The 123,572-nt window shown below is 45.4% G+C and overlaps 1 protein-coding gene across 4 annotated transcripts; it reads right to left on the bottom strand.

The window, feature by feature from the left end:
* Nucleotides 1-2,127: 2,127 nt before the first annotated feature.
* Nucleotides 2,128-120,555, bottom strand: SLC35F4 (solute carrier family 35 member F4). 4 transcript variants are annotated; one of them, XM_027702670.1, is made up of 8 exons: nt 120,404-120,555; nt 24,542-24,730; nt 20,197-20,494; nt 12,337-12,556; nt 6,797-6,922; nt 5,910-6,102; nt 4,179-4,268; nt 2,128-2,574 (listed from the first exon to the last, which is right to left on the bottom strand). In XM_027702670.1, exons 1-8 carry the CDS (start codon nt 120,504-120,506, stop codon nt 2,333-2,335), a joined length of 1,461 nt encoding a protein of 486 aa, XP_027558471.1. In that variant the 5' UTR covers nt 120,507-120,555; the 3' UTR covers nt 2,128-2,332. The 4 variants fall into 4 exon arrangements, with proteins under 4 accessions (XP_027558471.1, XP_027558472.1, XP_027558473.1 ...); XM_027702671.1 differs by lacking the exon at nt 120,404-120,555 and adding an exon at nt 37,679-37,735; XM_027702672.1 differs by lacking the exon at nt 24,542-24,730.
* Between the last annotated feature and the right edge of the window lie 3,017 nt (nt 120,556-123,572).

Genomic DNA, 123,572 nt, shown 5'->3' with positions numbered 1-123,572 from the left:
ACTTTAGGAATGGTTCCCAAAAGGAGCAAACACTCCCCTCCTGGGCCTGCTCGTGGCAGCAGAAGGAGCCCCCTCGGCTACCGACACAGCAGCAGTGGGAGGGGCACGGGGCCTCCACAGAAGCTGGCATGGCCTCATTGGGAGAAGTCCTGGCTGGTGGCCATCTAAACAGGGGGCTGTGACCCAGAGAAGCAACGTGTGGGCAAGGGCACCAATGTTGCTCTGACCCCTTTGGCCACAGCTGCACTGAAATCAGCAGCAACTCATTTGCCTTCAAATGGTCCATTGAGAGTCAATTTCAAAAACCAAACAGAAGCAAAAAAACCTGGCATTGTTTGTTTTGCGGAGTTTTTTATTAAGGGATAAGAAGTGAATAATTCCGGTAAGGGATAAAAGCCCTCAAGGAAGAAAAGTTCCCTCAGTGTTCCAAAAGCACCCCAAACAAGGGAGGATATTGCAAAAACACTAATCCTTCCTCTGCTGCAGAGAGCTAACTGGTCAGGAAAGCTTTGAAGGGCTCAAAATACAAAGTGAATTCTGTATTGGATGATTTGGAGTTGAGAGAGTGAGTGCTCCAGCCTTTCTAAGGCCTTCCCACTCATCCTAGGGACACTCAGGCGGGTGCTTTAAAGTTCAATGAGGTTCCTTGAAGGATCCAGCCCTGTGCCTGAAGACGCTTCCATGAATCTGCTTGCCAAAAAATCCTCATCAATGCATACTGAATGAAAGTTTTATTTTTCCCATGTGTTCAGTCTGGCAGGAGCTAAAATTTCAGTAAAACACATCCCCCAATCTAGTAATGTAAATGAATATATCAGCTCCAAAACCAGCTTGAGGTGGTGTCCAAGCTGCCATATGCTGTGTGCTCTCAGCCCATCGGTGTTGTCCCACCAGTATCTCCTGTTCCATAGACTTCACTTTTTTAGGATATTTTTCTATGTCTAGCTCCTTTCAAAAGCAGCAGACAAGAAGCTGTAGAAGTGTACCCAAACCTTACACTTCTGGGTTTAATGCACAGGGAACAGTTGGTTTGGGTTGGTTTCTACAGCCCTAATTCTTCAGCCATGTGATAAAGGAGCCCAACTGTGGATTTTTAAAATATATACAGGTACTTTGTCAGCTCTGCTGGTTGCAAGGAACAGTTTGGACACGAACGTTAAAGGATAAAAAAAAAACCTCAAAGGGAAGAGTAAAATAAAAAAGTGCCTTTGTTATTATTTACATGACTATTTTTTCCTGGCAGAAATATTATTTATATAAAAAAATGCCCAGAAGCAAAAAAAACTCCTTCTAGCTGCTAATCAAACTTACAAACTGTGGGCAGTAGAGCCAGCAGAGCTCAGCAACCTGTGATATTTTCCAGTTGTTTCTATTCTCCCTTAAAAAAAAAAAGAAAAGGGAAAAAAATGCTTGTCTGCATATCAAGTGCTCTCAAATAAAGACAGTCTCACACGGTCAGTCCTAGGAATGCTGTAAGCCAGCCTAAATTACACAGCAACAGGCTTAGGGAAGGGACTGGAAGGTTGGTTGGTTTGTTTTGGCTTTTGAAAGGCTTTTCCACAGTGGAGGTTAAGAAAAATATTAGTTTGTCCCAAAGCCCTAGAAAATAGGAACTGAAAATAGGAATTTCCCAGGGACGCTGGAGGTCTGGGGTGTTCCATCTCTCCTGAGAAGCTTGTTGTGCAACTGGGAGTGCAGCTTTTTTGGGGGAAAAAGAGATGAATAAAACCATTTTTGGCTTTACCAAAGGCATCCAAATCCCAGCACCAATTCTAGAAAGGTGGTGCTAGAAAGAGGCACAGCTCAGCGTGGTCTGGGATGGAGGCTTCATGTTTTGCTGGTATTTTCTGATAATAATTCCAAATATAAACGAGAACATCAGGGTCTTTCATAAATGAATTCTCCAAAATGCCAGAAGAGGTTCGAAATGGTTTTCCAAACCTAGTACCTTGCTGAAAGCTCACCTTATTGAAGGCAAGTCGAGATGTTCCATTCTGAAATTTGGCTGGAAATATCCAAGATTTGTATCCTTGAGAATGGCAAGCAAAAGGAGATAAATGATGTAAACTTGATCCACATTTTAAACCCACCACTTCACTGAGACGCCAGCAGAAATGTCTTTTTTTATTACAAAACATTTTATTGTAGTTATTTACACCCGTTCCTCGATAAGTGTATAAATGTAAACATTTATTATAGATGTATTTCTCTTATCTTACAGTCCATCCCTTGTTCAGGTTAAATGTCATTTTTTTTTAAGCATACAGGTGGTGAGGGGATCTCAGCTATATTCACAGAATATACATCTGCGTGCAGGGGAGGTCCACCAGCCCTAAGCCAGTGGTATAGACACTGTCCCGTTAGCTCTGCTCCTGCTCCTCGTGTGTACGCTGGACTCTGTGATCTCGTCGGCGTGATCCTCACTCTTCTTCTCCTTCAGGCTGTTGATGAACCTCAGGGTTATCTCGTCCCATTCCTCGGGGAGCAGCATGAGCAGGAACCCGATGCAGATGATGATGGTGGCTCCCAGCCTCACCACGCTGAAGATCATTTTGTGCTTCACCAGATCCACGGCTGTAGAGATGAAAACAACAACAACAACATCAAACCAGCAGTGGGATGTGTCACCAAAACCAGGATAAATCAAACTCTGTAGCTATTTTTTTAGTACTGGAAAGCAGGCATTACTTTATTACCTTTTTATTTCTATACATTTCTATACTTTAATAATAATCTATTACTATTATTATCGGGGTGCTTATGGGGTCACTCCACCAGACACGCACACCCACTTTCAATACTTTTCACTATTTACGCATTTTTAGCAAACAAAGGAATTAATGTTCATTGGCTATAAATTTCATAATTCTCTTAATTAATTAGTATTCTATCTTCTATTGGTTATTGATTGCTCACTTCACGTGCTAATTAATCCGCATTTTCAGTCTTTTTTTTATCTTTTTCCCAGACAGAGAGAGTTTCAGAACAATTGCTGAATTGTCTTTTTTAGTTTTTATCTTGTCTCTGATTTCCAACAGAAGGATGATGGCATCAGAGCAGCCTGGCACGTCTCTGTGACCCGTGTGCTGCACTCTGACTGTGACAGTGGCCATGTGGCTCTCAAATCTCCAGAGGGAGCAGCGCCCTTAGTTCAGAGAACAGCTTTGACCTGACAGCACAGTACTGGAAGTGCCATATCTCTTCCATCCCTCACCACCACCTCATGCAGGCTCTGAGGAAGCCTTGTGGGATCCAAGCCTCAAGGTTTCCATGTGAAAGGTTTCCATGTGAAAGGGTCTAGAAGGAGCAGCTGAGGGAGCTGGGGGAGCTCAGCCTGGAGAAAAGGAGGCTCGAGGTGACCTTCTCACTCTCTACAACTCCCTGAGAGGAGGTTGTAGACAGGTGGGTGTTGGCCTCTCAGGTAACAAGTGATAGAACAAGTGGAAACAGCCTCAGGTTGGATATTAGGAAATATCTATTAATTGAAAGAATGGTTAAGGACTGGAACAGGCTCCCCAGGGAAGTGGTGGAGTCACCATCCCTGAAAGTGTTCAAAAAGTGAGTAGACATGGCACTTCACTATATGGTTGAGTGGCCATGGGGGTATTTTGTTGAAGGTTTGACTTGGAGGTCCAATCTCCAATAGCCTTGGAGATTTTGGAGGTCTTTTCCAACATTAATGAATCTATGATTCCATGCTTTCTTCTCTGAGAGGGAAGGCACTTTACGGTAACTCTTTATGTTCAACAGTTTGCATCAGCAGAATGTTTCCTTGGGCTGCACAGACCAGGGATGGGGAGAGAGTAGCACATGGGATGGGGAGAGAGCAGCACGTGGGTCAGAGAGCTGGAGTCAGTGCTTCTCAGACCCACAACCAGCACCAAGAGGACACCTGAGCCCTTGAACAGCCTCCTTCATGTACTGACTGTTTTGCAGCTCTGACCTGCATCCCCCTAAAAATAGATTGTTTCTTTGAAAACGTGCTCAAATCCCAGGAGTGGCGAGGCTGAGAGGGTGGAAGAGCAGAGACAGAGGCAGTTCAAAAAGACAGGACTCTGGAATAAATTTCCACGTATACACCCTGCCCTGATGACAACAGATTTTCAGTATTTGGACAATAAACTGCTTGTGCTGTCTGTCTGCCTGTAGGCTTATTTTTCCACCACCAGCTGTGGTACCTGCATTTCCAGGGACGCTGAGCACTGTGCCGATGGAGATCAGGATGGGGTATGTGAGCACGACACCAACGTTAACCAGGATATTGAAAGCTAGGGAAAAACAGAGAAAGTCATACATGGTTACAGAGGAAAACACTAGAGTGAGATATTTCTCTTCCACTTGACCCTACGAGTGTGATATCAGTATCCACACCACAATTACGTAGTTGTCACAAAGTGAGTGATTTTGTTTTTTTTATTTAGGAGTGTGAAATGAGGGGAAGTTCTGGATGGTGTAATGGGAAGGGCTGGATGGCCTTTCACAAACTGTAATACCAGGGTTATCACACTCATATTTCATGGCTTTTCCCAAGCATTAATCAGATGCAAACAACCTGTTTTTGCTACCAGAAACCTTAATTTGTTCCCCTACCAGAAGGGTGGTGATCCCAGCTTGCCCTCTTGGCTGAGGCTGTGATGTCCTTGTCTCAGTGGGACATTTCCCCGACAAAAGGCTGCACACCCTCCACCTGGACCACATCCCAAAGGTGACAGCAACAGGAACTCATACTCTAAAGGGCACTAAAGACAATTAGCTGATGAATTTAACTGCAAACTAAGCAGACTGGGGCAAGACCACAGCCTTGGTGCCATGTTGAAAGCAAAATGAAATCTGACAGAAATACAAATATTCAACACCTTAAATTTATGGATTAGTTTTGGGGGTCTTTTTACATGACAGCATTACCAGCCAGCTACAATTTCCTTGAGAGATCAAAAGCAAGCTGCAGAAACTTCCAAAATTTTTCTTCTGGTCACTCAGTCCTGCTGCTGAGTCCCCTACATAAAAGGAGCACAGGGTTGCTCCTCCTTGTCTGCTCCATGAGGTTGTTCCCTCATGGCTGGGTTTATACACTTTGGCAGACTGCTGGGTGATAAATTAGCCCTGCTTTTTGTCCCTTAGGTGCTCACAGAGGAGCTGAAATTCTGATTTAAGGCGCTCACAGAGCTCAGCTGTCAGCCCAATCGCGTCTCAGGACGGGCTGTGTACCAGGCATTCTCTTTGCTTCCCTTTAATAAATGTGCAGCAGAGACAGAAACCTCTTCAATTATGAAATAACAGAGACTTTACTAAAGGAAAGGATGTTGTTATATCTGGAAATTAAAACGCCCCCGGGGCTGAATCCAACAGATACTGTGCCTGGCTGGAGGATGGCAATTGTGGCTCAGGAAGAGGGAGGAAGGGCTGTGTGAGCCCTGCCCAGCACCTGCAGCACCCACAGAAAGGTGCCCCAGCACTGGGGATCCACGTGTCAGTGCACAAACACCCCACAGAGTGTGCCAGGAAGACACTGAGAACACACAGCCCTTTGAAATGGGATTTAGAGCAGTCAAGCTATTCCAGAGACAGGGGAAGTGGTATGGAACTACAGTAGGGATGAAAAAGTGAACCATTAGTATGGCTGCTTCATGTTTACTCCCTGCTATTATTATCACTATTAATTATTAATTATAATTATAGCTTATATCTTAATTATTAATTATACATTAATTGTTAGTATTATTTCATTAAGAATAATGAAAAATATTAATCATTTCCAAGGAGTACCAGTTTGCACTGGGACCAGACTTAATCTGTGAGAGAGCTCTGATGTTTTAGGGGACAGGGGGGAATTGTTTGTGCCAGAGGCTAATTTTGTATTGGTGGGGAGAAAAGAGATGGAAAAATGAGTATTTTTTTTAATCACATACCTAACCAGAGGCCAGCTACTCCACACAGGTAACCCCAGGGCACAGCAGAGAAGGGGTACCAGTACTCCACCTTTGTAAAATACAGTATGATTGGGGTGACAGAGATGAAGATGAAATTGAAGAAGCCCAGGGTAGACACAAAATGAGCTGCTTCCCCGAAGTTTGCACTTCCAAGGAACATTTTGAACAAAACCTGCAAAGGAGAGGAGAGAGGAGGGGTTTAGATGTCATGACAGTTCATGGGAGCAAAGTTCTCCTGCACAAATTTATTACCGACGTGAGCAAACTCTAAAGCTGGGAGGCAAATTCTGATCCCACTACAACAAACTCCAAAATTTACTCACACTTCACCCTCCTCAAGCCAAAAATAAACAAGCCATGCTCAGCCCAACCTGTTTCTGAGACATGACTCTGCCTTTTCCATCCCCCACCTTCCAGAGCAGCCACTGCTTCCAAGTGTTCTCAAATGTACTGAACTCACACCAGGACTTGAAGCCCAGCAGAAGCCCAGCATGTGCAGTGCAGGCCTGGGGTGAGCCCTGCATTCCCACTCAGGGAAAGCAGCACATCCCACATCCAGGCTCTCCATTCTGCACGTGGAAAGTCCCTCTGAAACAGTGTTTTTAAACGGCATTGGCACGATTAAAAAATGATCTTAAACTCCTTGTAGCGTAGCAATGAAGATTTCATTAAAGACTCATAAAGCAAAGCCACCCTGAATATTTGGCAGGTGACAACTAATTACCCTCATGGTGACATCACCTGGTCACAACATGAATGATGCAGGAAACAAAACATTTATTTTACAGCCACTCTCTTCATACTTATGCACTTTTAACAGCTGATAATGGTGAATATAAGAACCCAAACAAACAGTCGTGACCTACCTTATACAAGGCAGATGTGGAGGCTGATCCCACAGCATATGCCACCCCAATGATTGAATCTCCCTGGAAACCATCTGCATATGCCATCATCACAATTCCTGTGATTGCCATGATTGCTGCAACTATCTGCACAGACAAAGCAAAGCAATGTAAAGCTCAGAGCTACGTCAGCCCGTGGGAGGAGATCCTCACTGCGTGGGGTTCTCATGAGCGTCACTGGCTACTTTCTCTGACTTGGAGCTTTCTTGTTTTCCCTTAAATGGGAAAAATTATGGGAGAGATGTGAAGCACAATGAAAAGTGTGAGCACTGGTAGTGGTATGGATCTATAGCATTGCAAATTCTGCTGGGACCTACTGGCAGAACCTGCATCATTACCTGTTTTATCAGCTAAATATCCCCTTTGGAGAGATGGCTCCAAGACCAAGAAATTCTAAGACTTTGTGTTCCATTGTACAACAGGAGAAGTATTTAGCAACACACCAAATTTGACTCAAAATACAAACATTAGATGGCCAAACTTTCTGGACATTAGTCCAGGGGAATGACTCCTGTCTTGTGGAATGCCAGAGTACCACTGGGAACTTTTCCAGGCTGTTCTGACCAGCTTCCTTGGACAGACATGACCTAGTTTCTCCATGAAGCCTTTACCTTTGTGCTTAGGTTTCTGACCTCGTTTGGAAATCCCAGATAGGGTATCTAAGAAACTTCAAAGAAAAAGAACAGGAATAATTACCTACACCATATCTGAAATCCTGGGTCCTGACTCCAAGGACCTTAAGGAAGTGATAGGGAGCCCAACATGTTTTATTCTTGGGAAAACTCCCCCTCTCCACCTAATTGCCCTCAGCATGTAAATAAGGAGTGGGAATTTCAAACACAGTGAAGACCCAACTTCCATGGAGTGCAGAGGAAAAGGTGTTTCCTGAGCCAGTGTACAATTCCTGAGCCAACACCAAAGGGAGATGGGCACTTGCTTCTTGGAAAACATCACTGAACTCCATTTAAGAAATATTTAGTCCTAGATAAACCTAAACTTCACATGCTTCAGCCCACAGACTTTAAAGGCGTCTTGATCCAATCATGTGCCCTTCTGCAGAGACTTTCAGAGCTCACAGTTTGACCAAGAGTCCCAGAAAACCCATTGATACTCCTACCAACCACATGTGAGCCAGACTGAGGCAGTGAACACAAAAATCCCACAAAACAATTTCAACAGAGCCAGTCAGTCCCATAATTCAAGGGACACACAGGACAGGGACAAACACCTGACCCAGGTAAAGTTGTCCATACATGGGGAGACAATGGGAAACTCCCAGAGTAGAGACTACAGGTAGAAATGTTAGGGCTTCTAAATCTCATATATACCCAGGCCAACATCTTTGCAGAGGAACTCATCTCCTGGTTGCAGCTTTAATTACTTCCCTCTCACCATTATCCCTATTTTACCAGTACCTGAGGCACACAGGTACCACCCTGAAACCCAAGTCCCCCAGCTTAATGATGTGGGCTTGAGTCACTTGTGTAATCACAGTCTCTCAGTGGTTTGATGAGATCTGGAAGGGCTTTAGCAAGAGGGGACCAAGACGGCTTCCCTCCTCTCCTTCCCAGGATCCCAGCAGTCAGGCCATCCTGACAGAAGTCCCAGCCTTGAAGCAATGCTGAATTACACTGAGGACCCCTCAGACATCCATGGCCTCTGCTCTCAGTTTCCAGAAGCCCCCCTTTCCCTGCTCCACTGCCTGGCTGGGTTCATCGCAGGCTACACTAAACACCTTGCCTTGCACATAATTCAGATGCAGCATTTCAGCCATCAGCTGGAATATTTCAGCTGGAATGTTTCATGCAGTGTGTCTCACAAGGCAAACCAGAAGAGTCCAATGCAGTTAACCCCTCCTTCCAAGGGAAAAGATCAAGATCTAATTCTTAGAACACTCATCTCTCAGTTCTTTCCTTGTATTAGTGAAAATAAGTAGATCCATCATCCCCAACAGCAGATTCTTCCTATTGGGAAAAAACTCCTTCCCAGTCCGACTACACCAAATTTAGACAGCCAGTTTCCTAATTTAATCAAATATTTAGACAGCCAAGAATGCTTTTTTCCCCATTTATTTTTCCTGAAACAACAAAAATGATGGACACATATGGGGTAAAACCACCCCATGAGACATTTGATAAATAAGACCTGACACTGAAAACAGCAAGAACAATGTTTAAGTTCTATGTTCAGAGCTCCTCCTGCACGTTACCCACCACAGCATCAGCAGAGCTGACCTCTGCCTCAGGTGTTTGCTTTAGAAACCTGAGAGCACATCCTGAGCTGCTCCACATTGACGAGCAGCAGCAAGGTCACAGGGAACCAAGGATGGTTGTTGCAGCTGCCAGCTCATTAAACAAGGCTTTTAATTAATGGAGGAGTGTAGTAACTTGCTTTTGAAGCCTCCTAGGTACAGAATGAAATTAGCTTGCCTCTTTTTTTCCTGGGAGAGAGCAAGGCCAACCAACATTTTACTCAGAAACATTTTTTCCCCCATGTAGAGCACAGCAGAAAATGAGTGTAGTTAATAATCACAGAATCACAGAATGGTTTGAGTTGGAAGGGACCTTAAAAATCATCTAGTTCCAATTCTCCTGCTACGAGCAGGGACACCTTTCACTAGACCAGGTTCCTCCAAGCCCCATCCAACCTGGCCTTGAACACCTTCAGGGACAGGGAAGAAACCTGCCCCCAGGGTAAAGTCAACATTTTCAAGGGAGAAAAATGTCCCCAAATCTCTCTGTACCTACCTAATAAACACTGATTACACTTCACAGACGAAACCCAACCAAGGGCTCAAACATGCAAACATACAAGCATATGCTAAATCTAAGCAACACAGGCCAAGAACTACTCAAATATGCAAAGTCTTTTAAATATTTGTGCTTGTTCTGAGCCAAAGCTTAACCCTTAACCTGACATGGTCCACCACTAAACCATGTCCCTAAGCACCACTCTACATGTTTTTTGTGACTCCATCACTTCCCTGGGCAGCCTGTTAAATGCCTGAACATCCTTTCTGTGAAGAAATTATTCCTAATACGCATTCTAAACCTTCCCTGGCACAACTTGAGGCCATTAGCCTATGTAGTCATGGCTGTATCTGTCCTTCCCAGCTGAATACTTTCTCCAGCTGATGTTTCTCTCTCGTGGTTTGAGTGCTACAGCTTCTCCACTGAGGGCACAAGGCTCTCACTGCAGAACATGCACTCCAGGTAACTCAAACACAGCCAGAGCAGCTTTTCTGCAGCTATTAAGCTCTTCCATGGGTGGGATTAAGCCATACCATAAGGTGGCCATCAAGACAGGTTTGTCTTTTTAGACAGCACATCTAAAAATCCAGCCCCGCAGCCTGGCCAGGGGCTGCTTTCCAGCCGTGCAGGAGCGCTGTGCCACGGGATAGGAGAGATCCAAAGCCCGTGGGCATCCATGGGCAGTCTGGGCACTGCCTGCAGCCACGCCAGCTGGGCAGGGAGCTGGGAATCTGCTGCAGAGCCACTGAGGCTGCTGGTTCTCTTTCAGGCAGATGAAAGTGGTCTCAGGTGAGACGCAGACGTGCCTGACGGCTCCGAAGCTCTGGGAGAGTTGGTAGGAGCTGAGTTCCTTTGAAAAGCTGGCTGAGCTCCTGGGTGCTGAGTCCTTCTATAAAAAGTGGCTCAGAGTATATGATTAAGCCCTTATTTCTTTCTGTCTCCCTACTGTCCAAATAACTCAATTAACCTTGCTCTGAGAGGCTGTGGGTGAGAGCAGAAGAGGCATTCAAAGCACAAAAGGCTGGGGCTGTGCTGCTTTGTCGTATTTTAGCTCTCAAACAGTCTCCTGTGTGGTTATTAACATCATTAAGTGTTACTCTGGCAGGAGAGCTGCTGGAAAAATGCTGTGATTTGCCTTTGCAGCAATGGGTATCCAGAATCTGCCTCTTAGCAGGAAAACCCAGTTTCTTTTATGTGCAGAATTTGCTGCTCACTTTTCCTGCTGGGTTTTTCTTGTGTGAACCCCACGGTGTTTTACAGCATTAATCCTAATGCATAATTATAGCAACCATTTTTTAGGTACTGAAAAATAAGTAATAACTGAAAATAGCTTTTATTTCTAGGTTTCTTTAAGAGGGCAGACTAAGAAAACATAAGAGCTATGCTTGCTTTTCTAGGAAGATGTTGCTTTGAGACAAAAATTACCTCAAAGGGTACAAAATTTCCTATTTTTTCAGCTGGGACCTGAGATGACTGAGGGGCAGAGGAGGGAACTTACTGTTCCTGTTATTTCTGTAGAGAAGAACTGAGGATTTTAAACTCTGCTTATTCTTCGAATTAGTCATCAGTGGTCTGAGGGGAGGTTACATTTGTCTTGTGTTTCTATATAAGTTTTATATGAAACAGGTGTCTGGCTTCAGCACTGCAAGGTGGAATGTCCTTGTCCTTACCTTCAAGGGCACCGTGGTTGAGGGTGAAACACGGGTTCACCTCCTCAACTTGGCAAGCACAGTGCTCTGCTCAGTGTGCTGGTGGCTGCTCCAAGAGCCAGATGAGATGCCTGTACACCAGAATGCCTTTTCCTTTCATTTCTGAACCCTTCTATCACACTATTCATTAAAAAAAAAAGCTGCTGTGCTCATTTAAAAAAAAAAAAGTTTACTTAGACAAGGTCCTGATCCATCGCGCTTTCCCTGGAACTTAAATCCAACAGCTGGTGGTATTTTCTGATCACAGGCATCATACCTGGCCACAAACAATCCCTAAGGAAGTTCAAGGCTCCTGATAGTTTGCTCAGAATCATCAGGCCTTGAGCCATTTCAGAGGGGGAATCTGTATCAGCAGAACTGTCAGAAATCCTCATTACTCCTTATCCAGTGTTTAACCCAGCTGTATGTTAGGAGTTCTGTGTGTGCAAAATTACAGGGAACATGTTGCTTTCCCCAGATCCAGGCACACAGCATTTTGTTTGAGTTCCTTTTTTCCCAATTTTTGCAGGGTCCATATTACTGCCAGTGAGTCCTGTAACACCTCAGTGCAAAATACAACTTCACACAAAACAGTTGTGCTCCTTTTAAACTAATTTTGGCACATGCACGTGAGTATGAGTGTGTAAAGAGTAATAGGGTAGCATAAGAAAAAAAGGTAAGACAGTGAAAGCAGCTGTCTAGCCAAACAAGGAATAAAACTGCTTTAGTTAAAACCTAAGCATTCATCACTAAGTTTAAAATAAAACTAACTAAACTTCAGCACTGTAAGCCAAGACAGAATGGGTTTATGTGAAACTGGAAGTCCTTCTATTTTAATTTATTGCATTATGCTTTAGCTGTAATAGCTTCTTGATATTTCCCACCTCTGGAGTCTGAGATCTCTAACTCATCTTGAGGCTTAGATCTCCATAATAAAATGAGAAATGGTTTCATGGTATATCTATACCATAAAGCAGCAGTGCTATTGGCAGCACAATGGCTTATGGATTTAAGTGCAACTTTATGAAAACAAGAGAGAGTGGAAAACGAGGCACATCATTACCCTTGCTCCCATGAACCTGTCTTTCAGCACAATCCAAGAAAGCAAGAAGACAAAAGCTTTGTTACAACAGAACAGGGCAGAGACGTCTGTGGCTGTCAGCTTCTTTAAAGCCAGTAAATACAGGTAGTTAGTCAAAGTCCACAGAATAGAAAAGGGAGCAGTCCTTTTAAGAAAGAGTTTCAGCGTCAGACCATCTTCACCAAAAATCCGACTGCATTCCCTACGAAAAGAAAAGAGTTTCAGTCTCAGCCAGGATTTTCCTGAGCGTTCACTCCAGCACAACAAACATTCATTAGACTTTTATCGCATTCAATTAAGCGCTTTTCCTACCTACTCCTTGCACCCATGAGAATCCATTATTTAATTCACATAGAGAAAATAACCCACAATCTTCTTAAAACAGCAATTTCGCAAATAGAAAAGAAGTAACTTACCTGGAATAATCACACTCTGAGCAACAATAATCCCGGGGACTCACACACAGAAATGAAGGTTATCTATAATGCTCTGACAGTTCCCAGACTCTGCCTTCCAGGCCATGAGCACAGGGATTATAATCACCTTTTTTTTTCACTCTGTAGCTTGCCAGTTTTTTCTTGCATTGCTCCAAACCCTGTTTTTATTCTTATTGAAATATATTCTCACCTATGGCCAAGTAAGCTTTAAGAATTGCCTGAAGATACTCAGAAATACTGCCAGGCACATCACCATGGTGGAGAATTGAGACACCAGGCAGTGGGACTGAGCCAGGCAAACAGGAATGTGAGAGAGGGAGGGAAAAGGGAGGGAAGGAAATTTAATACCTTTATTTTAATATACAGTGAAAAGTTGTGCTTTCTAAGAGACAGTTCCTTGTGGATCAAATTGCAAACAAAATCTCTAGTTTCCCAGACACTGTGTCACACACAGCTCCAGTGAGCTGTTTGCTTCTTAGGATTTCGAGAAAGAGAAGGGTCAGCTCAGCAGACATTGCTTTGGGGACAGATGTCCTGTGCAAAGTGGTATCTCGTGGGCTGAGAAGAGACTGAGGCCTCCAGCATGCAGATAGATTGAAGGCACATGGAATCCTGGAATGGGTTGGGTTGGAAGGGACCTTAAAGAACATTTAGGTCCAATCCCATTGCTGTGGGCAGGGGCACCTTCCACTAGACCAGGTTGCTCCAAGCCCCCACGTTGGACACAGCCTGGCCTTGAAACTGCACCCCTCCTGAGACATCTCTACCTTTCCCAAACTGGGAAGGACTTTTTTAGCAACTCCACTGTCTGCATTCTTGGTTAAAGGTATTCCTGAAGATATTCCCGGTATGCTTCCCTTTCTTGACATGAGAGGCTCTCTGACACACCTGCTTAAAACATGAGAGGTCCCACAAGGGAACACTTCATACAACCCAAACACCAAGGGAGTGAGGCAAGGCACCACCAAACTGCAGCGTGTGAGGGGACTGATCTAAATGCCAAGAGGCCTCGGGGCTCCAAAGTGTTCACAGCCAGACACGGCTGTGTTTGGAAGATTGCTAAAACACTCATTATGTAGAACTAATCAATAAATTCAAAGATTGCACTGCAATGTGAAGAAAAACCACTTGTTATTTGGGGGGGAAGTGGTTTGATAATTATCCTGATCTGGAAGACAAAACAGTTTTCAGGATGCATTAACCATTTTTAGTAATTCTTGGGAATTCTGCTGTTAAAAACATTACTTTTTTTTACTATTAGGAGTGGAAATCATCACTCTTGTTTTGAGGGAAGTAGAATAATAACATCTATGTAATAAAAGATATCAGCTACATCCTAACCTAAATGATTCTATGAATCTACTTAATAACCTCTCATTCTCTGCTGCTGCTAAGACAACCTGGGGTACAAAGCAGCCATTTCTGGTAATAATAAATTCCATTCTCAAGCTCTGTGCCAGGGTGTCCAACAAGTTAACACTCAGGTAGGCAGATCTGCTAATTATCTCCTTCACTCTAGTTGACCTGGATGCTCTCAGAAGTTAATCTGTTCCCCAAAGATCAGGATAAAATCGTTTCAAATAGAAAAAAAAACAAAACAAACCAGCCAGTGATGTATATCATTTATCTGAGATGCAAAGCAAATACTCTGTGAAGCAAATAAATTAATGCTTAATTTGACTGCAGGCTTTTGTATCACTGATTTCAACAGAAGTTAAAGGTGATGAGTTCCCCTGTGTGAGAATGGACTCAGTGGCAGCACTTCAATGTTCCTTGACATGCAGATATTAGCAGTTTATGTTTAAAAGATGCTTCCCTTTGAGACTTAGGTGGTTGCAGAGGGTGATTTTGGACTCAAACTACATCTCACTTCAAGACAAGTGGATGCACCATGGCTGTGTCACCACCACTACATGACACCAGAGCGAGGATGATCCATCTACTGGCAAGAAGAGCTCTGTGTTGTGAACTACAGACCAGTGTGGAACCTGCTCTCTCCAGCCCAGTGGGAATTCTGGTGCACAATTGGATCATTACACGGTTGTAGATCCAACCTGCCTCAGAATCTGCCAGGATCTTGGAGGAAACAAGCTTGTGCTGTGCTAAAACGAGAGAGGAAAGGGTGCCTGGGCTGCCCACAGTGATGCAGGGCACTGTCAGGTACCCAGGTGCCAGAATGGGTGAGGTTTTGTTGTCCTTCACACAGACAAACCCAGGGCAGAGTTAGGAGGATGGAGGACAAAATGCCCCAACAGTGTGAATCCTCGAAGGAGGAAGGTTCAGTGATTATTATTCTGTGTTGGACTTGGGGCTGATCAACGATGTGGGAGAGGCAGTTGTGGCAGCCTTGACAATGTCACTGTGAGTTCCCAGGAGCAGTGGGAGGGATGAGCAGAGATTCTCAGCTAGGAAAAGAAATCTGGAAACGTTTCACAGGCCCCAGGCAATGGGCTGTTTAAGCAGATGGAAGAGCCTCCATCACACACAGCAGTGTACAGTGACCAGACAAAACAGGGGCCGGTGGCTCCTCAACTCTCAATTAAGAAAATACAGCAAAGACTGTGACAGGGTCCTGCCAAACAAGACAGACACTTGATGAATTCACCTCTGTGCCTAGGAGAGCTCCATGAATAATGCTCAGACAATGAGGAAATAGGGAGAATACTTTATTTTCCCAGTCGTGGCTACAGCAGATTGCCTGGGGCTATGTGAGGGCTGGGTGCTCAGTGGTTAACTCGGCCTCTTTGACATGCAACTAAAATTAAACTTGCAGGAGTCATCAGACACGACAGTGATTAAAACCCTGGGCTGAGGAGAGAGGGCTCCCAGGACCCCACACACACACACTGGTAGTATCTGCAGGCTGTTGACTTAAAGGCACAGACATGTCTAAGGACAGCTGACCCTGAAATTACGACACAAACTATTTCCGAATGCACAAGGAGTCTATTTAAAACCTGCCCTCTCACATAAATAGTTCTTTTTATTTGCAGGTAGCCCTGAGCCATCAGCTCTGGGCAGCGTGCCATGCTCTCAGGAATTACAGCCCCTCAGGCAGTCGTGTAGCTTTGCCTCTGGCACCCCCTAAATAGCTTGTGTGGCCTCTTAGTCATTCTGGTGCCAAACCCTGCACAAGAATGGGTTTGCTCACCCCCGCAACACAGCAGCCTTTGGAGTGAAATCCAGCAGCTGGTTTTAGACAGCTCACAGGAAAAACAGAGCAAACAGGCGAGACCTGGAGTGATGGGAACACCGTGAGTGGAATTACATCACCCGGGCTAGAACTTGGCAAGGCCTCCAGTGACAGTAGGGCAGCACCACGGCACCTCCTGTGAGCACAAGTCATCTGGTCCTTCTATCTAAATGATGGCATCTGCAGCAATAAAACACCTCCCAGCTCCATTGCAGGAGACAGGCACCAAGCAGAGTGTGGTTAAGCACACTGGTCAATTGTTTTCCAGGACTGGCAGAATCTGAACATTAGGAAAGAGCATGACCAGATGTACTGGTCTGGTCAAGAGCTGGAGCAAAAGGAAAGGGAATTCTGCTTGAAACCCTCACATCAGCAGTGCCTGGCTCAGGGGGCAGCACCACAGGAACGCTGTCTCCCACAGGAATGGTCCATGGGAAGCCTAGTTTTGTGCTGAAGGTCTTTCCTTCCTACTGCTGAGACATTCAGGGTCGGAGCAGCTTCAAGCATCAGACATCCACATCTCTCCTCTGAAAAGCCTTTTCAGCGAAGACCTGGATTTTCAGTGTTATTCCATAAATAAGTGGCTGAGGAAGTTGGCCTGAGCCACTGCTGCAACACAGAGGGAGAGACTTGTGAATTATGACTGCAAATACCAGCTACCTAAGGCTCAGTTTTTACTTCAGGTGATGCTCACTTCCTGTTATCCTGCCTGCTAGAAAAACAACTCTTCCCAATGTTTTTGTGTTCATTAAACCTTACACCTACCAACACTCTCCCCAGCCAGTGTCTCAAGGCTGTGGAGTGCCTGTAGCACTGACCTCAGCTGCTACACCGTGGATAGATCCTGGTAGGAATCTGCTGAATGTCAGTGTTTGTCCTTGAGAAGACAAGAGAGCGAGTGGGGAGGCAAAATTTATTGACATGGAAAATATCACCCACCTTTTGTTAAAATCACAACTCTAATAGGATCCTAAGTCAAGTCTGTGCAGTGATTTCTGCTGTGGCAAATCGTGGCAGGGTTAGACTTCCTATTGCTGTGCTTCCTGAGCTACAGATCATTGTATACAGCAGGACAGAAGCTTCAAGCTCTTTATGTGGGACATGCCTTTTATTTACAATACTGAGGGAATACAAAGAGCTGTGTCTTCTGCCTCAAGACAGCCAAGATAATTCACCAAAGTGCAGCTGGGAGTTCACAACCCTGAGTTACTTTCTAAGACCACAATATTGAACTTCAAAGGTAAAGTGTGAAAGGTAAGGAACACACAATTTATAATCTCAAATATTATAATAATAGAATCCCACAATGGGATGGAAGTGACCTTTAAGACCATCGAGTTCCAACCCCCTGCCACGGGGAGGGACACTTTCCACTATCCCAGGTTGCTCCAAGCCCTGTCCAACCTGGCCTTGAACACTTCCAGGGATGGGGCACCCACAGCTTCTCTGGGCAACCTGTGCCAGGGCCTCACCATCCTCACAGGGAAGAATTTCTTTTCAATATCCAATCTACGCCTGCCCTCTGTCAGCCTGAAGCCATTCCCCCTCCACTCCCTTGTCAAAAGTCCATCTCTCTTGTAGCTCCTTTAGGCACTGAGTGGCCTAAACTTTTCAGGAAGCCAATCTAAAGTTGGGGATTGGGACTCCTGTCCTTCCAAGTGGGATTTATGAAAAGAACAGTGGCTCTTTACAGCTTTGCTGGCCTGGGGCAGCACTCTGCAAGTCACTCACACGGTCGTTGATGTCTGCCAAGATATCACAGACACTGTTTGCTCAGATCCACTGGGAATATCTGCTGGACAAGATGTCATATATCCTTAAAGCTGCTAGAGAGTAACTACAACCTCCAGGAGCACAATGATAAATCACCTCTGGACCCTGAGGCAAGCCTGGAATCGCTACAGGAGGGGTTTATTGACAGGAATTAGCTACTCCACAGGAATAAAACAAGCAAATGAAGCAACAAGAAATATTAAAAGCCTTGTAACAGGAACAATACCAAGAATGCAAACCAAGCAAATATAAAACAAATTATGTACCTTTGAAAGTACCCCTGCTCTGGGCAGGAGGCTGGGTTAAATGACCTCCAAATATTCTTTCCAAATTAAATCTGCCTATAAGTCTCTGAATTTAAAAACTACAAATTATGCTTTTTAATCATTTAAGTCATCAAAATATCAAGAGTTTGTCCTGAAGAGGTGTCTATCCCATATCCAAACTGAAAAAAGTTTGGATAGTCAAGTTGTAACACAGCACAGACCAAATTGTTGGTCCCCATGATAAAATCATTATTTGCCAGCAGTTAATTCCTCCCTGGGATATGATTTCCTGATATATCTGGAATAAGAAACACCCTGGGAAGATGCCCATCATCTCTAACACTGGTCTCCTTGTGTGCAGAAATTCCTCTGGGCATGTAAGTATTCCAGCTTTAAAAGCTGAATTCCCAACAGCTGGGGAAATGTATCAATTATTTAAGCACAGTGTTTTTATGCGTTGCCCCAAATATTATGCTCAAAATTTTGCTCTGATGGAGGTGTAATCCACCAACTAACTGCAGAGAATCTATCTTCAGGGATGTTTATTCACACCTTCTTCCTTATCTGCTGTGCAATTTTTATTACTTTACCCCATACCCAGCAGCCAAGCTGACACTGTTAATATTCTCAAAAACACTCCAGCAAAGATCTGAACGAAGGCATCATTAACGTACAAAGCACTGGGGTTTGCAGGGAAGCACTTAATTAAGTGCAACTGCTCAATTTCAGTCACGCTGAATTGACAGAAATGATAATTCAGGGCCAAATTACATCCCAGATCCTGGCCAAAGAAGCTGAGGGAAGAATTTGGCCCTGCCACACTCCAGCCTGACAGTCACAAATTGAATTCCCTGTGTGCTCAGTGACAGCTGTGCTGAACCCTCTGTCAGCAGGAGCCAGGGACGAGCCACACTCTGGTTAATACCTGGTGGGACAGACAATTCTGCTCAAGTCACTGAGATCATTTTCAAAGCAAGTCTGCACTGGAATAACAGAATAAGGTCCCAGCTCAAAATTACCCCGTGGATTTCTTCCCTTCACAGACAAGGTGTGTTATCTCTCGGAAAGCTGAGTTTTGTTCCGTTCTTTAAAGCAGCTCCTGCGTCACTGTCAGATCAGTAGAACAATGGAAGTGGAGGAGGAAGCGTGAAATTAATTGTCCCAGAATGTGATGGTACTTCCAAGCCCCGAAGACAGATTAGTTGTGGTTTTCTTAAGAACTGGTGAAGCTCAGCCAGCTCTGTCCTGCTGCTGTACCGGTGGTTGGACTGGATGATTTCTTTGGGTTCTCCCCTAAGTTTGTATTTCTGTGATTTCCCAGGAGCTACTGAAGGGGGATTTTTAAATTTCCACCCCTGCAGCCTAATGTTGGGAGTTAGTGCTATGGACTCCTCGGCACTTGAGGTTCAGAGTTCAACAACATGCATCCATGTGGCATAAGGAAAGGCTGGAGTCAGAGGGATGTCTTCCCCTGACTCACAACACAGAGGAAGAGGGATTTTCATGTGGAGCCTGACAGAAGATGGAATAAAGTCTCCACATCATTTCCTCAGGGTGACAGGCACTCAGCTATGCCAGCTTATCCCTCAGAGCTACAGGGGGAGAAAACCAAGAGTCTGCAACCTGCTTTACCTCTTACCCCACACAAAAGAGAGCAGAGCAGGCTACCTGGGTGCTCTTCCTCCACATTGTGATCCAGCAGGAGGAAAGGCCAGTTTTTATCCTGCTATACTTGCTGAGGATAGAGAGCAAGCCATGGTCTTCCTCATGGAAACCATCTCCTCAGCTCTGAGCATCTTTCTTCTCAACTATGAGTTGGTTTGTTTGCACTTAACACGACTGTTCTATCACAAAGGGGCCAGAAAAGATTAATTAATGGCCTGATCCGGACAAGAACACAAAATATAGAGACATTAGTTAACATAACAGCAGTATTATAAGCAAATTATTGACCTTCTCAACTCATTAAAAAAAACCCTTTGACAATCAAGTATCCTTTTATTCAGCATATATCATTCATCTGTCAGCCTTCTGGGAGCTATTAATGAATGAGGTTTTCTGCAGCATGACCTTCATTCTGCCTTCTGACACCAGGGGTCGAACTGAGCAGAGCAGTGATCTCAGTCCTCAGGAATCGGGTTGTTTAAAGGGATATTGCCACGACAGAGCCTACCTGAATTTTTTGATTGGAGACTGCTTTTCCTGCGCAGTTGCAAGGTGCCCGGAATAATAAATGGGAAAAATCATAATGTTCCAGTTTGTTGAGAACCAAGTCATGAAAAAAGGACAGTCAAAGGTCTCAAACGTGATTTTGACAAACTGTGTGGTCCCGACCCAGGAGGAGGAGACGGACAAAATGATCAGGAACCTCCAGATAAGCTTGAGAAATGTGGATGTGCAAGACTGGCATCGTGTCTGTCCTTCAGCTTCTTGGCTGCTGCTCTCTGTGTGCGTTTGTGTTCCTTCTTCTCCTGAAAAAACAAAAAAAGAATAGAAAAAGAGTTGCACATATAATGAATGCATTCAAAACAATTCTTGGCAAAATCTCCCCTTCTAATCCAGTCACAAATCATCCCTTGCCTTCTCCCTGTAATTCCTCTATGTCCCAGAAATACTGAAATCCTGCACCAAAATACTTTAATAGTACCACCTCTGTCACTTCAAGGAGGCAGGAACAAAACACAAACACAACACCGAGGCCTGAGGTAACAGTGTCACAGTTAAGCTGTTGTCACTATTTGCTTTATCAGCCCTTCTTTCCCTCTGTCAGCAAACCTCCAAACAAAAATACATCTCTTGGAACCAACAACATTATGAAGACAATTACTGTGCATGTGTGCAACAGAACAGCTCTTCTGAGCCTGCACTTCTGGAGCCAGGAACAAATTCTTATTATTCAAGATTTTAACTCCAGAATCACTTTTTTATTTGCAAGCAGGGAGGGGAAAAAAAAGAAACAATTTGCTGGTTTTATATATCCAGGTGGAGAAAGGCTTTTTGCAGTCAGTTAGTGTACTTAAATTCTTGAAGTTAAAAAAGGAAACTGGACAAAAGTGAAGCTTGGCACGTGCCTAGAAACAAACCTCTACACACAAACAAGGAGGAATCAGAAGTTATTTCCCACTTTAGTGCAGTGCTTTTCAGACCTAACCTGCAGACCAGTGCAGAGTTCTCAACAGAAGTAGAGAGAATTGAATCTCACTGCCTGGTGTCTTGCTCTCCAGACACATCTCCCAGAGAGGTAACCCATGAACCCCACTTTGATTTCGCAGACCCCATCTGGAAACAACGAGGAGCACTAACACTGTTGCCCCACGAGCTCATGGGGCACCACTGAGCTCCAACTATTTACCCCAAATCACATCAGTTTGATAGAAGAAACAGGAAAAAAGTCTTCTAAAAACCATGACCTGAAGCTATTCTTAACTATTCCTATCAATTATCACTCACATCAACACCTGATGTGATTTATGTAAGAAATAATATGATTTTAAAAGGAGCTATAGATCCACTGCAGCAAGGGCATCCTATATTCAACTTATATGTGACAGAGGTATCCTTTCAGATTCAGGTTTACTTTCCTTTTATATCAATGTTTCTACTACAGCCACAGAGAAATGTCAAACTGAGGTTCCCAGTTACTACTTTAGACCAACATTACATCTAAAAAAGATTCATCATAGCAGGGAATGCATTTGTAATCAAGAGTTCTCCTAACCAGGACATGGAGCTTTTTGTAGTTGTAATTGTGTGATGTGGTTTTTTCCTAAAAATAATCCCTATTTGATGGCTCCATTGTTTAGTGGTGAATCAAGAATTTAAATAAAATTACAGGTTTATTAAAAACACACATAGGATAACCAGCCACTGGTCTGAAAAGGCAAACATCCTTTTAGCATTCTCTCTGGCTGCTGAGAGAAAATAGATCTTTTTATAGTACTAATAATGAGTGACATGTTCCATTAAAAGGTAAATTACAGTTTATTTGCAAGTTAGAATGGCTTAGAAAGGATATATTATGTAACATCCACTTGCAGGACTTCCTACTAAGCAAAACTACCAGGCAATTAGTCCTTCTTCAGCTAACAGTTCAAATAATCACATAATGATACAAAAATAAAGCACTTTTATCTGCGCTTTCTATTTTTCAATTACCAAATAACGATGTAATTGCTGTTCCTACACATGACACCACCATTAGCATTTGACTTGGATTTCCCAGTCCCAGATCTGCATGTCAGGGAAAGGCACAGAAATACACACTTGTTGCAGGACCTGCCTTTGATTTAAAGACCTGTGTAAATTCTGGGCTGATTAAATGTGCAGTGGGGAATTTCTGTAAGTGCTTAAGGAGTGGGATTCATTCCATATGATGGAGTTGGCAAATATTTGTGTACTCAGGTTAAACATATTGTCTAGAAGCCCTTTATATTTAATGACAACAGAAAGACATGGTGAGAGGGTAGCTGATTCCATCCTCACATGTACATCCAAGCCCACTGAAGATGCTTATCTCTCTCTGGATGAGATATTTACATTTAATTTACATAAAATTGAGATTGATCCCCGGACAAAGTGCCATGGAAGCTCGACAGCTGCTTTCAAAATCCATGGGATGTGCACACCTAACTCTTGGCCAAAGGATACAAAGGAAAAGATAAGAAATATCTTTAAAACTAATTAAAGGGCTTGAACTCAAAGACACATGGTGGGGAAGCACACAATTCATACTACAGAGGTTTGAGGATTTCCAAGTCATGAAGCTGGGGCTGGAGCAAGCAAGGAATTAGCACTTGTGTTCAGACAGCAAATGATATGATAATGAGGAGGAAACAAACTGATCAGCCCAAATGGTTGGTAGACAGCATTCTACAATTAGCAAGGTAGCAGAAATCTTGGTGTGTGCGTTGAGATCAGACCGAAGCAAACCAAGAGACTTACCCTGGCAAGAGCACAGAAACAAGCTGAGCATTCAGAAAGGATGAAATGGCAGATAAGAATACAGATCACACTGCAGGGGACACGAGGAGATGACACTGGCCAACAGCAAACTGTGTGGAAGGCAGGAAGCAGAAATACCCCTGCGTGGTCATTTGGTTCTTAGTTTAATTCTTGTTATGCCTCTGTGACAAGATGGCCAAAGAAAAGCCTTTTGCTTTTGTTTTTCAGAAGAGTGAGACGAAGAAAATCAAAACCTACAGCTTTTCATCTGAACTCTTTTGACTATTTGGCAACTACATCCTAAAGAATAGTATTCTTTATATTTGTTTTCCTACCCATTGGGTCAGTCCTACTTAGACTTCACTGATGAGGAAGGGAAGATCAGGATAAAAAGGGAAATTAATAAATGCAAAATAAATGTTTAGAAGAGTATAATGTCAAGGCCTAAAGAAGTGGCCTAAAGTCCTTTATCAGAGAAGATGGATTCTGATTTTGGATGTACCCCAGTGCCATCAGGCACGGTTACTTCAGCCTGATGTCTGCAAAGATGAGATTGATTTTCTGGTCTCTTAGCTATGATCTTTACTCCAAGATGCTGCATCATCCACTCTGTGCAGCAATAATCACCCCCAATACTTTTCTGAGACTTTCCATGAAGAGAGTACTCCTGGAGTACGAGATCCCTCTGTTTCCCACGCAAGAGGAAAAAGGACGACTCTTGCTGCCATCGGCAGTGAAGGGACGAGAGGAAGGTTCATCTTCCCCAATTCCAGTGTGCAAGGGAGATCCAGCCTGTTCTTCCTCCCCCTTTTGCCCACAGTGTATACAGAGTATTCCAAAGAACTTGGACAATTAAACTACTCTTTCCAAAATGCTTGGACAGTCACATTATTTCATTCATAACATCTCTCCTCCTCAACAGCAGCAGACTCAAAGGCCTGTGGCCCCGTATTGCGATTGCTCCCATCCCATCCCTGCTGCTGACAGATGGATGGACACCATGGTGAAGAAGTCAGTGTTCACCATACCTACAGGTTCATTTGAGCTAAACTTCTGCTGTAAAAGTGGGTGACACACTCCTGATGGAAGCCCTGATGTGCAGCTGACCGATGATCTGAACTGTGATGGTCTTCCCTAGATATCCTTCCACCTGTTGCTCCTTCTCTTCCTCTTCACCAGACCATCCACGGTATGAGCTGAGGTTGTCACTGTCTTTGAGAAGGAACAGGGCTGGCTCTTAAAGGTCCTGGTCTCTGGCCAGGCTGAAGCTGAGGAAACACAATCACTTTGTAAAAACTAACTCTGTGCTAACATTAATCAGCTTTCAAGATCTTCTGTGCCTTAGGATGCCTCGGATACTTTACACATTACATGTACCTGCTGACTCCCAGGCCTTTTCCTCCCATCCATGCTTCCTTCCCTCCTAACCCCAGTTTGCACCCAGGCACGGGAAGGACTTGCACGTGGCTTTGCTGTTCTCAGCACCGTAAATCAAAGTCAGCATGCTCGGGCTCTGCCCCATCCTTCAAAAGGCAGAGGAAAGAGGCCCCTCACAGGCATGCTGGGAATGTTCCTACCTGATCTGCTCTGCCTCTCGACTCTGCTGTGCCGACAGATTCCCGAGGGACTTCGATTCTGCAGCTCAAGAATGGGAGCAGCAGAATCTTCAGCAACAGATAGAGGGGAGAGCTGCCTAGTCATGCCTCTGTGTCTGCTGGGGCAGTTGCCTCCTGGCTTGCATTGGATGACAGATGATCGTGAGGCACCTGAGAAGAAAGAGTTTGCATCAGTTTGGCTGTAAAGTCCCTGGAGGAACGCGGGGCCGTCAGTGAAACGCACACAAACGGATCCGCGGGAGGAGGGAAGCGCACGGCAAAAATCAAGGTTCCAGCTCTGCTCAGAATAAAGTAAATCAGTGAGTAAATAAATACTTAACTCTCTCCCCCCTTATGGATAAAAAGGTGCTGTATGAAAACCAGTCTTTCCCCTGAGGAAATGAGAGCCCCATGCCGCTGTACATTCTCAGCCCCACGGCTCCATCCATGGGGGCTGCACAGTCAAAGGGATTTGTACTCACGTGGGCCCCTCTCCTGAGCCCTGGCACTGAATCAGGCCAAAGGAGAGGTCACCATTCCCCCTCAGGGTGGAAAGGAGGGCTGAGGAACCACTGCCTGCTGGGGTGCTGAGAGCCTCTCCAGAGGAGAGTTTCCTCTTTCCATCCTCCAGAATGATCCTTGAGACTCTCGCACAGAACAAAGCCACAGTCACTGACAGAACTTTTGGATGAAGAGTTCTGCTGCAGCGTTGAAGACACCGATTTTAAGCCTTTACATGCATCAAATCAGAGTCTCCACATCTTCAGAGGAGTTGCTTTTTCTTCTTCTGCACCCCCAAGGCACTACACTGGAGGCTCTATCGAGGCACGAGGCAGCAGAGAAGAGCCAGGTCCCAGAATCACCAGCTGCATCAGATGAAAAAATGTTCCAGTGAGTGGGACACCACCTTTGAAGAGCAAGAACTTGAAGGACTGAGTTGAGAATCAGCAAACAGCAGCAAGGAGTGCAGTGCTGGAATCCAGCAGTGTGCCTGGATATATCTTGGATGTACTCCCAAGTTTACTGAAGGTGTCTCTGTAAGAGGTCAACACACGAGCGGCACAAGAGAGTCTTCTTCTCCAGCAGAAAGTCAAGATTACAAACCATCTTGCTAAGTATAAATGTGTGTTCATGGCCAGGTGAGATCATCCACCACTGGTTTTGCAGCTGCTACTCCAACTGGTGTCCATCTTACCTAAACTTTTGGAATATACACATACCCAGGGCAGCCACTGACCTTGCCATGGCTTGGAAGGATTTAATACGATAATTCCAACTATTTCACGCTGAAAAGAATACAAAACCAGACACAAACCCCATGTGTAAGGTGCCACACATGCAACAAATACAGCAGAAATCTGAGGGAGAATTTCTTTGTTGCAACATGAGTCATTCCAGTACAATTCCTGCAAATAACTCCATGCCCAACAACATAGAAGTATATTCTGAAGCAAGAACTGTATTCAGGATTCAAGAGACTGCATGAATCTTGCCAGAGGAAGGTAGAGTTCATATAACCTTTGATGGACTTAAAGCCATATTGGATTCACCAGGTTTAACCACAAAGATTTCAAAGGAAGATTTAAGATTTATACATCTTTTCGAAGGAAGAGATGTATAAAATACAGAATTATACAGAAAAAATTCCTCTCTCAGCCTATTTAGAGCCCCCAAGGTTAATTTTTACCCACCAAGTAGACAAGTGACTGAACCAGCAGCTGACCCCTTCCAGATGATCTTTCTCAAGATGCTCTTCCCTTTCTCCTCTGTCCAGTATGAGGTACCCCTGACACAAGAGAGACACCCAAGTTTAGGTTCCTTTCCACCTCGCCAAGTAGTCACACCTTGCCAGGAATTCCTGCAAATCCAATCAATGCAGTAAACAACCCACACTCTGTGACAGCAGACCCACAAGTCGACCTTGAAATATTAAGACCTACATGATCTCTAAGCATTGTATTGCCCCTTCTCATTTTTTGGTGAGCATTCCTTTCTACATTGCTATTTAGAGCCTGCTGGATGTTTTCAGACCTCTAAAAAGCCATTCACCTTCATATATTTACTTTTTAATGGAGAAAATTATGCTCCAACAGCCACACAACTCCTCCAGTGACTTTATTTCACTCGTTTCAAGACTCCAAGTGTTACTTCTCCCACTAGTCAAACAGGGATAACATTATCTACTTCTTAGGACTTAGGAAATATCTTGTTCAACTCTGAGGGTTCTTCAGGTCCCCAACTTAAGGAAGTTTTGTTTTCAGGAAGTGTTTGCTGACTGCCTGTCCTCAGAGAAGCAGCCACTGAGGTGGCTGGACCCAAATCACTCCTCACTTGGATATTCATCATTTAAGGAGATTGCACAATGTTGAAAGACACAGGCTATGTCTCAATTCGGGTTCAATTTAGAACAAGATCAAGATTCACATTACACTCAGCAGAAGTCTAGCAGGTGATCTGCAACCAAAATTTGAAGGAAACCTATTCTTCCTCACATTCTAAAAGAGCTCTGAGCTATTTGTATCTGGTACAGCAGAGCAGCATGAATCTTCCCCTGTGCACTGAGAACCTCAGCAGTTGAGACCAAAACCGTAATTCAAGACATTGCATTTAATGGAAAGTCACTGTTTGATTTACTGAAATCTTCTTCCCTCATACTTGAAGCAATCAGACAGCAGAGCCATTTATCAATGTGCCATTGTTACAGCTAGAAAGCCTGGGACAATCTAATGCTGCTGAATCTGAACGTATTTTAAGGATATCCTTTGACAGGGGAGGTGAAGAGATGTGTGCTGGGCTGACTTATCCAAACCTGGAATCAGCAGCAAGGGCAACAAACCACCGGTTGCACATTTGAGCAATGAAACCTCCCAGGTGGGCAATGTGACCCCACCTTCCTAGAGGAGGGGAAGGCAGAACTCAGGTAATTCCAGCTCTCTGTCTCACACAGAACTATGAGCTATCAAGCAGAGATCTGCTAAGACCCGCCAAATTCAGAGGGATCAAGAGCAGCAGTTTCCATTGAAGTTCCATATAACTCCATAAATCCCACACATATGTGGGGATCTCGTGGTTTTAGGCAGTGAGAGCATGTCTTCCCCAGAGAGGGAAACAGCAGGGTGCTGCCATGACTTGCCACAAGCAAATGGAGAAGCAACTGTGTCCTAAAATGGTACCATAATACACCTCCTCCACAGCAAATGGGGTTGGATTCATTTGACTTATTTCAGATGTTAATCTTAGGATGAGAAAAGCAGTGCCCTGGGACTACCTGCATCTCCCTGTGAATATACAGGGAATAACAGAATCATGGGATGGTTTGGGCTGGAAGGGACCTTAAAGCCTATCTAGTTCCAGCCCCCTTGCCATGGGCAGGGACACCTTCCACTAGACCAGATTGCTCCAAGCCCCGTCCAACCTGGCCTTGAACAACAATCCTGAGCAGAGATTGTGGTGGGATTTTTTACCCAACTTGTGGCTTTAGCAGAGATGAGCCACAGGCTGAGAGTGAATCTACATTTTGGGCATCATTTGATATTTTAAGAGAACAACACTGGAAAAGATTAGGAAAAAACAAATAGGAAAAACTTTGCCAGACTGTCAGATCTTGCAGCTGGAAGTGTTCCTGAGTGTCAAAGCAACTCTGTGCCAATGGGATTGACAAAAGACAAAAGGGAGAACTGGAAAGTACCACATTTGATTGTATCAAGCACATCTTTATGAGTCAACTCCACCTGGATTACTTTTTGTTATTGGATAACAACAAATCCCTGCTCTTTCCCATGGTTTTTTTATGATTACTTCTAGTTTATTAATCTGTTTCAGCAAATCTTTTTCCTTGCCATGCAAATGTGGATACTTTTTAGCACAAGAAGCAAGTCCATTTTCTGCACATGGAGACCAGAGAAAAACCAGCAAGGGGAACCCATGGCTTTCTTTGCACTTCTAACAAAGTCTGTCCTGTCTTGCATTAATTATTATATACATACCCCAGTGTGCTTTGATTTAGCAAGGTAATTATGCTTGTGAGTAGCCTAAACCACATGATTAATATCACTGAAGTCCAGCCTTTTAATGTTCTTTAACACCATCCTCAGACCCAGCTGTGGGAGGAGGTGACGACCATGTGCTGCTGCCATTGTGCCCATTCAGGCCAGGAACCAGCAGCCCACGCTGGTCCTGACAACCCTTTCCACCACCCATAAGCAGCCCCTTACCCCTCTTAAAAGATGTGGTACATGACTTTTGGCTTCTTGTTCATACACAGATTTTCAGTAAGAAAATGCATCCTCACCCATATTGACTAGAAAAATCCCTTTGCTGTTTTCGAGGGGGGCTTAGAGAGGATTATGCTTTGAGGTTCAAAACCAATTCTCTTTAAATCATCTTCATGTGTATGACAACTTTAGCATGTGACAGCAGTGCTTGGAATAAAAAAAAAACCAACCCACACCGTTTCACTGGGACAATGTTTCTGGTCTCAAAGTTGCTACTGAAAATGGATCATAGAATCATAGAATACCCTGAGTTGGAAGGGACCCACAATGAACATTGAGTCCAACTCCTGGCCTTGCACAGGACAACCCCAAGAATCCCACCATGTGCCTGAGAGCATTGTCCAAATGCTCCCTGAGCTCTGGCAGCCTTGGTGCTGTGACCAGTTCCCAATCAGCCTCTGGGTGAAGAACCTTTTCCTAATATCCAACCTAAACCTCCCCTGACACAGTTTCCTGCCATTCCCTCTGGTTCTAGATTGAATGGATTGCCAGTTAAATAATCAGTGCAACATAAAAATGCAGTCCTGGACATAAGTTTTATGGCCAGATCATCATAGAATTGATAGTTTCATTTTCTTTTCTCTTTTATCCAACTGCCCTGATGGAAATTTAAAACCTCTCAGACAGGTAACTGAATTCCCTTCTGAAAGCCATCTGTGCATTCACGACACTGGATTACTGACATGAAGTATTGGCTTGTTTAGAGACAGCAACATCTGGCTTGATGCTATGTGCCAAAATACATACCATTTCTTTGATTACACAACTAAATTGATGGTTATGTAGGTGATGTAAACAAGCTGGACAGTTTTTTCTTGTTATATTCCCAAAGCCTTGCACAGTCAGGAGAGAGACCACCTTTTCCAAGAGGTCAGTCAAGGCACCTACAATCTACTGAACACTCATTCAGCATTAAAACAGGCTCATTCTACCGAGTCCTCAAAATCCCAGCTCCTAATATGCCACTGTTTCTGCACTGACAAAACAATGTCTCCCTACCACTGCCAGGGAAACAATCGCCGGGCTTTGACAGATGGGTGGAGGTAGAAACCAGTCTGGTGTTGTGTGGAAAGTACGTCAGTTGAGTGTTCCTGCTAAATTGGGCCCTGGTGGCGGAACTGGCAGCGCTCCCTCGGCGCGGCAGCGTTACCTGCTGGCGTGGCGGCGACGGACCCGCTCGCACACCACCAGCCCATTGCCTCCAGCAGCCTGTACACGTGCTCACGTTGAACAGGCAGCTCACCACCGTGAGGGCTGGAGGGTTTTGGGGTGAAATTCTGGTCTCGATGGTACGCAGCAAGGAGAGGATGACGTGGATTTTGCGGCCAGGGAAATATCGGACGCACGCGGCCCTACAGGAAAGGGGACTGAGCAGCACTGCTGTTGGTAGAGGTGAGCAGAGCTGCTCCTGTCCATCTCACAACAACAGAACCGCATTAGGTTGGGTTAGCCATGGCTTTGATTGGATTGTTTGCTACTGTTAGCACACAACTGGGAGCAGGGCTATCCAACAGTATCCATCCAACAGAGAGTTAGGTCCATAGATTATTTTATTTCAGCTACTCCCTGTAAAATCAAATCCTGCCCCTCACTGCACTGGTGTAAACCCAGAGCAACTCAGGACAAGCAGCCCAGCTGCCTGGGCACACACTGCCATACCTAAAGATAACAGCTGACCTGGGAAGTTAAAACTGAAGGACAAACTCTCCCCAACTTTCAATGTGTTTGGAACCACCAGTTAGACCAAAAATATGAAGATGTAATTACATTTACTAAACCCAAGCAAAATCAGGAAAACAAGCAAACATGCTTTGCAGGCAGTGTGTTACACAGGTGTGAGGAATAAGCATCTCTTGTTCAGTGAAGAAAAATCATTTCACCACGTCTCAGACCTTTGGACATGATGTTCTTCATTTAAACACACCCTTCCAAGACACTGCAATGGTCTGTGTGTATTATTAATGCACATATGTCCATTCAGAGTGCTACCTTGTTCATTTATTATTTGCTTGTTCTGGAAGTTTTTATGTTTGAAGGGGATAAGAAGGTTACAATAATTTTTTTTTTCGTCTTAGGAGAAAAAAGATTTTCAGATTATAATGAAAAACAAATGACTCAGTGATGGCGCACAGCATTTCTCTTGTGCTATGATTAACTATTGTCAAGAGCAGAAAGCAAAATGCAGGTATTTTTGTTGTAGTTTACTGGTGACATCCATCAGCAATTTCTGCCAATTATCCCCTCAGTGTCTGTACACAGCCCTCACTTCAGATCAGCAGACAGCAACTTTGCTCACAATTAGGAATCTCAACAACTTCCAAGTGCCCTCCCATCCTTGTAATAAAGTGAACAAAGAGGAGCAAAGGAAGTCAATAATTAAATTTCACATCCTGTAAATCACTTAGTGTCTGACCAAGGGATATGTCTAATTACCCTTCCAGAGGAGCAGTTCCAACCTAATTGTCAGGGGAGAGAATACAAGTTAGACAGGCAAAAAAAAAAGTAATCCCCTTCATAGGCACTCATGATGTCTTGTGCTTTGATACCAAATCTCACCTGTGAAGTTTTCCACCTCCCACTCCCCTGACTACAGCCAAGGCACTGTGCTCCTGAATGGAACAGACACCTCCCTGTCACACCATCCAACACCTGGGGAAAGACCCCCCTCACATCCCACCTCTCACATGGGGAGAAGGAAAGCTCTGTCCATAGTGGCCACTAAAGTGCCTGAAAGATGGTCTCACAGCAGAGACAAATGACAGAGATACCTATCAGGGATGGCCAGAGTGTATCTGATTCTGCCTTAGAGGAGGGATGACACAGACAACGTCCTGAAGTCACCTTCCATCCCTGCATCTCCATGGCTTTGTGATGGTAACAGTGTTAGGACCAAATCCCAAGGTGGAACTTGTGATTTAAGGTCCAGACTGCTGAAAAAATAAGGACCTTGATTCCCCTTATAACTACTATCTGGAAAAGGAGTACAACAATCTAAATCAATATCTAAACAGAAAGAAAACCAGGCAATAACTGGATAGACTGAGGATGAGCCATTAAATCAAAAGGATGTGCTCAACTCTGCCAACTGCAAAGCCATAAGTCAGCTTTGAGCAAAAGAAATACAAAGATCTAGTGAGAAGGAACTGAGTGCATCTGCATCTCACTCTGTGAGATCTGATGGGCAGGGACACCTTCCACTATCCCAGGTTGCTCCAAGCCACGTCCAACCTGGCCTGAAACACTTCCAGGGATGGGGCAGCCGCAGCTTCTCTGGGCAACCTGTGCCAGGGCCTCACCACCCTCACAGCCAAGAATTTCTTCCTAACATCTAACCTAAAACTCTTTCAGTTTTAAACAGTTGCCCCTTGTCCTATCATTATCTGCCCATGTAAAAAGTTCCTTTTTCTCTTTTTTATTAGCCCCTATAGGTACTGGAAGGTTCTCTAAGATACCCCTGGAGCCTCCTCCAGGCTGAACAGCCCCAGCTCTCCCAGCCTGTCATAATACTGTGACTTAATGACATAACACTGAGATTTGACACACGGGTGTTGAAGAGTGGAGGAGCTTCTATTTGTGTTCAATACAACCAGGTCATATGGGTGTAGAGTTATATATGATTATTCACCTTTTGCAGATAAGGAAAGTGGGAAACAGTTGCTAAATAAGTTGCACAAAGGCACCTGTTCATGCAATGACTGATCCTCATCTCCCCAGATCCCCCCAGCTTTGATGCTGGTCTCCGAGATGGGTGCTCCCATATTAATCACTGTAAGTTTGATGCCGTAAGTTTTGATGCAAACCTGATAAATGCAAGTCTATAAATGCATCTTTCTTCACATCAGCTACATGTTCTTCTGCTGAAGAACCTGCACTGAGATGGATGCTTTTGTGCCAACCAGGGAATATGATCTGTGCGGTCTGCACACAGTGCTCTGTCCTGAAGCCCCTGACTGGGGCCAGCAGCACAAAATGAATCCAGGCTGCAACCATCTCTTATGTTCTACAGCTGCAACTATTGAAAAACAACAATAACAACAAAAAAGACCTTTTCAGGAAGCATATGAAGGCTCTACTGGCTGTAAGCAACCTGCAGACCACCTTTCCAAGAGCCCTGATACATGAGTGTAATGGCCACTCTGGAGGACCTCTCAAATTCTGTCTTTCTGAAGTAAATGTCTCCTCTTTGTATTGCTCTGTATCAAGACTGTTCCTCAAAACATGTAAAACCAATTATTAAAAAAAACCAAATCCCCATTTAAACCTATGTTCCAGCACAGATAAAAAACACTGGAAATATTTTTTCTCATTTCAGCATAACTCAAACAAGTGTGTCACTGCCTCTGTTTAAGCATTGACAAAGAATTCCATTGATCTAACACCAAAAATAACACACCAGCACCAGCGTGGGAGTGTCAGAACAGATCCTGGGAAAGAAGCTTATTTGAGAACATCTGTGGTGGAACTGGTAGCTGGAGTATGCATTTTGAAACACAGTGGCTACACATATTTTAAAGTTACTGGCCATGGCAACACAGTCAGAGTTTGAAGAAATGTAGAAGGAAGTGCTGCAAATGAAGAATGAGTTTTACATGTTGAAATCGAAACCTCTACAACTCCTACACAAAATTATCTACGCTGACCTACAAAAGTAGATCTAGAACATCCATTTGGAGTGGAATGTTTTGGGCTGAATTATGCTGTCAGAAAACGTTACTGGCATCTCCATTCGCCTTGAAAAACAAATGCTCTGTCGATGTCTCATAACTCCAGAGTTATAACACTCTGGCCTCCAGTGAGGTTGTGGACACCTCCTCCTTCAGTACCGAACTCTTCCCAAGCAAGAACCTCTGATTGTTGCTGATCCTTCCTTACCCACCTGGACACTGTGTCCGGAATGAAGCCTGGGAAGGGCAGGACCAGGCACACAAACTCTCTCCCTCTGCTACCCCTGCAACTCGTAAAGAAGTCATGTGAAAGGCTGTAAGACCCTTCCACACCATGAATGTTACAGAGAGCAAATTTCTGGCTAAGGGCTACTGGGGAAAGCCAGGCCAAGCTGCCAAGCAAAGCCCATGCCAGCAAACAAATCCACATCTTGGAGATGGATCCAATCCCCGGTGGATCCAATCCCCAGTTCCTGGGAAGAGCAACTGAATTTCATGAGCTTTGGCTCAGCCTCTGAGAAGGATGACAGAGGTACTTCACTTCCACACCAGACTACTATTGAGGAGGAGGGAGCTGGACTGACAGATGTTTTGTTCAGGTGAAGCCAAAACATCCATGTCTGAGGGAAAAACCCCCAGGACTTATGACCCTTTGTCCCCTTACTGCAGCTCCAGAGCCAAGACTTTATTTTAAGCTCTTGCTTACATAAACAGTCCCTCTGAGACCACCTCAGAAAAAGCTTCTGAGTGAGTCCCTCGGACACACATTTTAAGGGATATTCTTTGCTGCAATTGGCCTGTGGGACTTTATTTTATCCAGGGATATACTTGACCTGACACTAACTCCAGCCAACTGCAGGATTCACTGGCCTGGGATCAGACCACCTTCCCACCACTTCAGCACTGACAGCCAGATAAAACACAAATCATTTAATTCAAAGCTCCGCACCATCCCATCAAAGAAAATCTCTCCTAGAAACTTTGTAATAAACTGTATCAGATGTGACTCCAATCATTTCAAAATTTATACACTGTACTCCAAAACAAAAGTTTATCGGTCTATAAAAAAGTCCTTTGAAAATGAATCCTGTCGCTGCTGGAATTTAGTGACATTTCCAAAAAGAAACAGACATTCTGAATTAAACTCTCACTTTGACCACTGTAAATCAAGAGCAGTTTCAATGAAAGCCATGAGGCTGCTTTGACGTGAAGTTGTTGTGAAAGGGGTTTAGACCCGGAACAGTCCAGAAATCACTCATATGCATCTCATTAATAAATAACCACAATACAGATTCTACTTTTCAAGAAACACTGCAATAAATCCAGGCTGGTTCATGGGTCTCCTCAGATCCACGAGTAAAAGCAGTCAGCTCACTGACAGACAGCCCAGCAACACACTGCTTGTGTTCATTTCCTACACAAACTATTGCCTCTCCTGGCTGAGAGGTGCCTCCAGGGAGTGATTCATTCCTGCTCCCTCACATACCAATCTTAGCAGGTGAATCACCTCTCAGAGGTGTCCAGCTCTCCTGCTGACTCCAGGAAGCTCCAACAACTTTCTCGGTACTTATCAAGGCTTACATTTATATGCATCTGGATGAGTCCAAACCTGACTGTCTCAGACACTGAGCACATGCTTCAATCTCCTTGCCTGACTTAGAGTCCAATTAAACCCTTGAGGAAGGGTGGGTTAAAGAAACATTTCCCAAGTAAGCAGCTGGGACAAAAGTAAGTATTTATCTCTGTATTGCTGCATTTTGCAACCCCAGGAGGTACTTCCATCTGTTTTCCCTGCTGCCCTTGAGGTAATAGCTCTCACAGGTCTGATCCCTGCCTTTCCGTGATGGCATATTTGAGATAGTTGTCCCTACCACCCACCTGGGTACACTTAGTCCCCTTGCTGTAGCTGCTGCTGGGGAAAGGGGGATGGTCAGGCTGAGGTGAAGGCACGTTCTCAAAAGTATTTGGTGGCTGTGGTGTCAGCTTGGCACACACCTCACATCCTCCAGAGCCACCCACCCACACACCAGCCCTTCTTGGTAGCTGTCTCTGCTCCGTTTCTTTCCACGTGAGCAGCACTTTCTGACCACTTATCTGCAAGCATCTGGGTGTCTCTTCACTGCTGAGGGAGTCTTCTTGCCTGGATTTCACTCCACTATCCGGGAGTCAGCAGTTGCTGTGGTTCTACCAGAAGTTATCTAGGAAGCCACAAACCTCAACTGTGTGAAAGCTGCCAACACAGAGCTCACTGCTCCCCTGCTTCTCCTCCCAGCACACAGGCCCAGAGCCCCAGGCTGCTCTGGAATCTCTTCCATGTGCCCTCCTCATGCTTGCCAAGGAAAGGGAAGACAGACACAGTGCTCTTGGGAAGATGGCTGCCCTATCCCATTAGGATTCTCTGGGAATACCTGCTAAAAAAACCCAACAACTGGCTGCACACACATTTAATGTATGGGTCCAGTATTAATTCAGCTTGGCCAGCTCCATCCCAAGCAAGAACCTTTCCATTTTCAGCCTGCTGGATGTGACAAGGGCTGTCATGTAGTCACTTCCAGTCTATTGCCCTTTTTTCCTAGTGCGGTTTTTGACACTGCTGCTGCAGCCCAGCATGGAGAGAATGGTTCAGACTGGTCTAACAGAGGCACCTGACAGCTGCTGGACTGGTTAAGCTGAAGGCAACCCCAGTTTGTGAGATGTGTGGGGCAGGGACAATCTTTAATTCTCTCCATTCACCAACTGGCAGGACACGAGCCCAGTCTAAGCTCTCAGAAAACAAAGAGCAGCAAATCACCCCATTTTACCAGCTCACCTGCCCATAACACTGCTCCCCAAAAAACAGGTAAGTGTATGAATTACAACATCACACATCCTAAAACCTGGTGTGCCAGCAACAAGCAGGCAGCTCCTTCAATTTTCCTTAAAGCATTTTTCCTTCAAGAAAGAAGCACCAGGCAACTACCAAACCCGCAGAATTCTTCATAGCACACATACAATTACAAGAAAAACGACACAAACTATTGCCTGGTCTATCAAAACCCAGCCCTGTTGGTAATTTAAGCCAGCCTGAGCCAGGTAGATTGAAGAACTGGAAGTCATGCTCTGCTGACAAGCACTGGACCGTGGCTCTTGCTTTGTTTTGCTCTTGGATGTAGCGCTGAATTTAACTCACAAAAAGGAATCACATTTTCATTGCTGGTCTGCTCAGACCAGAGGCAGCACACACCTTGCCATTTTACTGCTCCAGAGTTCTTACCAATGTGCCTGGTGGGAAAACAGGTTGTTTCTAGCACAACAAGCAACTTCAGAAAGTACCACACAGCTCTTTAATACATCTGACAGTGAATATCATAAACTTGAACAGCGCAGTTAAAGCCCAAGACTTCTACCGGCATTTTAAAACAAAAACTTGAACCTGAACATTAAGAATGTTTTTAGAAAAGCTTTCCTATCGATCCTTGGTTTATATGGCACATATACCCTCTGTAAGTTTTCGGCTTTATTTCTGTTTCACTGTCAGTGCAGTCAAATCTCACGCTGGACAACATCCCTGCATTTCCAGTGATTCTGAAGTGTGATGGGAAGTTGGTGGGCTCTCTTAAAGGAATGAGGCTGTTATGTCCGATCAAGACCATACAAAAGAATTCCCAATTTCTCTCTTGTGGCTTTTGTATTAAGGAATTGCTTCAGAGCTGACACTTCTGAAAATAAAGGGGAAAAAAGCAGTTCAAGGGGACAACTGCTATCTTGAGCTGAGGGACAGCAAGCACAAAAAAGTTGGTGCCTCTGCCTTTACAGCAAAAACAATAAATCTAGACCACACTACTAAAATACACCAGAAACATCAATGACATTATATGGACCTAATCTCACATAATTTTAAAAAACAGAATTGAAGTACAACAACTTTATCAGTTGTTCATGTTTGAACACCAGTTCCTTCATCAGAAACCATTCACACAGCAGTTGAACACAGGCAACAGAAATTTAACTGCACTTATCCCAGATGATATTAAAGTGCTCAAAAAGCTACCTGAGAATTACTTTTAAAATACACACACACACACACACACACACACACACACACACACATTCCCGTTAGTCTGCATGGAGCAGGAGGAGCATGCGGAGCGAATTCCTGCCTAGGATTAGATGTACAGGAGGGGGAAAAAAAGAGCATTTACCGTCTGGCACAGGCGAATTTAATTCTGAAACATTGAAAGAGGGTAATGGTGCCACTCTTGCCGAATGTTTCTTCATCCTTTGGAAGTGCTCTCCTACTCACACTCCGGCTCTGTTCTGCATCGCCTCTGGTCCCGAGTACTACGGCAAACACGGGGCGAGGGCTGGTGGCTGGATGTTGTTCTGGAGATGCTGCAGGAGCCTATGAGTAGTGATTTGCTGTTTCCCTGGGAAACCATTTGCAACACGTTCAAACAATGCTTGACCTCCGCTAACACTTTTCCCTCATTCGATTGTTAAGCGCGGCAGATAAAATATAAATATATGAAGCCACCGCGCCTCGGGAACTTGAAAGCTCCTTTGCAGGAAAGGAAGGATTTCACATGAAATCTCTGCGCTGTGCTGGGAATGCAGACAGGGGTTTCTCAGACAACTGCAAGGGAATTATGCAACGCAATTTTCTGGTTCCTTACACTGTGACAATGTGCGGATGATTACAGCAATTATTTTAAATAAACTTTGAATAATGGAACTCCTATAGAGTGTATAAATCAGGAAAGCCTGGGGCAAAAGAGCCAGTGACACCCAACTCTGTGTCTGATAACAAAGCAGTGGTATTGGAGCAGGCTCTTCTAACGCCCTATAAAAATTGTCACAACCAAGAGATAAATATATACAGGCTATAGCTGGTCTACATTTCTTCCTCACTTCCCTTGAGTCACCTAGGACATGTTTTGTCCCTCTTTCCCTGACATCTTCTCTCTCCTCTACTTCCCTTTTATTACAATTATTAATATTATTGGAAGTTGTTCACTTGGAGCAATGGAAAAGTTTCTCTGAGCAAACCAGTGTCAATCCACCTGCACAACTTCTGCAGCTCTTAAAAGACCCCATCCACTCGTGGAGCCAGCACTGTGCTGGGAGCTTTCTTGGCCAGGAGGTGTTACCCACACCTCTGAAGAGCCCTGGCTTCAGAGCTCTTCACCAAGAGACCTACTATCAAGTCTTATCCAAGAATTTGTAGGGAGAAAGCTTTACCATTGGTATTCAAGGTATCTGCTATAGGAACTACAAGAAATAAAAAGGAAAAGGCCGAAAAGGCAGCTCAGCTCTACCAGAATCTGGTAGCAAAGCTGCTGAGTTTTTAAGAGGCACAAGTGTAGGCCTTTTATCTATAGTCTTTGTGCTTCTGTTATCAACTGGGAGTGGACATTCCTGGCTGGGGGCTTGTTCCTCCATCCCCTACTACCCCACCAAAGAGGGAGAAGCTATCAGCTGTGAGGAAGGCCAAAGTGGTTTGAAAAGGATGGAGAATCGCTGGCCTGGAATGTCCCATCCTGGGCTTCCTAAAGCACCCTGCTGCAATCTCCCACGTTTTACACAGTAACATGAGCTGTGCTTGGGGTATGTGTGCATGGAGTGATCCTTTTTCTCATCCATAAGGAGTCGGGACACATGGAGAAGCAGAGGGGGGGAAGCAGAATCCCAGCTGGATCATCCTTTGGACAGAAGAGGCTGGCACATGTGGAGAACTGTCCTATGGCATCCTAATGGAAGAGGCAGCCTGTGACTCCACTGTACCCAGAGGGGGAGGAAGGGATTCTTGGATCCTTGGGGTAACCATCTAGCAGTCTTAAACACCTGACCTTGCCCTGCACGTTCCTTTAGTGCTGCTCTTATTCATCTCTGGGGGACCAAGTCCTGCCCTCTTCTGTTGGGATGCAGTGACACAGTAAGGAACAGACAGTGGTTACCCCATGGAAAGGAAGGACAAAGCACCTCATCACCCCTTCTCCCATGGCCACCCTACCCCAGTGTCACATACCTGGGACACACTATGGAAGAAGCACAGGGAGTAGAAATGATTACAGCTGCCTGGTTTTCCACCCAGCACATCCTCTCCTGGAGGGCTTGGAGCTCTCCTTTAGGATCTTCATTACACCCCTGGTGACTCATAAGGCTCTCCACCATGACAGTCTATTCCACAGCATCCCACTGCATTGCCTAAAGCTAACTGGCTTTTATGGCTTATCTGCATGCAGAGGGTTTCCAGCACCGTGTAACAACCGCTATTCCAAAGAAAATTATCTCCTCCAATTTGCAGAAGGAATTTTATCCTCCCGTCCAAAGTGCTGAGAGTCAGCAGAGTCTGTGATGGAGTAATCACCACTCAAGTAATTGCTGGCTCCACAATCACAAGGCTCTCTATTAATACGTGTCTAGTCCTTGAGCATTTATATAATATAAACAACATAATAATATAACCCAGAGATTGCTTTTAGAAAGCCATTTCTGCAAATAATGGAATCATTAACGAACCTTAACAATGGTGGGGATGAAACGCATGAGACAATGTCAAGCAATTCCAGACGTTTCTTCCAGACAATTTCAGCATTAACAGCAGAACGTGACTGCATCTGAGAGTTGCTGCCTTTTTTTATTCAAGGGAGAATCAGCCATTGTTTCAACACTCTAAGTCAGAAGCCATATTCTGTTCCTCAAAGCAATCTTTCAGATCCCTACCCCAGACTCTCTGCTTCGCACAGCTACAAGGGAAACAAAGAAAACATAAAGCTGTTCTAAAATACGTGAGATTGGTACCTAGAACTCCCATCAGGGTTTGCAGCTTGAAAAGCATTGGTTTCTCTGGCTAAACAAGCTTTGGCCATCTGTTTCTGCTCCTGCTATGAATAGCTGATTGCATTTCTGTACGAGATGCTGCTCATATGGGCCCTCTGATCCTTCCTCTGTGTGCTTTATCTCCACTCTAAGTGTGCTGAAGAAAACAACAAAACCATATGGAGTGGAAGAGAGAGAAGGAAGCTCTGTCCCCCTCTCCTGAGGTACATCAGACACCAATCCACCCATAAGTGCACTGTGATGACTGATTTACCAGGATGGCATAATAGTTGCTCCAAGTAACTATTGCAAGGCTGCAAGTCAGTGTAAAATCTGCAGTCCTGTGCCATCTTATTCACTGATGTTTATGCAAGACACCGCAGTGGGAAAATTTGGGGGTTTCCCCCAAAAATTCAAGACTAAACTAGTTTCCATGTACCTTTAAAACAGTTCTTCGTGTGTTGTTCCTTGCTTCAAGTTCTGAGCTTTCAGTCTGGAACACGTTAAAATTTTCTTATTCTCAGGGAGTGGAAGCTGTGTGATACCTGGAATTCTGGCTCATGACTGTGAGCCCCAGATCACTGTCAGCCACACCCTAGAATGAACAAACACCAACACAATCCAGTGCTCCACATAACATAAGGTTCTGGAGCACAAATCTGATGATGGGCAGCTGGGGGAGCTGAGGGAACTCAACCTGGAGAAAAGGAGGCTCAAGGGGGGACCTTCTCACTTGTTACAACTCCCTGAAAGGAAGTTGCAGCCAGGTGGGGGTTTGGTCTCTTCTCCCAAATAACAAGAAATAGGACAAGAGGAAATAACCTCAAGTTAAGCCAGAGGAGCTTTAGACTGGATATTAGGGAAATCTTTTTCACTGAAAGGGTTGTTGAGCCCTGGCACAGGCTGCCCAGAACAATGATTGTGTCACCATCCCTGAAGGGATTTAAAAGACGTGTGGATGTGGCACTTGGGGACATGGTTTAGTGGTGGCCTTGGCAGTGCTGGGGGAATGGTTGGACTCGATGATCTTAGTGGTCATTTTCAAGAGCCCTAAAAGATTCTATAATCAACCTACGTATCCAATTATTTTCACTCTGGAGTCATTTGTCAAGGAAACCTGCAATCTGCATTACAGCAGTGTAAAATATAAACTGCAGACTACAGTGCAACTATAGAGTGTAAATGATAACATAGGCTGCAGGCTCACAACTCCACATCTGCTCCTAGTTAAGGAACTCACCAAAGCTCTCCAGACAGACATATCCACGCCCTTGCAGCAGCTTTATTGTAAAAGAAAACAATTGAATAGGTGTGGCCCAGCACAGATTTCTCATCCCAGCCAAGAGTCCCAGCGGCTGGACGTCTCTGAAGCACACCCTGCTTTCTTCCCACCACCTTCCGAACTGAACTTTATCCTCCTTGCAGACATTGCCTGCAGCAGTCCCCGTCCCCTGGCTCAGTAAATATTAATCCAGACAAGGGCATGGGGAAGCTGCAAGTTTGCTGACTCACTAACCAGGCAGCAAACCAGTGCTGGCAGCAGAGTCAGAGCTGGAGAGTGCTGAATCACAGCCTCTAACAAGTCCTCCACACTCAGCTGAGACCGTCAAAACATCCTCTGCTCTCTTGGCTTGCACCATCTCTGCTGGCAGGAGTTGTTCATGCATATTCAAGGGACCTTCTGCAAAACTAAAGGCTGTTTACTCTTCTCCACTGAAGTTGCAACCTACATCAAAGCTGCAGCTGAGCTCCAGGTGAGCACAGGTTTCTCTGAGGCAGAGAAGGTGACGAGTGTGCTGTGGCCCCAGGGAGACCAAATCATCACAGCTAAAGGAAAACAGCTGCTCAGGCACATGGAACACTGAATTTCTGCACTGATAGTGGGATTCATCTCACTTGACTTTGACCTAAGTCTGAACCAGCTATACCAACATCTTTTTAGGGTGAGTGGTGGGAAACTTATAACTTCAGAAGACAACTCACAACCATCTCTCTTACAGGTGTATATACCTGATATTTGTAACTCTGAAGGTACCCACTTCTTCCCCCAGGCTATGATGGCAGTGAGGTGACTTGCTCACATGTGATCATTTGGTTTTTAGACACCCTGGCTAAGGGAGATGCTCCCGATGGGAAACAAAACACACCATGAATGCCTGGTAAAGATGTGAAAGGACTTTCTTTGGCTTCAATCAATTTTGGAACAGTGCCCGGATCCAAAGCTAAAGTGTTTGCTTGTTTTGAACACCACTAGTTAACAAGATCCATATGAAATCCACTTTGCATGTGTCCCTGCAGCCCCCAGGTCAGTCCATTCCCAACCACTGGACCGTAAGACTCTCATAAAGTATGACTTTTATTGGCTCTTCCAGGCTGAGCATGTGTTTTAAGATGACAAGCTAAAAGGCCATTATCAAGTTCGTTTTATCCTGCTGGAATATAAATGAGATGCAAGATGCAGAAGAGACAAACAGTCAAACTGAGATCAAAGCAGACACATCCTACAAAAGGAATTTTTATGTGTAGCGAAGTCAAGAGTTTAGTTTGAACTTTTGCCTTGCTTCCAGCAAAATCAGACGCATACAGCAAATGTTACTTGATTCAAACAACAAACTCAATCCAAAACAACTTCCAAGGCTCGCAGAGAAAGGAACTGTACATGTACTGCTGTGCCCAGCCATGTTATATGGGTTTTAAAAAGAATCAAATTCTGGATTCCTTACTCTGTCTTAACTCTCATGGGCTTAAAAACTGTTGGATACCCCTGCCCAACAACCAAGAAATATCAGCTCTGGTCTGCAAAGTACTCCAGTAACACCTAGCAGGGAGGAGATGGTCCTTCAGTCCCACCAGTGTGTACCCACACATCATGTGGAGTGGACAGAGCTGCACACAGAGGGTCACAGAATCATAGAATCCCAGAATGGTTTGGGTTGGAAGGGATCTTAAAGATAATCTCGTTCCAACTCCCCTGCCATGGGCAGGGACACCTTCCACCAGACCAGGTTGCTCCAAGCCCCATCCAACATGGCCTGGAACACTTCCAGGGATGGAGCAGCCACAGCTTCTCTGGGCAACCTGTGCCAGGGCCTCACCACCCTCACAGGGAAGAATTTCTTCCTAATGTCCAATCCCTGCCCTCTGTCAGTGTGAAGCAACTCCCCCTTTTCCTATCACTACCTGCCCTTGTCCAAAGTCCCTCTCCAGCTCACTTGAAGCCCCTTTAGGTGCTGGAAGGGACTTTGAGGTCTCCCCATAGCCTTCTCCTCTCCAGGCTGAACACCCCCAGCTCTCTCAGTATGTCTCCATAGCAGAGGTGCTCCAGCCCTCAGAGCATCTTTGTGACCTCCTCTGGGACTCACTCCATCAGGTCCATGCTCTTTTTATGTTGAGGTCCCAGAGCTGGACACAGCACTGTAGGTGGGGTCTGACCAGAGCAGAGAATGGGGGGAGAATCACTCACCATGACCTGTTGCCCACACTGCTTTTAGTGCAGCCCAGGACACATTTGGCTTTCTGGGCTCTGAGTGCACATGGCTGGGGCATGTTGAGCTTCTCATCCATCACCATCCTCAAGCCCTTCTCCTCGGGGCTGCTTTCAATCCATTCTCCCACCAGACTGTGTTTGTGCCTGGGGTTGCCCTGACCCAGTGCAGGGCCTTGCCCTTGGCCTTGTTGAACTTCCTGAGCTTTGCACAGTCCCACCTCTCAAGGCAGTTCAGGTCCCTCTGGATGCCATCTCTTCCCTCCAGCCTGTCAGCAGCACCACACAGCTTGGTATCATTGCCAAATTTGCTGAGGGCTGATGGAACACTCAGTCCCACTGTCCGTATCTCTGAAGATGATGTTAAACAGCATCAGACCCAAAACTGACCCCTAATAAGCAGGTGTGATTTGTTTGAGAATGTTCATATTGAAGACACTACAGTCTCATACATTTTGCTCACTGAGGCACAAACTGAACTTTATCCAGATTCTCTGACTCTCTGCAAATGCCAAGAAGTAGAGTACTCACTGCCTGCTAAATTCTCACCTAATAACTGCAAGAAACACCCACTAAATCTGAAGACATTTTAATACCCTTGGGGGTTGCATGTTTATATACTGATCTCTAGATGATGTTAGCATGGGTTGCTATTTTCAGTAAATCAGCGAAGGAATTCACTCTTTAATGCTCACCCTGTTTTTGTAAGAGGAAAAAACACACCATGATCTATTTTTAGGCATCCCAAGCAGCCAAGTCTCAGAAATAAGACAAACAGCACCAGACAAACATCCTCCCAAAGATGACAATATGAAGATGTGCAGTGGTGCTGCAGGGAGCTCCTTGATCCTCAAGGAGCTGCTGCTGACCAGCTGACAGCTCAGCTCTGCTGCTGGCTCCCACAGCAAGTGGAACCTGTTCAAAACACTGACAGCCAGTCGTGTCTTTGCTACCAGAGGCCAGATCCTCCACCACAGAACAGTTTGGGTTGGAAGGGACCTTTAAAGATCATCTAATCCAATGCCCTGCCCTGACCTGACACAGCTTCAACTACATCAGCTACATCACATGTTAGTGCTATAATGTAGTGGAAGTCCTACCTTGACCCTGCTTTGTCCAGCTCCTCCACCTCTGCCTCTAGGACTGAGAGTATGAACCAGAAAGCAAACCCAAAGTATCTGATGACTCCCCCACCCCAATATCAGCACCCCCTCCCTCCACAAGTACTCAACTGACTTGAAAGTAGCAGCACCTTCTGCTACAGTGCTTTTGGAAAGCTTCTTATTTACTATGTGATTTTACAGACCTGACAACTAGTGCGTCCCTGGGAAGCACAAGGATTAAATTTTCAATTAAAATAAACACCTCAGATTTTCCTTAATCATGCAAACTTTGAAACATAAACCATCCACCAGGCAATGATCAGGACACACTGATGCCTCCAGAGCTTGCAGAGCAGCTTCTTAAGCTTTTTATTCTGCTGGAATAGGAAAATATCATACAGCAAGAAATGTTAAACTTCTAATGCAATTAAAGATGTAAAGAAAAACCACGAATTGTGGGCATGGAGAGCTGTTCTTCAATTTTAATAAAAGTCATTCAGAGTTTCATGGAAACAGCAAATGTATCAACTGTGATGCACCTTCAATATTTTGACATTATAAGAAGCAATACATGGATGGGGCTTGGAGCAACCTGGTCTAGCGGCAGGTGTCCCTGCCCACAGCAGGGGGTTGGAACAAGAAGGTCTTTAAGGTCCCTCCCAACCCAAACCATTCCATGATTCTGTGATCTGCTCGTTTGAGAAGCAGTGCTGGCAAAATTCCAAGGCCGTGAGGTCCTGCCGTGAGCTTCTGAAAAACTACCAGAGACTGGGCGCCAAAATTCCTCATCAAAAGTCACCTGAATGGCAAACTCTTTCCACTTCTAAGAGTCTAGGAGAAAGGTTCCTACTTTACCCTGGCCACTCTGAAACTCCCTGGCAGTAAAACACAGCAAAAGTAGACAACCAACGCTCAGTCTGCTCAATAACAAAGCATAAATTGAGTATCCATTTCAAATATCCAATACACCCTTTCCAGACAGGATAATAAAATCAGATGCCCAAGACTCACGCTGTTGGGTTTTTATCCCAAGGAAAACAGCTTAAATGTAATTGCATGTCAGATAATTATTTGCTTTCCTAGTGTTTTATTAACAAAGCTGCCAGGAGTGAAATAAGCTGTTTCCATTTTCTGCTTCTGCAGTTATGAAGTGCCTCTTCTTTACCACAAGAGAGCATTTGAGTAGAGAAAAGTTCCATTTTGTGCCTGTCATCGTGACTGCAGAGCATGTCAGTGTGACAGTAAATCACTTCTCGTATTTGCTATCTTTTGGGTAGCCAGCAGTTATAATTAGGTGGCTTAGGGCTTTTTTCAATGCCATAAATCAGAATTGCATAGCAGGCTAGAGATCCAGGGCTGGTTAGTCCCAAAATTTAGCCACCTGTGTGTTCCTGCCTAAGCAGGTGCTGTGGCAGAGGTAGGAACTTGCACCATCCAATGCCGCAATCCCCACCACCCCAGATGGCATCAGAAAGTTCATTGGATGAAGAAATGTAACCAATTTTTAGGACAAACCACAGCATGAGATGTAGTTTGTTGTCATGTTAGTGGTGATGCATCACATTTCCCAGCCTCTCTGATTTTAAAGGCTGGTTGCAGGATTCTCAGAGCCTTTGAAGCAAGATCTGAAGCTTCAGAGAAGATGTGAATAATGACCAGGGTAATCAGAAGTCTTAAAAAACCCCCACATCTGTGTGTGAGGATGGAAAGAACTGAGGTCAAACAACTTCAACAAGACAGAGGGGAGAGAGAAAGTCATAGAATGGCTTGTGTTGGAAGGGACCTTGAAGATCATCTTGTTCCAGTCATCCTCATGTGAGTTTTCCTGCACAAAAGGAAGGATTCACTAGGCACATCCATGTAGACAAAGCCAGGACTGAGAGGCTTTGATTGCATTAATGGGAAGTTCAGTGGGACAGGAGGCCAAATGTTAAACAGGGAGAACAGTGAACCACTAAGTGGGATGATGCCAGGTAGAAGATTCCCATAGCTAAAGGTTTTCAGGCTGTCCGGGATGCATGAGGTGGAGTTGGCCACCACTCTGCATGGTGACAGAGTTTTCCAAAGGGTGGTCAGGCACTGGAACAGGCTGCACAGAGTGGTGTAGGAATCACCATCCCTGGAGGGATTTGAGATCCATGTGGATGTGGCACTTGGGGACAAGGCTTGGTGGTGGCCTTGGAAGTGCTGGGAGAGTGTTTGGACTCAATGATATCAGAGGTGTTTTCCAACCTAAATCATTCTGTGACTCCATGATTCACTCAACGTATATTAACTGAGCAACACGGAGCTAATAATAAAAAGGTGCTAATAATAAACATTTCAGGTATTTAATAAACATAAGGTATTTAATAATAGCTGAGCTGACAACAAAAACTAGGGTGAAGGAAACATACCAAGAGTTCAGTATGGGTGTCAGAAGTAGGATGTTCTGTAGAATTCCTAAATAAGCATCCTGCTGCTGCATCCACACCCTTGCAAGTGGTGTTTTGCAACCTGTGTACAACAGGCAACACAAGACCACTGCTAAGGACAGGCATGAAAAGAGAGAAAATATGTCAGCAGGTACTGTTTATTATTCTTTTTTTCTGTGGCTTCTTTGGAAGGAATTTAGATATCTAAATGCCAAAACAGCTTGATACTCACTAGCATCAGACACTTGGTTACAGAAGATTCCCGAGGCAGATGTGAAATCTTGGGAAAAACTCCTATGGCAGAGCATCAGGGTTTCATGTGGAAGGAACATGAACCACCCACTGTGTCCCAGTTGCCTTCAGGAGCTGACACTGAACACACAGTGTTGTAGCTTTTGAAGGAGAACAAGGTGACCAAGTCCTGACTCAGTGGGTGGTTTTGGGCTAAAGCCCTACAATAAGATTAATTTCCAGTAGCTCTGAGTTAACTCTAAAATCTACACCCTTGTTCTTGGTTTCTGCTATTTTATTTAGGAGTACTTTTAATTTCCATTTTAAGTGCTGATCTAATGCCAGGGTGGCTTTGCTTCCGCAAAATTCCAGCTATATTTATTTACTGATGGAGAAATAACAGCCCAAAATCTCAGCTGCCAGGCATCACCTCTATTCCACTGCTGCCAGGCCTTGGAGTTAGCAGGTAAATAGCTGTGGTTATAAAGGCTCAGCACAAAACATCTTCCAGCAGCCACAGAGCCCTCTGAAATCAGTGATGTGAGTGCCAAAGTCCATCTGCACTCATCACCAGGGCTACCACAGAGGATGCTCATGTATCCCTGGTCCAGCAGAAAACAGATCCCATGCAAGTGTAACTTTCTCTCTTTTTTTGCCTCATCATTTGAGTCCACTTCTTAAAAAAACCAAAATACAACCAGATGACAAATCCAGCTAGTACTGGTCTGAAAAATAACCAATGCTGACATTCAAGAGAATTCTTTCGAACAATAACAACTTTTTGAATTTTCTAGGATAAATTCTCTACAAATTCTTTGGAAAAACAGTAAAATCCTTGCACTACAGAAATTAAAAATTTTGGTACTCAGAAATCTACAACCTATTGTGAGCATTTCTTGTCTAATCTTCACATAATCCTCCCTAATACCTTTCAGTCCAAATCTCTGTTACGTGCAACATCTTATTAGCAAGACAATGAAGATAACACAAGAAAAGTAGACTGAGCAGCATTAGGGGATTTAAGGGAGGATTAAACAGTCGTGACACAATGAAAATGTCGAAGCTGAGTATTCACCATAATTAGTCTGGTTCCTCACACCCTCCCTGGGCCGGTTACTCAAGTCCCTGGACTGTACTGTTGGACTGTGCTTGGTGTGACAAGGGGAGGAAGGACCCAGCCATCACCTCGTAACTGGGGACAGTTTCCAACATAAGAAGAGGGACAAGGAGTCTGTTCTTGACTTATACAAAAATCTGAGCGTGGAGGAGAGATTTAGATCAGATATTAGAAATTCTTGGCTGTGAGGGTGGTGAGGCCCTGGCACAGGTTTGCCCGGAGAAGCTGTGGCTGCTCCATCCCTGGAAGTGTTCCAGGCCAGGTTGGACGGGGATTGGAGCAACCTGGTCTGGTGGAAGGTGTCCCTGCCCATGGCAGGGGATTTGAATGAGATGGTCTTCAAGGTCCCTTCCAACCCAAACCATTCTGTTATTCTATGTTATGCACCAGAAAATCGGTAGTAAAAGTGAAACAGGCTCTTCCTATAGAGATCCCCTTTCTGTTTCTTTAGGATGATGATACCTTTTAGTAATGTGGCTTTATGGGCACCTGGGGCATCCCTTTCCCAGAGAGGAACTGGCAGCCCCATGAACAATGAACCTCTTTCAGGGATATTTTGACAGCCCACCCTCCCCACACGCATCCCTATCGTGGGCTAGAGAACCAGGCACACGACCACAGCAATACATTCTGGGCCCAGCCCCATTCAAACCTACTTTACCTGTTGGAAATTGGAGCTATTTTTATGAGGATCCTCCTCAAGTCTTTACATCACCTAGGGAACTGACTGGTGGTTCAAAACAGGGTGGTTCAAAGTGAAATTGCTCCCATCAAGGGTACCCCTGAGATCTCTGCTGCCTTCCAGTTCCCAGGGAAGGGATGTACCCCTGCTTTCACTGGCTTCCCAACCAAGGCTTTGCAGGAGCTGAAATCTGGAGCACTGAAGTCCAGCAGCCATCCTCAGACTCAAAAGGCCAGTGTGCTCTAGCCTTAAAAAATCCACCCCTAATCTGAAATAAATTCTTATTCAATAGTTAAAATCAAGTCTATTTACTGCCACAGAGCCCGGTATTGATTTGGCACTGGTTTAACTTGTCAGAGGTAAATCAGAGCCCGCAGCAGGATTCTGTTAAGTTATTGAAGAGCCCTTCTCCTCATTAGGAAACACACCGTGCTATCAGTACTCTGTTCCCAACAATTAATCCGGCACCCAAGCGTTCCCTCACAACCCCTGCTAACTATTGGCATCTCCAGGCTCAAGGTGACCCTCTGCTCACAGTCCCTGTGTGACAGCGTGGATCACGAGCGGGCAGGTCTGGGCAGAGCAGGCCAAGCACACGTTCCCTGAGAGACCCAGCAGGGGGAAGCACAGCTTTCCACAGCTTGTGGAACACAGGATCAAAGGCTTACTTCTAACACCTCGTGTTAAATATATGAGGAGTTGTTACCCACTTTTCCAGAATCTTCCAGTGCCTGGAATCCATGTCAATGAAGAGACAGGGGTTTTTAAAGACCTTTTTTTTTTTTTTTATCCCCTGATGACTCCCTGGCAATGTTTTGCCCCCTGGCAATGTTTTGCTGCCCCAGCAATGCAACAAATCAGGGCACAACAGCTGATTTCCAGCGTTTCTGAACAGGCACCAGTGCACGGAAGGTCTCCTCCCAGTAAGTGCTGTTTGGGGAACAGAGGGACCATGATTAATCACAGAATAACAGAATCACAGAATGACAGAAGGTTGGAAAAGACCTCTAAGGTCACCGAGTCCATCCGTTAACCCAGAACCACCATGTTTACCACCAAACCGTGTCCTCAGGTGCCACATCCACGCGCTTTTTGGACACTTTCAGGGATGGTGATTCCACCACTGCCCTGGATAGTCTGTTCCCATTCCTGACCACTCTTTCTGTGAAGAAAATTTTCCCTAATACCTTATCTAAACCCTCCCTGGTGCAAGTTAAGGCTGTTTCCTCTTGTCCTGTCACTTGTTACTTGGGAGAAGAGACCGACCCCCACCTGGCTCCAAACTCCTGTCAGGGAGTTATAAATCCTGGTTCTTATACTGTGCCAAGTGCCATGTGGACCTCATACAGCAAGGACTGGTCACCCTGAGGCCTTAACACACAGCTGGGTGTGTTCAGCATCTCAGAAGGTGGGTACATTTGCTGGCACTCACAGCTGCTGTGGGCTCACCTCCCTGGCACATCCCACCAGCTCTCCTGGGCTTGGCCTCCAGCATGGCCAGAAACTTGGAGCTCTGGGAACTGGCACCAAAAAACAAGGCTGACCTGTGACTAAACTGGCTGCTTCAGGGGATTAAAAATGCAGGAGTCCAAAAGCAGGCAGCCGTGCAACACTGAAGAAATGTGGCCTCTGAGCAACCTGGTCTAGTGGAAAGTGTCCCTGCCCATGGGACACTTTAAAGTCTCTTCCAGTCCAAGCCATTCTATGATTCTATGAAAGACACCACCCTCCTCAGCAGGAAATTAAAAAGGCTGCAAACTTGGGTGTTTGTGGCAAGTTTCCCAAGCCTCAGGCAGGGAATGAAAAGATCCAGATAAGGGCAAGGAAAGAACAAAAAATCCCACTTCCAGGTGTGGTGTTCTCCCTCAGGTGTGCTGGGTATTGGAGAAGGGAGATGCAGCAGTACCAGCACTGCTGGATCCTCCATGGGAGCATCTGGAAGAAAGGGTCTTTTGGGAACAGCACTCCAGGGACAATGGGAAGGCAGCAGAGGCCCTGGTAGAGCACAGAGACTCTTCTTCTTCTTGCAGATGTGTCTTGACAGCAAGAAAACTTTGCATTAGTTTCTCATGCACATAAAATGCCTGTAGGCCTCTCTCTGCAAGAACTGGGTACAAATGGAGATTCCTGGGAGGGCTCAGTCAGACTGAGAGACTTTTTTACTCTCTCCACCAAAACTTCAAGAGTCTGGTGAAGAAAAAAAATCAGAAAAAAAAGGGGAAAACAGATCTCCATGTGTCCTGCTCACTCAAGCCTCCTCAGCTTGCAGGCTTGCACTGCTGTGGTTCACCCAGCAATTCAGATCTGTATTTACTGGGCACAAAAACTGCTCTAATGATGCAAATATCCAGTGAACTTACTGTGGGGAAACGCAGGTCTCCCTGTACTGCTCGAGCTCTGTTCCAAGTGGAGCTGGCTGACCTCTCTCACACTGTGCTCTCATTTGAATAGCAGCTTTTCCCTCAGGGATTGTCCCACAGCTGGTTTTACTCTGCAATATGCCACCCAGGATGGCTTTCCCTGCTCCGAGGGACCCTATTCCAGGAGAGCTTCTCCAGCTATCGTCTCCTGGGGTTTGTAACAGAAGTGACTCAGCATTAACCTGCCTAACTGCTTCAAAAGGAGGTTGCAGAGGGTTTCATTCCACTTGTTCTTCTATCTTTCCTTTCTCTTTTAGACATATTCCCTTGCGGGGTCTGTCGACCGTCTACTGAGCACAAGATATCAAGTTCCAGGCTCAGGAACTCCCAGTCCCCACCAGACCAGATCCACCATGAAGGACCCCAGAAGGATGCAGCAGGAGAGGGCTGGCAACAGAGGATGCAAGACAAAGCTTTCAGAAATCCCATAAGTCAAATTCATCTTTAACCTCCTCTTCCTGTAATCCCTGCTTGCTTAAAGTAGCAATGTAAACACTCCTCCCGAAGAGGGAAAAGCTCTACTGGGAGAGGGCATGGGAAATGTAGAGTGAAGCAGCTGCTCTTCCTCCAGCAGAGCTCCGAGCAGTGGAGGAGGATGCCAAGTCCTCCTCTTGGCATAGGAGCACACGGGAGGCTTCGGAGGGAGAAGCTGAAGGCTCTTGAGCTAACAAAGAAAACCTGTTTTGGATGCTCTGCATGCAAACATCTTTCTGCTTGTTACTCACTGTGTGTTTGGGTTTTGTAGAGCAGAGCCCCGGGTTACACGGCTGCAGAAAAGAGAAATCCAGCAGCCACATCCTCTGAGGCTTTTAATCATCCTCTACCTGGGCCTTCCTAACCAGGGGCACAATTTAATTACAAAAGCTGTGCTAGGAAAAGCTGCCAGAAACACAGTCAAAAGCCCCAAACTATTTTTCATGGTGGCAGGTAAAGCAACTATTTCTCTTTGCAGTGTCAACAAGCATCTATCAAACCAGCCCCTCTTTTGTCATTCCTTTCCTTTGTGGCTCCAGCTGCAGCTCCCTCTTAACTCTGCTTGCAGGCAATCAGCACTTGGGGCTTTTTGATAAAGCACAAAGCAAATTGAAAGACAAAAATTATGTCAGTACTCTGGTGAGATATGGCCATTTCTCCTACTTGCAGAGCCCGTGTTTTTCCAGCTTATCCCGGAGCAAGGAGAACCCACAAGGAGACTTCAGGAGAACAAATCCATCATGAGCTACAGTGGCACAGGTAAAGCAGTCCTGGGGTACACTCCTTTATGATCTTCCTACCGTGTTTATAGAACTTCCTAATCTAGAAAAGACTAATTGTTTCCCTACCCATTTCCCAACGCCTGCCTGGCTCAGCAGCCTCGGAGACGTGCAGGTGAGGGCAGGTTGCAGAGCTGCCAGGAGATCCATCCTTGGGTTCCCAGCAGCGTGTGCTGAGGGCAGATCATGGATCAAAACCAGGCTGCAAAGCACCAGGCAGGGTTCCCAGCACCAACCCAGTCTGTCTCAGCCTTAACACAGCCTTAGCTGTGCTGGCCACAGGTGAGTCAGAGCACGGCACAGGCACATGCCGGCTCCTTGTGTCCTCAGCCAGGCCAGGAGTGGTGGTTAAGATGGCTTTAGTGAATGCCTCCACCCCAGGAAGGAAAAATATAGGGCTGTATATAAGCTGTATATGTAATGCTGTTTTCCCCAGCATTAAAAGCTGTATTTTGGTTGTTTTACAGCAGGGGACCAGCTCCTCGGTACAGAAAGCAATCCATATGATAATCTGCACCTCTAAAGTGTTTCGTTTTGCACTGGTGGAATTCGGACTGGAAATTGTGATTTCAGCTATTCTTATCACTGGGGCAATGCCCATGGAATCACAGAATAGTCTGGGTTGAAAGGGAATTTAAAGATCATCTAGTTTCAACCCCCTGGCATGGGGAGGGATGCCATCCATTAGGTCAGGCTGCTCCAAGCCTCATCCAAAACACAAAGAGCAAGCAGCACCCCAGCTGAGTGCATTTTCAGGAGCACAACCAATCTGTCCCCATTCTGATTTTCATCAGTTCTTTGCTTGTCAAAAACCAAAGCCCAGGAAATCTCTCTGTGGGTATTTCTAGTTGTGGTCATTAGTGTGGTAACTCAGTGCTACACACCCAGCTGGGCAATCTGATTCCATCTGAACACTGACCTGAGAGCTGCCCTGCCATTCTTCATGTGCCTAAATTCCAGAATTTATCTTCTTACAAAAAAAAATTCTCAGTCTCCTGAGACTGAGGACTGAGTTCTCCTGACTGAACCTCTTCTTTTATTCCCATGGACAGCAACACTTCCAATGACTGAAAGAGAACGGAGCTGGCACCGCATTAGGATAATTACAAGAGACAAAGTTGTGTGGTTACCTCCAGCCAAAAGTCACCAGCAGCGGATCTGCAGACAATCCCCTTTCAGCAATGTTCAGATCGGGGAAACAGTTCCAGCTTTTGACAAATGCCTACAACCACATTCCACAGAAGCCAAAGAGAAATGACAGATGATTCAAGAACTTGCAATCTTTCACTGCAGGGATGTAAGTGAGTCTATGGACACTCATTGAGAATCTCATATTACCTTTTACGCATGGAAGAAGTCCAAAATCCCTCTGCTGCCTGGTAAGGGACTGACCTGGAACAAGCATCCAACCTCTCCATGACTTAGTCTCTCCATCGACAACACAGTGGTGGAGACCAGGCTCTTCCATCCATACCCAGGACCCAAATAAAAACGTGGCCTGATTTTCAGGACCCCTGAGCATCACAAATCCCCATTGAAATCAAGGGTAACAACAAGATTCAGCACCTTGGAAAACGAGGACATGCACACTCTGAGGTGGCTGGGCACAGATTTAGAAGCGCGATCGGAAATCTGGCCTGCTAATTTTACTTTCCAACAAACTGCCTCTTATTTATAGCTCAGACTGTATCAAGTATAGCACGTAGTATCCACCCAGGAACTGGGGTGAAAGGCAAGAACGAGGACAAAAATGCAAGAGGTGCTTAAAAAGCTTTAAAGAAGAGAGGGGGGAGGGAAAGCAGCAATTTTGTTTGAGCAAAAATACACCGGATGTTTGAGAAGAAGCAGAGTTGAACACACAGGGCAGGGAGTGGACCAGTGGTCAAGGCATGCTGAGGGTGCTCAGAGATACAGACCACCTGATAACTTGGGCAATGCTGTTATCCAGAAGGTGAGACTGAGCCAGGGAAGGTAGAAATTGGGTATCTGCAGAGTACCAAACTTTAGTGATAGCCCTGAACTTGCCCAGCAGCTGATCTGAAGCCCCTAGGAAGCTTTGCTGATGAAGCTGATGTTTACAGAACTAGGCATGGGTTTGGAAGAATCCCTGCATGGGTCTCACATCCTAAATTCCCCTTAAGTCTCATTTCCAGGTTGAGGCCTGAGCAACATCCCTCTCACAGCCCATAGCATAAACCCACACATGAGCAGAGAGGCAAACTTTGGCCTCCTGTGTCCAAATACTTGTGTCCCCGGGACCATCCTTCCCTTTGTAAGACAAAGCAAAAAAATGCAAATTTTAAAGGATTGACATGGAATTACAGCCAGGTGTAATTTAGACTAAACAGGTATGAATAAGTGAAGCAACTGTAATTCCACATTCGCATCTCCATGATGGTACCAAATTCAGGAACATCGAATTATAGAATCTTACAGTCATGGAGTCATTTAGGTTGGAGAAGACCTCTCAGTTTATCGAGTCCAAGCATTAACCATCGATTATTTTTAATATGTATTCCCTAGGGAAGATGTTTTCCCTTCCAGCTTCCTCTCCAGATTCACTTAGGGTTAACTAGTAGCAAAGAAACCTTGGAAGTACAAGCGCAGCAGGTGCCTGGTCTGCCTTGCCAGAGGCGGCTGCGCTCTGAGATTCCTTCTCCTGCCCATTCACTCGTGCTTCCATGCCTGGGTGAACCCTGCGGTGTCTCAGGAGAGCCCACAGCTCCCTCTTGTGTCACCAAAGCACTGCCGGCACTTGCGCCTGTGAATCCTCCCGGCCACCCTTTGCGCCTGGACACCTCCCCTCCAAGCACAAACTCACGCCACTTGCTGCACAAACTCCCTGGAAACCTGCAGCGCCTCCGACTCCAGCTGCAGTTCTCCTATTTTTCGCGCCTCCTGCTCGCACAAGGCGCTTTCCAGGCTTCAAGGTCACGGATCGATACCTCCAGGCAGTGCCAAATGGAGCGGATGAAGTCAACTTCCCACATGTGCTCTGGGACAGACACTGGATCTGGATACCTTTTCAGGAAGGCAGGAAGAGCCTGTAGTGACAAAGTGCTGTAATTCTGCACCTGATGAAGCCGCTGGGTTTGAGGATTCAAAGCGGATTTGAAGCCAATCTGGGAGAATAGAGTTTCTTACATTTTATGAGCCTAAATTATTCATCATTCCAAAGAAAAGTGCAGTTTAAAAAATAATATTTCAAGAGCTAGGAACAAATTCAGAGAGAAAGGAATCAAAGATGCCCGAAAACACCCTTATTTGAAGGGAAACGTGCTAAGCATCCTGCTTTTTGCAGCACAGAGCTGTCAGACTGCCTGACCACAGCTACATTAAAACTGTATTTTCACTGGCACTCCCTCAATGAGCCTTTTCACACACTGTCCCCCTTTCTAATATTCCTCTTCAAACCCAAAGTGCAGGACCAGCTGAATCAGAGCCAAGATGCCATTTGTATCCATTTTTGCCCATTTCCTCTCAGTTCTGAGCATCAATTGAGTGTTACCAGTATGTATTAAATGGAATTAGCTTGTTGTTGAAAGGCAGCAACAGAAGGAGAGGAGATTTCTACACTGTGCTGTTCTGCACTGAGCAGCTGGACTCTGATGGATATCAACCAGATATCGGAGCCCACCAAATGAACCTCGTGGATCACGTGGCCACGCAGGTAATGAACCCTGCAGGAAGAACTCCTGCTCAAGGTGACCCACCACAGAACGAGCAGGGATCACCGTGCCAAATACATCTGTAAAGAATCAGGAGCTGGCAGGACAACAGTGGGTTTCTGCCTTTGATCTCTGCTGCATCTGGAGCTGGGATGCTGTGCCTTCAAAATCAGTGGTGGAAGACATGGAGGTGCAGGACGGGACTGATCCCATCAGCCCTCTGAAAATGGTTGTCCCGGCTGCAGGAGCTGCTCCGTGGTGTGTCATGGAGGCAGCAACAAGTGGAAGTTGTGGAAGTGGAAGAAACAGCCTCCTTGCTGAAGGGGACTTCAGACAAGGGTCTGGAGGGATAGGCCAAGGGGGGAATGGCTTCAAACTGAGAGAGAGTGGTTTTACATTAGGTATTAGGATGAAATTCTTGGCTGGGAGGGTGGGGAGGCCCTGGCACAGGAGGTTGCCCAGAGAAGCTGTGGCTTCCCCATCCCTGGAAGTGTCCAAGGCCAGGTTGGACTGGGCTCTGAGCAACCTGGGATAGTGGAAGGTGTCCCTGCCCCTTGTCAGGGCGTTGGAACTGGATGATCTTTGAGGCCCCTTCCAACACAAACTATCCTATAATTCCACCAAAAAAATGACTTCACTAACAAGACCAGGCTTTCCTGTAGAAACTCTTATCAAACAGGGATTATTCTTGCCAACTCTTTATTACCACAAGCTGTTTGTTATAGTTCTGAAGCATTTGGAAATTTCATCCTATTTCCAGGGCTTTATCACCTTCCAAAACTGCTCCTTTTTAAGCCAATGTTTCTCATGCTGGCATTCAGCCTGGAGGTGAATTTCTTTGGAGAGTTTAACTAAATCTGTTCAGTATTTTCTTTATGATTATCAGGGTACAAAGCAGCATAATCTTCTGGTGACATATTTAATGCAAAACTGTGCTTTTTGTTTTGCTTTAAAAGGAACTCTGTCACAGAAGACCAGTAAGACCAGTAGGGGTTTTGGTGAGAGCAAAATCAGGACCCTGAATTGTACAACATAAGAGACAAAGCTGGAAAGCTGCAGCACCAACTCCAGCTCTCTCCCTTCCAGCAAGTGTGTTTCACCCCTGTGATGTGGAACAGCAGAGGGAAAGTGATGCAGGCTCAGAAAAATACTAGAATGGGAAACCACAGTTATTCCTCCAGGAAAGTCAGGTAGTGTTTATAGGAAATTTTCTCTTTAAACCATAATTTTAAAGCAGAACCTTTTGGGTGCACATGCAGCATGTTGGGTCACTGCCTTTAAAATGTCTAATCATGAGAGGAGAATATTGCAACCAGGGAGACACAGCTACAGTTTTCTCTGGGAATAGTAACTGAATTCCCTGATTTTGTGGCAATTAAAATATTAAATTGATTTAGAGAGAGTAATTTTAATGGAAGTTTCTGACTTCACCGAAGTGTCAAGAGGTTAGGTAATTATTTACCTTTCCTTTTCCCTTTGGGAACTTTTAAAGGGTGACTTTTATTTTACTTTCTTTGAGTAGTGCTTAGTCTTAGCAAGAAAAGTGCTGTAAACTACTAGTGTTAATTATTCATACACTGTGTTCAAGTTCCCCTGAGTATTCGGCTGACATTGAAAATTGAAGTAGAAGTTTAGTTTTTTTCCAGATTTAGGACTTTTCACTGGTCACCTACCCACTAAAAATACTACATGGAAATTGCCTGGCTCTGAGGCTGATCACAGACACAGATTGGGTGAGCCAGAGCACACAAGAAACATTAGATTTGTGCCTAAAGGGTAGAACACCAGGACTATAGCTCACCAAGACCAGCTCTGCTGAAGGCTGAGAGCCAGCTCTGGGGAAATATTTAGTGTGATGATTTGAGCAAATTTATATGGCAGTTAATAGACCATTGAGTGTGGACATTTGGCCAAAACTCCAAAGTAAATGAGCATAACCTCCCTAATACGAAATTTTTCAATGGTGATATTACTGGTCCGACAGACATCACACTTCACACTTGAACAGCCAATCTCAGCTCCTACAAATCACCATAAAAATGACATGAAACACATTTTACATTGACTCTGCTGCCTGCCAGCTCTCCAAGACCTGTTGGTGGCCACTAGTGCTGTGAGGGTGCAGACCTAAACAGCTCAGCAGCTGAACCACCTTCACAATTCTCTTCTCAAATCCCTCCCTGCTGCAGCCCAGAACCACACCAAGCCTGTAAGGGGTCTTGAGGGCACCACCTGCAATATAATTTCATGTCACTCCCCCCCCACCCCTCCCAAAAAATAAGTTATTCTTTAAAGCTACACCTCTGAATCCCGAAACAGGACTAAGAAGACACCTCCAGAGGTCACTCGATCCATTTCTCCAGCACAGCAGAGGATCCACTCAGCCTTGCAGGAGGATGACGTGAGCTCGACCTGCTATTTCAACCCCCCAGAAACAACTTCAAAATCTGCTGGAGACTTTCACTGTCCTGAGGAGGTAACATAACTCTGCCTGACTGCAGTTTTTACTTCCTGTCCTGTTCCCAGTGTCCACCACAAGTAATGCAAGTCGACCACCTCAGTCTGGGAGAGTCTGCAGGTTTTTCAAGCTTTACTGATGCTCCAGCACCCCTCCATGCTCCGAAATACTGGGTGTGCATCAGATTAGAGCCATAGTAATTCTCTCACATGTGGCCATGGGCAGGCTATAGCTGCTCCTGACAGCAGCAAGAGAGGGATTTTCAGCTGTGCTCCAGAAACACTGAAATAAGTGTGTGCAGTGGTCACACTGTGGGTTTTGAGGGCAAAATCCAGGAGGGAAACTGCTGCCTTTACATTAGCAAAGAGGCTATTAAAGTTTGACAAATGTAGCTCAGCTCACCCCGAAAGGTATTTCCCCGTAAATTAATTGACGAGGGAGGGACACACACTGAGCAAGATTTACACAACTTGGAGATGGATTTTCCTGTGTGTAAGACAGCCCTGCAAGTAGTGCTTAGTCTGCTCGGGCTGGCTATGCCCATCTAAACTTCTCCAGATAGTCCCACAGAGGTTGCCTGTGGAAAGGGCAGTAAAGCTGTGCCACACAGGACAGCTCACACCATCCTGCTGAGGAACCCTCACTTCATGGGCCATGGAAGGAGCTGGGTTCCTCCAGATGGCCCCTTTGGGATCAGGTCTGAAAGGGAATCCTGTCCTCACTCATTTTTGTGTGTCTGATCACAAGCTTCCAAGACTCCCCTTCCACGCACAGGCAGCTCCCAGAGACAGGGTGTTTCCTTACCAGCATGATTCCCATAAAGTCATTAGATTATCCTAAAAGTCTCCAACATAGAATATCCTGAGCTGGAAGGGACTCACAAGGATTGAGTCCAACCCTTAGCCCAGCACAGGACAACCCCAACAATCCCACCATTTGCCTGAGGGCATTGTCAAAATGCTCCTTGAACTCTGTCAGGCTTGGGATTGTGCCCACTTCCCTGGGGAGCCTGTTCAGTGCCCAAACACCCTCTGGGGGAAGAACCTCCTTCTAATATCTGACCTAAATCTCTCATGACACACCACTCCTCCCCAGTCCAATGATATATGTGTGTTTAGCAAATAAATCCCAGGAGTCAATGCAATTTCCCTTTTAACTTCTTCAAGGAAATTATTGAGGTTCTGTGTTCTGCTTATTACCAGGGGGTGGTTCTCCACTCTGCCTTTCATCATTAAGGTTCAAAGGGACCTCTCAGTGCTGGAGCACTGACATGGATATGTGATCATGGAAAGACTCTCATGCAGTCAGCGTGGAGAGCTCACCTGCACAGCAAGCACTGAGCTGAGCTCAGCTGCATGAGGCACTGACAGCTCTTCTGTCCTCATAGGAAACCAAATCCCTGGGTAGTAAATGGATCAAACCACTCATTGTTGTCTTAAGCACAGACACTCCGACAGCCACATCACCCAAAATAGGTGTCTGTTGTAACTGGGACGTTCAGCTGGCAGATGTACATATGGTATTTATCTGCCTCATATGGGAATAGGAAAAAAAATCAGACTAATTCCTGAGAGCTGTTCTAAGATCCAGCAGCAGAGAAAGCCAAGAACAGTCCAACACCACCACAGCTCCCTCTCTTGGGAGGCAACTGAAGGTTGGTAGGCTTGTGGAGATCAAGGTACCAGTAAGGTTATAAAGCATCACAGACCCGTTATTTAAAAATACAGCTACTGAACAACATTAACCACCTACATCAATCCACTAATGTGCTCACTGACCCTCTGTTTATCAGTGCTCTAAACCATCTTCACCACAGTCAGCGTGAACAGTTTCTTGTCAACTTTCCCGGCGTTTGGGAAACCAAAAAGTCTCTATTTTTTTCCTTCCAGTTTTCCAGAGTGAGCAGCTCTGGTGCTTACGAGCCCTCTAAAAGCCACCATGTCTGGCAGCCCTGACCTGCTCTGCTCCAGGGGTCTGGCTCAAAAGCCTTTCAGCTCCTGGATTCATTTGCTTCACTGATCGCTGAGCAAGGCATGAATCAGGAGGGGATGAAACAGTGCCAGGTTAGGAAACTGTGATGCTCCACGTGGTTCTTAAACAGGCATCATAAATAGCAGCTAATAGAGAATGACAAACAAGACTACGGTCTGGGATGATTTTAATCATTTAGGTTTTGTTCCTATGCAAAAAAAAAAAAATATAAAAAGGAATTAAGAAAACGCTGCCCCACTGAAAACAATAGCAGTTCTAGTATTTATCTTGCTGGATTTAGGACTTGGCCCCAGATATCTGTTTTTTCTGCCAGCCAATACCCCACAGCAGGCAACGCACTCCTGGGCAAAACACAACTGTTTAGATTCTGGGTTTTGGGAAACTTTGGGAATGAGAGGGAAGACCAAAAGCCTCGCTACAGTTTACACATCAGCCAGAACAACAACCAAATTATTCTGGGGCTCTCAAACCTACCACGTGAGAGGGCTCTGTGCCAGAGGTGCCTGTTCGGAAACAACCTCAGTGAGCACCACAGCACAGCCAGGTGAGCACAGTGACCCTTGGCTCACGTGCCTGTGGTACAACCAGCACCATCAAGAATTGAACCCACTCTCTCCTTTCTGTTTTTCCCAGAAATCAAGCTCATGCTTTAGGGCCACATATGTCAAAGCCAAATTTTTGTCTAGGGAAAAGAGCCACGAAGCTCCACTTCATTACCACTTGTGTTACAGGAGCTGACCCTGCAAGTTCACCAATAAAAGCTGCTCCTGAGGTGAAGAGGCTGAGTGTAAAGAGATACAAGAGAAATAATTATGATGGAAAAGAAAGAAGGTATAACTGTCTTTATGTCACACAGGAGGGAAGTGACATAGTCAGGAAATTAAGCCCCATGCACCCCCCAAAGGTATCCATGCCCTTTGTTCTCACCAGCTGAGATACCGAGTACAGTTGGACAGTGGAGTCCACACATCCTTTCCAAGGATGAAGGCAGGTCAAACCCAGAACTGGGCTGAAACCTCACTGCTATCCAGTGACTTCATCACAAACCTGTCCTCTTCCTCCTCCTGCCTTAATGACTCAAATTAAAAATAAAAAATCAGCAAAACACTTAAAAAACCCAGTACTAGTCAGTCCCAAAAAGAGATTTACAGTTTAAAGGTCAGTGTGAAACTTAAAATTGCCAGAACAAGATAACTACAGCAACAGCCAAGTGAACCCTGTGAAGGCTTGAAAATATCCCATCCTGACCCTCAGCACTGGTCTCCAGTGCATCTCACGACAGGGAAGTGAGATGAACTGCCTTTCCCTTGGCCATACACCCTTTATTAAAGTAAGAGGGAGCGCATACTTCCTAGAAGGCTCCAGAAACGCTGATCACAACTTCCAGTTCCAAAGAAAATCCAAATACAAACACCCTGTATTAGGAAAGATAAGATAAAATCCTCTGTACTGGAGGCATCATTGAAATAATGTGATTACAGTAATTAGGAGCACATCAGTAGGTAGCTTTGCAAGCAAGAATCTTTCACAGATGTCTCAAGGGACATTTCCTAAGCCAGGCTTTGTTAAAAAAAACCACAAAACAGCTGATTTGGGAGCTATGCATTGTGAAAGCTGAAATGGGTTGATAGTCAGAAGATAATGGAACTTTAGCTCTGAAAAAGGAATAGTCTTTAGTGTGAAACACTCCAATATCACCAGGCACTTTGAAAACTTGCCCACATCCAGTCCTCTGCTCCCTGCAAAGCCATAATGGGCATGTTCCACTCCCGTGGCCATGGGAAAATAGGATCTGTGCCCCAGTCCCACATACCAACAGCAGAGCACTGAGGACACCATTAATCCATCTCCTCAGAGTCCCACAGTGGCAGGGATCACAGCCAGGTCAGGAAGAGGCAGCACAACCCTCTGAGCTATTCACTGTTCTACCCCAGGCCCCAGCCTGGCAGATGCCTGCAGCCAGAACTGGATGCATTTTTAAATGAACTTACAGAGTGCTCAACTCAAAACTTTATGGATCAGTGCTTCCGTGAGGAAAATCACTGCAGTTGGGGGGTGTGCATTCAAACCCTCTTGTTTATTAACTTCAGTGCTTAACTCCCTTCCATGCTGATCCAATGATGCGAGCAGCCTCCCCACACATGATATCCGTGTTGTTTTGGCTCTCCATGCCAGGAGCAGGCACGGTGGGTGCCAAACAGAAGGCAGGAGATTCAATTTTTGCTATTTGCGGATATCGCGAGTTGACATGAACAGCAGCTGACAGGGAAGTGCAGGAGGAATTAAGGTTTCAACTGCTTTGAGGGAGGAGGGGCAGAGAGAGGAGGATCACCCAGTTGGAAGCGTCTGGGAAATGGATGGAACCGACAGGTCAGGGAGAGGTGATTGGCAGGAGCAGAGCTGGGAGAGTCTCACGATACCCACGTCTGGGTCACGCTCTGCGTTGCAGAGTCAGAGCTCATTTCCCAGTCTTCCTCCTCTCTATTCCCCCTCCCCTTCTGCATCATTTGTCAAATTTTCCTCCCCAGCAGAATTTGATGCCAATGTTTTCAAAATCCATGCTGCCTCAAACCCCTGCCGGCAATCCGAGGGCACCAACCAGAGCCCTACAGGAGGAAAACACTAACAGGCTGCTCTGACTTCAGCACCAATTTCCCAGTTCCAGAGACTCAAATGAGGTTTCTGAGCTCCACAAACATGAAATATTTCAGGTCCTTCTGACATTTTTCTCCGAGCCTTAATGTCTGTGGAAGCACAGCCAAGCGCATCGGGAGCAGGCTGACATGTCACAGCAGCAGCCGCTCCTCTCCCCGCTGTGTGATCCACCATAACATGCACTCTAGGAAGTAAAAGAAGGAATATCTCAGGGTGATTATCCTGGAAACAAGAGCCAGGCTGCTCAGGATCTTGTGCACACTGGTGACCCAGCTGAGAGATGTACGAGTTTGCATTTAACAAGGCTTAGGCCTGTCTTAGCTCCATGTGGGTGTCCCAGAGCTGTACCCAGGCCTTGGACTTGTGCATCCAGGCAAAGGCAAAGAATGCAGCTTCAGTTTGGAAAAGAGAAAAGAAAAATACTTTCTAGTCTGTTAAGGAATCTTTTGGGGTTCTTGTTTGTTTGTTTGTTTGTTTGTTTTTTCAGAGGGAATGGGTGGTCTCTTTTTTTCCATTATGGTTGTGAATCCCATTTGGATCTAACATTACAACTGACCAAACCCACCAGGTCTCTGCTTCAACACCTTTAATGTACAGCAGGGTTCAACAGCACCTCAGGACAGGACTTTAGTCCTGCTCCAGATGAACTCCAAACTCCAAAGCAAGGGCAGTTTAGACAGACTGTATGACCATACATCACGTCTGACAAACCAGCACCCCACTGTGATAGCCATGGCCAAACAAACCCAACTGGGAACACTTTCTGATTCAAAGTGTTTTCCATGAAGGGAGAATGAGTATTCCAAAGCAAGGTTTCCCCAGGGTGCCTGATGAGAAACAGGAGTTTCAGGTCACTTCTGCTGGCATAGAGTGAAAATACAGAGTGAAAACATTCAGAAAAACTCAGTTGTTTTTTTTTAAACAGAGCTGCTTCCTGTGGAAATCACCCGGCTTAGCACTTGTGTTCCCACAGACAGTAAGAACAGAGACACAAAGCAGAGCATCTTGTCAGGCCTGAGAAACAGCTCCATGGGTTTGCCTTTGGGTATTAAGGCTCTCTGAGGAGGTTTGGAGGCTCAACAGGAGACGAGATTTTTAAGCAGAGATCTGAGAAATGAGCAAAAAGGATGTGGCTGCTGTCCCTCCTTTGTGCAAAGAGCAGTGGAGGGGAAAGTGTGAGTGTCCTTTGTGAGAAGTTGTCTTAAACAGGCAGTGAAGAGCAGCCCTGAGAGCGAAGACAGCCAGGAGGTCACAGGCAGGACACGGAGAGGTCAGCAGAGCCCTTACAAGGCAGGCACACAACTCACATCTGAGGCAGTGGGAAAGAAAGGAGCTAAAAAGAACAAAAATACAGTAGCTGCACCTCGCCAGGGCAAGGAGCCTTGCTGCTGCAACTGGATTTTCTTACTCATAGAGTTGTTAAGTTTCCCTTAACACTGCTACAGAGCTGTAGCAGTGATGGATTCCAGCTCTAGGCACATCATTTGTGACCAGGGTTAACCATGATCTCTACTATGATATTTTTCTTCCCATGTGCTGCTCGCATTGCAGAACACGACCTTTCTTTATCACAGTGCTACATCCCTTCCTGTGTATTCTCCATTTTCTTGCAGCTTATTTGTTCATGATGGACACAACACTAACATATCTGACATTTGGTGATGAGTTTCCAAGCATTTTTCTCAGACAGATCTGAAGCTGAACCCATCTGGAGACAAATCTCAGGGCTCACAGGGTGTGCCTTATTGTCTGTGCAGAGGTTAAAGCTTGTTCTGGTCTCCGATGGTGACTCTGAAGAGATAAACAGCGACAGCTCCCAAACTGCAGAGCAGAGCCCCTGTGCAGGCTCTGACCTGGCTCTGGCTGCTTGGTGCATCTCTGCTGTCACACAACAGCCACGGAGTGGCAGACGAGGCATCCCGAGAGCACATCACAACCCCCTCAGACAGCTGACAGCCTCACACAACTCCTGCAGCACCGGCCTCCCTGCCCTCGGCACAAGGAGTCAGCACCATCCCAGCCTTGCTGTGCTGCCCAGAGATAAAAAGGATCGTTAGCAGCCCTCGGATAGCTCCAGATTTTGCAAAAAAAAAGCCTACTTGCCCGGCCAGCCTTGTACAATCCCACCCCAGAGATGGTGACATTCTAGCAGCCTGTGTGTAACTTTGTAAAGCCAACGCAGAGCAGCTCCACTGTAATTAAACAGCAGTGAATTACCACAGGGAGCCACAGTTTTTGGCAGCAAACCCCAAACTTCCATTTAGCTGAGATACAGGCACTCTGTTCTCCAGAGACCAAAAGGCAATGTGACCTTCAAATCATAGAATCACGAAATCACAGACTGGCTTGGGTTGGATCATCCTAAAAACCACCCAGTTCCAACCCCCTGCCATGGGCAGGGACACCTTCCACTAGATCAGGTTGCTTCAAGCACCATCCAACCTGACCTTGAACAGTTCCAGGGATGAGGCATCTCTGGACAACCTGTGCCAGGACCTCACCACCCTCAGAGTCAAGAATTTCTTCCTAAGATTTAAACCAAAACTCTCCTATCTTAGTTTAAATTTGTTCCCCCTTGGCCTATCACTATCTAACTATGTAAAAAGTCACTCTCCTTTTTTTATAAGCCCCCTTTAGGTACTGGAAGGGGCTCTAAGGTCTCCCTGGAGCCTTCTCTTCTGCAGGTGAACACCCCCAGCTCTCCCAGCCTGCCTCCAGAGCAGAGGGACTCCAGCTCTCAGAGCATTTTCATGGACTCCTCTGGGCTCACTCCAGCAGGTCCACATCTTTCTTATGCTGAGGGTATAAGTAGGGTCCACAGGCAGGGTAAGCAGCTCCCCAAAGGTCCACTGCCCCCCACCACGCTGCAGGGTGGGGCTGGGCTGGCCATGCTGGTCCTCAGTGCCTTATCCCCCTCCTTTATCCCACAGCACCTCCTCCAGCACAGATCCACTGCTCAAAGTCACCCTGTCTCAGCTGTGCTGAAGCCACATGTAGCTCAAAAGCCTCAGGCTGACCACACCGACTGCAGGATTCAGCCTTACATAAAACCCAGGGAAAGGTTCCTCACCCAGAGGGTGGTTGGGCACTGAACAGGCTCCCCAGGGCAGTGGTCACAGCACCAAGGCTGCCAGAGCTCAAGCAGCATTTGGACAACACTCTCAGGCACATGGTGTGATTTTTGGGGTTTTCCTGTGCAGGGCCAGGAGTTGGATTCCATGGTCCTTGTGGGTCCCTTCCAGTTCCGGATATTCTGTGGACTGAGCCCCTTTTCCTTACTACACTGAAGGTGATTTGCACATATAGGCCATAACCCAAATACCCTGGCTTTCCACCTGGAGTCAGCAGAAAGAGCTGACTTCAAATAAAAGCCACATTATCTTCTGGGAAATATCTGTGCCATAATATGCATGAGCCAGAAATAGACACTTCAGTTGAAAAGAAACTGCCTCCGGTACCAGACAGCTACTGTCAGTCCCCTGCTCCATCCCTCCTGCAGTTCTCTCCCTTCCCACTAGTACTCCCTCCTTGGCTGTCCCATGGCAATAGGAACAGGCTGAAACGCATTTCTCACCCAAACAAACTTGATTATATGCTTTAAATCGCTGAACTATAAATATTAGGCGAGCTGCATGAAATCTTAGCTAGCTCCCCTTTCAGCGCTCGTCTCTCCATGGGAATCCAATAGATGCCTGAACTTCTCCTTTCAAGTCACGTAAAGGGAAGGAGGGAAGGCAGGCTGCTCGTCTCCACACAACCACCATGAGAACGCCCGGGAAGAGCCAGATTGCAAATGTCAAAACAAGCGATTGGTTTTGAAATACGGGGGAAAGTTCACCCTAATGATCCTGGCGCTCATGTACTTACGTAACGTGGAAGAATAAGGAAGCAGGAGAAGCATTCTCCAACTTCCCTTCATTTGGTGGGGCGATGGCAGACGTGATTTGCCTGCAAATCCCACCCCTGTCAGCCCAGCCCGATGAGCCGGCAGCCTCCTCGCAGCACAAACCACTGTCTGCAGCAGAAGGGAGCTCGGGAGGGTTTTGTTTAGTGTCTGCCTCTGCTACAGACGCCCTCACAACTCTGTCCTAATTTATTCACCTCTCTGCAACTTCCTTGTCCGCTTTTGGATGCTCCTGGGGCAGGATCCGTGTCTAAAAGTCAAGCACAGGAACGATGCTTTGACACAACACGCTTCACGTTTCAGAGGCGGCCGCTCAGGTGCTGCCACAACGGAAGGGAGAGTAAATATTTGCTGTAATTCTTCAGTACCGTGGGGTTTGGGCCTGTCAGATACTGATGCAAAAGCAGGTCAAAAAAACTGGAAGCCCCACGGGCTGATAGTCCCCCAGATTTGATCTCGTGTCCCTGTGGGAAGCCGCTGTGCTGGCACCTCCAAAAGGCATCCAAACATAGAGATGGCCCTGGCAGCTGAAAACATCTCTGGCAGCAGAGATGGGCAAAACAGGAGAGCCCAGAAGCCAGGGCTGGGTTTGGTTCAGGAGATGAATATGAGCTCTGGGGAGCTAAACTGGGAGCTGAGCAGTGCTTCCAGTGGGAAGGATCTGGCACCTGCTGAGGGGTCACACCTTGCTGCTGCCACAGGAGTGGTCTGGAAAATCACGCCTGAAAACCAGCCCGTCCCTGGTCAGTCACATGACAAGGAAGAGGAAACTGTTCTGAGTGCCAGAGAGGATAACACAAATCCAGGTATTTGAGAAGAAGTGACTCAGTGACCACTGACAACAAGGTCACTCATATGCCTGGGATCAAATAATCTGCAGATGGCCGAGGCCACTCCTTGCACAGCTCATTTTTGGGGGTCAGGGTCTCACCTCTGAACTTGAGGGCCTTGAATCCAAGGCCAAGAAGATCAAGAATCTTTTTAGCCCAAGCTAAAGGATGGGGAGATCTGAAAAAGTGATGCCTTGTCTACATCGGGGCACTCAGAGGGTCCTCAGTCACAAACCACAGCAGAGCCACAAGACAGGAGGAAGAGAACACAAGTTAAACGGGAACTACTTTACTGGGTAAAATTCCACCCCATTCTTTGTTTTTTCTTGTGAGCCCATTAGCTCCTCAAATCAGGAACTGATCTGGGCTCATACAGCTCTGCAGAAATAATTGTTTTCCAAAATTATTTAAGCTGATAGGAAGAGTTAATGATTTTTCTTTTTACATATTTTTACTTAATTTCTTCACTTTTCACCTAAGCAGTACCTTCAATTCAAAACAGAACTTCTTAATATATTTAATTTATTGATTAATAGCATAATAAATTAGTCTTTACTTGCTTTTTGCTTAATGACCTAGCAAAGGCCTCAGAATTTGGCTTAATAACAGTGCTGCAAGATACTTCAACTGATGAATTATGGCATAATAATTAACATCCTTGCAGTTGTCAGGCAGAAAGCCCAGTGATGTACAAAGCCTCTGCATACACAGCATATAAATGATGCCAGTAACCCACAGTTTGATGTGCTTATTGCTGTCATATCATAGCTGATATTCAACATATCTGTAAAATACCCAGAGTCTATTCTTTCTTTCTCTTATAGAAGCTGTAAACATATTTAAGCTCCAAAACACCAGCAACAGATTTAACACGAACTGCTAGGAGATGAGCCCTTGCACAGTTTTGTCTTGAGAATCTATTAAAAATACAGATTCAAATATTGCTTCCAGAAGAATCTTCTTAGCATAAATCAGAGAGCTGTTCTCAGCTCTACAATTCTCTAATCACAGTTGATCTCAGACTGACCTAAGCCAGAGCAATTAACAGCAGTTAAATGGCTGCTCTGATTTATGTGACCTGGTCTGGCTCTTCTGAGAGCACCCACCAGCTCAGTAGAGATGCCCACTCCCTGAAGGTCCCACTCAAGCAGCCCACTGAGGGCTCACCTCTTCCAGCTTTTAAACAAATAGTTAAAATAGCCTGTAATAGCGTGGAAAACTCCATTTTCAGGAAGAAAGAATAATTCTGGAAAGAGAGAAACAAAATAACACCCTTGGACACGTCCAGCTGAAAACACAGCCTGGGATCTAATTCCCTGCACGTGGCAGGAGCAAACTGTGAAAGGAGAAGGCAAGCTGCTGACCTCCCTGAGCATCAGTAAATAACAGGGCAGGAGGTTCCAGTCACTCCCAGTACTCCAGCACTCAGGTACTTTGTGAGGAATACTCTTGGGAGCTGTGGGCAGCTGATGATGCCCAGAGCTATAACTTACACGGCAAAGCCAGGGACTTCCCTGACCAGCTTCTCCATTCTGGTTGTGACAAGGATTGCAGGAAAATCCAGTGGGACCAGCTAGTCCTCATCTGGCACAGCACAAAGGTGCACCCAGATGTTTCTATTCTGTCACTAAACAGCCCAAGTAAAGCCAAAGATGGGCCCAAGTTCCACCTAAATTGATAAAGACCACAAGACCTATTCAGTCAATAAGAAAAACTACCCCAGCAGCCTCAATGCAGCCCAAGTTGCCTGGATATAGCTGTAAATATTAGAGTAGAAACGTCTCCAAAGCCCTTCAGTTTTGAAACAGGCACCTTTCACTCAGAAGCCAACATGTTAATCAGGTCTGTTTGAAAACCTGCCCTTAAACAATAGATGATTGATCCACCTTCAAAAAAAGCACAGCTTATAAACCTCATCTCAAACTCATTTAGCTGTAAAACACTTGTGCATGTGCAGTTGCCTCATCAGAAGGTGTGCACCTCTGAAAACTCTGAATGCTGCTCCGAGGAGGAGTCAAAGGCCAAGGGGCTTTTTGCAGGGGCTGTGCAAGTTGCCTGAGATCTTCTGATCACTCATCTATCTTCTCTGGGGAAAAGAACTTGTGAAAGTGTCTGTAGGGAGGGGGAATCTAGAGCAAAGAGACATTGAAATCCATCTGTTTCACCGAAAGCAGCAAAAAATGAGGAAGGCAGTAACACACTTCCTAGAAACCGGTTCTGTTAGAGTGTTAAGATACCAGTCAAAGCTTCAAGACAAGGCTGAAAGAAGTGAAAGCTTGAGCTCTGACTTTGAAACATATTTTTCTGACCAGGTTTTTGATCACCAGCTAACTGGAGTTACTCCACGACACTGTTCTAAGTGCCCACCTTGACCCAGGAGAGCGGAACCCACTCCCAGCAGCAGCAGGGCAGGAGCCTGAGCCCACAGCCACCTTCCCCTGAAGAAAGGCTTCAATTCAAGAGTGAAATTTCTGTAAAAACAATTACATGGAAGCTTTGCAGCAGCTCAAGCTCCCGGGGGAGCTGTCAACCCCCATGACACCCAAGCACAAGAGCTCTCTCTGACTGCCAGGCTGTCTCGCCAATGTGGAAACAACTGCCCAGTTCTTGCTTTGCCCACAAATAGGACTCTTTGGTGTCAGCAGGAATCACAAACTTTCAAGGGCAGAGCGTAAACTTGCTGCACAGACTCCACCAGGTACCTGATGCCACTTTGGTTTAGCCACTACTAAGTTTATGCACACTGGAAGGCACGGGACACATTCATGAAAAGGCTCAGATTTGGCACAGTTCAGCCAATTTTGAATGCTCAAGACTGAGTTGAAATATCATAACATAGAATTCCAGAACATTGTGGGTTGGAAGAGACCTCAAAGATCATCCAGTTCCAACCCCCTGCCATGGGCAGGGACACCTTCCACTGTCCCAGGTTGCTCCAAGCCCCATCCAACCCGGCCTTGAACACTTCCAGGAATAGGGCAGCCAAAGCTCCCATGGACAACTTGTGCCAGGGCCTCACCACCCTCACAGTAAATTTCATTCTAATATCTGACATAAAACTACTCTCTGTCAGTTTGAAGCCATTCCCCTTTTTCCTATCACTCCATGGCCTTGCAAAAAGTCTCTCTCCATCTCTCTTCTAGGCTCCTGTCAGGTGCTGGAAGGCTGCAATAAGGTCACCTCGAAGCCTTCTCTTCTCTGGAAGCTCTCTGATTGCTTAACAGAAGTCTTAGACATGAAAAAGATGTTGCAGCAGAGAAGATGATCCAGTTTGGGTAGCATTTGCTTCACCGAGCACACTTGAGTAGAACATTTTATCAATGCAATTAACAACAAGTGATGGTTTGCCTGCACATACAGAATTGAAAGCACTTTGGTTTTAGGCTGGGGTGGTAGAATTTCAGCCTGACAATGAGAAACATCACAGTGATTTAATGACCACATCATTTTGGCCAACACAGCAGTTTGCTTACATTCTGCCTGTAAAAGTGAAGCAGATGGTCCTAAGTTTTTTTGTAATGGCTTTTAAAAGCATAAGTTTTAAATATATCACATGGCAGTGTTCAGGCCCAGCAGTGGCTTTACAAAGACAGCTTTACAAAGCCCACCCCAATGACTGGGGATGTAGGCAGGGAACAGTTGAAAAAGCCAGCAAAAAAGACTCAGTACTTGTTGAGGAAGGAAGAAGATACCAGAGATTAAAAGGAGGGAAAAGAAGAGATATCACAAAGGAGTCACTAAAAGGCAGGTGTGAAACAGTGGAAATTGTCATGGAAGAAGAATAGAGGATAAAAGAGGGAAATTATAAAGGAGCAAAAATGCCAGAAAGGGTGGTCAGGCACCAGAATAGGCTGCCCAGGGAAATGGTGGAGCCACCAAAAGGTGTGTGGATATGGCACCTGGGGACATGGTTTAGTGGTAGGTTTGGCAGTGCTGGAGGAACGGTTGGACTCACTGATTTTAGAAGCCTTTTCCAACCTAAACAATTCTATGATTCTGTAACTCTAAGAAGGGCAGGACAGAAGGATGAATGACAGCAAACAGGGACGTTCCAGCTGCCAGGATAAGAGGACCAAGCCATAAATCCACTGAGGAAAATCTTTACATTCTCTAATGAGGTCTCAGAGGAGATTATCAGTGGTTGTCTTTTGGGAAAAGCGTGAGATTGTTCTGCAGGTACAGATGGGCTGAAATGCCATGGTTTGAAGGCTTTTGAGAGCTCTAAGACCTCAAGTGGCTTTGAACTAAGGGGGGCAGTGTCTTTGAAGGGAGTTGTTTTGGCAGGGAGCTTTGTAAGAAGGGACAAATTGAAGACCCAAAGGAATGTCCCAGAGAACTGACAGGTGATCAGAGACCTCACAGCTCTATCAGGTGCACTGTGAGAAGTCCATGGAGAATTCTGTGACCATAATCCAGTTCCTATAAACCTCCTAGCAACAACGCTGGCTCAGGTGTATGTTGGGTTCAAAGTGGAAACAATCACCAGGCAGCAGACACTGGATAGTTAAAACTGCTCGGAGAGAAAACTGCAAAATGTTTTCATGCTGCAGCACAACAAATGACAGGATTCATTTTTCAAGAAGAAAATCTTGCTCTGCAGACAACAGGAGGCTTATCATGTGCTATTAAGTGTAAAAATTAGTGTAAGGTGGGCTGCTAACATCATCACTCAAATCCTTCCTGGGAGATATGCTGTAGTATAATAGAATTTCTCAAACCCAAGATAGGAAGAGCAGACAGTCTCCTCTGCATGAAGATTAGCTAAAAGGATGGCTTAATCTTTCTTTTTGGACTGCTTAAATCTATGCTTGTCTTCAAGAATCCAGAAGGCAAAGTTAAATGTAGATAAGGTCACTGTCAGCATAGGCAGGACCAGGGAAAAAAAAACCACAAACTCTTGAAAGTGTCTCTATTAATCATAAATCACTGAAAAGTGTTCAGCCAGTTAAGGTGGCAAAGGCACAGAGAAACAGCAGAGACCTTTCCTGGCTGAGTTGTTGGAGTTTGCATGGAAAGGTTACAGAAAGAGACAAGCTGGAACATCATGGTCATGACCAGCCAGAGTCACAAAGGGGTTTAGCAGCTCCTCTGACTTTCCAGATTAACTAGTGGGAGTGGACAGTGGAAAGCTCATAGAGCAACTCCAGACACTGAAGGATGAGACACCATCATCAAACCAGAACTGAGAAAGATCCAAGCCCACAAGGAGCAAAAGGACACAGACTTGGCTGAACTTGGCCATAAACTGAGCTGCCAGCCCACAGTCGCTCCCCCTCTAAGTGAGTGAGGAGATGTTGCCTAAAATTTGCAGGAAGCTTGAGAGCATCCCCAAGGTCACACGAGGAGCCTCTGGAACAGCAGAGAATCAAAACCAAACCTCAGACCCATTTTCAGTTTTAACTCCCAAATCACCCTTTGTCTCCTCTGCAATGGATGGACTCCAGATCATTCACAAGCTCTAAATAGAGTACAGAGAATGGAAAATAACTTCCAGGGATGACAATATTGTCCCTATTTAGCTAACAAGTATTGATTTTTTCCTCAGCCACCCCGATGCAGATGAAAGCAGCACAGATTTGGTTCTTTTGTTTAATCCCCTGAATCCAATCAGTGTTACTGATGCTATCACCAGACCCTGAGGACTGATTACCCATGTGCTATTTAAAGTCAGAGAGGTGCTCACATCTCATTTTATTTGGGACCAGTGGGAATTGTAGGTTATGCAGGAAATTTTAACTTTTCTTCCCTTTTTTTTTTTTGTTTGTTATTGACAAAGCTCTCCCATGTGAAGGGACAGATCTCTGTAAAAACAAGCTGTTCTCAGAGCAAGAGAACAGATGATGCCTTGTTCTCCTACAGATTTATCCCTTTTCTACACACGCACAGAAACCCTCCTTCCACTTCTGCCACAGTTCCATCTCTCCAGGAAAGAGAGATCTGCAGGGTGGTTGGGCACTGGAACAGGCTCCTCAGGGAAGTGGTGACAACAGCAAGGCTGCCAGAGTTCAAAAAGTGTTTGGACAATACTCTCAGGCACATGGTGGGATTGTTGGGGTTGTCCTTTGCAGGGCCAGGAGTTGGACTCAGTGATCCTTGTGGGTCCCTTCCAGCTCAGAATATTCTGTGATTCTGTGGTTCTATGATTTTTTTTCCATGAATCCCCTTGTAAAGCTCCTTCCCTGTCATTTCAAGCTGAAGGAGCTCAAGTGGTCACACACAGGCTACAGCCGAAGATTTCCACCTGTGACCGAGAAAAACAGAAAGCAGTGGGGGAATAATTAGTCTGTGTATCATTTTTTCCTTCTCTATAGGCAGATCTTCCCTCTCTTAGATGCAATGAGCACAGAGCACTCGCCTGTAGTTGTCCACATCTGCTGTGAAGATGAGCCTTCTTGATTGAGATGACAAATGAAGATGGTAATTCAGGAACTGCCAAGATTTTTTTGCCAGTTTTCATTAAGCAACAAGCTCCAGAGCCTGCAGGCAGGAGAGTCACAAGGCCTCAGTCCAAGCCTCATAGCTGAAGGCAGAAGTGAACTTTAGGAATTTTTACAATATTTACAATTCTTTGCTTTTAAAGCCATCCCATGGGAAAATCCATTCTGCCTGCTCACACAAAGCAGAATCTCATTTGGGGCTTTCTGCTTTAGTTCAGCTTTGGGTTTGTGCTGCCAAATTGAGGCCATACAGTCTTGATCTCAAGATTGCAAATGATAGAGAATTACAAAATGGGCAGCTATGTCTGTGTGACTGCAACGTGCACATCCACCTGGTATCCCCCATATCCTATATAGCCTTATCTACCAGCCACATTCATTGTCTCTCTACAAAAACCCTCCCCGAAACCTCTTGAAATGACTGCTAGCCCATTTCTCCCTTCCAATCAAGGGTAAAAATACAGCCAGGTTCGCCCTGGAATTAAATACATTAAGCCCCTAGAGACACCCATCGCTGCAGCACCTCTGCATTTCTACAACATCCTTAAGAATCACAAATCTGAACCACAGCAGCAGCAGCAGAGGGAGAGCCATCAAAATTCCGTGCCCATCGCCACACTTCTTTCCAGCAATTGTAAATCTATTATCAAACATACCCTGAGACACAATCTGGGACACGTGTCTGGCACACATGGTATCAGGCTATAAATAGTCAGATAGACACAATCATACTGGATACACCAAAGATTATTTGATTAGGCTGAGGCTCTGCCCCGTTGAACAGCCTGTGATCAGTAGAGACACCTTGTAGGAGCTGGCTGGGATCAGCACAACCACCTCCCAGGAGCAAAGAGATGCTGAAAGGCTGCAGTCACACCCTGTGCCCTTCTAGTCTCATGTTCTTTTAGCCCACATGACCAGGGTATTTCTAGCAAGTGAAAAACTTCCATTAGCAGTAATTAAAAGAGTGTAAGGCCTACTGGAGACTCCACATTTTTCACTGGTCTGTACCAGTTTTGTTTGGGGAGTGAGGAGTAAGTAGATGCTCACTGCTACACTCAAAAAATACTTGGCTGGCAAGCACCACTAGAGACCATTTGAGCATTCACAGCTGGACTTCCTAGAAGGAAGGCAGGCAGCAATATAAGGTCACACTACTCTAAATACACATTATTTTCACTTTATCCAATATCTCTGCACAAACCACAAATGTTTAGCATCAGGGGAGCTGCATTACGCTTTTAGAGCTGCCACAGCTCATGCACTGGGCATGAAATTGGAGCACATTCCCACAGCAAGAGGGCAACGGGTCCTGCATTGCTGAGGTGACGTGCAAAGCATTTCAGACCACATCAGTCCCAGACTCACCAGAGCAGCAAAACACAGGACAGCAAAATGCACCTTGACATGCAGACAAATCTAAGCACATGTGCTGAACCCACTCTTCATATCACACCTGTATGCTCATCACCTAAAAAACACTGAAAGCTCAGCTCTCCAGTGCTTTGGATTTGCCATGGTCACCTAAACCCTCAAAAACCAGCGCTGCACTTTTATTACAAATTAGATTCTCCACACTTCAACCCTCCTTTGTTCAGATGCGACAGGTTTTGTGAACCACAGGTAACAATCACACACAAAGACTCAAGAAACTAGTTTGTATTCCAGACAGAAGAGGAGCATTCAGAGCCTCCAAACTCCATGTTGGAAATCCAGAGTGGAACTCCCATCACAGAGCTGTTCCCTGTCGCAGCTGACAGGGCAGCAAGCTCCCTGCCTGAAAACAAAATTAATTTTATATAACCACACTACCTGCTGGTGACATGTGAGACCTGTGGTGGCTGATGCTGCCACAGTCACTGCTGGGGTGCTTAGCTCAGCTGAGCTCTCATCCTGTCTCAGCAGTGACTGCACTGGGACACAGTCAAGCTGAGCCATGGCAGCTTGTGGATCAGTTTTCCACATCCAGCCCAGCCAGACTGCAGAGATCTGACTCACGCCCTGGGGACAGTTTGACAAGTTGCTGGCTTTGACAGAAAAGCCAGTTTCAGGTGCTTCCATCTCTTCCCTTCCTGAACAACTATTGATGCCACGCTCTCCCCTCTGACTGCTTCCTCCCTTCAGCTGCACCCAGCTCGTGGGCCCGTTCCATTAACTGGATCACTGAACTGACCAGGATTCAAGCAGTGCCAAGCCCAAGCAGAGAGCTGTTTCTGGGAGATAAGGTCAGATTGTGCCTCCAAAGGGAAGGAGCAGCAGAGGCAGCACCACAAAAATCCCTGGGTGGTTTGAGAGCGACCTTTCCTCTGAGTTACCAAAATCCATTTCTGAGGCAACATCCACACAATACAGATACTGTTGACTGTCCAGCCATGTCAGAAGTACCACCTCTTGCTTCCCAGCTGGGAATAGACCTATTTTGAGTCCATTTGCTTCTTGAACCCTGAGTTCACATGAACCCTCAGTACTCACACATACTACCCACAAAGAGCTTAAGCTCATAACTGACAGGGAAATAACTGTGACAGAGTAAAACAAACAACTTGGGAAAACTAGAAGTGATTCCAGCAGAAATCCTGGTTTCCTCAGTTTTGTCTCTCCTGCAATCACTTAGCTTTGGTACCCAAGATGATGCAAACTCAGACTGAAGAATTTCAGCTGCTTCTTCTTCTGATGTCTAGAAGGGTTGAGCTCATACTGTAGACTTTTCCAGAGCCAGTTGCTGAGGAATTCTTTCCTTACTCTGCCTGCTGCATGCCCAGAACTAGCAAAAAAGACACTGTCTTTGAATTTTAATTCAGCTGAGAGTGCAAGAGTTTGGATCTCTTGAACGTTTTGGATGGCCCAAGAGATTCAAAACTGTGGAGAGGATGAGATGAGCACCACACACACACAATGACAGCAACATTGCTGCCTCATATCCTGAGAAAATGAGGTTGAAAGAAGAATTATAGCGACTAGTGTTTGGAATCTCTGAATGCACAGCCAGCAATATAAAGAAGAAGATGGGAGGGTTAAAGGCCGAACCAGTACCTATTAACAGCAAAATGAACTTGTGTGAACCAACATCAGCTTCCACCACCTGTAATCCCTGCAGGAATGTTGTTAGAATTGGCCTCCACCTTCTTACCTGGGAGCAGTGAAAGAGGAGAAGGGAAAGAGACCAACATGATTGATGCCACATCACTGGGCTTGTAGTAAAAATATTCATCACCCTCAGGAGAGAAGTTGGAGCTGGCAAGTGATACAGGAATTTCTGTTCCCTGGAGGATCCCAAAGCAGCCAGTAGTATCCAATTCATTCCACAGCATCCTTGCTGGAGATAAGTCCATTATTAATAAGTTGCAAACCTTCTGCAGGCAAAGCTTGCTTTTAGGGAGAGCTACTGCCTTTCATTAGCCAAATTGATATATCATCATTAAATCCGACACTTGAGCACTTCCAGCTATGAAGGGCCAGGGTTATTTTAAAATCCAGAAGGAGAAGTTTCTCCAGCAAACCACAAATGTCTTCAGGTTAAGTGGCTCACTGCAAAGAACAAATTCAGCTGGAGAAGTTTCTGTGTTTCAGAGTATTAGTCTTCCTTAGTGATTAATTACTTAATCGAAGGCTTAGTGAAATTTTATTTTTAAAATTGCATCCAAAGAATTTTATGGCTTTGTTGTGTCCATAATATGTTTGTGCAGCTCAACAAAGGCTATGTCCCGTTCCCTAGAATAATAGGTTGTATGCTTTCTTTCTAAGGACAATAAATTGAATTAAACTTTCTGGGGAGCTGAATTCTCTTGAGAATTTTCATTGGGGATTTAATTTGAAATATTGATTTTTTTTTGCAAGTAGCTCTCAATGCTTTTGTTAGAAGTTGAAGAGAGAAGCAACATTCTGGAGATAGAAATCCATCTGTAGGCAGTCACAGGCTAATTTGAGTACAACTCTGAAAACCAAGCCTTTTTTCAAAAATGAAGAAAAAAATATCTGGTTAAAATATTCGGCAGGGGCAGAGCTGCCTGGTCTGGGTGACATCAGTCAGCACAGGTGATGTGTCCCCCGCTTTAAAATCTCCAGGAAAGATTATGAGGAGCAGCTGAGGGAGCTGGGGATGTTCACCCTGCAGAAAAGGGAGGCTCAGGGAGGACTTCATCATTCTCTACAACCCCCTGAAAGGAAGTTGTAGCCAGGTGGGTGTCATTCTCTTCTCCCAAGGAACAAGAGACAGATGAAGATGACGACAAGTGTTAAACTCGGAATATTAACACAGACTTGGAGCATTACAACAGCATCAGTCTGCCCTTTATTTGTAAAGCACCAAGCACAAAGGTCCCACCTTGGTCCATCAAACAATTCTAAACCAAAAGGGGGTTGATTCAGACTAAATACAAGGAAATTTGGCGGTTTTTGGTTTGGTTTTTTTTTCCACAATGAAGGTGGTGAGGCCCTGGCACAGGTTGCCCAGAGAAGCTGTGGCTGCCCCATCCCTGGAAGTGTCCAAGGCCAGGTTGGATGGGGCTTGGAGCAACCTGGGATAGCAGAAGGTGTCCCTGCCCATGCAGGGGGTTGGACTAGATGGTGTTTAAGGACCCTTCCAGCCCAAACCAGTCTGTGATTCTCTGATTCTATGACTGACAGCGTGAAGGACCATTTCTCCTACCAGACACTGTGGCCCCGTGCCAGTCCCTGCTCTTGAGATCTGAATGCAACTGGAAACCAAGTCAAAGCCCCAAAACCCCAGTCTATATGTGAGGTAGAAGATAAACCCCAGTCTCCAGCACTACACAGTCACAGTCCTTACACAACACCAGTGCTGTGCAACCACCACAGACACTCCTTTGCAATGGATTCACTGTGTTCTACTAATCCAGAACTGGCCTCTTTAGCAGCTGGCAGTAAAAAGAAAGCGCCAAGTCATCTATTTCCACATTTGGGGATGATGAAAAGCACTTGAAAACGCTCAGCACTTCTGCAATAATTATAACAAGCACAGTACTTGTTTTGGGAAAGTATAATGTATTCTGGGGAGCAGAATCACATCAAAGAGGAAGCTTTCAGACACTTCAAGGAGCGGAATATGGAGACATATATAGAGAGATATAATTATCACCACGGTCACAAGTCCCTCTTAGGCAAGGATCATAGGAAGGAGAAGCAGATAAGTGAAGCATTGTGGACACAGAGCTGAGGCTGTAAGTTGATATAACATCAGTTCTCATTACCTGGATGTGGTACAAGCTGGGCTGCAGCAGTGCTGCTCACTTTGCAAGGTTTTTTCACCTGAGGATGAGCCGTAACTATTTGAAACCCCCAACCATTCTCTTGGGACAGTGCTCTGGAGCTGTTTGCTTCCTCTGAAGGAGTCAAAACTGGTCAGCAGCTCCAACACAACTTATCACAGCCTTTTCAAAGGTCTCCTTCCAACCTCCAATTTGCTGCACCTGGATACCTGTCTGGGTGTCTGTGCATGTCTGTCTTAAAGATGCCTCCAGCCAACACCTAATGGGTGTGAGGGCACGAGAGACAAAATGTCGTGTCTGCAATTTGCCTCTGCCTAGGGAATCATAGAATCAGAGAATGGTTTGGGTTGGAAGGGTAAAGATCATTCAGTTCCAACCTTCCTGCCATGAGTAGGGACACCTTCCACTATCTCAGATTGCTCCAAGCCCCATCCAACCCGGCCTTGAACACTTCCAGGGATGGGGCATTCACAGTTTCTCCAGGCAACCTGTGCCAGGGCCTCACCACTCTCCCAGTGTTGTCCCAGGCTGGCCCATTGCAAGGGAAAGTTGATTGAAATCAGTAGAAAAACCAAAGGGATTCAGGTAATGTAGCTGCTGGCTAAGCCAGGTTTGGGAAGTCTGGCCAAGTTTTCACTGTTTAATTGTCAAGCAAACCAGGGACTTAGCTTAACCAGTTCAGCCTCATCAACAACTGCTCACAAAATCCATGTAAAGAAACATGAAGCATGTCCCAGTCACAGATGCAAGGTGGAATTACATGAAAAAAAAAATCACTTGTCTTTCCATTTTGGCAGAATCTCATTTGGATATAGGGGGAAGAAAAAAATCTGGTGTAAAAAAAACCCAACCAGTAACACTAAAATGCACTTGAAAAGCTCCCTTGATATGTTTCTTTTCTGCCTTTTGACTTCCAGTCACTGCTGGACATTCTGGAGTCCCCTTGGCTCTGTCTCACATGGAAATAAGAAAATCCAGCACAGCAGAGCCAGCAAAACCTGGCTCTTAAGGATTCCCCACTCCACACCGGCCTCTTGAATCAGTTCTCTGACTTCCAGTACTAACTAATTACTCATGGAATTTATAGGATCTTCATCCTGATCATTAATTGTTATTGCAATTAGAATTAATTTGTAAATTCAAATAATCCCAAGATTTGTATCATTTGCTTCAAATGGAGCAATGGGTTCAGAAGTTACTAAGAACAAAGAGAACCTCACCAACACAATCTCAACTGCCTTCCAAGAAATCATGGTAAAATACAGCAAGGAGAGAAATTCTTATGCCACCTTTTTCCTCCACCTGAAGCCAAGATCTGTTGAAAACACTGTGCAGTTCCTCAGATGCATTTTTTCTGCAACATTTCATACAGTAACCTGGTATTTTCAGAGAAGAAGATTGAGAACTGAGGTCATTTGCTGAACACTGAGCCTGGCAGCTTTATCTTGTTAGTTAACCACAGAAATCCTTCTCCTGGCAGGGTGCAAGGACCCAAAATGTTCAACTGAGATAGGGCAGTGTGATCTTATTTGAATAAGAGGAAGGGGAGAGCGAGCACAGGACAGCATAATTTCCATAAACAAAAAGCTCAGCCCACCCCCAACCCCTTCCCCCAGACGTTCAAGGTGTTTCTTTAGGATTTTTATTCGAACATTATTTTATTTTTTTTTTAACATCAAACCTTAGCTGTAGAGAAGATGAGATGATGATGGCACTGTCCCAAGCTGTGGGCAGCAAAGAGGACCTTCCTCCCTCCTGCCTGACTGGCAGCTCTGCTGTTTCTAAAGGTTTTGTGGTGACCAACTCCGAGATGAGTCACACCTCTCACTCTCACCCGATGGCTCCCCTCCTAAGGGCAGGAAGGTAAATCTTGCTCCCCAGACTGCTGCCAGAACTCTTATTAATGTTTTGCAACTTCCCCTTTTCTGGAAGACTGAGATGCTACTGCATGTTGTGCTTGTGAGACCTCCTTGACTTGCACAGTTAGAGGTGCATTTTGTTCTGTGCCTACTATTAGGACAGGTCTCTCTGTGACTATTAGGAAAGGTTTCTCCATGCCTACTACCTTAGCAATCCTCCAGCCACCCAATCTCAGCTCTCCTCTGCACAGCTCACATTGTTTAAAACTTTGAGTTTGTAAAGATGAAAGAAATAAAAAAAAAAGTATTTGTAGTGGTTTTCCCCCCACTTTCTGTGTTTCCTTCTGCTGTTTGAAGGAGTTAAACCAGCACAGCACCAAGTCAGAGGCACGCAGAGAATGTGCAGACTAAAGAGGGAGCACAAAGCTCAGTCCCTGCAGTCTGACTCGCAGTGTTTCAGGCTGATAATGCAGCAAAAGTCATCTCAGCATTTTTAGTTTTGGTTTTTACCAAAAGTGCCTTCTGAGGATGAAAACTGTCCCTTTAAGCCCAGGTGTTGTGCCCTGGGGACTCTTAAAGCACCCTGTGTACCAAATCCATTGAAATTTGTCTGGGGAACCGAGCTGCCCGTTCCATCCTCTGTCATTCCAAATGCCCTCAGCCCTCATCATCAAACAGGGGCACAGCTAAGCCCTGCCTGGCTGGTACCATATGCAGCACAACATTCCCTACCCTTCTCCACCTTCCACTAGAGCAGGATCCATTTCACACTGTCACCAGCAGTGGGTACTCCACAGTCTCCGGCTCAGTCAGTCCCACCGTTTCATGTTTTTCTCTTCTGAGTCCTGGGAAAATCTCTCCTGATATGAAGCTAAACTCCCTTTCATCATCCTAAACTAAATTACCTCTTGCCCTGTCCACCACAGTCCTGGAGAACAGTTTGTCCTGTCTTTCTTTCATGCATTTAAAAGCTCAGAGTTGTTCCTCAGTGCTGACTCACCTGGACTTAAAAACCCTCTCGGTCGTGTTCACCAGTCCTCTGACCCAGAGAACCCCTTGACACTCCTGGACAGGGGTGCCAAAAAGTGAGTCTGGTGCTCCCCAAAACCTCCACAGCGTTCCCATGACATGTGATATCAGAAAGCTTTATAGATTTGCCTGATTAACCCAATGGGAGGTGTCTGCAAGGGGGGGACATGGAAAAGGAAGAAGAAAAGTTCAGTGCAATTCCTCATCTGTAACTCCATAAAATCAGAAGTTTCTCCACGGCATATTCTCAGAACATCCCAGAAGGAAAATGAGTCACTGAAGCAGCACAGGCCAGTTTTGATAGATGGTATCTCCACAACATCAAAGGATCCACAATGATTGCCAGTATCATCACACTCCTAAGATAAGGCCCTAATCAGAGGAGAAGAGAAATGGCCACTGCAATAGCAAGCTTACTCTTCCAGGAGGAAAAATAAATCCAGATTTTTTACTTCCTCACCTCAGCCATCCATCAATAAATAAGTCTTCTAATTGGGAAGCAGGAGAAGCAACTGCCTTTGACCTGATGTCATAAATTGTCTTTCAAATCAACCAAGCAACACTATTCCCTTCCAAAGCAGAAAATTCCTCAGTGTTTCTCTTCCACATTCTTATAATGGCTTAGTCATCAAAACACACAAGCCTTGGGTAAAACCATGTAGTTCATCAGCATCTCAGAACCAGCTGGGGGACGGGCAGAAGGAGCTGCTCTTTGGCAGTGCCACTTTTGGGCCTGTCACCAGCAGAGACACTGTCCCTCTGTGGAGCCACCAGCACCACCCCACCTCCCCTCCAGATGCCAGTGAGATCCAAGGAGCATATTTCTCATAAAGACACAGATCTGGAACCAGTCCAGACCAGCTGGAGCATCTGCTCTGTATTTGCATCACTTCGCAGGATCTTTTCACTGTCTTCTTCACTGCAGAAATGCAAGCAATTAAAAAACCTCAAGCTCATGTCTTGGTTCTACTTGTCTTGGCTCTCTGATTGTCACTGAAATAATCGCAACAAAACTTGGAACAGAGACCCAAGCTCTGCTCTCAGAGAAATCCTCTGCAGGCTCAGAATAAACTATGGGCTTAAGAGCTTTGCTGTACCAAGCCCTAAATAATGGAGGTGGGAAGGGAACAGAGTCCACAGCTCCTACAGCACCGTGGAAAGCTAAGAGAGACTTTACATGAACAACTCAGACAAGGCAGAGAATCCAAATGTAACAATCCTGGCACATTCTTCATCAAATCATAAAAACCACTGCAGAACATGGCAATGCTGCAGCAGTACAGGGGTGCTGGGAGCACACCAACCCTGCCAGAGGGCTTCACCTGAGCATCAGCATCACAAAAGCACCAGCAAGAGACCAAAAGACCCTCTCTCTGCTTATTAAGAAGCAAGAACAGAACAAGTGAAAGAAGCCAGACGTTTTCTAGTCTCGGGTCACAATCCTTGCTGATATGTTTATCAACTGTGGAGGGGGGAAAAAAAAAAGAGAGAACAAGTTGCTCATTTTAGTTTCTCTTTTTGACCATATCCTGGATGACAAAGTCACAAGTTAAAAAAATGAGGACACCTACATTTTAGCTCTCAAAGAAAGGCAGAACTGAAGCGCCGCTTTTCCTGCCTTCATCTTGCAAGAGCTTCCAAGGTATTTTCACCTCACACGAGTCCTGCTTCCCATCCACCACTGAGCAGGTCCACTCCTCCAATCTGAAGCACATCATCCCTGAGAGTCCTGAGACACTTTGGATTTCAGGATTGCTCACTCATGTCTCACAATTCTGAGGTGAAGCCAATCAGGCACATGTGACCAGCCATGGAAAAGGTGACTTGAAGACACAAAGCAGAGGAGGATTTACACTGATTAAACTACAACAGGGCCTTCGAGCAGGCAGGTTGGAACCATTTTGCAAGGAATATTATACAGGACAAGGGCTTCAGAGGTGACTTTCAGAGGTGACTTTGGCATCCACTAAGATGAAATCATGTGAGGAAGTCATGGGACAGGAAAGTAAATTCTGCCGAAGCATCAGCGCCGATGCAGGACATCTCTATCAGATCCTCTGGTGGAATGACTTTACTCTGGAACCAGAAGTCAGATGGTGTTTTAAGGCTGCAGCATTTCCAGACCTGAACACTTGCTGCAGGGTTTTTAAAGTAGCACTGGGCCAGAATTTCAATAGGGATTCAAAGCCAGCCATCCCTAGCAGGGATTTGCCAGGCTCGAACATCAAAAGAACAGTGAAGACAGGTGGCTCCTGTCTCTGAGGACACCTCACTGAGCCAAGCTCTGACATCACCTGGGCCAAGTCTGCTGTGGACAAACTACCCCAGCATGCACAAAGAATACACCTCAGAGGAAGGGCACAGGGCTTAGTTTATCTGAACAGAGAAGAACCTGGTGAAATGGAAATAAAACTTTAAAGGGGAACACACCACCCCCTTAAAAAAATAAATAACTAAATAAGCAAATCCTCCCAAATTTCCTCCCAGCTACCAAAACAGTCTGTCAAAAACACTGTAACAGTTCCTCAATGAGGCACTTGCAGCAATAATTTCAAAACACAAAATCCCTCGAGCAGAGAGGCTACAGGAACAGGGCTCATTAATGGACAGGGTGCGCCGTAGCTGCAATTCAACCCAGATTGGGCTGTGCTTAAGTAAAAGGAGGTCATTTTTATTTCCAGCTACAAAGGGGGTTATACTATTATTTTTCCTTTTTACTAGCAGTGTGGGACAAGTGCAGAACAGACTCCTGTTTCAGCCTGAGCTGTGCACGTTGCAGGGGACGCCAGCTCCGAGGCAAGAGGCCAAGTGACAGCCACGGGTCCAAGAGCTACCGGAGATGACTTCAGCCCTTCCCGTTAGATCTACAAGCTGGAGATAATTAACTGAGGATGGAGTGTGGGCCAGGGCACAGAGGATTCAGCTGCCTTTGGGTTCTTATGCCGGCTAGCTTGTGCAAGGGTGGCAAAGCCTTTCACATCCTTGTGCCTCCTGGCCCCCTCCCACCCAGTACAGAGGCTGAGGAGCTCCTCTGTTTTTCCACAGGAAGCGATGAAGCCACGTCCCCAACCTCTGCAACAGCAAAGAATTAGTTAAGTAAGAAAATAGAGTATCAAACCCTCAATATAGAGAAAGCCTCACCAGGAAAACACCTTCCCCAGACCCATCACTTAAAAAAACCCCAGCAGCAGAGAGCGGTTATGAAGCATTTAAAAGACCAAACACCCCAGCAGGCTGAGATCAGGATGAGAAACCTCCGTCTCCACAGGTAATTTTTCACTAAGTTATGAGCAGGCAGAACCATGACTTTGAATGAAAGAGCCAACTCAGCTTCCACTGGAGCTCCAGTACTGCTGCACCAGCATAAATTTTAATAAAATACCAACATAAATGTAGTCTTTTTACCCCTTGAAATGTTGCTGTATATAGAATGAGACTCATGGGCCTTTAAATAACAGTCTATTCAAGCATTACAATGAGCTATTTTGCCCATGTAAGTAGATACTTTATTCCAGCAACCTGACAGCGACTCGGAGCTGCCTTTCCCTGCTCTGAGCCATAAAGCCACTCCACATCCCAACAAACTGATTTGTCAGGTCTACTACTACTACAAGTTCTTCTCTGGCCTGTTAGTTTATGCCCTCATCACCAAACAGCTCACAAAGAGTATTCTTTTATTCTAAAGGAGCTGCCCCTTTCTTGCCTGTCACAGCGCAACTTTCAATTGAGGGCAATGTGAGAGATGTGTTTATTCCTTCATGTGTCCACTGTGAATTCAGCTCCAGACCAGAGCCAAAGGCCCCACAAAGACCCTCCATTGCCTGCTGCAGCTGTAAGCAAGGTCTGTACTACACAGATGCATCTTTATAGACCTATTTAATTTTATTACCTTTAAATTATGGCACAACCACACTGAGGAATTAAGGCAGGAACTAACATTACTATTTGTAAGACATTTATTTCTAACTTGCTCCAAAAGGCTGCTTTCTCCAGGAATTTTCACCACACCTTTCTAACCCAAGTAGAACTTGGCTTGCAAAGTCTACCATAAATCAAGCACAGCAAAAGAGAGGTGAGACACCTTTTTTGCACGAACACACTCAAAGAGGTACAGCCTAGAAAACCCAGAGCTGCCCTGTTTACAGCTCCTGGGTGAGGGCCAGTATTTCATAATTCAAAGACTTGCGGGTTAAAGGATGAAAACAGCAGTTTCCAAACAAAAGTATCAGCTGGTTTTGCTTCCTGCTGACATGTTTCATCTGTGGGGTTTACATGTTACGGGATGCAGTAAAACGGTGCTGAGCGACACGAGACAAGCTGGCATCACCCCCATTGGGAATGTGCTGAAAATACAGAGCAAAGGAAAGGAGGAGAGAGCATCACTGAGCAGAACATGGATAACCTCTCCCCCTCAGATCAGGCACACCAGTGATCTCCACTCAGAATGGGAAAGTGAGATACATTACATAAAGGTGCGGGTTTTTTTATATCCTGTCTCGTTTTTCTCAGCATCCCTTGGGCTCCTCACAGTACCAACATCAACCGAAACAGCAGCAGGAAAAAAGCTTCTCCTGACTTTACCCCAAACGTGGCAGGGAGGGGAAATGATTTAAAGGCAAACAACTCTGTGGGGAAAACATACGAGAGAGGAAAGTCCTCAGAAAGAAAACTGAAATTGTTGAAGCAACACTGCAACTGGGGCCCATCAGCAGGAAAAGGGACAAGGCCTTCCAGCTGGAAAGGTCACCTGGATCAAGCACTGCCCAGGGCAGACAAAGGACGCAGCTGTCCTGAACATCCCCATTGCAGAAAGCAGCCCTGGCACCTTCCCGTGCTGTGAAGCAGCAGATTGATTTCAGGACAGAGCTGGCTTTTGTGCAGACATCACAAATCCACTTCAGAGACCTGAAGTGGAACAGCTTGTTCTCCCATCCATGTTTTTCACAACTGTGCAGCCTCGGGAGCTGTCAGGCTGTGTTGTGATGGATGGCCTTGTGTCCAACATGGGCCTTCTGGAGGACAGCAGGAGCTGTTTTCACCAGGACAGCTGCAAACCTGGGGATGGGATGACACAGAAGGGTGGCTGTGGCCCTGCCTCCTGCCCACTTCCACCTTGTGCTTCATGCCCTGAAGGCAGGAGCACTCAGACATCCCTTCTGAGTCTTTATGCCTCTGAAACGAGGAGTCCTTCAAGCAGGTGAATCAGCTCCATGGATTTTGGGGAAGACTTACCAATGTGAAGCAGCACTATGGTAATCACTGCTCTCAGTGTATTCTGCTCCTACAAATATAAATCAAGCAAAACTTGCATAGAAATGTGATTGGTCTCATTTTACCCTCTCTTGGTCCAAGACACAACCAAACACAGGTTTGTCTAGACTGATGTGGAAAACTACTCTCAGAGAGAGCTCGGGGAACAGGCTCCCCAGGGAGGTGGTGACAGCCCCAAGCCTGACAGAGTTCAAGAAGTGTTTGACAAGGCTCTCAGGCACATGGTGGGATTCTTGGGGTTGCCTCACGTAAGGCCAAGAGCTGGACTTCGGTGATCCTTGTGGGTCCCTTCCAACCCAGGATATTCTGTGATTCCATTCCATGAGATCCATCCCTGCAGATCCGAGCACTGACCCATCCTTCCTGAAGGGTGCCCTAAACATCTCTTGTTGCAGCCTCATATCAAACAAATACTTCTTGTCCTTGCCTTTGGGGAATATGGACAACAGCTTATTCCCTTCTTTTAATGTTTTGAAGACAGACACTGTACATGATCTCAGTCCTGTCTGTCCTGTACTTGAAAAGCCTCTCAACACCTCACACTCAGCCACAAAGGCCATCACCCATCTCCCTCCAGCAAAGCATTGGAGTGACCTTGACAGGACACAGGAATTGTGATGCTGGATCTAGATGACTGGCCCAGACAGTTTAAATTTTCCTCTCCAGCAGCTGGGATGTAATTCTCATTTGCTGAACAAGAAACAGATTGCAGCTTTTGCTGAAGACAAGCCTTGCTAAAGGCTGCCAGGATGGGAGGGACACTCCATCTCCTCCAGGTCACTATACTTTTCCACAGCAAAAACACTTCTTGGAAAGATTTCTTGCAATTTCAGGCCCGCTGTGAGCACCAATTTTATTTCTATTAACTCGCACAATGTCTCAGAGCATCACACCTTTATGATGAGGCTCCTCCCTTCCCCTCCAGGCCTTCCAAGCTGTCCAGGCGATGACTGTGACAATGACAGAGTAACTGAAGCTGGAGGAGTCCTCCATGGGCTTGTCCAACTTTCTGCTCGGGCCAGGACCCCACATCAGTGAGGTCTGGTTGCCCAGGGCCTCACCCAGTTGAGTTTTGAATATCTCCAAAGAGTTTTCCCAGCTGACCTCATTTCAGCTCTTACCTGCTCTCATGGTGTATTCCACCCACCCTGATATCCAACTGGATTTTTCTTGCTGCAACATCCATTCATTGCCTCATGTCTGAAAAGGGTGTGACTCCACCCTCTATAAAACACAGCTTTAACTATCTGGGGACCAAAACCACAGGCTCTGCCCTGCCCCCCCCCACCCACCCTGGTGGCCTTCACTGCATTTTACATCTGACCTTGCTGAAAATTCCTACAAACGACAAGTTTTGAGCCCCACACTCCCACAGCACAGCCCTAGCACCAGGAAACTGGCTATTCCCTTTGGTCAGAATTTCTTCTCTGACCTGACAGGTGTTCCTCATTTGTCAGTTCAGAGGAAGCATTCCCACAAGAATTCCATCCCTCCAACAAACTTGCCATCTTCTGGCATCTGTCAGCTGGAAAATTCCCAGCTGGCTGTTGAGTGATAAAGCCACTGCTCACATCTGAGATCTGTCCTGCCTCAGTTGGCTGCCCTTCACACTGCACTGCTTGTTGCCCAGAACATATGGATAAAAATGCATTTCTGATACGGGCTGGGAAAGGAGGGAAAATGGTAGCGCTCAGTCAACTGTATGGACACCTTCCAGTGGCAAACCAGAGCCTTCAAATAGTGATGGATCATATCTGAGCAGAGAGCCAGGTTCTGATTGCTCTTGCACTAAGGAAACAGTACCAATAAAAGCACAAAAAAAAAGGGAATAATTTGAACTTGGCTTAGGCCGTGTGGTCTTACTTGTGCAAAGACTCAAACAGAAAAGAGAAAATACATCAAGGTAAGTTGAGAGTGCACATCAATAAGTTAAGGCTGAAAGAACAGCCAAGGTTTAACATTCTTGCCACCTAAGAGTGGGATGTGACCACAATGAGCAGCTAATCTAAAACATGTTGCTGAGCTTCAGAGAAATATTCACTATTCACCCTCGCACTCATTACAGGATCAGATACAAAGCAAGCACAGAGACCTGTGAGTTAAGATTGGCAATCCAAACCTGTGATGGATATGCATCTTGTGCACTGGCATAACCTTAACCCTGCCCTGCAAATAATACTGAGCAAAAACCATACGAGCAGAATGAGGCAACACTTCAGCAATGTGGCAGCAGATTAAAACAAATTGGGAAACTGGGGTTAGAATGCCTTAGTTCTCTGACTCCTCTCCCCCACTTTCTACCTGCCCTAGCTCCCTACAATTTACTTACTCTATTTACTTACTTACTCTGCACAGCAACAACAGGAGCTGTAATCCTGTGGCTGACGAGGTAAATTTTCCAAACACGATGATATGCCCAAAACCTGGAACTGTAGCATTTCATTCACAAGATCAGCTGAAGAAATCTGAAGCATTTAGGTGGTTTAGGAACAAGAAGCCTATGAAGAGCACAAATGCTTCTAAATCCCCTTGTGCTGACTTTAAGTACTTAGATAAATAAGGAGTAGAGGTAGGTAAGGGATGGAAAGTTGGTATCAGCCTTGGGCTGAGATGCTCTGATTTGCTCTAGAAAACCCCCAAGAGTAGATCTGGACTGGAGTAACCACTGCAGGAGAGTTTATCAGAGACTGAGCCGGCCCAGAAGAGCTTCAGGTCTGCAGGATACAAGGCACAAATGGCTCAGTTATACTCATGAGCATGGGAAAGGTTCTCAAGTCTCCTGAGACGTTTCAGAGTGCACCAGAGTCCTTCAGTCCTTTAAAACCAACACATCTCACACTCCACAGGCTGCAGCACTGTGCCCTTCATCATGGTATGAAAATGGGACATGCATCTCTTTTACTATCAATTAGAAGCAGAAAACTACAAGTCACACTTAGAGTGGCAGGAGCAGAGCAAAGCCTTCTGAATCCATCACTGTTACTCTCTGCAAAACCAGCCACGCTTCTGCAAAACATTTAGTGGAATTACCTAAGGATCAAAATTAATAAATGTTCCATGAAGACCTTGGATTATTGTGCTGTTGTGTTGTGTCAACAAGATGGAGATATAAAACATCAGAAAAAACACCCTTCTTAGAGAAAAATGAGGATTATGCTCTCACCTGCCCCATTACTACACCTCCAAGTAATCAAACATGGATATAATTTTGCTGTTCGTTAAAATGAAACAGTTCAGCACAAAATAATGGCTTGTGCTCCAACCCAATGTGACTAATCCAGCAATGCACACACCAGGCAATCTACTTCATTACTGTTTCAGTAAAAAATGATTTCACGGATTCTTTTTTTTCCCCTCCTCTGAGACGCCGGCATATTGGTGATTACTTAGGATTATAGCAGTGCTCATTCCATTAAGCAATCCAATTCACAAGGCAGCTCTGATTTAGACATGCAGTTCTGCAAAAGGCTTGATGCTTCTGGATGTTGGAAATAGGAGGCCTGAAGAACGGGAAGCAGAGACTGGGAAGATCCCATTAACTCGAATGCCTACACAGCCTAAGGATTGAGATCCTGGGGTCAGTTCTCTGCTGCCATTGACAGGCAAATTCTGCCCAACTCCATGGAAATGAGCAAGTGGAATTTGCTTTTAACCTGTGCAATCACCATCCAACAGAAGCATGTTCCTGTCACCCAGGTGCGAATTCCAGATGTTGCACCATCCACCACGGCAATAAGCAGCTCAGATTTGTATGAGCAACAGAAAGGTGGACACTAAAGCTCTCTGCCTTTACTTCAGGCCACAGCCAGCCAAAACATTCCCACCATCCTGAAATCGCTGCAGATCCTCATGGAAAGCATCATCTGCTGCGTGGACACTTGGCCACACACCAGAGGGAGCAGCTTGGTTATCACCAGTCAGCCAGAACAGCACAAAAGGTCTGAGGAAAGCAGCCCCTGAAATAAATCCCAGGCCACCAGGGAGTGTTTGTAACCACTGTTCACTGCTGCCCAGATCTTGATTCCACTTTTCAAACGCTCCAGCTCATTGAGAGAGGTTCTTCTTGGATGCGTGTGCATCCCTGCACATCCAATAAGGGAACCATAAAGTTCCCACTAAAGGGTCAGGCACAACAATGCTTTTATGCCCCCTTTTATTTCTTTTTTTTATTTCTTTTATTTTTCAACAGCAGCTCCTCCAAATGCGTTTTTTTCTAGCAAATGTGTCTGTTTTTCACCAGCCCAGCTGGGCAAAACACAAAGGTTTGTGCTGACCTTAGTATCTCTTTTACAGCCTACAGGAGATTATCTGCTCCAGCAGCTAAAGAATCTTCCTAAAGACAGACAAAAATTCATCTTTGGTAAACAAACATTCTTTTAGCATTCCAGCCAAAGCAGAAGTTCACTGCAGAAGGTGGATTGATTATGTAAGGCATTGATTCCTGCCTCACATATTTTTTACTCCACAATAAAGATGGTTGAGAGCCAGAAATTCAGCAGCTGCAGTAAATACAATGCAAGAGAAGTCCCTATAACTAGCAACCTGATCCCAATTTTGAATTTCCTTTCTTTCAGAAGCATAATTATGTACCAGGAGGTGAAATTAAAAAAAAAAAAATCTACTTCAAACACCCCAAATTGTTTCACGCCAGTATAAAGTAAAATTTAAGAATTGGGAAGAGATCAAAACAGAATCTTTGCCTGCATCAACCAAAATTGACATCAACACTCTTAAGGAGAAAAGCACCCCAGTAAAGCAAAGCAATAGTCTTAATTTACTGCTGAATCTTTCAGTTCTCTTTCCTTCTTTTGCCTTCCTTGGAAAGCACATGTTTTATTTATGATTAGAGGAACTTATCCCTGAAGGGCACGTCTCACCAAGCTGATATTTTAGGGGACAAAGTAAATTTAAGATGAACTTTGTCTGCTTCAGATTGCCAGAATGTTAAATGAGCCCATGTATTTCTATCCAGTTCTCTTAGTTGTTGTGTCTCAGTTACAAAGGAAGGAAAGGCTCTGCTGCCGGGATTAGGAATGGTTTACTTTCACTGGATACTTCCTTTCACCATCAAATACTCCTTGAAACAAAGTAATAATGACTCCAGAAAGACAAAAAAAGCTTCTTTTACTGATAAACAATTCTGCAAAGCTCTGCAGAAGAGCTGAGAAGGAAGGTAAAAATCCAAGTTCTCGTCTTTGTCCGATTTCATCCTACCAGAATTTCAGGAGGCAGATCATTGTCAAAGGTTCCCTACCCATTTTAAAACAACAAACAAAGAAAAAATAACCCACACAACACCTCACACACCTCTAACTCGAGCACTGAGAGTTCTTTATTCAGCTGACCTAAAACCTTTCTAGGTTACCCAGCCTTCCTGGAGATGGACAATTTAGGAATGTCAGCCTTAAACGATGCACCGAGCCATGGGACATTGGTGTTCCACCACTGGAGATCACACAAGATCCTTCTCCTCACCCCAGCTCGCAGGTTACCAATAGGAGCAGAGGACATGGTCTGTTGAACAAGCTCAGGCTCATATTTAGCTCAAAAGCACAGACTTAACAAGTGTTTGTAGTTAGATGGAGAGTGAATAAGCTCCACTGGAGGATGGACATCTGATTTAATTGGCAGAGTTTGCACATCTATTGTAGTGCAATCCTTTATCACCAAGAGCTAGACCCAAACAAATGTTACAAGGTTTTAACTTCTTTTGCTCCACACCAAAGGGATGGATGTGGCAGGAAGGATGACAGTGTGTTGCTCAGTACATCACTGTGTTTGTCTCCTGCCTCCAGCAGATGAAAGCAATCCTACCGTTGCCTGATAACTAAGTAGTTCAAGGGAAAAAAAAAAAAAAAGCCAAGGATTAGTCCTATGAAACTGCCCTTTCTGGAGCTAATCAAATCTTATTTGCACTAATTTAATCCTTATTAGATTTTTCAAGGAAGATTTTCCCCAGGCCATCTAAGAAAAATTCCCGTTTTCTTCTTCATTCTCATGCAGTTTGGAGGAAGAGAACACATTTACATACAAAAAACAAACTGTCTCAAGATTTTCCAGCAGCCCTGAGGTGCTGTTTGCACAGAAAATCCTCCAAACGAAAAGAAAGAAGAACTGAGAACCTTCTTGTGTCCAAAGTGCAAATTGCTGTTTTGCTCTTCCTTCATGTGTTTGTTCATCCCATTAGAGAACTCTCACCACTTGCAAATAATTTAAGGCCCTGTCAGGACAATGCTGAGTCAAATGCTTCTCTGTACAAGGTAATTCTCTAAGTAACCCCCCAGCTACTTGCATCAGACTTTACCTCCAACCTTTTCAGCTTTATCACATCAGGCTGAAGTTCTCCTGGTTCTATCAGAACTAAGTTATCACTTGGGTGTCACGAAACAGCCTGGAATGACAAAATGGAAATGCCAATCAGAAGCTACAAGAAGTTTGTCGTGGTTGCTTCTGGAGAGCAAGGAGAGCCCAAGTTTTCCATGTGTGATCTGTGGAGCTGAATGATGACAGCTCACCATAGCTCAGACTTCTCATCCCAGGACAGGGCACAAATACTTGTGGAATAACACAAGTGAAGGAAATATTCCAAGGGTGAAGAATCAACTCAGCGCAGCTCTCCAGACGTGAAGGGCAAAGAGAGGAAAAAGGGCCTCATTCTGTATCCTACTACTCTGCAGGGAAGTGTGTGCTCACACAGAGTCAGGTGCCAAAGTTTAAACCTATGGAATGCATTCTGGATACAGTGGCATCTCTTCTGCCCTGCTGCCCAAATCCCTGTGCTGAGAGAAAAAGGTGAAAATTAGGGAAAAAGGAAAAAAAAAACACATCATGACACTATCTCTCATCACCAGCAGTGATTTTGTTGGAAACCCACAGCACTGGGCGCTAATTAAATACTCCTCGTTAATCAGTCATTCATAAAAAGCAGCTGTTCTGCAACAGAGACATAGAAATGTTGGAGATATTCCAGGGTCCCTTCCCATGACACTTCTTACTCAAAGTGGTACCAAGGCCAGCATCAGATCGAGTCAGCCATGGCTTCATCCAGCTGAATTTTGAGAGCCAAGGACAGAGTTTCTGCCGCTCCCTGGGACAGCCTCCTTCAGTGCAGCACTGCCTGTGCCAACAATTCCCCAAATGAGACTCCCAAGCTGCAACTTGGAGGACAAGGACGTTGACCCTTATCACCCTTCCAGATAGGCTTAGGAGTTCACTGCTATTTTTACCTCCAGCTGAGGCAGCAAAACGCAAGGAACAACTTTAGAGCTTCTCGGAAGATGAGATTGTAGCTTGTAGCTACTGCAAAGGTTAATGCCAATGCAGAGCCAGTCAAACAGAACAAGCCCATGGAGCACTGAATTTTTTCAGGTTCCTTAGCTCTGAATGAGTTTTGAGCAACAGAAAGCAGGTTTTAAAGCTCTCAGCAGCATTTTGTATCATGGTCAGGAAGGCAAGCACAGAGACTTCAACAGACTGAATTCGAGCATCCCACTAGTATTTACTTGCACAGGCACACAGTGAATGGTGGAGCCAAATGACCCCAAAACAGGCCAAAGCATATGTCTGTATGGCCACACAGAGGCTCTAAAACACACTCTCTAAAACGAAAAGTCACAGTCCAGAGCAGACTCGATGCAATTCTTGGAGCTCTCTTTCAGCTGTCGCATCTGGGGCAGGCAAATATCATTTAGTTAATGAAGATATGAAGCTTGGCAGCCTGGATCAAGGAAGACATGCTAGAGCTCATCCTATTCCTATGCCTGCTGAGGCAGGTTTGGGACCGTGCCCCACCCTCCTTCCTATCTCACCCTCTCATGCCCCAGTAGAGGAGATGCTCTTCTGTATCCCAACATTCCACTCTCCAAGTGGAATCTTCAGGAACTTCCACAAAACAACTTATAATTCATCACTGCAACAGCAGAACACCCCAAAGGTTCCATGGAAAGCACCAGGTATTTTTCCTTCAGTTAGTTACTGGTATCGCTCCAAGTGCAAACTTCTTTTTTTCCCCCTCTCCTAAAACGAACATTTCTTAGGCTTTGAAGCATGAAATAAGTAAGCCCCATAGAGAATGGTATTTTTAGCTTCCAGGATCACATGATGTGCCAATGGCTTCTGTCAGGATCATCAGTCTTGCAAATTTAAATTGATTGAAGTAATAAGAGTGCTTGGCAAACATACCAAGCTGAAATGTATAAAAGGTCCAAACTCCTAATCAGACAGCAGGAAGTAAATGCAGGCCTCTTTATAAAACTCCTAAACAATTCATATTAGCTGGAAAAAAAGCTTGTTGTGCTGGAAAACTATAAAGCATTTCTAGTCTTGTTTTTTAATTCTATCATAACCAGTTATTTTTTTTGTCATCTCTCTGTCCTTTCTTTCCAAGTGTTTATATAATTCAGTCTGATCTGCATTAAGAACTAATTAATTCAGGATCAAACAATAATTTATACAACAAAAAAAACAGCTGGATACTTGCAGTTATCCTTGCATTATTCTTATCCTGGATGGATGTGCAATGCAAAATAAGCAAAAATACATGATGAAATACTCTTGCAAGGCTGGATTTGCACTGATCAAAGGCAGAACAGCCAAAGAAAAACTTCAGAACTTCTCAGTTTTGGTGTGGTTTTATTGGGTTTTTTAAATTCATTGAGATCAGACATTAGAATAAAACCCCAATGGACAGACTTTCCATTCCCATGGCAAGACATCCATCACCATTACAACTGTGGCTGGAGGTCCACACTTGCTAAACACCCACAAACATCCCTCCTACAAACACTGGAGAGGATTAAGGGCAAGAAAAGCTGAAGTAAGCAGGGATGACAGAAGAGCTTGTATTGGTCAAGGTCAATGAAATTACAAATGAAAATTGGCCAATTTGCATTGTCTTGCAGAATTTTAGGTTTCTGTTTTATTTCATGCTCTGGGATAAGATGCATTGACTGAAACACAAGATGTGTTTAGGAAAAAACAGAGAGCATGTGGGCCAAGTTTTCCCAACTGCACCAAGATAAATCTCCAACAATTCCAGTAAAATCTGTGGATTTTTACTGGGGTAAAAGATCTCCCCTGACTGCCACTGTTATTCACGAAGTACAATGGCAAAAACAACTAGAATTTCTCATCAAGGCTGGTCCCCTTTTATATTTAGAATATGAAATCAAAACTTCATTCAGAAATCCAGGCTTTCAACTAGAGCACACAATTATGATCAAAAGTAAGTGTTAAAAGGAGGTGGCTTCTGGGCAAGCTCCACTGATGTGAGCCTGACCTCGGGGACACACCAAGGAGAAGGTGCTAAAAACAAGCCTGTAACTCCAAAGCAGTTTGCATTTGCTAACATGACTATAAATAATTGTTCTCCCTTTTCCATTGATTAGTATCTATAAATGCTCACTTTGAGCTTGCAATGACCTTCCCCTGAGCAGGGGACTGACCAATTTGTGTCCAGACATGGGAGGCCGGGAGCAAGGCACCGCTTCCGAGTTCACAGCAAGCTCCAGGCATAAAACTTCATGTTCCCTTGCTGAGATCCAGAGTCCAACTACAGCCAGAGACCAGCCTGACTCTCCAAGGATTTCTCATAGCTTCAAGGAAAATTAACTGACTGCTCTATTATGGTTTTAAAACATAAACATTTAAATCACATTACATGTGTGTCTTGGTTTGTGTATTAAATGTTGGGCTATAGAATAATGTGTATTTGTATGTAAGGAAAATACAAAAATAAAGGAGGTCAGGTTAACCTTAACTGTCCCTTCTGGCCTTAAAAACATCTATCAGTCACAAGGCTTTAGGAAGACAGACCCAGCTGATCCAGCAGCCAGGCAAACTCAGTCAAGGCAGCCTGACCAGATAAGAGCTCCCTGGCTCAAATGTTGCTGAAATCCAAGGAGTAGCTGACAACCAAAGCTCACGATTCCCAGCAGGCAGACTGACTCCAGAGGAAGTATTACATCAACATGGTTGTCTGTGATAATGCTGAGTTTCACCCGGAAAGTTTGGAGGTCCTTCTCAGCTTGCCAGGAAAATTCCAGCCTTGGTAGGATTGATTTTCCCTGATGGTACCATGGATACCTGCAGCAGGTAAGCACTAAAAGCAGCAAAGGTTGAGCAGAGTTTACACCAAAGGCATTTTAAACTTCTACTTCCCTGTTTCCTCTCAGCAGACCACAAAGCACAGACGTGAAGGAGACCTCTGGAGCCAAAATACTGGAGAAGAGAAGAGAATTCCATGAGAAGTGGTTCCAAGGTACAGCTGTCCTTATGAAAATTCAAAAATATCTCAGATGATCAGTGATATCCAGGAGGCTCATTTCAAGAGTTATCAAAACAACTTGTCCCACATGCTTTCCAACCAGACACAGTTGGAAATTTGGATGCATTAGATCTGCATGAATTAGATCTGGATAGACTAGCAGGGAAATCCCTTGGAGGAGAAAACATAGAGCTTTAATTTATTTATTTGTCATGTTTTCTTTAATGTGTGTCAGGTTAATGAGGAGTAGAATCATTAACAGGCATCCACAGAGCTGGAAGAGTGCAGAATACATTCCATTTCCCCTTAGTAGCCATCCTAGGAGGTTCATCTGCAAGTACAAAAGAATTCATAGAATCCTAGAATGGTTTGGGTTGGAAAGGACTGTAAAGGTCATCTTGTTCCAAACTCCCTCCATGGGCAGGGACACCTTCCACCATCCCAGGTTGCTCCAAGCCCCATCCAACCCGACCTTGGACACTTCCAGGGGTGGGGCAGCCACAGCTTCTCTGGGCAACCTGTGCCAGGGGCTCACCACCCTCTGAGTAACAAATTTCTTCCAAACATCTAATCTCAATCTCTTCTCTTTTAGTTTAAAACCATTCCCCCTTGTTCTATCACTATCTGCCCATGTAAAAAGTCATTCTCCTTCTTTTTTACAAGTCTCCTTTCCTTGTCAAAAACTCCCCCTTCCCTTACAAGTCAACCACAACAAAAAGTCAGCCCCTGCAAAGAGCAGACTATGCTTTTGTTCAAAGGCAATTTAAATTCAAAGTTACCACAAAGCACTCTAAAGGTGATCTCTGTTTCTGCAGTATTTGTGTATCCAAGGGCTGGGCAACGCTCTGATCCTGGTTATATCCCTGTGAACCTGAAATAAATTCCCATGCTGGAAAGGAGTTATTCATAAGTCGTTACTTCAGACTGATCCCAAGCTCACAAATGGACACATTTCCAGCTTGGAGGAGAAGGTGACAGCTTAACAAGAAGATATTAAAAAAGCATTTTCAACTTGAGCAAACTGTGTATTTTGCATTTAAAAACTAACCCAACTGTCCACAGGAGCTTATGTGTCAGATGCTCAAAATCTGTGCTATAAATAGACTCCAGCAGTCTTCTGAAAAGCAGCGAGACAGAAGAATTGCCAAACACAGACAGAGCACCTAAACATTCAGTGATCTAATTTTGATCTCACTCACACAAGGTATACACTGGTGTAATCCTGTATTTTTTCTTAAATGGAGAAAGGATTCATCTACCCACAAGATTACTAACCTATATTTATTTCTATTTTTAATCCTTGTGGTTAATTATTTATGTTACATGGCATGTTTAAGGTAAGAACATATTGCTGCTCTAGAAAAAAACTAATAGAGTAGGCTTTCTTTGCCTTCTCAGATAAAAGAAAATAACAAAGATACAATCTTCTCTAATTTCACACAACAGTCTTGTCATCCTGTGATCACTAAATTAGCAGTGCTGCTATTGCTTTGACATAGTATATAACATTTAAAGTTATTAGTCAGCTGTTTGCTTTCCTGCAAAGAACTCAAACAAACATACTCCACAAAGCAGCAGACAAAACCTGAGCACACCCCAAAGCAATCTGCTCTCCCAGCTTGAGTCTTTCTAGACTGCAAGTCAGGATCTGCAGAGATGATCCTGGAAGAGGGCAAAATAAACAACTACAGGCTGATGGATGAGTACCTGCAAATAAGCACAGGCCAAGATCAAAATTAACTCACTTTATGCACCAGTAAGCACAGTGGATTTGCAAGCAGATGCAAACGAGACAAAATGCAGCGGGGGGGGAAAAAAGACCGTGGGCTGACTTGTGCAGCCCTGACTCCAGGCAACATTCCCATTCAGTGGTTCTGTCTGGGTCAGGACTCCAGCTCTAGAACCCTATTTGCAGCTGAATAACCAACCCACAGGCAGCTCTGCCAGCAAATCAGTGCCTCTCTCTAAGCCATGTCACAGACAGCCAGGCTCTGCTTTTCGTCGGCTTCTTCTGCATTTCCCATGGCACCCAAGTCACAGAGGGTTTGTCGCTGGCATGCAAAACTAAAGCTTTGGGGCTCGAGCCAACAAAAAAACCAGATGGTTCTGAAAAAACAGTCATCAGGCAGCTTGTCTAGGCAGCTTCTTCACACAGTACAAAATCAGTCTGGGGCACAGATGAATGGTCATCCCCCTTTGAGCTGCGTGAGGATTTTGGTGCTGAAACCACAGGTAGGCCACCAGGAGCACAACACTTCGCATACAAAGCACTAAAGGGGAAAATAAAAATCTTTTAAATATTAATTAGTCACACTACCAAGAGACACTCTGATGTTTATGAGCTCAAAAAGATTATTTCCATGAGTTTTCAGAAACCACTACGGTCGTGACCCATCCAGCTGGGGCTTGGCATGTGGCAAGTGATGGAGAGTTCAGATTACTGGGCCCTCTGCCCGGGTGGCCACAGGGAGACAATTCCTCCCACATCCCATTTCTAGGAGCTGGGGCTGTGAAGGAGATTCTCCCACTCAAAGTGGGAAATAATACACACTATGGCAGATCTGCCAGCAGCCTGCTCCAACCTGGCTCCAAGAGTCACTGCTCCCTGTTCAGGAAATGTCCTGTACAGCCTAGTCACAGATTATTCAGGCTTTTCATCTGTGGGCTCAATGTTTTGAATTCAAACCCCCTCACCACTCAGACCTCCCATGGATACAGCTGCAACTCTTGGTCCAACTCAACAGCACTGTCATGCAGTGATGAAGTGGGAGATGTTTGGCTGATGGACCAATCTGCTGGTTTAGGGATATTCTTCACTTCCCAAGGCCACAGGACAAAAGGCAGCAGGCAAAATGGCCTGAATTGGACAACCTCAGTCTCCTAAACACTCTGACAATGTACCAGTTTATCAGGACCATTAAACATGTTTCTTCTGGTATTTAAGCAGTTTCTGCTTCACTAGTCCTTTGGCCTCCCATACTTTGTTACATAGGTGAATTTTTCAACCTGTGCCAAGGTCAGGGTGATGTCTACAACTCTAAATGGTACCTGAACCTTTGCTTGCCGTACACCACATCTAACAATGTCACCATCTGTGAGCAATATGCTGAGATGACTTCACTTCCAAAACACTGGGAAAATGCTGGAGAGAAAGATCACAAAGTAAGTTACAAAGATCATTTCAAAGTCACTGATAATGTTGCCAAAAATTTTGCCTCATTATCTGCCTGGCTTTTGACTTGATCATCTCCTAAACCTAAGGGAAAAGCAAAATTTTATCTTAATATATATGTTTAAATTCTTAATAGAGCAACGAAATACTATATCTTAAACGTGCCTCTGCAGTCACTGTTCTGTGAAGCAGTAAATTCTGAAGAGTAATGAAGTGGCACCAAACCAAGGTCTGTCTGGAGCTTCTGGGATGCATTTCACATCAACAATTTGGTCTGGTATATCCAGGACAAAAAAGCACAGTTCTGGGAACTTAATGGAACCTTTTAAAATTAGTTTAAATATGTTACAGGGATCTTCCTAAAAACATAGAATGGCTTGGATTGGAAGGGATCTTAAAGACCATCTAATTCCAGCCCCCTGCCAAGGGCAGGAACACCTTCCACTAGACCAGGTTGCTCAAAGCATCGGAAAAGATTGGAAGATCACAAACTTGAATAAAAAAGAAACAGGAGCTGCTGGATATAAAAGGCAGCCTGTGTCCTCCATTCCCATCAAAATACTACACCAAATAATCAAACAAATCTACATGTAAGAAAACCAGGAAAATTCCTTGAGACTAAATCCTATCAGACTAATTTTATTTCTTTCTATGAGAGAATAAGGGGTCTGTGAACAGTGAAGGACAGGAGACATTACAGATGTTGATGCCACTGCAGCTGCTGATACTGCCCAGCACAACACAACAGGGAAACAATTTCACTAGGGAGAAAAAGTACCCAAGAGCCAAACCTGGTTGTTATCAGTGGGTCCCTGTCAAGCAGAAGGATTTTAAGTGAAGGTCCTTTTAATATTTGTCATTTTTGTAATAGGGAGCTTAATCATTGTTCCTAAAATTATAACTAACAGGAAGGCTGCAACTACATTTTAAGAAAGGTGATAGCTACTGGATTGAGTTCAGAAGATAAAGAAGACAGGAAAGTTTCCAGAAAATATCGTTACACAGAATGAGTGGAAGAATTTGGTTTACTCAGTAAAGATGAAGGAAAACAAGAAAAAAAAGGCCCTGAGATCTACAAGATATTGTTGCAGAGAAGGAGACCAGTCACAAGGTGACAAGGACAAGTATTGGGTCTGAACTACACCAAGAAAGATTAACCATGAGGAAATAACAGGAAATGAAGCAGAGGAACAGACTGCCTGGAAGGATGGGCAAACTCCACCACTGATGTTTTCCAAATGGATTAGACATGTATCCATTCAGAATGATCCAGGTGACCCTGCTCCTTAAGACATTAGTTATTTCTCCATACCTCTGCCAGCTCTGCAATCCTCTTATTAGATGATCACTGCTCAAACCACGGAGTTCACCAATGAAATTTCTGTAAAAGTGGCCAAATCCTGAACGTTGTAGTTGGCCAACACTTCTCCTGACTCTGGAATCTGCATTGATGGCAAAAATGTCAAAAACCATGTCAGGTTCTGCCACTTTTCACCATGTAACTTCATCTGAGGAACAAATCATTATTCAGCCTGGGTAACATCCCACTTGAGAAAGAAGATTAAGGCAGACTGACTCACAATTTGGATGCCTGTCCACGATTTTGCAAAGTTTTAGGACTACCTTCGTGGCTTTACACTTGCATCCAATCTCCACAATCACTTTTAAATGTTCTGCTGTAATAGAATAATGAGAGGCAATTACGGAAGGTCAGGGAACGAGCAGGAATAATATATTCTGTGAGCTCCTTCTGCTACTTCATGATGTGGAGCTTTATTAATGTGTCTGGGACACATCCCCAAGCCCACTTCAGAAATGCCAAGGCTCCCTGGGGAATGGCACTGAAGGCATTCTCAGCTTTCAGATGTCTCTTCAAAAAGATAAAGATGATGACTTTCAAAGGATTAAAAGGAAATAAGAAAACTTTTCCCCAAAAATCAAAAGGGGGGATGCATAGCATTAAGAACAGGTTCTGGGGTAGAAGGATTAAGGCATCCTTTCGCCGACCCTGAGAGACAAAGGTCAGCCTCAGTCCAAAGGCTGCATTCCAAATTAATCCTGCTCATGCAGATCCAAGCTGCTGGATACAATATTACCCTCTTCATGCCCTTACGTAGTGAAGATTAGAAGCACTGCTGTACTTTAACTTCACTCATCCAAAGGGGACAAAGTTTGAGTGAACTTTCACCACGGCCAAAATCCCCCAAAATTGGTTGAGGAGGAAAACTCAGAACTTTCTTCTCTGCTCATCCATCTCACAAGTCAAAATCAGGCAAGTGCAAGTTCAAATTCATGGACTGGTTGCCCTTTTCCTCTGATCCACTTCATGCACATGACATTTCACTTTCTCTGCTGCTTGCACTTTGATGCTGTGGTGGAGCAGACACAGACACCTTTGCATCTCCACCCCTGAAAGACCTTTCAGAGGGCAAAGAGATAAACTTCTGATACTGTGTCACACTTCACATGACGGGCACATTTGTAAGGGATACATGGAGCGTGAATAAGCTGCTAATTATATCTGTAACGATCAAAATCAAAAGATCACCAAACAATTTATGCAATCTCTAGCATCCAGTGATGGGCTCCCAATCACCTGTTTGTATTTCTGTCTTTATAGTAAGACTAATCATCCTGACTGTACTGACATTAAATTATTAATCTGCTCAGAAAGGGAGGGCAGAAACATTTCTCTCTCGGACATGCCCTGGAAATTAATTCCCCTGTTGTTGACACCCTTCTCTGCTGTATTTCCACTGACAAGTTACATAGAATCACAGTTAACATGCAGCCTTTTGCCTTACAGTTAATAATCAGGCAACATTTGCAAAATTCAATTAAAAAAACCATGCTAAATGCTGACATACAGAAAGAAGAGTTTAAGGAGAAGGTATCCTACTATCCCAGAGCAGTAGGGATATTACAGGTACATCTCCGTGGTCTTTTACAGGTAGAGACACCAAGTTGTGGCCCCATTCAGAGCCCATCACACACAACAGGGTTTCTCAAGGCTAACACAGCCCAGAGCTGCCATGGCACCACCATTTCAAACTGGGAGTTGCCTGACATCCATGCCCATGGCTCACAGCATGAGCAGAGCAAATCCACCTCTACCCAAAGACTAAACATTCATGGCACGAAGATAAAGTCAGTCTCTCCAGAGCCTTTGGTTCTGCCAATAAAGCAAACTCATCTACTGCCAACTGGATCCCTACACCTCCACCAGAAACTCTGCTCGAGTATCTGATCCTGGTATGGAAAAGCTGAAGGGATTGAAAAATGCCTTGGGAGTACTCTCTTTCTCCAGCTGTTGGAAGGGAGGGTGCCAAGGGGATGGACCAGGCTCTTCTTGGTGGTGTCAGACAAGGGGCAATGGGCAGCAACTGATGCACAGAAAGTTCCACCAGAACATAAGGAAGGACTTCTTCACTGTGGGGTGACCGAGCGCTGGAACAGATCACCCAGAGAGGGTGTGGAGTCCCCCCAACTGGAGACACTCAAAAGCTGTCTGGACACAATCCTGAGTGTTGTGCTTTGCAGGATCCCACTTGAGCAGGGAGGTGGGACCAGATGACCTCCAGTGGCCCCTTCCAACCTGATCCAGTCTGTGACCCTCTGCAACCTCTTCCAAAGCAGAAAACGTTGGCTCTAATTTGCTGCGACAATCGTCATTCACTTAAGAGTTGGAATTTATGACCCTTGTGGGTCCTTTCCAGCTCTGAATACTCTGTGATTCTGGTTTGGATTCTGGCATTTCCCAGTTCCCTTCAGCACAGGACACCATCCAGCCCTCTCCTGGCACTGCAAGGACCACAAACAACACAGCAGAACATCACTGCCAATACTTGACCCAACTCCACTCATGTAGCCCCCAACTGACCTTGTTATGCAGTTTATGTCTGAACAGCACAGACAACTGAATTAGTTTCACTGATAACTGCCAGCATCATTCTTCTCAGAGCTTTCTCATTAGGGGTGTCAGGCTGGTTTTCCTGCCATGCTCCCAGAGGTCAAGAACCAGCCCAGAGTACCTGGCTGCCAGCACTTGGGTGCTAAACCTTCCTTGAGGTCTCTGCCCTCAAGGAATCTCTACAAATCCATAGGGCAAAAAAACCCAGGAGAAAACTTCATAAACCGCCTTCTGTAGGTTTGCAAACATTATCTCATTATCAGCCACTTAGTTGCACTTATGCTTATGAAAGGAAGACTGAATTTTGTATTTTGCTCTGCCATCCAGCAGCATTACATAAATGAGTTTACACCAGTGGGGAGAGCCTAATAGATTTTGTAGGTCAGTGCTTCTGGCAGATATTTCTCTAAAGACTCTTTGGAGTTCAAGGAAAAAAACATTTCAACTAGATTTTCGAAGGCACAATCCAGTAAAAGTTAATAAGTGTGGGGAAAACACAGGAGGAGGAAAGACCTCGATTGATTTGTCTTAAGTTGATCTGAAAGTGTTTCGAAAATTCAGGGCAGGCGAGGACAAAATAAAAAATATTCTAACAGAGAACAACTCAAAAATAAAAATAGCAGCAGTGGCTAAGAACAGTTCTTCAAAGGGATGTCAGACTTTACAATACTTTGCACAGCAGCGGTGACTAAAAAGGCTTCATGTTGTTACCACATGGCGATATTAAAAATTAGCATTCATTTTGGGGAACATAAATAACTAACAAAAACACGTACAGCAGAATAATAAAGTGCAACTATGGGATGGGTGCTTTAAATCCTATTTATAAAACCCTGCAGCACATATCCTTGTTTAGTGCAGTCATTACAATGTCAAATTCTAATTTTCAACACGGGTCAGAAATGTCATAACTGGCAACACAATGGATGGCATGAGTGACAAAAACAATGTCTAAGAACTTAGCCTTTAAAATAAACAGAAATGGTAGCATTTCTTTATTGCCTGTTTTAAAGCTAAGAGTTATATTGGGGTTTAAATTTAAAATTTAAATTTAAAAAACGAACTTTTTTGCTTTATGTGAGCCCTCTTGTGCACAATGTTTTCTTACCCTGGGCTCTTAAGAAGTCTGAAATTACTGCAGGAGCCTCTATCTCTCTAACCTGCAGGAAAAAGAGGGAGAAGCTTACTTTTCCTTCTCTGGGCTCCATGACATACTTGTAAGCCTAATAACATCCTTGCAAAGTAGATAAAATATTAAATATTACCAGTACATTACACCAGCAAAGAAATAGAGGGCCAATAGTCACTACCAGTTTTCTGCAAGCACAAAATTAACATTGGATTTATTATTTCAAATAAGAGGAGATGATCATCATGAATATTTGATAACATTTTCTGTAGCCTTAATAAAACAAGCCCATTCTCTCCATTTTTTAAAACTACAAAGGGTTCACAACCATTGTCTGTGATGCTCCACAGACCTTCACCAACAGCTGTGGTTCTGCAAAGTGATCTTGTATTCACTGAATTTCAGACCAGAACCTGAAACTGTCCTGTGGAACTGTTTTATGTTTTTTTACTGCATCATCTCAAAGCCCCAAACAAAGGCAGGTGTACCCTGTGAGACTCCTGGCATCCCACTACATCCCCTGAAGGAGCAGCCAAACAACACGAAGCCAAGTCCTCTCTTCCCAGGCTGTATCTTATCTCCGTGCTGGAAGGAATTATGGAATAAAACATGTGTTAGCTCCGCAGGATGTTTATTCACACTGAACAGGCCAATGTTTTGTTCTCTTTCTTCTCCTCTCTCTCCACATATATTGGGGGGTGGGGAGGACCTGATTCCAAGGCTTCATGGGAGTTATCCTCATTCCTCAGCAGAAGAGCCATTTCCAAAGAGCCAGGAGCAACAGAGAAAACAAATCCTACAACAGCAAAATGGACAAAGTCACTTCCCTACAAATTCATGGAAGGAATATCCACTAGGAGCTACTAAAATATACGTACACCAAGAATTTCCCAAGGCACAGATCAGTGATGGGCGGAAATGCACCAGGAGCCTCCATTATACTCTTCCCTGCACATCACCACAGTCTGATGCTGGATGTTCACTAGATGTGGTTTTGATAAGATCCCAGAAATTGTGTGCAGTCCATCTCATCTTTAGGAGTGGGCTAATTCCACAGCTTTCCCACCATGGGAGAACCAAGGGCCCTCTTTTTCCAGCTGGCCACGTGTTTACATAATGCCCACCAGGGCTCCATGCCTTTCACTCTCTCTGACTCCAGGTAAGGTTGCTTGGATTTTACAGGGAGAGGGAGTAGGGAGAGGGATATGATGTTCAACATAGGCCTTGTTTCCTCAAGAAACCACGTTAAAAAAATCAAGAGCTGACGAGTTACAAGACGTTCTGTAATTTGCTTTTAAAACACCCCGGAATGAGGCGCAAAGTCCTAACAGGGCATATGAGGATGTGTTTGACAAGGAGCAAGTGCTTACATTAAGGAAAACAACATCATCCTTAAAGAAATGATTTCACAGTAAAAGAGAGACCCAGTAGCAACTCCAAAGAGCAGGAAAAATGATTCCATGATAAAAGAGAGACCTGGTAGCAACTCCAAGGAGCAGGAACCTGCTCAGTCACAGGCCTACCAGAAGGCACAGGACTATTCTTTGCTTTCTAAATCATCCCTTTCTCTCTCTTGCAGACCTTAACAGAGTGCTACAAAAATACCATAAATTATAGAGTATGAATGATGTCAAAGCCTGTTCTCAGAGGAAGGGTGGGAAGAGCAATCATGTATTCTTCGGTTTGGGAACACACAGACACAATTTTTGTTCATAACTTAAAAAAAAAAAAAAAAAGGTTCTGCACATCAAAAGCACTAAATAGATTTCCTTTCAGATCATCCCTTCAACCAACCCAGTCCGATGCCACAGACACAGGGAGAGAAGGGAGGCTGAGACGAGACGGGAAAGTCAGAACCAAGGACAGCGGCTTAAGCCAGTGAGATCCACAGGGAAAGCAGAAATGCAGCAGGAGAACCAGGATCTACACAGTCAGTTCAAACTGCACTGTGCAATTCCAGCTGGATTTCAGAGACACCCGCTTCTGAACATGACAGGAGAGGACTGTAACCCCACAGGTGAAGTCCTATGAATCTTGTCTTTGTGTGCAAGGAGGATATATGGCAATTCAGGCTGCTCTAAACTGCAGTTTCTGTCCACAGTACCAAGCAGGGAAACAGAAAAACTTGGGGATCACAAGAAAAATAAGATTACTCGCTTTAGGCAGCCACAAACCATCTATCATCCACAGGGAGGGTGTGAAAGGCAGCAGTCATTAAGACACCAGAAGATTCATCCACTCTAAGCTGATCTTTTGCCAGGTAACACACCATTAGAAATGCTTCACCATGAGGAGAAAAAAAAACATAGAAAATTATCAGAACCTTGACATTGTTCTCCAAAGCTGTGCTTATCAGAAAATCATTTTTTTTAGGGGCTTAATTTTTGTCTGCAACTAAGTCAAGAACATCCTCAGCTGCAAACATCCCACACCTGGGAGCAGCTTTGGAACTAAAGTAAACCTGAACCCAGCCAGCTGAGGTCTGTCCCTTACCACTACTACTGCATTAAATCTGAGATCCCAGCTAAAACAAGAGATCTTTTTAATAAGGGACATCTGTTAATAATGTGCCCAGTGATAGTGACAGATTTCCTCTACCCTCCATTCCCCTACACAGAGAGCCAAACCTCCCGTTTCCTTTGACTCCTTGAAGCAGTAAACTCCACAAAGTGTTACGAAACTTCACTATACTGTATAAATATTTAACACCAGTAGTAATTAAGGGGCACATTTTCAAGGAAGTGCATCTTAAAGTCAGGCACGCCAAATCTGAGGGCACTGCAGCCACGCACACGCTCACCAGTGGCGCCTCCACCTCTGCCTAAGAGACTTTGGCTCTCAGAAGAGCCACTGCTGCACCTGTGTGAATACCTAAGTTGAAGGCAGTTCTCTGGAGTCTGCCCATATGCAGACATCTTTTCTTCTGGCTGACTTCTCCAAACCCCCAGCCAGGAATGCCTGTCTTCACAGGGATGCTCAAAACAGTCGCTCTGAATTCACTTCAAAGCAGACGAGCACAAAAACACCGCACAGACCCCTGCTAGAAATAGAGTTGCCCTAATTTGTGATCTAATTAGCCTCCTTTCCAGCACTGAGACATAAAGGATGCCTTGGAAAACCCAGCTAAGCTTCACTGCTTTCAGATGCTGCAGTGCACCTACAGGTGAAGGAAAAGCCCAGCCTTCTAAGTTGACTCAGTGAGGTTTGCATCCCAGAGCAGGTGGCCTTCAGAAGGAATATTCCTGGACACACAGCTCCATGAAAACACCAGGCCAGAGGACAGTTGTGCACTTCACTGCACACTGAAGTCAGTCCAACACTCCCCTTTGTGCCACCCAACCACGGACAAATCCGTGCCCATCGCCAAAGGGCCCCCAAGGGCAGGGACAGAAGGCAGGCCTTGCATGGATGAATCACCTCGACAGGACACACGTGGCTCAGCACACCCACAACAGCTCAGCTAAGTCCTGCTGCTGAAAAATGTCTTTTGTTCCTTCCTCCAAGGTTTGGTTTGCAGTGCATGTGAAAAGTGGCCCTTCTTCAGTGACATTCCTGCCCCGGATTCTTTTTCCTCTGAAGAAATGTTCTCAAAATGCTTTTAATTTTCTTTTTATCTAATTCCTCACTTTTTCTTTTTTCCATACCATCCCACCCTGGAAAGAAGCAAGAATTGATAGAAAATTAGGAAAATTCATCAGGTATGTTTTTCTTTTCCTGGCAAATGCTAAGTTCAATAGTTTCCCACCTGCTCTTTGTGTCAGCAGGCTCACTGAGTACCAAGCATTGAGTAAATTCTTTTTCACACATAGAACCAATCCTCCCCAGGTAAAATTCCAAACCATGGTGCAGGAACACCACGAAGAGTTCACCTTCCTGCCATCCATGCTGTCAGCACTGAAGAATTTCCTCTGGTGAAGCACTTTGAAGCATCCCACTCGCACTCAAGCTGCTACAAATCCTAGCCCCTGTACCGTATCACACAACAGGTTATTTCTGGCACCGTGCAGAGAAAAACCCCAATCTGCACCCACACAATTCCAGGGCTGCACACTCCACATGGCAAGCTTTGTCTCAGAAAGGAGTTAAAAGTTCCAGGATTCAGATATATAAAAGAAAAGGGTCATAATGACTGCACCATCAACTGCTCTATAACTGTGCCATCTCACTTAAGATGCCAAATATAAATCACACTGTGAAAACTAATGTGATCGCTTTTCTCTCCCCGACAGAGAACACGTGTTCCAGCCTTGCTTCACGCTTATCTTACTCAGGCACAGCAGCAGATGATTTCAGTGCTGTCCTCAGACATCCAGGTATATGATGCCCATTAGCTGGAATGGGCCTGCACAGCTGTGTTCCCACGAATCCTGTGAAAAATCAGTCCCCAACGGGGAAGTATTTTTTTCAGAGAAGTGCACAGCATCTCCAACTCCCCCATTAATAATAGAAGGAGGTGTTAGCCCTCATCAAAAATGTCCCCCAGAAGACCAAGCCTCCACAGGAAGACAGAGAGCTGCACTATTGTATATTGTATATAAAAGCAGGCAATTGCTCAAGCAGTGCTTTTTCAGTGCCATAAACAGCCACTTCTCAGGCATAACACAAGCAAGAAGGAATAAAACTGGAAGAGTTGCCAGGTTGGCTTCAGGCTACAATGTCTTTCTCACCCTGGATGGAGGGATCACTGCCAGGACTATGACTGCTCTAGTAGTATATCTGGTAGACTTGTTTTGGTGAAGTTGTACTGACCCATGAGCTGCCGTGCTGGTACTTGTCTCTCCCTTCTTCCCTGTCCAATATGAAACTGGAAACTTAAATGAAAAAACAGGCATGTGAACTCTTCTTGTATCAGTTAAAACAGCTTTGAGACAAAGAACAGCTTTAAGATTGCCAGAAACAGCAGGAAACATCATCTTCTACCCCTAGATCTGAATCCTGCTCCCTTGCTTTAGCTCATACAGAAACCAGAAGAGGAGCAAATCACCTTCTACTTTCTACAAAAGAACAGCAGAGGCACCTTTCTCACTCCCTCACTCCTCTACCCCTGCTCCAGCCCAGCAGAAGGCAGGAAAGGGCAAGTCCATTTTACCAAGGGTATTTGCAAGGGACGTTTAGGAAGATTCAATGTGTTTTTAAGGTAATAACAGAAAGGTCTTTGTGTGGCAGACACACCGAAAGCCTGTCACTTGAACACATCCTGGATAAAATCACTGTTGCCACTCAAAGTGCCCGGGATGCTCTCACTTACAGCTCTGCCATGGCTGTGAAAGCCATACGCTGGGTATTAGCTCACAAAACCTTGCAGCTCCTATCTCTGTGCAGTGAAATCTGCCACTCCGCAGAGGGACCAGCCCAAAGCGAAGGCCACCGGGGAGTCTCACTTCACCTCACCACAACTAAAAAAAAAAAAAGGTTTTCAGTCTCACTAAGTAGAGCTGGTCCACTTGGTGAATAATTTAACTGGTCAGTTAAGCACTTCACTTTTTTCCCCCCCACACCCTCTTTGCACATTTGCCACAGAGCGACACTGACCTTTTTCTTCCAGGCATTTTCATTATTCATTATTATGTGATCATCCAACAGCAGGTTTATGTGAAAAAATTCCTGCCACCAATCCTTCAACAAACAGTAAAGCTGCAAGTTCACTTTCATGGGTGAATTCCCATGCAGGCAGTTGAGCAAAAGCCCATCAATTTCCAAATGTGCAGAAGAAATAATTGCGAACCTTTAAAACCACTATTAAAAAACAGCAATGTGAGCATTGGAAGGATAAAAGTCTGCCAGAACCATCTGTCACCTTGGAATGTTATTTTACAATATTTAAGCAAGACCAAATATGCAGCTGCCTGCCTGAGTGGATGGGGAAGACAGAGTCAGGGAAAGAGTGCTGGAAGGACAGTCAAAATGAGGGATATCCCTCCTGTGCACTCCAGAGGAGCGAGCAGGACCTCATGGCATACCCAGATCATTTCCTAATGTGTTTCCTAATGTTGTGTGCAGCAGCCACACTTTTAGGAAAAACAAGAAAAGAAGGAAGTGTGCAGCTCCACATGATGATGTCAAGTTGAGTGAGGTTAAAGCCACCTCAGGTGAACGGAGCCGAGTGAGGCAAAGCAGCAGGAAACAGGAGCTGTGCCACATGGGAGCACGAGGCACAGCCCATCCATCACCCAGAGGACTGGGCAGCGAGGAAGCCTTTCTGCAAGAATCACAGAACCACAGAATCATTGAGGTTGGAAAAGACGTCTGAGACCGTTGGGTGAAAACTTTGATCATCGCCCTGATAACCAGACACTCAGAGCCATGTCCAGTCTTTTCTTGAATGCCTCCAAGGATAGTGACTCCATCACCTCCCTGGGCAGTCCATTTAAATCCTTCACTACCCTTTCCATGGAGAAATTCCTCCTGATATCCAACTTGAACCTTCCCTGGTGAAGCTTGAGGCCATTTCTTCTTGTTCTGTCCCTTGTTCCCTGGGAGCAGAGCCTGATCCCCCCTGGCTCCACCCTCCTGTCAGGGAGTTGCAGAGAGTGAGAAGGTCCCCCCTGAGCCTCCTTTTCTCCAGGCTGAGCCCCTCCAGCTCCCTCAGCTGCTCCTTATAGGGCTTACCCTCCAGACCCCTTCCCAGCTCTGTTGCCCTTCCCTGGACATGCTCCAGCCCCTCGATGTCTTTCTTGAATTGAGGGGCCTCAGCCATGCCCAGCATGGGAGGACAACCACTTCCCCAGTCCTGGTGGCCACACTCTGGCTGGTACAGGCCAGGATACCATTGTCCTCCTTACCCCCCTGGGCACACTCTGGCTCATGTTCAGCCTCCGTCGAGCAGCACCCCCAGGTCCTTTTCATTCTTAGCTTTCCAGGCACTCTTCCCCCAGCCTGGAGTTCTCCAAGGGAGTTGTGTGGCCCAAGTGCAGGACCCAGCACTTTACCTTGTTGGAACTCATCCATCTGGCCTCAGCCCATCAGTCCAGCCTGTCCAGATGCCTCTGCAGGTCCTTCCTACCCTCCAGCAGATCAACACTCCCACCCAGCTGGAAGTCATCCGTGATTTTACTGAGGGTACACTCAATCCCCTCATCCAGATCACCAATCAAGATATTAAACAGGACTCGGCCCAACTCTGAGCCCTGGGGAACACCACTGGTCATGGGAGAAGGGCTGGAGCAAATGAGCCCAGGAAGGGAGGGGAACTGAAAAGCAGGCAGAGAGCACACGTAGAAAACTACCAAGGTACTGCAAGCACCTCTCCCACCCTCAGCACCAGCCCAGGCACAGCACCAGACTTGCTGTGCAGTCACCAGTGGAGGCAGAGATCGCTCCATCAAACTTTATGGCTTGTTCTGAACAACCTCTGGCAAATTAGCATTGCTCCCCCCACCTTACTGCCTCAATTTTCCCTGCCAAATGGGGGTAATTTTTCTCAAAATCTTGGCAAACTTCTTTATGAGGCACCTTTAAAGCTTGGGAAATAATTCTTGTTTAAATACATAAGACTGTGTGAGATTTTTGGCCATTAATTTCAGCCTTCTGCTAATTTCCAGACTTAATTTATTCATGGCTTGTTCATACCCATTTGTCTCTGTGCCAACACGCAATTTCAGTTTAAATCACTCTTCTTTCCTACATTCCCTTGTTCATCCTCCCAGGATGTATTTGGAGCAGCAGCCCTGTTCCCACCCTGGCCAGCCTACACAAGCCAAGCTCTATCAGTCCCCTCTTCCAAGGATAATGCTCCTCACTGTCCTGCTCACAGTGGTGTTCTTCCCAATCTGAATCCATCCCTCCTGCCCACAGATGTCCAGAACTGCAGTCCAGTACTGCAGTTTCACAGCTTGACTACCCAGAGATTTTGCCCCAAAAGGCTGAATCAGTCCCTGAGGAAAGGCCAAGGACTGAACCAGTTTCCTCTCCTCCCAGCTAATGGGACCCTTCATCTTCCAAAACACTTGGAGTCCCCAGGTGAGGGGAGATCCTACTTTCCAGCCACAAGTTTGAGGCTGCCATGCTGTCCCTTTCAGCACAAACAGAAATCCACACAAATGGCCCCATTCCATTAAAGAATACATACCTGGTCTTGCCAAAACTACTCAGCAAAGGAGTATTTACAAAATCTGTTTTGCTGAAAGAAATGACTTCGTAAGTTATTGCTACCAGTGCTGATACACAGCCACCATTTATTTTACCTGAACAGAGAGACAAGCCTGTGAGGAGAAGCATCTACAACATCCTGTGCCATGACATCCATCTGTGCCCAAGAGTGGGGGAGGAAAATATTGTTAAACTGGCAGTTTGCAATTCAGCCCTCACTGTGGCCCACCCTCCTAGGGAATAACCCCCTACGGACAATCCCTGTCCAGTGGGGAAAGGAAGGGCTTTAAAATAAAGCTTATTTTGGGTTAACCCTGCATCTGGTGTCCTTGCAACTCAAGCAGCACCAGGTGGCACAGGGGCAGCTGCCACAACTGGTACGAGCTAAAACAGCCCCGAGACTTCAACTCACACAGAGACTGATTCAGACACCACCGCCTCCCTCCCAGACCCCCCAAACACAGCTCCATGGAACCAGCCCCATCCACTAAAAATTCAAAGCACCTTTGCTCAACTGCCCCTTTCCCAGTCTCCCATTGTGTTTGCTCTGCACATGGAAGAGCTGGAGAAGCAGCTGGGAGCCTCCAGTAAACAGACGGAGACTTTGTTCCTCTCGCTGGAAGTGACAAGCCACCAGGAGGGCAGGGTGTTCAGTAAGCAGAGATGATCTGGGTTTGCCATGTGATTTGTACTGCAGCAGAGCTGCTGGCACAGCTGCTGTGATAACCAGGAGAAAATTCTCTCCAGTGTTTCAGAGTTAGCTTTTCCCTCCACAGCCTTTTACTCCACGCAGAGAGCAAGAGCCAAATTGTCAAGCCAGTGGTGCTGGCTCAGCATGCCATGTCTTATTAAGGCAAAGCAATTAAGCATGGACTTAACTTTAAACACATCATCAAAGCCCGGTGGCTTAGTGCGAGTTCAGACTTAAGCAGATGCTTAAGTTCACATTGCTGACTTGAGGCTGAACTCGCCAAATTAAAGCACAAAACCTTGCTTGAGCTGTTCTAGGGGAGTAAGAAAACACGTGGCTTATTCCTGACAGTGACTGTGCTATTAGCAAGGACAGGTTCAGCATTTCAGCCCAGGTGCCAAGCACTGCTAAGGTCACACTCTGGTGCAAGGGCTCTCCAGCTCGCTGGCAGACACGTCTGACCACGCGGCTGCACCACAGGGGTGGTCACCCCCTGTCACAGTGTCACAGTCTCACTGCTGCACAGCCACGTGGCAGCACCTTCTCCTTCCAGGAGCTTACACAACTCCATGGTTTCAGGTCAGGCCTGAAGGAGAGGAGAAGGGGAGATCGTATCAGCACAGGATCGTGTCCAAAGGAACCTGTTAAAAAATCTGGCGAGCGCCTGGTGGAGATGGGCACTCGTAATCTGCTGCAGTGGGAATCAAATCCTCCAGGCATGAGAAGCTCTACAAACATGGTTAAAGAAAAAAGAGGTGCTGCCCCACGAGATGAACCACTGTTTTTTCAGTACATTTATGCTGTGCTTGTCCAGGCCTGAGAAAACAGCATCACAGAAATGCAGATCTGCGATGCCAAGAGCATCCTGCAAGACATGAGACTTTGTGGATGCTGGAAAGGCTCTGTCAGAAAGACATTACACAGACAGAAACTTGACTTGGAGATGGACTCGGTGAAGTTGATGAAGATCAGAGACGGGAAACTTCGACTGGATCAGTTTTGATTCAGCGGAAGGCACAGGAGAGGTGTTAGGACAGACTTGAAGGAGAAGAACTTTGTAGTGTGAAAGTAAAAAAGGTTTCAGCACTGAGATGAAAGGCAGATGGGATGGCAGTTGGAAAGGGTGAAAAAAAAGAAAGAAAAATAAAAAACAAAGCCCACAAAGAAACAAACCCATACATACTCCTGAGCCTGGAAACACTAAATGTGATTGTATTACCAGCAAAAAAGTCAGAGAAGAATGAGAAGTTATGGCAAAGTTATGGAGAGGGAACAGAGTTTCCCACTGTTCGTGGTCACTAACATGGGGGAACCATCTGCAACCCCTGGCTGGAGCATCTGATCTACACCAGCACTATGTCCTGGAAATTGTGGAGTAACTCCAAAGAAATTGACTGGAAGAGAGACACAGCCCCTCTTTCTTCCCACAGAAGTACAGGTTGACTGGGACCAGGAAAAGCCCTTTGCATTTCAGCACCAAGTGAGGTAGGGAAAAAAACATATTATCTTGTTCCAATTCCTGTGACTTATCAGGCAGGATATAGGAATTTTGTAACATACATCAATGTAAATACCAGACCAAAATACGTCTCTGCTTTTTTAGATGGTTTACAGGGAAATAAAACAGGTATTTTCCTTCTCTAATAACTTTTTAAAGGATAATTAAAAATGGTAAAAGTACCAAAAGACTCGTCACGTGGACACTCCAAGTCTGAAGTGCACACAAATATAGATAAAGCAAAAGTCACTAGAAAATACTGCAGTTCTCTGTGATAACAGCTCCTGAACACCACAGTCCTCTGACATCACATTCCATGGCCATTTGTGACCAGTCCTCAGCCTTCACACACAGAAACCCAGGTATGGTCTCCTGTCAAACCACGGAATATTTGCTGATCTACTGAGGGAGGGATGTAAATCACCAGCACAGTTCACAGAGTCTTGGGGGCTTTTTGTCATTTTCCAGGTCCCCCCCAAGAGTGAGCAGAGGAGCAGCCACCCAGCCCTGCCTTCAGCTTTCCTCAGTAAATGTTCCTGTCCCTCGCTGGGCACCACAGGCTGGGGGCAAAGAGGAGCCTCAGGAGAGGTGGTGACCATCAGCAGGTTGTCACCGCCCAAATGACATCCCCATCTGGTGCCTGGCCAGCCCTCTGGTCAGACCCAAGGGGTGACAGCACAAAGCCATCCTGGGGGCAACAGCTCATCCTCAGGGACCCTTCAGACCCAGGCAGGAGTGAGGTGACAGCGTAAGCAGATGATTGCACCCACCACAGGTTTGGGCACAGGGACAGGACAACAGCTCCTCTGCCACTGGGGAGGGCAGGGACACAACCTGCCTGGAATTCTGAGCACACTGCACCCCACCAGCACGTTGCTCTCCAGCCAAAGGCACCAGCATTGTCCAGCTGCACTAAAACTGAATCTGGACAGCAGTGACAACAATCATGCCCTCACCTAAATAAATTGAGATATGAAGTCTATTAATAGTTGGTTGTACAAACTCCCCACCCTGCGTGTTTACATGTTGACAGTCCTCCTGCTGTGTGAACAATTAGCCATGGCAAGAACTGTCAGTCAACAGAAATTTGAAGCAGCACCACTCTTGGCTAAAGCCAAGGCACAGGAATGGAGTAAGAACTCCAAGGCAGGAGCTGCAAGAGTGACTCTCACTGCCCAAATGCCAAGAGGATGTATGTTCATGATGCCTGAAGGAGGCCTGTGTTTAACCCAGGTAAGGGCAGAGCATCTTTGTGAAAACTGCAGGACATTAAAGTACTTTATAAACCCAAAACTCACAGCCACAAGGATAAAGCAGTCACCCACCAACTGCAAACACTCCAAAAATTATGAGGATGGTTTCAAAACTTATGAGACTTATTTAAAAACCATTCATAGCTCAGAAAGGGTTCATGCTTTTCATGTACCCAAGGGCATTTAATTACTGGGATACCTCTGACTTATGCACTTGCAATTTTCCTCTTCAAGCATGATGACCACAAATGTAGCTTATTTTCTTCAACCAGCAAAACCTGAGCTACTAATCCTTTTTGTTTTTTCCTCAGCACCCAGTCATCAAAGGCACAAAAGGCTGGGAGGCTTACAACAAAATCCCAAGAGTCAGCACTTCCGAAAGCCTTGGCCTCTCCTGACGTGCTTTATCTAATTTTAAGCAGAGGTACTTTGTAGCATCTGCAGAACCTGGTCCTGGGCTGAAAGAGCTTCTCTTTGTCCGGGCAGTGCTTTCCTGACATTGCCACTGCACCACACAGAGCACTTGCATTGCCAATACTGAATTCAGGTCTACAGATTGATGGAGAGTGGGGAGTGTTACTGCAGACTGAAAAATTGCATTCTGACACCAAAGCAAACTTGGGACAAAGTATTAAGCCAGAATCCTCACCCTTCTCTGGTAAATCACACTGTAGACATTGTCTGGAATTGCTGCAGAATTTGGGACACTGGTTCCACCTGGGTCAGACTTAAATAGTCCCTGGACTGACATACAGCCATTCCTCCAGATTGTTCTGAGCTTCTTCTCAACTCTTCTGACTGCAGAAAAACCAAGTGACCTCACCAAATAAATGCCCATAACACCTGCCATGCTGTGAACATGCCACAAATAACAGCTGGATAAAACCACAGGGCTTGACTGTTGGATTTTTCCAACAGTGATGACCATTACACAAAGGAATTATTATTTCTTATTTTAAGTGGTTTCAGTGCATGGCTTTCCTCCATCAGAAAAATCCCACAGATGTGTTTGTCTCACATTTAGCAGTTTCTTAATTGTGTTTTGGTTTATTGTTGCACTGGAGCTGGAGAGCACTGCACTGCCTGTTCTGGAAACCAGTTCACTCCCCCTGATTCCGAGGGGAGTTTAAATATTCAGAAGAAAGTCTGTTCCTTAGTGCTCACCTCACCAAGGTGGGCTTCTTGCCTTTCCTTTCCCCCCCACCCCACCACTTTGCCTCAATTCCCCTTTTGTTTTTTAAGCTGTGGTATGTTGTAGCTTTTGCCAGGTGCAAAGCAACTATTAACACAATAAAACCCGATTTCATACATTTCCTGGGTGGTAAAAATGAATAATTTCTTTCATCAGCCAAACTTTCTCCGTCAAACAGAGCGCTGGGACTGCCAGAATTCCAGAGAAACCCACTGAGGTCCTCCCAGCTGCCAGAAATCCACTGCTACCAATTAAAAACTTCAAAAGCAAAAGATAGGGAATTTCTGCAAGGACCAACTGCTTTAATTTCTGCTTCTTCGTTTAAGGGAAGTAAATAAATAAAAACACACACACACACACAAGAAGACACCAAACCAACACCAAACTCCTAAACCACAGGAGTCTCGTATTAAAACGGGACGAAGCGAAGCCCCCATCGGTAACTCCCCACTTTTCTGGAAAAATCTCATTAGTTTGGGGAGGAAGATGAATAATTCAGGAGCTTCGCGCCGAAGCGCCCGCCCGGGGGGACCCACCGGGACCGAAACTTTCCCGGTGCGGCGGGCGCGGGGCACCTGGAGAGCGAACCCCCCCACCGCGGGGGCGGGGGACGAGGGGGGGACGGAAATTAAAAATAAACCCCAAAACAACAGCGAGAGGCCCCCGCTGCCCTCCCGAGCCCTCGAAGTTCCGCGGCCAAACGCCACCGCCGCCCCCCTCTCCATCCGCAGAGCGGCGGGGGACAGCGGGGACCCCACACGCACCCCGAGGGATGGATGAGGGGAATTCTGGGGGGCCACGGGCTCTGCCGACGCTTCCCTCCACACACACACACGCCCCCCGTGAAGGGCCGGGAGAGGCGGGAGGGCGCCTTACTTTTCTGGCTGGAGTATCCCGGGTAATATCCATAGTAGCCGGTGATGCGCAGGATCCGGTCCTCGATGGTGGCCACGCCGTTGGGCGCTGCCTTCCCATCCATAGGGGGAAGGAGCCGCTCGCGGGGCGGCCGGGCGGGACGGCGAGCGGAGCCGGGAGGGCAGCGGGAGCAGGAGGAGGAGGAATGGGAAGCGAAGGAGGAGGAGGAGGAGGAGGAGGAAGGCGGCGCGGGCACGGCCGCCGCAGCTCGCGGTGCCGGCGGGGCGCTCGCTCTGCCTCCGCCGCCTGGTGCAGGACGGGCTCCGCAGCGCGGCTCCCGCCCTCTATGGATGGGAAAGGCAGCGAGTGGCTCCTCCGGGCCGCAGGTGGGGTGGGAAGCGGGGGAGGGGGGGGGGAGTGAGGGTCGGATCCTGCCCCCGGCGCTCTAGGGCGTCTGTGTGTCCGTGCCAGTGTCACTCTGTCACCCCTTGACCCTCGGCGGGACGCAGTGGGCTGGGGAGGGATGAGGGGGGTTGCTCCGGGCTGGGCAGCGCTTCCACACGCGCTGGGAAACGGGGGTTGGTGTGGGAGGGGAGGGTGCCGGGAATCGGCACCTGAGAATCACAGAGGAGCTGCAGCTCCTCAGATCTGACCCCCTCCCCGGAGCTGCACGTGTTTCGGGGGAAGGAGAGAGGACAAATTTGGCCTCAGAGGACTCGGGGAGGGAAGGTTTCACCACTCTGTGAAATCTGTGTCTATGTCATAGAGTCATAAAATGGTTTGGGTTGGAAGGGAACTTAAAGACCATCTCGTTCCAACCCCCTGCCATGGGCAGGGACACCTTCCACTAGACCAGGTTGCTCAAAGCCCCATCCAACCTGGCCTGGAATACTTCCAGGGATGGGGCAGCTTCTTTGGACAACCTGTACCAGGGCCTTACCACCCCCACGGTACAGAATTTCTTCCCAATATCCCAACTAACCCTGCCCTCTATCAGTTTGAAGCCATCTCCCTTTGTCCTGTCACTCCAGGCCCTTGTCCAAAGTCGTCTCCACCTCTTTTGTAGCCCCCTTTAGGCACTGGAAGGGGCTGTCTCAGCCTGTCTCCAGAGCAGAGGGGCTCCAGTCCTGTGATCTGACATGTTCATCATGTCCCTCTGGAGGAGCCCATGTCTCTCTCTCTTTGTGTCACTTGGAGGCACACTGTGGGAAAGTTCAGAGAAGGAGAAGGCATATCTTCCCTCAGCCACCCAGGCAGGTTGTACACTAACATCTCTCTGTAGGATGTCCACTAAACCATTGCCTGCATTTGAAAAAAAAAATAAAGGTGAGAAATTCCCTGTTTGGCTTTGTAACTCATTCCAGAGGCTAATTCTGTCTCTGATAACAATTGGGCTTTGAATTACTTGACTTTTCCTGCCACTGGTCCTCATTAGGCTTCTCTATGCTAGACTGAAAAGATCATTAGCAACCAGCCTTTTTCCTTCAAGATGTATTTCTATCTAGTAATAAATTCACTTTTTTTTCACTGTTTTGTGGCTCTGTCACACTTATCTTCACGTACTCCTGCTTCATCCAGCCATTTTCATTAACTGATGCATGGGGAACCCAGTCAAGACATTCCATAGCTCTTTCTTCCTCCCCTGTTCACATTCACTTTTCTCCCTTCTGTGCTCGGCTAAATAAGCTGATGGCACAAAACCTCCTTTTATGAGCACAAACAAATAATAGATGTATTAAAAATAGCCGTTGCTGTGGCTTTGCTCAGGGAGTCATTAGCTGGTTAGTGTTTGCACAGTGCTTTGAAGATCAAGGTTTTCTGGCGGATGGGTGCAGATATAATAAATTCACTTGCAATATTAAATACCCTTTTGATTTGATTTCTTGTCTCTTGCCCTGCTGCTGGGTAATACTTGAGGGCAGTTACAAATCAGTGATAAATCAACCACCAGCCACCAAAATAACCTGGGAATTCAAGACAACCTTTTAGGCTGACTATGAAATAAGACAGGGGACTTTTAATGTTTCACAACATATAGATCTGTTTGTATTTGCTCAACAGAAACACAGACTCCCGTGTGGCAAATTTATGCCAACTGACACCAGATATTTTCTTTTGCTTCTAATCTGTGGGGTGTCATAAGCAGCCCACGCTCCCGGAGGATTTCACAGACCATGGGACAGAAGCAGCTGAGAGCCAGACCATGTATTATTTGGCTTTGAGAGGTGCTGGGTCAGTAGGAGCTGGTGAGGCTCTGAGCGCTTCTGCGAGATTAAAATTCCCTGTCCTACTTAGGGAAGCACAGTTGATGCAAAAATCACTTGCCTGGTGTGTTGTGTGGAATCTCTGAACAAACTACAAGTCCCCCCCTTCCCAATTTCACCTCCAGTGGGAGTTGGTGTTATGAGAACATTACCAGCATTGATCTCAGCTTCAAAGTCAAATTTCGGGACTTAAAAGTGTTACTTTGAAGAGAAGGAAAGAAATGCCTGGTTCATTTGAAGGTTAAACTGATGTACCCAGAAACAACTCTAAGCTTCGAGCTTTCCGAACACCTTAGTTCTGGCTTAATTTTTCATCTCCTCTCTTCCTCTTATCCCTAGGCTTTCAAGGACATGCTGTGCATGTTTAAACACCACTGGATGATAATGTAAGCAAAGCCATTCTTGAAATTGCTCCTGCCTGTGGTTCCCTTCCAACATCACTCTGTGCAATAGATGCACCCTGGTACCCTCTGCCTCGTTGAAAGCTTGTAATGAATTGCAGCTTCGTATCGTTTCTGAATTCCTACTATGCTGACCATTTTTCTTTTCAGAAAATTCAGGCAAATTGCTTTTCCTGCAATTGGGTTTTTTACAAGTTACAGTTAAAGGAGTGCAGAGGAAACCTCGCTGAGCAAGATGTATGAACTACCATTTATTACCGAGAAAAAGAGATATGATGAGGGGCACATGGAGAGTTGTTTCCTCTCTTCAAGTTAACAGGTCCATCAAAGTCACTGTTTGCATAAATATGATGAAGTGATTTTGCAGAGAGATTTGTGTATTTGCCATTCTGTGAAAAATAAAACTAAGGGGTTGATCCAGAAAAGAGCTCTGAAAGCATCAATTTAACCTGGAGCTTCTTGTACAGAGTGAATTTCCACCAGAATCTACAAATGCATATCTTTCTTTAGGAAAAGAAAGAGACT

This window comes from Neopelma chrysocephalum, unplaced genomic scaffold (assembly GCF_003984885.1).
Source record: "Neopelma chrysocephalum unplaced genomic scaffold, ASM398488v2 Primary Assembly neopelma1_191, whole genome shotgun sequence".
Taxonomy (NCBI): domain Eukaryota; kingdom Metazoa; phylum Chordata; class Aves; order Passeriformes; family Pipridae; genus Neopelma; species Neopelma chrysocephalum.
This window is presented reverse-complemented; position numbering and strand designations above follow the sequence as displayed.

What these genes read in the sequence shown, in the direction of transcription:
- SLC35F4 (XM_027702670.1), bottom strand. Translation starts at nt 120,506, where the DNA reads ATGGATGGGAAGGCAGCGCCCAACGGCGTGGCCACCATCGAGGACCGG. An exon ending in CGAGAGGCAGAGCAGATCAG is followed by an intron (nt 20,495 to 24,541) that starts GTAGGAACATTC and finishes TTGTTTTTTCAG; the next exon opens with GAGAAGAAGGAACACAAACG. An exon ending in TCTCCAATCAAAAAATTCAG is followed by an intron (nt 12,557 to 20,196) that starts GTAGGCTCTGTC and finishes TTCTTTTCGTAG; the next exon opens with GGAATGCAGTCGGATTTTTG.